This window comes from Diplotaxodon limnothrissa, linkage group LG9, assembly GCF_057381915.1.
Source record: "Diplotaxodon limnothrissa isolate DT_005_m linkage group LG9, D_limnothrissa_male_GT1.1, whole genome shotgun sequence".
Lineage (NCBI taxonomy): Eukaryota > Metazoa > Chordata > Actinopteri > Cichliformes > Cichlidae > Diplotaxodon > Diplotaxodon limnothrissa.
The window spans coordinates 30,603,378-30,747,556 of NC_140604.1; the positions used below are offsets into that span (position 1 = coordinate 30,603,378).

Sequence of the window (144,179 nt, forward strand, 5' to 3'; positions counted from 1 at the left end):
AAAAACAGACTTTTGCAAGTTTTATTATAACCTATAGTTTACAGCAGGACAAAATGCTCAGATGTCAGGTAATCAGGGGTGATTATAAATAATAACACGCTTTTTAAAAAATATGTGTTTTTAGGGATCATAGACGCATGAAAAATATGAACTGACAAAGCAGTATAAGCACCCTGAGATACGTTACCTGCTTTTAAAATGCCTTTTTTCATTGAAGCCCTGAAAAGACAGACAGAAAAGGAATCTGGAGGGTTTACTGTATTTGACAAAAGCTTTGCTGAACACAATCCAGTCAAATAATTTTGTCAGATCTTAACAGAAAAGTGAAGTCTGATTTCTGAAGGACTCCGGGGTGACGTGTTGACTCAAGGATTAACAAACCTGAGTTATAACATGCGTTCACGAAATGAATGTTGACTCCAGCCTTTTATGTACTTTTCATCTATGGTTAAACATCTTCTACACAGTAGCTATTAATGCTGCTCATCTCACAGCAAACAAACAATGGATTAAACAGCTTTAGAGACTGCATTCTTGAGAATCCATCACTTATGACTTTTGGGTGTTAGCCCTGAAAGCGTTCATAAATAAAAATCAAATTATGTGTCTGCGTGAATGCTGTCAAGGCAAATGCCAAAACATATAGCATTAATATCTTGTTGTAGACTTTCACATTCCTATGAGAGCACATAATCCCCATTGAAACCTCTTTTTTTTGTACTGACATGAAGGAGCTGGCTAGCTAGCATATGTGGAAAATTAATTTGGGAAATCAAATTGAAAAGAAACTTGTGGTTTTCTCATAACCACTAAAGGAGCTAGCTTACAATCCTTACAGCTTAAATGTTACCTATATCCCAGTCTTCTTTCTGACTGCCTTTTTATTTGGGCTATTTATATCTGACTGCTCAGTGCTAGAAAGCTGCTAGCTTACTCTGTTACAGCTACTTGTAAAGATATGGTGTCCCTGCAAAATTAAACAATAAAGTAAATAACAAAAACCCACAAGAAGTTGCTGTGTGGGCTACCAAAATTTTCTTTGATATACTGTTTACTCACCTCTGCTATTGCCTTGAGATTAGCTAATGTTAAAGGTTATTTTGTAATATGTTCAAGATGTAAAGACACCGAGGTCATGTAGCCATATTCAAGTCACGTGTTTCTGGGAGGAGTCTTGACAGTGGTGCTCAAGCACCTGTCCTTTTGGCCTCTTCCTTGGTAAGTGCACTTTTTGCAAGACAATTTTTTTTGTGGGTTTTTTTTTTTAATTTCAATTTTAATCTTAAATTTTGCCCACAGCACACAATTCCCAATTCAAGAATGTAATTTCCAGCAACTATATTTTTATAATTTTGCCAGACCACACATGAGCAGCTAAGCCTGCCAATCAACCGCCATTATGTCTCCTAGCTGCTTTTTTCTGGTGAGCCAGGTAATGATGGTGTTTGCCCTAGCCTCATCCATGTGCTATCAATCAATATAATACAGCCAGCCAAACACAAGCAATTAGGTGATCATTTGTCTACACAAATACTTTTTAATAATTATCATTATTATTTTGGATGAAAACAACGTAAACACATCTAGTTAGAGTAGACAAACCAGGTGTCTGGTTCTGTGGGTGCTTCATGAGGTTGGGCTTTTGCTCTGAGTGGACAATGTAGCAGTACAAACAAAATGAAAGAATATATCAAAGTTCTCTGCAAGACATGAGTAGCAGCAAATTGCGTGACATGCTGCAGAGGAAAAAAAACAACAGAGACGACAGAGTTGATGCCCTGAATAGTTTGGATAATTTGCTCATCATCAGACTGAAATATTCCTAGCATTCTCCAGAAAAACATACAATTCAAAAATGCAAGTCACAAACCTAAATCAGTGTCGGTCACTGTTATCGATCAAATGTCTTTAAACCTTAAATGTTGCATATTCATTTAATGCTGATTAACCCTTAATTATCATGTAACACAGCGGTCTCTAACCTTTTTTGCGCCACGGACCGGTTTATGCCCGACAATATTTTCACGGACCGGCCTTTAATGTGTTGCGGATAAATACAACAAAATAAAACTAGTACCGGTACCGAAAAAAAGAAGATTTATTCATAACACATGTGAAAAGACCCAGGAAAACCGAGTTAACGATGAAAACGATAACAAAATAACGCTGAAAACCGATAAAAACCCTGAAAACCATACATTTCCCACCTGAGCCTCAACTCTCGCGGCCCGGTACCAAACGACTCACGGATCAGTGGTCCGAGGCCCGGGGCTTGGGGACCACTGATGTAACATACTGCTTTTGTATTCAGCAGTTGCCACAATCCCAAGAAACAAGAGATTTGGAAAATGAAAGAAAGAGAACTACAGCAGGCAGTCCAGGGTAGCAGCTCACCTCTGTCATGGATCAGGCCAGCTATCAGTAAAGCGGTGGGAGGGAGATATATATTATCACCTATTAAACATCCTAAACAGTGACTGCAAAACACCACGCTCTGTGTGAAATAATATTTTTGTAGAAATCTGTTGATTTTTGATCTGATAGATGTTTACATTATTGTAAATAAATAAATCATTAAGTATGTAAGCCACTAAATGGTGTGATATTTTGTAGAACCTTTAATTATTTATTTTTGATTAATACTCATGTAGCCTTCTGTGGCTTGAGCAGCTTAGTTAGCTGCTGGTCTAAAAATGTGTGACAAATTTCAAGTCTTATTTTGAAAAGAACCTTTATATTACACACACACATACAAATTTCGAAATCTACAACATCTACAACAACATTGAGAGTGACACAAACAGCAAAATGCAATTTTACCCCAGAGAACTCCTAGTTCTCAATGTGTCCTTGCTTCCCTTGTGCGTTAATATGTCAGTGCACACACACAGCAGTAAACCGAGTGTTGAATCATTAACTGTAGGAAATAGATCATTAAAAGTTCAAAAGAGATCTAGGTTAAACTCACAGAGTGAACATTATACCCTTTAAAAAACTTAAAAGGCAAGAGGCAGAGGACACATAGTCTATGAATAGTCCAATGAGCTTGCTACTGCCTTCAGGGTCAGTGTTGCATGTCCACTGAAGACAAGCTAAGAGGAGTTGCTCATTGGACATTAACATTTCAAACGTACTCCTAGAAATTTAGACACACGTGTGGGTTAGCTACCAACCTCAGAGATCATGGTTGAACTCATTTGAGGCAATCAGTTGCTGTTACAGAAAGAGGTTAACCTGGACAGCTCAACTATTTCCTGGTACATTAATTAAAACAGGATATGTCCTTGTGAGCCTTTGATGAACTGATTTAAAGAAACTTCAGAAACCTTGCGTACAGTATTTTCTAGAGTCACTTTTTGAGATTTCAAAAAATTAAGCACACATCCTCTCTGAATATTTAATTAAGTTGTCTTACATGTGTGTGAATGGGTGGATGATTGTGTATAGTGTAAAGCGCTTTGGGGTCCTTAGGACCAAGTAAAGCGCTATACAAATACAGACCATTTACCATTTACCATTTACATACACAGGCATTTCTGTGCTACACAGCAGTTCTTACTGTTCACATTGAATGTGAAAGCATGACTGTCAGGAAATGATGACAGTAATGTATACTATGTATACTATCTGTCTATAATTTAATACAAAGCATCACAACATTAGAAAGTTGTTTGACAGGGTAAACTGTTGAATGTCAAGAAGAATGAACTGAAAATCCTAGAAAACCTGTTTAATAAATGATTAGACAAATTCTTAGATAAATATAAATTACTCTCTGACAGTTAATATGGATTCAGATCAAAAAGATCAACATCTCTGGCATTAATCGAATCAATTGAGGAGATTACAAATGCTATAGATCAGAAACAGTATGCAGCTGGACTATTTCAGGATCTCAAGAAAGCATTCGACACAATCAATCATGACATATTAATTAATAAACTGGAACGGTATGGGATAAAGGGGGTTGTACTGCACTGGGTGAAAAATTATTAAAGTGACAGGAAACAATTTGTGAAGCTGGGTGTCCGTTCCTCATCATGCTTGGACATTGCTTGCGGTGTTCCACAAGGCTCTGTACTGGGTCCAAAATTATTTATTATTTAAATAATTTTGGCATCTGATATATTAAAATTAGTATCATTTGCAGACGACACAAATATTTTTTGTTCTGGAGGGAATATAAAGGAGCTGCTGGATACAATTACTTCAGAAATGTGCAAAATTAAAAAATGGTTTAACAGGGACAAACTATCGCTAAATCTAAGTACAACTAAAATAATCTTATTTGGGAATTCCCTTAGAAATGCACAAGTGCAGATTCATATAGATGGTGTGGAAATTGAAAGAGTTCTTGAACATAAGTTTCTTGGTGTGATTATAGATGATAAATTAAACTGGAAGTCTCATATAAATCATATACATAACAAAATTTCAAGAAGTGTTTCGATCTTGAGTAACGTAAAACACATTCTGGAGCACAGATCCCTCCACATTCTCTATTGTTCCCTGATTGCACCGTATTTGCATTACTGTGCAGAGGTTTGGGGCAATACTTACAAATGTTCGCTATCATCAATCTTTATATTACAAAAAAGGGACATAAGGATAATCCATAAAACTGGTTACAGAGATCATACAAATCCACTATTCTTAAAATCAAAAATTCTAAAATTCACACATGTGGTTCATTTTCTCACTGCACAAATTATATATGAAGCAATAAACAACCTGCTTCCTGACAGTATTCTAAAACTGTTTTCTAAAAGAGAACGGGGATACAATTTGAGGGGGGAATTAAATTTAAAACATCCTTGTATCCGTACAACATTAAAAAGTTTTTGCATCTCTGTGTGTGGAGTGAAGCTGTGGAACAGACTAAGTAAAGACATGAAGTAATGTCCGAGCATGGCTCAATTTAAAAAGCGGTTTAAGGATATGGTTTTTGCAGGGTACAGGGAGGAGGTAGAGATTTGATAGGGTGTCCTTGTCCAATATTTTCATGTGTGTGCGGGTGCACAGGTATGTTGGTATGGGTATATATATCTGTAGGTTGTGTATCCTTTGAGGTGTTACTGGGGTTATTGAAAATGTGTATATGTGTGTATGTGTATATATGTATGTATGGATAGATATATAATAAATAAATAAATAAAAATACATGTGACATATAATGTAATTGCTAGGAGGTATTTCTGTAGTCTGTTGATTACTAGATAGTGGAAAAGGGGTGGGATTAAATAAGCTTATGCTTCTTCCTGCTCCTTTTTGAAAGTTATTTGTAGTTGTGGTTGCTCGTTTTCCTTTTGTTTTGCTTTGTTTGTTTGTCTCTTTTTAATTCTATGTTGTTGTACTTTTTCAACATGTTCAAAATAAAGATTCAATCAAATCAATCTTTCAAACCCAACGAGTTAACAATTTTCTCATACAGTTCTAATGACAGTTAAAGTTTAAGATTGTGTTATTGAGGAAACTTTTTTTTCAGAAATGAAGTTAAACGGGAATACAGAAGGTTTTTCTAAGCAGAAGCTCGTCCAGCTTTGCAACTGTGTGTATATAATAGGAATTAAACTGTACTTAATAGGGAAAAAATGTCTGGATTTACTCTGATCTGCAGTGATCACACCTGATGTCAGGTTTTAAAACACAAGTAACTACTCCCACTATTATATATTATAGGAATAATTTAGTGTCATTACAGTACAGTTAGGATTGTAATTCAATTAGAATTTATTAATGAACATATTAATGTAATTGCACTTTTTATTGCACGCAAAGGGCATTAGATTGGAACATGCCAAAATATACAAGGAAATACAATATACAAGGCAAAACAGAGTTTGTACAATTCCAGCAAACCTTAACATCAATTCTTCTTCAAAACAAACCGAACTTTCTTGAACAAGCTTTCTTGTCATTTCTTTAAGTGGTCTTCAGGAATAGTCCTCCAGGCTTCTTTAATTGGCATTCAGAGCTCTTCTTCTTCTTCATCATCTGTGGATGTTGTCTGCTTATTTGTTCTATTCTCTGTCGAGATGATCCCACACTGCTTAAGTAATGTTGAGGTTTAGGCTCTGGGGAGGCCAATCCATGACAGATAGTCTTTCATTGTGTGTTTTTATATCCAGGTATGATTTTACTGCATTACTGTGTTTGCATTCATTGTCATGCTGAAAAATGAAGCTGTTGCCAATCAGATGCTTTCCAGGTGGTACACACTCATTGTTGTACCTCTCTCCCGGACTTCTCCACATATATTGATGATTTGAACCAAAATTTTAAATTTGGATTTATCACTTTATAATTCTTATAAAGTGATGAATTACAAATTAAAAGAAAGTTTGGCTGCTTAAGACTTTTACACAATGTTGTATGTCATGTTTTTGTTACATTTTTGATGTTTAGTTGTTCAAAAAAGTCAATAAACTTAAGCTACTTTAAGCTAAATATAACCAATCACCAAGCAGCAGTACGGTTTTATATTACATATTTCTTTTGATGTTTGCTGTGAGTCACCAAAGTTAAGTTGAAGCAATCGATAAAGCCAAACTTGTATGTTCACTCTTGTCTCAGACTGTATTTCTTATCGTATCCTATACACGCCAACCCTTTGAGCCACTAACAGAGTGCAGCCTCTGGCTTCCTGATCTTTAAAAAGAGATCATAAGTCCTTCACTCTGACATGTCTTCGCTGTATTTCAGAATAAATGGCAAAGAAAGAAAAACAATGTATTTATAGCACAAAGTTTCCTAACAATTGTCTAATTTCCTCAAGCACTTTGGGTGCTCATCAAAAGGGGCAGACTCACTGCCTGTCAAAAATAATAAATAATAAATTCTTGTCATATGGAGTCATTTGCATGTGAAAAGCCCCTTGTTGGTCACCAAAATGTTTCTCAAACACGTCCCTCTTACTCTCAATTTCTGTGAGATCATGCCCTAATGATGACCCTAGGCACACTTTTAATCACTATTTGCATTGCCCTTTTAAAAATTATTCCACTCCTCTGCACAATTTTAACCATAGAAACAGGAGAAGGATTCTTGTGATTAATTCCCTTATAGACGCAATCTTTTAGGGCCACGTCAGTTTTCTCTTTGACATTTGAGGCATTCAAAATAAGTAATGTGAAATTTTCACATGTGCTTATGGTGCATCATGTAAAGCAAGTTTCCTTTCTACAGCAATTTTTCTCGAGATTGATGAAACCAAAGTTGAGGTTTTACATGCAAGCCACTTTAAAAAAAAAATGTCACTCACTCCCGCTCTTATAGATCTACATGAACTCTATGGTGAAAGAGACAGCAAAGCGAATTCAGAAAAAAATTTTTGACAATAGATACAGAATTTTTTTTCTTTTTTGACAGAATTGCACTAACACTTACTCTTAGCAACACCTTTTCCAGTTTCACTCGCCTATAAAATCCAACAGGTCACCAATGACTCGTCAAGGTTTAGGGTTACAGTTGGGTATTGTTTTAAAAGGCAGGTTTTTCTATATTAGAGGATGTTAAAATAAAAAGATGTCATAGATTTTGCCATTACAGTTTCTCTGTAAAAACGCACACAGACCCCAAACCTTGCCCTTAACACTGAATGGATTCCCAATAACCTGGTGGATGTTAAGGCATTATGTACATGCATAGGAGGCAGTTTCAGATAAACAGTATATAATACAGTTCAGTGTTTCATCCTTTTTAATTTTAACATTTAGCATAAAACAACAGGATAAACTTTTTTTTTTTTACATCAGTTTCCTATACTTGGATCCAAGAAATAGGTTTATGGTGCTGCAGCGCCACATTCATGTTTGAGTAATCTACAGTACATGCGAATAATAATGTAGCCTTCAAGGTTTATATATTTTCCCTTCATGGGCGATGTTATTAATAGCCTCATCTTTCTTGCTGCCTTAAATACAGGGTGAAATATTTTGACAAGTCCATAGCAAAGGGAGAGAGGTCCAGGCCAAAGAAACATTTGTTTGAATTAATCATTCGATTGTGAATTAACGGTAGGTTTACATCTCGCTGGACCTTTCTCTGTAACTCTGACATCACCTTGAGTTAGTATGTGCAAATGCTCCTGTAAGTCACATCTGTGTCTATTTAGGGAAAATCTTTACAGAGATAAATTATTTTTGAGCAATGAAGGATGAATCTCTTGTGTTTTCTTTGACCTTGTGAGCAAAATACAAAAAGTAGAGCAATCGATCTCTACCCTCTGAAGATACCACAATATTGTATTTTGGAATGAACAGCGCGGGGGGGTGGGGTGGGGTGGGGGGGGGGGAATAGAAGTGAAGCCAGATGAACAGCTGTATTGAGATAAACCGTCACCCCATATGCTGAGGGAAAACAATCTCTGCACATTACAGAGAGTGAAGATGAAAAAAATAAGCTTAATCAACTAACATTGATATTACTTCTGGCAATTAGGAGCATGCTGGTAATGATATGAGTTTTCAGCTGTAAATAATTATGCTGCCTGCGGGCCATGCTTTAATTCTCGGCTGTATCTATAAACAATAATCAAACCAACAGCAGCAGGCTAAAAGTTGGAGATTTGTGGTTTGCAGAGCAGCGGTTGAGGAGCAGCTTATTGGAGCCCTGTGGTGATGCCAGTAGTCAGGGTCACCTTCAGGTGCTCTCTCATCTGTACACCAGCGCGCTGTTCTATTGATCAGCCGGGATGTTTCAACACAACAGATATACATATACAGCTGCACACAAAGCACATGCGAACGTATATGAAAGGTTTGTGCAAAGAAGTGCACATGAATGCATGGGTCCTCCTACCTATATAGTGTGTGTATGCATACTTTCTGTGCACACATGCATAAAGCTGGCATGCTTTACTCATTCTTCACATAGGATTTCCGTGGCAATGATTACAATAATACTAGGTTTAGGAAACTGACTCAGAACTAAACGTGCTTAACATGCTTGTTTACTTCAGTGCTCCTAAAATTAATACCAGTTTTAAAAGAGCAACATAGGAAAAAAAACTTTAAATGCTAGAGTGAGACTTGACAGGTAACTTTTACTCACTGTCACACAGGAAGCAGAAATCTGCTGATGTGTTGGGACTAAGATGAAGTGCATAATTAAGGAAACATATGAAAGCCAGCACCAGGCCTGAGATTAATTAGGTGTGTGTCAATACCCTCATCAATATCCGATTAGCTAATGACACATGGCCCAATGAAGGCTATTGATCTTCTTCAAGTATGCGGAGTTAATAGGTTGAAGCCCACACTCAAATGGAAAGCTGACAGAAAGCTGTAGAAACAGTTTCAATGTATTTGGGACACAGGGCCCTAAACACAGCAAAAATCTGAAATGTCCCTTCAGTCATAGACAGTCGGATCACATTCGCGTAATGTGGCCTCGTGGGATTGCAGTGATTGCTGTGACCACAACTGAACTTACTCAGCTTTGCAAGAATTCCCATTCTTTTAGTGATAATTAAAAATGACCCAAAGGATCCCCCTCCCCAAAATGAAAAAAAAAAAAGACTCAATCTAGATTAATAGTGGTGGAATGGCCAACATCATAAGTTGGCCCTTTTATGATAATGATTGTAATGATAATAATGAACACTTGGATGAAGGATGAACAATCCCCTGTCCTGGAGTTGAATCCCTATACAGGTTAATTAGGTAAGATAACATCATTAGCCACTCTCATGCCTGCAAAGAGAATTAATTGGATAAGATGGAGATTTAGGTCTATATTTAATCGCATAAACGATCAATGACAGCTTAGGCAGAAAATGGGAGGTCCAAATCGGTGGGCATCTTATTTAGAATATATTTAACCAGCTTAATAAGCAAAAATAAAATTAAACAAATGTAAGTGTAATATAGATCCTGTAAATACTGCTTTTGATTCAAACATGCATTAATGATGCGTTGTTGTTCGTAGTTAACTTCTGATTGTTTTCGGCTTTGTTCATTAACCAAAGAAAGAGTGTGATACGGGTCCCCTGAATGAACTCAGAGTGTTCACAGCAGCTATCATAAACTTTTGATAAAACAAAACAGTGACTCCGTAGTGGCAAAAAACAAATGAGGGCTATTCATTGCTGATACATATGAGCAATCTCTCTTCCTCAGTTGAAAAGGCCACCAATGGCCTGATGGCTTTGCAGTCATAAATAAAACAGAGGCTGACTGTTTGTTCTAAGGGAAGCATTAGTAGTTCATGATCTGTTTTAAGGAGACATTAGTGTTAATATGCCTTATGCCAAACATGAATGGGCCAATCCGCTGGGCATTTTGTGACTATCCTTCATAGCAGCTGTAAAGCTTGCTTGGTTTTCTTTGGCTGAGAAATACATTTGTCTGCACTTTCCTTTAAATAATGCATGCAACTCGTGTGAATTGTCACATACTACATAATGGATGTTTACACAGCAGCACGAGCACTTTAACGTCAGTTTGGGAGGTTCACTGGAATCGACACTGAGCGATGACAAAAGGGGGAAGTTTCGTACTTTTGTTCAGGTGAAACTATATGTAAACATTTGTTTGAAGAAGCGCCATACCGCACTCCGCATTAATAATTCAGCCTTGTTGAGCAGTGATGCCATCTGTTAGATGAAACTATTACACAGACCAGACTTTATCTTGCCAGCTTAATGGTGTTGGTCATGGGTTGCCACAAACTGTCAGAAATGTCCTTCCCCAAAATGTGAAATTGGATAACTCACAGTTCCTGCTTCTGTCATTCATGTTGTATTCATGACAGTCATCTTGCCGCTCTCGAATAATGAATTGTGTGCTATCTTTCAAATATAAAAAGTTTAAAACCGGACGTGTGTACTTTCACCCAGAGAAAGTGAACATGAGGAGGTCATCTGACACCAAGTGTAAGGGCTTGCTGTTAGGACCTGCGTCACTATCGCCTTGGCGACTGAGGTGTAGCTAACCATAAAGAGGGAGGATTCTGACTTCACAAGGTAACATACCTCTTAATCCTAAGTAATAACAATATCTATGTATTCAGTTACTGTTATGGTGTGCTAGTTATTTGCAAAAGTTTGGCTTAATAATCCATTCAGATCAAATTACATAGTTTAGTGAAAAGCCTTCTTACCTGCTTTTAATTTACCTGAAGAGGAGCAGTTTGACAGAACTCAGAAAAAGGGATTGTTTCTTATGTTACTATAAATTTATAAAGTGCAAAGAGCACATTTAAAGTAAATATGCTGCAAAATGTTAAAAAGCCTGGCCCCTTTTTTGACTCTTATTGTCAGCCGTGTGAACTGTGTGTTTTGGGGGAGACTGACGGCTGTCAAAGAACAAGAAAAGGCTTCTGTCTGCAAGCAAATAAAATATTCTTTGGTGCGCGATGCCCTGTCTCTTTGTGACTATTGAATTACAGCCCCGATCCGTGTTTGTGGAAACGGGAAAAAAAATGTCAGGGAAGATTTCAGGTCACACCATGCCTCAAAAAAAGGGGAAGTGCCTTGTCTACTGCAAACACTGATCCCACTGTCATTCTGGATTAGGGGCTGATTGAGCTTAGCTGACTAGATGACAGAGGAGATGGTCTTTCTCAGGGCGAAAGAAGTAGATGGAAAAAGGTTGCAGGTCAAATATAGTGACATTCCTGAGGAACAATGCACACACTTGCGGTATTTTTAATCAGTAGATCCATTGTTCATATTAGTGCTGTCACTATTTTAGACGTCTAGGGTAAAGCACAAGCTCCTTATTTAATATATTCAGTGTTTGAATTTATGTGAATAAAGTTTAACTCTTAAAAAGTTTTGAGAGAAAACCTTTAAAATGCTGCTTTGTGTGGAAAGGTCCAGAAAAAGTCGTGAAAAAGTTCTTTAAAAGCCGAAATATTTTCAGTTCCAAAATTTAAAACAGCAATCAATCGACGGCAGCGTTGTCTTTTTAAACTCTGAACCGAGCTGCTTGTTCCCACCATTTTGCTGTGATTGAACAGTTTTGTGGTGTGCAGGTCAAAAACAAATGCAATTGCAGGAAATCGTATATAGATCATTTAGCTGCACCCTGGCTCGTGTCGGCAGAGTGTGTTTGCATGGGTGTATTGCTCAGTAAACACATGAGTTAAATTAACACAGCAGAGAAGTCCAAACTTCTTGTCTTTTTTTTTTGGATTGATACTAGCAAAAAAAAAAAAAAAAGTCCAGAAAGTGCATTAAACTTCCTGGACTTTTGGGGTTTGTTGTGCAGTGCTGTAATATATTCACATATGGCTGTTGACGGAAAGCAGAAAAGTGAGCCAGTCCTTTATATGGTTAACAACAGTACTGGCAATCTCAGTATTTGGCAGGGGGTGTTCAGTTTTAACTACTAATGGACTTTTCTCACAGCATCACAATTTTACAGCCTGTGTAAAACGATTGCACACACACACACACATGCAAACACACAATGCCAGAAAAACAGTTCACCAAATTAAAAACAGGAATGTTAGGGTGTCTTTAATTCAATAAAATACACATGTACAGGAAATGCTACAAAGCACCTCTTTATCTAAAAGTATTATCCTTCTTCTGGTGATAAGCGCCATTAGACACAAATAGATGCAGCTAGAAATGTAGCTGAAAAGTTTTACTCTCCACAGTTGTTTACGCGATCGCTTTTTCCTTTTCTTTTTTTGTTCTCTTTTTTTGTGGGCCGTGATAAGGTGCATGGATATCCTGTGGTCTTTGCCTAGTCAATGTGCGCGGACCGCACACTGGCTCCGCTTTCACTGAGTTATTACGTCGAGTGTAATTTGAAACAATTACAAAAACACTGGCCCACTTGTTACAACACTCATTTTCCCTCACATATACAAACCACAGATTCAATAGCTTTACATGTTTTTCAATCACACCCAGTGGAGCAGTGTTCAGTGTGAAAAAGTATAGCATTTCATCCTAGCTCGCATGGTATGGGATAATCTTTCACATTTTGCCTGGGGTTTGTTTTGCTATTTCAGCAGAAACTTGTGCAAGCCATGTGAATTACCATAGGAAAAGACGATAAAAATACCAAATGATATTGTATCAGATGTAAATGAATAAACACTTTGAATAATCAAGGCAAATAATTTGTTATCTGTGATAATAAATGGTGTTTAGTGTCCTACATTCTCTGAGATGCATTGCAGAGATAACGGTTTTAAGCACACAAGCAGGAGGAGAGTGTGTAATGCTGTGTGTGCTGCAGTAAAGGCTTTCGTACACACATTCAAATAAACCTTTTTTTTTTATAGCTCTAATAATATAGGCATGCTTTAAATTAAGAGGCAAATTTAACGTTTGAAATTAAGTCAATAGTAGCATCTCTGTGCTTTTTATTTAGTTTTTAGTTTTTCATGAGCCTCGGTTTAACTTTATGTTTTTTTCCACCATTTTTCACACATTCTGTTTTTTAGGCCTGGTCTAAGTTCAGAAATCAGGGTCAGCCAGTGATGATCTTTTGCAGTTTGTGGAGATGGACACCTTTGGCAGTGTGAGTACAGTTTCACTTCTGGCCCTCATAACAGTGTGACTGAACACAGCGAGGTCAAATCCTTGTACCTCCAGCTCTCCCTCTCTCTCAAGGTGCTGGAGCAGCCTGACCATTGACATTTAGCATTCCTCTGTGCTGCCTCTGGGTTTTCAATGGGGGGGGGACTGAGAGATGCAGAGGCCAGTGCCTGGTTCTCAAGGGTAAAAACAAAAAGGCTCTTGAAAATCCCAAGGAGTTCCCATGATCCTAGGAAAGACCTTGATCCGACCTGTGTTAGATTTCCATTCCATGGATTAGGACAAAAAGAGCATATTTGGCTCATATTTACTGGCATTATTTTGGTATTTGTTTTGTATTTTTCCCTGGATTGTGGAATTGCAGCGTTTAGACGACTTATCTAAAATTTTGGCAACAATAAGAATTTACAGATTCTCTGCAGTTTGTTTTCACATCCATTCAGAATTCATGCCCTTCAATGACATTTCTAAGTCGGTACAAAAGCTTGTAGTGACATTTTATGGTAGAAAGTTTTCAAAGTCATTTTTCAAGGTTTTTTCCAGCAACATACATAATCTGTTAGCATCAAAGGAGCACACATGCATAAATAATTGACTAATTCACTTAAAGGGGGCCAGCGTAGATTAATTAAGCTTGAATACTAATTATGTTTTCTGTCTACACCAACTGACGCGGTTGTTGTTTAGAAGAAACTGTTTGGTGGGTCACAATTACCATGCACATATAAGGCTGCTCTATAAATTGAGACGGTTTCACATTTTAAGGGTAGAATTGGCTTTGTATGCTTTTGAAACAAAATGCTAACCTTATCTATACTCATTTAAATAGAGATGCTTTGTAGATGTTTTAATGATTCTTATGACATTTTATCAATATAACAATTTTTATTATGTGGATAGATAAAAAGAGACTTTGTCAACATGAAAACAAAAGTGGTCATTGATTTAGCAAGGCTCAACTTTTGCGTGTCACATCGTTTTATTGCATGGAGTTATGATGTGTAGTCGCACATATATGTATATTAATGACTTTACTCGCTGTGTGTATCATGCCCTTGGATTCAAACTGTGTTGATCAAGACAAATAAGAAATTATTTTTAGGTACAAGTTGGAGCTCAGTGAAGACACAAAACACATTATGGGATCTCTGTGTAAAGCTCTTAAAACTCTTGTCACTTCCAGAATCACTCTTGTCCCTGAATCCTTTGCCTAGTGCGCAGGGTGCTTGTCTGGAAATGGTAGCTTTAAGTAGCTCAGTGAAGACAAGGTTTTGCTGTCTACTCTCCCCTGGCAAGCAGCGCGCAGGGACAGAGGAAGACAGCTCAAAGCTGGGGCCTTGTTTACAGCTGTATGGGGAAGAAAACAGGCAGACGTAAATGAGGGTTGACGGTTTCATGAAGCACAATTGGTTGATGGCAGATTCAATGTGACTGGGCTGAACTGGGCGATGATCCGTACAGTATGCAAAATTCACTTTCTAGCTGGTCTGTGCCCACCAGCCCCTAGCAGCGAGCGGTCTTCCCCAAGCCCTTCTAGCTATGCCTTTGAATGCAACAAGAACTGAACAAGGCATTGTTGTGCTCAATTCCTTTTGACAACAATCACATTTAAAAAGAAAGAAAGGGAAAAAAGTCACGATTCTCCTTTTTTGTCACCCGTTGTAAATTATTTTTTTCCCATGTTGGCTGCAAAGTAAGCATTTGGTGTGCTTCACAGTGAAATGAGGTGGAGTGGGTGGATTTAAAGGGGCATATGTAGATGCCTTCAGATGGGAAGAGAATGGGCCTTTTGTGCTGTGCTACTATTTACAGTATGGCTGTTGTGAATGGTATAATATATCCAAATTTCTTGGCGTGTAATTTTGGTGCAGCTCCAAAAGTTTAACACATGTTTGTGCAAAGTCACAGAAAACAGCAGAAACTTTGGCTTGGGCTGGTTTTCACATATCTCAGTGTACTGCATAGTAAGTCCTGCACCTGACCAATTAGTTGGCTTTTTTGTTTTTTTTAATGAGTCCTTTCTTAGCTTTCATGACAGAGAGCTTTACATGGCAGGATGTGCACCCAGAGTCTGGGGCTACCATATAGAGTCTAGGCTCTTTACTTGGTTACCTTATATTCAAATTGACACTTTTATTTGCAGGGCATGAAGCTATCGCACTATGCACAGTTAGAAACATGGGAACTTTTATAAATCAGAGTAATACAAAATGTGCTTTGAGGACAACCAGTGTAAAGACAAAGAAAGAAAAAAAGAACAGTGCCAAAAACCCTTCATGTTATGTGCTTAAAATGTAAAGTCTGCTATAAATTATGAAGTAAATGATATTGCAGATATTTCTAATTGGGCTGTTAGCATAAAAGGTGGCTTCTTCTTAAACGTCCACTCTTCAGATGGTTTGTGGTTCAATCCCCAGCCACATGCCACAGTGTCCTTGGGAGAAACATTGAACAATAATAGCAAACATCTGTGTTGAAAGGACTTATATATGCAGACTATTAAAGATTATTTTCCTAGTCTGAAAATCAATTACAGTAGCAAACAAATCTGAAATGTTTCTAATCACAGTATGTGTTGTTAAAAGGCTGAACAACAAGCTTTTAGTGTCAAGGGGGAAAACTGTAGTGTGGATGGACATTATTTTATATTTAGTCATTAAGGATTTCCGAATTGGCTCTGAGGTTCCAATAACAATCAGCATTTTAATACCATATAAAGAATGCAAATACCATTTAGCTTATTCAAATCACTGATTTAGTTTGCAGGATAATATTATTTAAGTTGTCTGGTGTACAAATGAGGAGTGTGTGCATTTTTCATTAGCAAAAAAAGAACTGTTTGATTAATTTTCTTCTAAATGTTGCAGGGAATGTCGATAATTTGAGTATGCACCTGAACATTAGTGCAGAAAGTTCTGTAAATTGTTTACTGAAATGTAAAAAAAAAAATCAGAGAGAGAAGAAGAAGAAGAAGAAAATGAAAGAAACGACATGGAGACATCTTCACCAATGCCAAATTTGTCTCTCATTTTTGTATGTGCAACTCAGAGAAAATGATTGGTACCCAGTCGAAAAGAAAATGGTTTTTAAATAAGTTACAATTAGATAAGCATTAATCTCAGTGGTATAAATGAATGTCTTGCTGTAGGGCTTGTTGAATGTAAAAACAGATTTACAAAAACTCCTCTTACCAGATTGGTCTGGAAGTAGTCCTCTGCTATTTTAATTGCTCTGTCATTTAGAGTTGAAATAAGCCCTCCCCACCCATTCTGCCCCTTGATTTTTCCTTTGAAATTAAATATTGTATACAAATACATGCTGTTCATGGGCATGAGCACAGTTCATCACTGAAATCTGCATAAAATGATGCTTAAAAAGCTCCATACGCTCTGAGCAACAAAGCTCTTTTATATGGCGCATTCTTATGTAAACATATCAATAACAAAAACAACTACTTATGCTTTTTACCTCGGCTTTCTTATTGTTCTGCTTGTCCGCAGAAATGAGAGAAATGTGGGAGTGCGGGGTTTGTTCCACATACTCTTGATTTCAAAGAAACCCATACTTTCTGTCTTATAGCCCTTCTTCTTTTTTCTTTCCACTTCATACCAGTGAAGACCACCTACAACTCCAAGTCGGAATAGTGTTCACTTAGCCTGTCTTTGTATTCCCCCTGCCGCCATTTATATTAAATTTGTGGCATCTTCAAGAATAAGTCCTTCATCAAAAATCTGTCTTTACCAAATGCAGGAGACCTGACATGATGTTATTTAAACACCACTTCTCTCCCTCCTTTGAGGGTTTTTAGGTTGAGTTCATGTGAATGGAAGTAATGAGAAGTGTGCCTGGATTTCCATACTCATTTGCACACCGAGACGGTGTACTCTCATGCAGCTTGTGCAGAAAAAAAGAAAGAAAGAAAGAAAATGCATAATTTTCCAGGCGCGAGTGTTGTTGCCCGTTCTTTTTAGAAACAAGGAGGGAGTATTTTAATGTGACCTTCATTACACATTCGTGTCAACTTTTCTTATCTATTTATGATTAAATTCTTTTCCACTCCTGTTGTTCAATTAGTGCTTGACCCCTTTAGCGGCGATGTAAATTAAATGACATTTCAGTGTCGTCCCATATTTAAAATACTGCGTTAGTTGCGGATCATAAATGATGATCTTCATTCTGCAGCTAATTTATTCATTTAACAATTTCCCTCCAGAAGTTACAGCAGAAGGCTCTGCAGCAACCTAAGCAGAAGAAATCCAAGTCGGCTGAATTTCTGATGGGTGAGTCCTGCTTGATGAGTTATTGCTCATAATTTGTGTAAGGATTAATTAACTAATTACAGACAAATGGCTTTGGGCTAAATTTTGCTCTTGCTTGTCAGGGCGCAATTTGTAATTATTTTAATCATTTCTTCTTCTCCTCTTTTTTTTCTCCTCCTCCTGCAAGATTCTGATTTAATTTTAACCTAATTGTGTTTTAGCATCATTCGAGGAGGATGCGCTTGAACATTTTGGGGCAGTCAAAGCACCAATAGAATTCTGTTGTTTATAAATATGCCTTGTTTTTTTCTTTTTTCTTTTAATGACTCACTTTGATGTAAGTGTTGTCCCGGCCCTGCGTGTCATTGTATTTTCATTTATGTTTCTATTTATTCTGTCAGGGAGAGAAGCGAGAGCTAATGTGGTGGGCATTGAAAACCCAGCCTTTGATGGAGAAAGAAGCACCGAGCATTCCATTCCTCCGGTTTGGCTCGGGAGAGAAATTCGAGGTGACAGGCCAGATAGCACCCTTGCAGCTCACCAAAAAAAAATGGAGCCGCGAGCCCCTGCCAAAGAAAGAGGTGAAGCTTCATTCTTCATTAGCCTCAAATTTGTTGACAGTAGATGTGTTCCTGATCTAACCTTTCTCTCACTGCCTCTTTCCTTCTCTCAGTCTGTAGCTTTCCATTTGGGGGGCCCTTGGTCCCTGCATTCCAAAGCAAGCGTGTCCTAACAAGCAACCCTCGTATAACTTCTTCCTTCGCTGGAGAACGCTACAGTAGTGGGTGTTCTATCTCTATCTAGAAGTACCCTCGACACAATCAGCCTTGACTCCCACTCTCGGCTACATGCCTTGTGGTGGGCTGGAGTCATAGGAGAGTGCATTTACATACGCTACTACGCTATCGAGCCGATCCGCTGTCTGTGTGGTGTACTCACAACGCCCCCAAAACACAGCTTAAGGCCAATCAGGCATACGAATATGCCCCCTTATAATTCAGTATGTCAGAGAGAACTCTTGAGGAATGGGATGGTAAATTAGGATGTGTTCGAGGTTGTGAGTGTGCCAGTTTTCTCGGGGATGAGTCACATGTTAGATTCTTGATTTAATATGGTTTATTTTGCTTTCGCTGTGTATGGCTAGTAATTATTATCTATTTTGTCATTATTTTTTATGCACAAGAGGCAGAGCAAATCCTGGGTGGAAAATAAAGTTCATTCTCAAGTTGCTCTGGAAAAGCAATCATCTTTTTTTTTCTCTCCCACCATCGGCTCGCATTTGGTGTGAATTAAACACTGTCAATATCCATTATAAGGATTTGCAAGGTAGGCGACCAAATCTGGAATCAGAGAGCGAGCCCCATCCGTTCAGAGAGGAGTGTTACATCTGACTGCCAGTAACTCAGAGTAGCGCTGCAATTGGACAAGGGAAGCCTGCTTTGATGGACTGCCTTCATTTTTACATGGACTTGATTAGGAAGGCAATTTATGGTTGCTGAAACACTGCAAATAAATAAAATTGAAAATGCACTGAAGAATTTATAGGTTCTGAATCCACAAACTATGAATCAGTAGCATGCAATAAGCACTTCTGACTTGTGTGCCTTTACTGGAAGATCCAAACAGAAAATGTTCCATGTTTGTGACACTTTGGCCTTTTCCAGACTCTTTCATTATCTCTTGGTCTCTGCTAACAGTATCTCTGGCTGCCAAGAAGTGCTAGTTACAGATATTGTGCATGTAAGAACAGATAATTGAAATTTTCATTAGAGAGATGAATTGGAGGGCAGCCAGACTATTTAGGTAAATCACAGCTATGATTCAAAAGGCGATTCACGAAGCTACTACCATTATGCAAATTTGTATTTGAAAAAAGGGTTTCATAACCTCAGAGCTATTTGCGGAGAAATTGTTCAAACTCTCTGCTAACAATGTACCAGGATTTAACATGTGAATTTCACAGTCAATTTATGACACCATTGAAGAGTCATGTAGCAGCATGACTCTTAATAAGTATTTCAGTCTGAGTGTTTAAGTTGGAGTATGAAAGAGCAGGAAAACCTCATGCAGATATTTTACAAGAACACAAAAGAATTTCTGTGGAGTTTTTTGGGGGGTAGTGGCCGAGTGGCCAGTGGTCCTTTTATGCAAACAAACTCGCATTTTTATGCAACCAATCACTGAAGCCCTCAGACTTCTATAAACGCGCCTTGTGTGGAATATATAACATGACTTAATCCATTTTCCCCTCACAATCTGAGAAATACAAGTCAAGCAATTTAGATTGGAGAAAAATATTCAAGGCTTGCAATGATAATGATTCCAGGGGTTAAAAAAAAGCTGTAGGTGGGGTGTACCTTTAATAGAAAGTGCCCCTGAGCCAACTGATTCCCATAAACTCTGTGGAGCAGACTTGATACCCATAGGTCAGTGATTGCTAATAAGAAGTCAATGAGACATGGGCTCAAGTTATTTTCCTTTGGATCTGCTCCCCCAAACTTGCCTCCTTCTCTAGGCCGCTGACCTCGGAGTATTTAGCTGGTATTGTCTTTGAAATTCCAGGTACTTTTGGGCTTGTAGACTTTCTCATTAGTTCCTTTTGAACATGGAAAACATATGGCAGTCATATTTAAGAGATTGCTTGCCATGACCTTTTGCAGCATGCTAATTAGGCCCCAGAGCACCGCAGGCCGTGGAGAGGTGCACTGAGAAACCCAGGAGTCTTTTTCCCAGTTCTTTCTCTGCGCCTCTGAACTCCTGTCTCATCTTGGCTCTGCCTTATCTAGTAGCAGCCACTACCACTGCCCTTCGACAGTGTGGGTTTCAAAATTAACATTTTGCTTCATGTGCTTCTAATAACCACTAACCTGAACCTGTACAACTCCCTCCTTCCCCTCCCTTACCACCCCGCCAACTCCCAATCCCTCTTTCTCTCATTCGCTTTCCTCGTCGTGCACTTTCCACAGGAAATGAACGTGCGCAAAATTACTTTGACCCGTCATCGACAAGGCAGACGGACTCGGGGCATTGCAGGACGACTGGGGTCAGCGCTGAAGATGAGCTGGAATTAAGTATGCCATTCTCTGTCATAATGGTTCTCCTCGGTTCATTAAAGAGGGGTGAGAGAGATCACTAGTAACAGGCTGCCATTCGTGATGCCACGGCGGTCTATGTAAATACACCAAGTGATGGCATCACTAGATTGGCTACCCAAGTCGTTGTCATTGATGAAGGTCATGTATCATTGGTCAGTTTTCATTTCACAGTGGCATTTTCTCTCTCCCCCCCCCCCCTCAAATGACACGTGCAGAGCCATATCAGGAGTTTGCAGCCCCCTCCTAAAGTAGGCCTATTAAAGGCAAGCTCTTGGGAGCCAAGTAATATGCATGTTATAATGAAACCTGGCTATTAATGGAGAAGGCATTTCACCTGTATCTTTTGGATATCACTGCCGTGTAATATCAAAGGATCCACCAAATCAAATCTCATCACATGATGACAGGCCAGCTAACAGGCATGTTAATGCTCCCATTTCATTACCCCTCTACATACACTTGATTTTCACCCTTCCCCACGACTAATTTGCATGTTAAGATGCAGTTTCGATTGAGTTGGCTGATAAGCAGAAAGTAATTATTAAAGCACACAAAAAGAAATATATTTCTTTTTTTGGCACCATTCAAATATACTTGTTTGGATTTACAGAAACTTTCACTGCTGATGAAAAGAAACTGTATGAAAGAATAACTGCGTTGCTGGATGACGAAGACACCTTCATTGACTTACCTGGTATGTATCCCCTATTAGCTATACTACAGTGCCATAGTGATTTGTGGGTCCTTGATTTATTGTGATATTTAGCCAAATTTCATCCAGTTTTGCACATTTAACCTATGTGTATCACTTAAACTAGTTTGCATGTATTTGCTTGTATTGCTGGTTTAAATCATTGGTATAATTCACAGACATGCTGGTTAGTGTAGATAGTGCAGAAGCACTAAATTTGTTTTCAGACTTTAGAGATACATCTTTCTGTTAACTTCCATCTGTATTAAAATATCATTAAAAACACAATTTTGTGAACAAGAATGTCATATTTTCTTGTGTGTTCTACTTTCTAATGTTAAATGTAAATAACAGAAACCATCCACCCAAAAATATGATGCTGTATTTCCCACTAAAAGCAGCACTACCATAGAACAAAGAGTAAACTAGAAAGGGACGCTCACCAGCAGACGGTGCTTTCCAAGCAACCCTATTGTCTCACAGTAGTCGTGCCTTTTCTCATTAGCTCAGTTTCATTTAAATATGTAGCCATCCAGGCAATACTGAGATGGTTTAAGCTTAGCATTGTTCTGGGTGAAGACAGTCATACCAGATCCTGTTGACATGACGCACATCTCTCTTGTAATTCCAGCGCACAAGTGATGGGTTTAGGCCCGATTCAACACGGTAGAATTTAGCAGGCTTGTATTATTTCCTATTGTTTTGGATTTAGCTGTACCACCGAGATTAGCAACCCCATCCATTGTTTTGGAATGTTCATGAAATCCCACAGAGAAAGTAAAGAGGATCTTGGATTAAGAGTTGCTTCATGCAATAGGCTGAGAGAAAGGGAAGGAAAGAGAGACAGGGAAACAGAGAGAGAGAGAGCTTGTACTTCTGTACTGTCCAACACTACTGCCAGTTAGCACTTTACTGAGCTACAATAGACTTCAAGACAATGACCTTATGCAGTTGTATGGATGCCTCCCACCGGTGTAGGCTTCAAGTGTTCTTTGCAGAGGGCTCAGAGTATGTCAGTCCTGATCCTGACATTTTGTGACTGCTTCTCAGGCTTTTGTTTTGGCTTTTACAGCCTGTCACAAAGCACCATACACATTTCACAAGAAAGAACCTGAATAAAACAAAACATTAATGAAATGGACAGTGGCCAGTGTTGGAGCTTTTTTTCTTTCCTTTTTTAAGAAAAAAAAATCCTGGAGAAGTCTTGTCTGTCTGCCTTGGATCTTCAGCTCTTCTTCTTTTTTATCTTGATGAATTCCTTTGCTTTGGCTTGGAGATGAAAGACCACAAAACTGGTATTCTGGTTTTCTGTAAGGCGTTAGGCGTCGCTATCAGCCTCTATGTGAAAAGCATTAAGCAGTTTTAACAGATTTGGCTCTTGCACACGTTGGACTGCACACGTTGAATATAGAGATTGTTGAAGAATACATCACATTTCTACCAATGAGCCAGCACAGCAAAACTGAAACAGAAACAGCGAGCATGATAAGCTACTGCAAACAATGCCTCTCTCCATTCAGTAATGATTTTTAGGTTACTAACTTAAAACTACTTTGCATATGTTTTTTTCAGTTTAGAGGCTTGGTCCCATTTCAGTCTGGGCATGTTAGATTAGCCTAGCCTGTAGAATGCCTTTTACTGAAATAGAGCAATTTGATGAAATGTGCTATATTCATTGATTCATCCTATTTTTTTTAAACTAACTAAAAATATATATTTTTGTACACCTCTTATAATAAAAAACTAACATTATAGGATTCAGCATTTCTTTTTTGTTCCTTCTCTAAACAAAGTCCTGCCTCAGTATAGTTTTAAGCCAAACATGTGGATGTGTGAATTGAACATGATGCTTTTTGACTGTTCACCATTGTGTTTTTGTACAAACTTCCACTTCAGTACATCATACTGTTTGCAAACATACACATATCTATCAGTTTGTGCCTGTTTCTGGATGTGCTAAATATGCTCATCCATCAGTATGTGAATGCATGTTCCAGTGTTTACGAGTGGAAATCCGTGTGCGTATGTGTGTGTGTTTGTGTATGTCTGGTTGTGCGTGTGTCTGCACATGCCCACTGATGCGAATCTCTCCAGGTACGCTGCTAGCCTCCAGGGATGAGGAGGTGTTGGAGGTGAAGGCGGGTGATCTGGTGCTTCAGCGGCGACTGCTGCTCCACAGTGGTGGTGATGCCTCGGGCTCCAGGCCCTCCCAGGCCCATACCATTGCCAAAACCCAGGCTGAGGGTAGTACTGAGCTGGGAGGAGAGGCTGGACTCGAAGCAGGGAGGATGGTAATGGGCAGAGAGAGCACTGTAAAAAGTAATGCTATCCTTTTATTCGTTTTAATGTTGATTGATCCTATACATATATACATAGTACTATTTTATTGCACTAAATTAAATGGATTATCTGATTAAAACAAATATATATTGGAGAGCAGAAAATGTCTCATAAAATCAAAGTTAAAAGTAACATGATATTATTTCAGCATTGCAAAATTAATTAATTCAATTCAGGGTTGCATGATTGGATCAATGATGCAATGGGAGACTTGACATAATATTCAAAGAATCATGCATGCTTTGGTAATCTTGTAGTTTTGTTAAATATTAGAATGCTTTTGCTGCCTCTGTAATATTTCTTGCAGTGAGGACAGCTGAGGAGGTGATCCCCCACTACACCCAGCAGCTGAAGGAGCGTGCGCGGCCTGACATGATCATGCTTGGCAGCCTTTCACTGCAGCAGGTCAGCGCTACAAAGAGGAATATCTGTGTCATCATCCCATATTCACCAGCACATCAGCCATGTCCATTATAGTGTGTACCAGTGGCTTGGCTAATGGACATAGAGTCTGTGCATGTGTGCATGTACGTCTATCTGTTTTTTGTCTCTTCACATGCCTGTTTGCAAAGTGAGTAACTTCCTTGGCTTAATTTTCTTCTTCTCATTTTCTATTTTTCTTCTTTTCTATGTTGTCCCAAACCTCCCCCCCCCCCCCCCCTCCCTTCTCAATCCATTTCATTTTCTTGGAAGATGGTCTCAGCTGAATGCACTCATGTTTCTTTTGAACAGCGGGCATTCAAGGTACTTCAGAGGTTAGATTACTCATTCATCCTTGACTCAAAATTAGAACATGGATTTTAAATCGATATTCTATTCTACATATGATAAGCTCAAACCATTAATTTATTTGATTTATGTAGACTCTCTTCTTCTCTCTTTCCACTTTGTTGTGCATTATTATGCATATTTGTCTCTAACAGAAGCTGAATTTCCTCGGTGCTTTACAAGTCTCACGGTCTTTTCAGGAAAAAAATAAAAGATCACGACTACTTTTCATTTTCCAACTGAGGATTTTCTGAACTAGCTTTAAGATCTGAAGCTTCTTTCAAAACAAGTGTTTGCATTCGATCAGACAGAAGAGAAATGGGAGTGGATAGAAGAACAGCAGGTTCTCATTGTGTAGGCAAATCTAGGTTCCAAAGAAACACATTAATGCATATGTAAACACAGGAATGCAGGACTTCCATCCACTGTATTTTTAGTTCTAATCCCATTTGAAAAGAGAGGAGAGAGAGTATCAAGTTACATGAATAGAAAGTAAATGTAACCGGGAAACAAAATACCCAACAATGACTTACTGTCACTCCGAAGTCACAGCAACAGTTGACTCATCTTTCCTCACTGGATAATCAGCGGCATCTACTGTGTACTGTATCAGTAGTGGGATCGGTGTTATCTTATTCGACAATAATATGTATGCGCTCTCCTACTGTTTCCACTCCCACCTCCCATTGAAAGCACATTATCCACCAGAGATTTCACATCTATTTTAAAAATAATAGCGTTTTTCTTCTTTCTCTATTCTGCCGCACAAAGCCGCTGCAGTGCGAGACATTGTCACTTAGCAGTGTCAATGTGTCTGAATGGGGAGTGTGAATGTGCTGACTGAATGTAAAACCGGCAGAAATACTCATCAAACGCTACATGTCTTTAGGGTCTGGCTCGGTATCGATTGCCTGCAGATTGCATTACAGTTGCTCCTTGTGCTTAATTCTGCCATTATGGTGCACTGCACTGTTTCACAAAGCTGCACCCAAAAGAACGCGTGCATGTGATTTTGAACATGTTTTCAGCAAGTGGCTCAGAATGGACCCCCGAAGAGAAGCGAGTGGGCAAAGAGAAAGAAAAGACTAATGGCTTTCTTCACTGGTGATTTTAAGGTAAATGATCATGTATTGTATAGTGCAGAGCAGAGATGTTGCTGTTTTGCTACATATGAGAACACAACATATCCACTTTAAATTAAAGGAGCCCGGTTCACAAAGAGACAGCGATGAGGCAGTGAGACCACAACCCATGATGAACACACTGCTTCCGTGGTAAAGTCCAGCCCATTTCATATTTCTTTCCATATGTAAAATTTATGTCACATGACTGTAATCATTAATTGTGTTGAAAGCATTTGTATTCCCACTGACGTTCGGGAAGGAATGTAATTCATGTGTCCCCCGCATGACTTCTCTTGTCGGCAGACATTGCGTTGTGGGTACTATGGCTCCGGGGCACAGAAATCTGTCCATGTCACTGGGCTCGGAGGTGCATCAATTCTTGGTCCATCCGCTTTATTCAGAGATCACACATCACATCTTGAAGCGAGAGCCCCAAAGGCAATCAGCTTAGCATGTTTAAGTTTTAAGTAATTACGGACTACCGCGCCGGCTGACACGATAAAATCAAGACACCACTGTACACATCAGCATCTCGTCTCGCACCGGGTTGTATTATGGGTGGGTGGCAGTCGGACACCAGCCCTGTCAGATGAATGTGGTTTGGAGTTTAGCGAGATGACCTCCTCTCGACAGCCTTGAACCCTGTAAATTCCCTCTGATATCAATGGTGGGTGGCTATTAGACATGGGAGACTTTCTATGCATCACCTAGGGCTACATCTGCCTGAAATTGAATGAGAAATTATTTCACTTTCTCTCTCTCTCTCTCTCTCTCTCTCTCTCTCTATGCCTGTGAAAGAAAAAAATTAAAGAGCAGAGACACAGAGCTGACTTGTGGTTTTTGTAACAAATGTGTAATTCATTTGTTTCCACTGTTTCTAATTTAATGGAGGTTGAGTAATTGCATTAGGAAGCACATTGTGCCTTGTTGTGAACTGATGAAAGCACATGTAATACTTTTGATAGGCAAACAGAGAGGAGGGAGTGAAGGAGAGAAAGAAAAGAAAGAGTGCTCGCCTTTGATGCGCAGCATTTATTTGCTGAATTATCCTCCCTTTTACAAGCATCTTATCCCCAGTCACAGGCAGGCCAGGGCCCTTGTGATATTGCTTTATTTTGAGGAATTAAGAGAGGTGGCGAGGAGACAGAGCGAAGCAACCGCTTATTACATTACCACTGATAAGATTGAAAGGCAGAGAGAAGAAAAAGAGGAGGGGGAGAGAAAGACAGAGAGAGCGAGAGACAGTGGAAAGTGTTTTGTTGTGGTGTTATTAGATTGAGCCGCTGTTGGCTACAGAGTGGAACAACAGAGGGTCCAAAATGCAGGTGGCTGTTAACAGGGTTAGCCTCTTGTGTTTGTGCGCATCGCATACAAGTGTGTGTTTGTGCACGTAGCAGCCGCGACATCGAAAGCCCGTCACTCAGAGCGTTGGGGGAAGGCCAAGAAGAAGCGATGGCCAAATACAGCCAGATGACAGAGCTCCCAGAATCCTCCTCTGCAGCATCACGGCCCCTGTGGCAGGTAAGATCTGTTAGAGCAAGCCACACATTCACCGAGGACAGAAAGCATGTAAACAGGAAGTGACATACCCTTAATCTGTAAAAGGGTGGTCTCGCAGGAGAAGATATTGATCCTGAAGTGTTTACAAATAACCACAAAAAACAAAAGTGAATGATGTAATTTTGTGAAATCCTGTAACCTGTTAGAGTATCCAAAAAAAAATCCTTTATTTTCTAGATTTTCAAATTTTGCTCCTGTATGTGCACACGCCTGCGCAAAGGCGCATATATTTGCAATACAGCGCTGACTAAAACAGTTTTCCTTATACAGCGTGCTAAATACGTAGTCACAATATCACTATATATTGACACAATGTATTTTTACGTAGCATATAAAGAATCTTTTTTCTGTGGGGATGGTGTCTTTGGTTTTTGCAAAATAAGTAGGAGGAAAAGGGAGCCTTTAGAGAAGAAAAAGGGGGGAACAGAGTTAGAGGAGAGAAAAGATAACCGAGTAGGAAAGAGAGAGAAGGGGACTGCAGCTTTAGTGGTAGCATCACCAGCTGTGGGAGGAGTGTGCTGTTGTGTTGCATCTGGGGATGAGGCTGCCATGCCACCGTGCTGGCTTAAAGATGTAATGAATCTTCAGTCGGGGGCTTTCCTTCCAGGGTGACAACTGGCTTTGAGGAAGGTTGTAAATGCAGGGGAGATTGTGGTATAATTCCTCAGACTGGCGTTTGTGCCCCCCAGTCACCATTCGATTATCTCCCAAATTGCTGTGTTTCACTGAGATAAAGATTTTTTATGGCTTGCTGACTTGAAACAACTAGCACAGGCAGAATAGGGGGCAAAAGAGGGAGAGGGAAAGAGAGAAAGAAGAGAAAGCAATGGCCAAACCTGCCACGCATAGTAATTTCCTTTGGTAAATGACAAAATCTTTGTTTATATGACATTTCCCTAAAATCACTGCAGCGAGATGAATCTGAAATATAAAATGTCACATTTGGCATGCAAAACTATGAAAATATATTTCTGTGCAAAATTCATGGAGGCATTTAATTTAGAACGTGTTTAATAACTAAGGCAGCCTGCATCAGTAATCCTGCCCGGAGGTCCCAAAAAGATTGTCATATTTATTCTCTCCTTTCTTCACCCCCCCTCCTTCATTCCAAAGCCAAAAAATGTTAAGGGTAAATGTTCATTGTTAATTAAGATATACTAATTAAAATGAAAATAATTAACGAGAAAGCTTAATCTCTGAATATTAGCCCATACTTAGAAAGAAAGGAAGTTTTTGTATGTGGCATTTCCTGTCTCTATTAAGAGTGCATTTTGTGTGATCAGTCAATGTGTGGAAAGCCCTGAAAAGATATTTCAGTGAAAGGACGGCCGCTTGCCAGCAAAACCACGGAGGATCCCTCGCTGGAGCCTTTGATCTCATCTGTAGGAGTGCTGTAATGTTATGGCACTTTAGGCACAACTCAAGCTTGGGGCAAACAAACCACCTCTGATATGGAAAATTGGCTCACTTCACCTTTTACCTTCACCTTGCTGTCTCGACTGACTCCTGTGATGCCTGTGCAAGCATGTGGGCTTGATAATAACAATGCTTACAAATTGGACACCGGTATGACGTTATTATTTTTTATTCCAGTGCTTCTTTATGCTCCTTTCTCCTCCTCCTCCTCTTCCTTTCTTGTCTGCATGCATACATCTCGTTCCAGTGTGGGGGTTTGGAGGTCTTCATCCCCTCCTCCCAAATGTGAGATGTGTGGGCTAAACGGCTTTGCCACCAATTATACTAATTTCACTTCTGCCTAAATTGTTTTAGTTGTTTTGGTATGCAAAGATGCTCACAGAGGGGAGATTGCGGGGCATTACTGCAGGGCTCAGCACACACACCCCTGCATTGCCTGGCAGAGCAATGGGGATCACCAGCCCTTGCTAGGTGAACGTGTGTGGTGCGTGACTATGAAATAGCAGGGAACAATCTCAGGTACAAACAGCACTGTGTGAAAGTGCGTGCATATGAGTATAGACACTAGCCCCTGAGTGATGCTATATCATTGATTGGAACTGAGGTCTTTAATTGCCAAGCATTCAGAATTTGCCCCTGGCGACTGGTTAACATGGTGTAAATTTGAGCACATAAAATAAATAGGAATTAGAAGTTGGACCTTAGATCATGTCAACACTTATTTAGGATAGGATAGGATGATATGTTGAGTATCACTGTGCGAATTGTATTGTGGATTTATTTACCTTCATCTGGCAGCAGGATTAGGTCAGGAGAGCTGCTTAAAACTTCAGATGGCAGCTTACAGATAGGTTACAAGTAGTTAATATTATAGCAATGTATCAGTAGTCTCATGGTAACATAACTATAAAGTTGTATTACCCGACAACTTAGCAAAGTAAGGACCAAATTTTGTGCCATCCTATGCTATAGGTTGGTAGATAAACAGTAAAATCTTGATGTTAATGCATAATTATTTCAATATCAAAAGACAATTAATCACATAATATTCTGTATTTGCAGCGGTATATTGTTGGCATGGTCACTTTTGACCATTAATACACTAATCAGGGTGAGTATTATTTACATATTAACATTCATCTTGATGCATGCTCAATCATCCAGGTAAGTAAATCTCCAAAAGTTGATTCTGTTCATCTGGATGAACATCAAAAACATTACGTCGAGATGAACAGAATCAACTTTTGGAGATATTAACATTCAGCCATTTTTGCCAACGTCATATAGATTTGGTTGCAATGGCCATGTACTCACAATGCTGTTCTTAATATAACACCCCTGCAATGACACAAAAATACTAGCCAAGAGTAGAGAATATATTAACAGAAACACAGAATATTTTCTTGCAATCCAGCTAGAAGCCTGCAGTAAATGATGTTATGATGTGAATAAGCAGAAGTAGATGGAGTCAAACTATAAGCTCAACTTTTCTTCTAGTTTTTTAAAAGTGGTATATTGGCTGATATATATATCACCAATAAGACAGTTTCTCCTGCTGGTTTTCAAATAATTATAAAATATGCAGTTACTGGTTAAATAAAATAAATATATATTTTTAAAAAATGACATGTGCACATAAGAAAGCTTATATTCCGGCTGGTTGTGGTGATCTGTGATTGCTATCAGGTGGCTGCAGTGCTGCTTCCTGTTTGATGTGTGAAATCAAAATGGCAAATGCTGTAAAGTGGCTTATGGTGCATGATGTCACATCACACACACACCAACATGCACATGCTCCACAGGGTCTCATACTTTCCAGACTCCCTTGCAAGTGCCCCTGATGGAACATGAACTCATGAGTGGAGTTGCTGTAATCTTAACCTACACTTAAACTAAACTCAAATATGAATTGCATTGAAATTTAGAAACAGCACATAATTACATTGTACAGGTTATTACAACGTTGCCATGCAAAGGCAAGCAATGGGCCAAATTTACTGTTTGTGCTAAAAAAGTAAATAAATTGTGACTAAGGGGTTTCTGTTTAAACTAGATTGACTTTTCATCCACTGCTGTTCAACAGATGCCATAGGACACAAAAGGCTAAAAAGTATCTACATTGTCGTCTGATTATGTTTCATTAGAACAAAATAAAAATGACTGTCTAGCCTGCTTAGACTATTACTCATCCTAAGCTCTGAAACAAGGCACATGTCACCAAAGCAAACAAAGGCATTTGCAAGTGGAATGATGTAGCCTGAAGGTTAACGGGATAATCTTAGTAACACAAGGATGGGGTTTTTTTTTAAAACCAGTCGTCTGAATAGGGAATCTAGTTTCGTTATCAAGGAATGCTGGTATTCCCTTGAGCAAGGCCTTGAGCTTTAAACGCTGAGGGATTGAATGGAGATATGTAGATAGGAGATTGTGACTTTACTGAGCTTGTCTTTAGTGGAATCACATTTGAAACACCTGTAATCTGAGTATTTATTTTTTGAGAGATAAAAATGTAATTCTTGTTTGAAAGATATACTCGTATGAAGGTTTTTAGTTTGTTTGTCCATCTGTCTGTTTGTTTGTTCTAATGATGTTGCCACCAGCATTAAAGTAAGGACAATATTTAGCTTACATGATAAATAATACAGACGTTAAGATGCCATTTGGCAAACTCCTCAGGGGGTCTCATATATCCTCAGCAGTCAAAGACACTGTTGACAGGCAAAATCTATTAATATAATTATTAATTGCCCCGTAGTTTCCTTAGCATACAATAATTTATATTTATATTTAAGTATAGAGAAAAGCTGTTCAAATAGAATTTGACAAACTTTATTTACACTCACAGTTATTTACAAAGTTACAGAAGTCTTGGTTCAATAAGGGTGTTGATTAAATAACAGTATTTTCCCTAAGAAAATATTTTTATAATCACAGTTTCCACGAATAAAGAAAGATAATAAAATCAAGCCTGTACTTTTTTGTAGGCGGACCAGAGGACTGCTCCCCAGCCCGTGGAGGTGTGTGTGCGTTGCCTAAGAGCCACGAGGGACAGACTTCCCAGGGGTCTCTATACTGTCAGAGTGGCACTTCACAGCCATCTAGGGGGTCCGGCTCTGGCCTGGTGCAGTAAGAAAGGGCAACATGTTTGGGCAGCGTCTACTGAGCCCACTGAGCATCGGGGACGCTTCTACGACATTGACCTCCACATTAACCAGAGTCTGTTCATGGTAGCCACAATTTCACTTTGTATAAGCTGTGTTTAAGCATCAGGGCAAAGCATGGGGTGTGCTCTAATGGGGTGATATCCACTGAGCTCTGACAACAACAAAAAAGTTTTAATTTTAGTGTCATACGTCTTTTCTCTGTTGACAATAATACAACAACACACATCAGGGAAAATACACACAATCTGTCCCTGGTTGTGACTATTAAGTGTTAAGAAATAGTATAAATATAGTACAATTTTGTTTTGCAGTTGACAATTGGAAAACTTGAATTAAATTTTTATTTTTTCAAAGAAAAATGGAACTAAATATAAAATACATCTTTCACCGGGAAGCAATTTTGACACTGAGGAGGCAAGAAATTATATTTATAAATTGGTCAAACAATAAAGCTGCACGTGCTAAAAATGACAGAAGCTACAACACTGCATTTCTGGTGCTATTTCAGAATTTCTCTTTCTTCTTCTGCCTTTATTTTCATCAGCTGCAGTGAAGATGGAGCAGTTTCTACACTGAAAGGGTTATGAGAAGTTATATTACTGTAAAGGCAGCGTATGAAAATATGTCACACACAGCCTCTAGGTTTTTCTCTAGGGATCCCTATATGAATAAAACAACAACTTCTCAAACATGACATTTAATCCATGCATGTAAATCAAATCCAATATCAATTATTCATTCATATAGAAGAAATAATGTTTTATTGGAATAAAAATGGAGCACAAATGGAATGAAGCATTTCGTTTCTTTCCTGTGTGTCTTTCAGCATCTGCCACATGCTTGAGCCGGATCAAGGCATATAAAAGCAAAAATAGAAAAGTTAGGCAGAACTGACAAAAATATGTATTTGAAACATATTTTTAAAAATGTCAGCCTACATTTCCATTGCATAATAGATGACTAAATATGTTTTCCCGTTTGGTTCTTTTATTGAAACAACACAGCAGATTACATTAGATGAAATTATGCACATTTTACAACCCCTTTCCTAAACCTTTGGATATGAAGGAGCGGATCTTCTATATAAGCTGTGCTAATCTTTAAAAAAACCCACATACTTATTATAGATGGTCGATATTGACCAGTGGATTAGAACTCTTTGGTTTATTCATTCAGTGATGTGTGCACGGTACAAAAGATTCACAAGCAAAACCTTAAAACAGAAACCACTAAATGCAGTGTCCCTCTTGATCCCATAGAGTCTCATACAGGCTGAGAAAGCATTTCTTCACTGTTGTGATGGCAACTCTAAAGGCCTAGCTGGAGCATTTAGCACATGTGGACACTGTCAGCGTGCTGGTGGGTGTATTCACTGAGCTAGAGCATTCTGATAATATTGTCACAAGCTCCCATGAAACATAAAAGATGGGGTAAAATCTGGCACGAACTGAAAGCAAAACCTGGGCTCTGCGTCAGAGGTAAAAAGAAAGAGGAAAAAGAAAAAGGTTTAAGTACAGCATGGTAAATGCCTCGTGTCACTCTGCCTTCCCTCCTCTCCTCCCCAAGCCCTCAGCTGTGCTTTATAGACAAACCAGTTGTTGTTGTCCTCATTGATAGTAGTTGGAACGTTGATCAGATTTGCCTGAGACTACCAGGATTGGCTTAGCTGGTTTTCTCTCCGTCTCTCTCGCCTCTTGCCCACACGATAGCGTGCGATTTCAGTGGAGCTTGCAGTGCCTTCTAAGAGGAAATGAGGAATTAGTGATGGTAGGAGGAAGCCAGGAGCTTATTTTCCTTTCCTCTTTCTCCATATCTCTCTCCCACTTTTTTTCATTCACCCTTTGCTTTGTGTGTCTGGGTTTGGATTTAGACAGAAACAGTGCCGCTTAGTTTTGAAATGTCTTGGATATGCAGAAGAGTGGGAATGCTTGAAAAGAGTTGAGAAGGGCCGAGACTCATTTTAGAGTTTTATACCGAAAAAGAAAAAAAAAAAGATCCACATTCTAATTAAAGAGGGGAGGAGGGGAGTGGACAGGAAGAAAATTAGGAAAGATCCTTGGAGGTATATGAATTTATTCTTGTCTTTTCCACTTTTTAAATCTTTTGTCATGTGTTGTGCTTATTGCTAAAAGATCACTTTTTATCAGTTTACTGTAAACTGCACAACTGTAGCCGTTAATTTCCCCTCAGCACTTTAAAAAAAAAGTCAACCTGGATATTTATAATAGTTTAAGTAGATCCTCCATAAACAGAGGAGCAGAAAAAAACTCTGAAGCATATCAAGTCTCACAAACCTCTCACCACATACGCACATATGCCCACGTGTCTACACAAAGGCACTGCGCGCGCACGTAAATGACTATTTATGCAGGTCACATTTCTTACAGTAAATGAATAATATGAATATCCTCAATATCTATAATCTCTGATATTATTCCATAAATTTATGTCCTGAGTCAGACACTACTACCCATCATTTCACAGGTGCATACCAAAGGCTGATTTACAGGGGGGGCGGGGGGTTGAAGAGAACGGGATACAAATGATTTATGTGTTAAAACAAGTCCTCTGCATTTTCCATTACAACTAATAAAGGGATAAAATATTTCCACCCAGTGATGGATGATGTCGCACGCACCTCACTGTCAGTTCATTTTTTAAGCAAACCCACCGTTCTCTGGGTAAATAAGAATGTATGTGTTTTCCATTGACTGCTAACCACTAACAATTTTTGCTTCGCGCAAGACACCCTTGATATTATCAGTCTGATTGATGATGGCTTCTCTGAATCACAAATTCGGTAACTGTCAGCTCACGCTCTACAACAGCAAACTCGAGTTGCCCTCTTCGCAGTGTTTGATGCCGCAGTCTTTATCACGCCGACATCTCCTTTTAGGCAATTTTCTGAGCTCGATGGGTTAGAGTGGCAGTTTAGAACGATCCTAAAACAGCAGATAAGTTACGGGAGGATTCAAGTGTAGGATGTAGATTAAAAGGCAGTTAGCATGAGATACTCTGCTGTTGATGTGTCTGCATGTGTGCATGCGTTAATGCATGCGCCCTGGAGGCATGTGCGCTCAGCTGACTGAAACTGTGAGCAACTTTCTTCTTTCCTTATATTGCTCTGTATGTTTATCCAGGTCTTACCTTCCACCTGTAATATCATCCCTTCCATGGTGCTGGTTTTCCAGCTGATCACAGCACCGGGAGACAGAAGTCACGTCAGCTCTGCGTTGGCCTGGGCAGCATTTCCTGCTTGTGGGCCAAGTCTCGGTTTGGTCGAGGGCAGGTGAGTCAAAACCACTGTGATGAACAGCAAAATGATCTTCACGTGTTTCCCTCTGTCATTCTGCGAGTTTCCCCCTAACTCAGTCCAAAGACAAGTTCTTTAGCTCAAGCGTGTTAGTTTTTAGCATGTGCACCCTGCCTCTCTGCCCCCCCAGTTACCCCAGATAGGATAACTGGTAATGAAAATGGATGGCTGTAATTCATTTTCAGAGAAAATACCTGCAGTCCAAAAAAATGCAACCTGCAACTTTTATGAGTGTTTCTCATCAACATTTCTTTGTACAGTGACAGGTTTCTGTTATGTGCACAGGTTCAAAACGCCACTGGTCAGGGGCGAGCCCAGCACACAGCTGGACCAGTTTAAAAAGATTGAAGCCCTCATCTCCTCTGATCTCGACCACTGGCTGTGCAACCTGTATTTTCAGGTGTGTGTGCAATTACGAAACCCCTTGTTCACATGTTTGTTTTGATGACGCGAACCTCTCGATTATTCTATTTAAATTCGTAATTGCGTGCAGGTACAGTATGTGCGTGTTTATTTTTTGGTCTCAGTTATAAACCATGTGCTTGTGTGTGCCATTTTTTTGTGTCTTTTTCACTCTGATCCTCTTCTTTTATTTGGAATGTTTAGGGGGCAGAATGGTGGATCTGAAAAGATGGGGGGTGGATTTTTGGATTTTCAACGATAAAAAGCTTTTACAGAGAAATTGAAAATTGGCCCCAGAGAGCAAACAAGAACCACATCTTTACCCAGCAATTCTGAAAGCATTAGAGCTGATGCATTGATTAGATTAGTAAACATCTTAATTGAATTAAAAACCAGAACAAAGCTCTCTGTCTTGGATTTGCTTCTTTATTTGTCCCTTTGACTGTGACATGTTGTTTGTATTACTGCATTATCATTACTGTTGGTACGGTTGCTTTGATTGCTGTGGGATATTTTTTTTGTATCTCTGCATATGCACAGCACAACAACAAGCACAATATTCTTGTCACATTTATAGATTTAATTGAATTGTTTTACTGCACACTTTGACAAATGCTAGTAGTTCTCTGTGCCTGCAGTTTTGAACACCTGTAATGTTATTCATACAGCAAGATGTTCTCCCACAAACAATGATGATGCAATGGAACATTATGCACATAACTACTGATTATTACAAGCTATTAATGTTCACTGAACACATATGCAGACCTCTGACACACGCAAAGCAGGCCTGTTCCTCTTCTGGTTTCTTGTGTTTTAGGTAAAGAGACTCCCACCTGGAGCATCTCGGAGACCAGAGCACTGCATCACTCTATCGATCCCCACTTCTAAACAACCTATCATTCCCCAATCTGAGGTCCACCAGAACCAGCTGCCACTCCAGCCCAAGCCCCCATCGCAGCACCAGCTCTGTCCTCAGCTCGTTCATCCCCAGTCCCAACAGCAGCCCTGTACAGACCCCAGCTGCAGAGCGGGAGATCCCTCTGTGGTACATTCTCACCGGGGGTCCCCTCTCAACCTGTCAGCTGATTCTGCTTGCTCTTCCTCATCTCTGCCAGGTAGGGCTCCGATGTTACAACTCCCAACTATGCCACAGTGTGGAGAAAATGTCACCCTAATGTCACCAACACTGGGAAAAGAAGAATGACAGGCCTCCCTTACAGCAAAGCTCCACTGAGGTGAATGTGCTTGAGGGTAGGGTTTGGTAGGGGAATGCTTGACAGACAGACATTATATTTGTTTTCTCAGTTAGATTATGTGTAAAATATATAGACTCTAATGTTAGTGTTAGCATAGGCAAAGTATCGTGCACAACATTAGCAGAACCTGATAGTTGACAGACATTTAGATAAATAAAACCACCACTTCAGCAAGCAAACAAAAACCTGGCATGTAAAGTGCTGGTTAAATAAGTCCAATCAAGCTAGCTATCGGTGAACAGTGGTTAGCCTAGCTGCCATGATTAGCACAACAAAGGTTTTGGAATTTATAACCACATTTTCTTCTTTATATTCTGTGTCCAGCTGAGCCAAACCAAACATTTTACATGCTTACATGACCTGGAAGACACACATTGCTGTGTTTTGCGGTCTGGCTTTGGTTCACTGTGGATGACTAACTTATAATTACCGAGTTCGAGCTATAAAAAGAGCTATATAGCAATTTTGTGCCAGTTGACTGAAATTCCTTCTTTAAGTTCAATACATAGTAGGTGCTTACATGCTGCAATGCATTTCTGATTACCATCTTAACTTCATCTGCCTTTTTATCCACAACTCACCATTTCAATAACATCCGGTTAGCTTTATTTTATATGATTTCTCCTTAGGAAGATAAGATATAAAACAGATGATGAAATTTTAGATTTAGTTATGAGACTTCATCTTGGTTCAGTCTTTACTGTTGCTTCAAGTCAAGGAGAGGCTTTTAGAGTTCGTGTGTTCCCTTATGTATGTGTGACCTCTTCCTGTGTCCTGTAGTTACTTCTTTAAATCTTAACACAAGCAAATCATGTTTAAGTGAGGGATGGGCGCTCCTTTGCTTCCCTTTTACAGCATGCAGAGATAATATCCTGTGTCATACAACGTAGGTATTAAGGTATCCTTTAGCTACGTAGGAGAAATGTTTTTTTATGGTTTCCTTGCTTATGTGGTGGTCCAACCCAGGTATATTAGTAGAGGGCCCGGGTTAATATAGTTTTTGCTTCATTTCATTACTGAAATGGGGTGAAGTGATATAAGTATGAATCTTACAATGTCCAAAGTTTGAGCTAAGCGATAAAAATGCTGAAATCACATATTTAATCATAACCACATTTAATTGGGGCTAATGATTTTGTTGATAATAATAATGATAATATTAGAGTCCATCTCCTTATTTTAAAAAACATACTAGTTTTAGTCATCTAGCATTCTGGCCATTGCCACAAATCAAGTGCAGACTCATTTGGTATTGATCCTCAACAAAGACGACCGGCTAGCTTCTTTGTTATTAATACACTGGCCTTTTTTTCCTTTTCTCGCTTTCTTTCTTTCTATTTTTTTGCACGCACAGCTCATCTTTATTTAACAGTCCTCAAAAGTTTCTGGGGTGCTCTGCTTTAAACATCACACAGGCTTTTTAATTACAAATGAGTTGTGACAGGTCTGCTGGGTAGCACCCTGGCCCATTTTAAACGTGATGCCGGCTGACAGCTTGGCAGTGTTCTCCCAGCACTGAAACATGTGGAAGAAATTGGTCTTTTACATTTCACAGCTTGTCGCTTCCTCCGCTGGCTGACCTGTGACCCCCCACAGAGATCCTAACGCCCACAAGGGAAGTGTCCCCAACGAACTGACTGCCTTTCCAGAGAGAAAGAAAGAGAGCGAGGGAGGGAGAGGAGCACTCACTATGGGAGATTTATGTTCTGCCACACAAGGCAAAAGGTACCAGGTCTCTTCACCGCACACGGCTTCAAACTCTGGCTTGCACGCAGGCAGAGATGTCAACACACACGCACTCGCGCGCACGCACATTCTCACAGGTGAGGAGGTTGCTTGGGAAGTGAACCCAATCCGCAAGTGAAATAACGGATCAAAAGGTGTCCTGCACAACACCTCATCTGCGCCGTTCCCTAAGCCGACCTGACGTTTGTGCCTCATTTGCATACAGATCCGTTCATGTTGCATTACCTCTGGAGCGAATTATGGTGTTCAGATGGGGTGATACGTCAAGGTTGAATGGAGCGATTGGATGGACAACTTTAACCTAGCCAAAAATGGAAATCCAATTTAGCAAGGAAAAGAGGATCGAATTACCCCCCTACCCCACCTCCTTCTCAGTTTTTAGTCAAGTCTGAGGGTTTTCAGACATTTCTTTCCTATTTCATGCCTCCCTGTTTCTGATGTCTTCTGCGTGGAGCTCACTTTCTCTCTGCATGTAACGCCTAGATTTTCCTCATTACCCATTTGTCTCTGAGTCAGGACAAGTATATGGAGATCTCTTGTCATTGCGATAATCTGCACAGTGCAGAGCTTGACAGTGAGACTTGAAGATTGCATTCCTCGGGCCTTAAGTTAATTAATCCCCACAGAAGAAACACAGCGTTGGTGAGGTGTCTATACGGAACGAAACCTGACATCCCAAACCAAGATTATAACTCTGACGAGTTTCAATCAAAACAATTTTATGTGGGCATTAATGTGTTTCTGTTTCATATTATTATTATTAGCTATCGGATGGTAATAATCTGATTTACGTCAGTTGACTTGTCCAAGCAGAACGGAGTGTATTTGGCTTTTTACCGCAGTGATCGGCTGGAGGCACAATGGGTTAAGTGACCTTTCGCATTAACTGAATGATCCAGTTAGTATGGGTTTACTTGAACCCAAATGACTAATTAGATTAGCATCTTGTTTCATGATAGCCTTTAGTGGATCACTGTGAGCATGCAGATGAGTCTGCTGTAACTATGACACTGCTTCCTTTTTTTTCTCTCGTTTTTTGAACTCATTTATTTATTTTATCCCACAAAGGCATCTTAACATCCATCCCCTTGAGCATAGATGGTGATTTCGAGGATTCCTCATCTCATCTCTCTTTTGGAGCATTGCCCTTTACTTTCAGGATGTTTTTTTCCCCCCTCCAGGCCACTCCCAGTCATCAGCATTTCAAACCGCGATGTTACATCATAAACTCTCAATCAGCCGCATGCCACTTCCTGATGATTAATTCGACAACGTTAATGTCCAACTTCCGAATGTATGCAGAAACACACATTTAAAGCTTTACTTTAGTATAAGCAGACTGCATGGGACAAACACAATGGAAGGTGAATTCCCAGAAAAGTGAAGGCTGTGTTTGATTCAGCAGGTGCGATGTAGACAGATTTAACCTGCATGACCTACAGAATTTACCGGTAACTCCTGATATAATGGCACATAACTATTTAGACATTAGTATGCACTGCAGTGTTTGATAGTCATTAAAATGCAATGGATTACAAGAAAGAAAGAAAAAAAACTTGAGTGAAGCAACAATAAATCTGCACCGTATCATAGCAACCTCAACATGAGAGCCTGACAGACTCAAGGGTAATCCGTGAGTTGCTAACCTTCGATTCCTCTGTAAATTTGGACCAGTCATCAGGCAATTAAGGGCCTAGGTGAACAAGAACTGCCATCTCAGTCTGGTTCCATCTCACCAGTAACACAGTGATGGGGTCTCGACGGTGTTACAGGCCTCGGGCTTTTCTCTTTACTTGGCCTGTTTTTGTGTGTAAGCAAGAAAGAAAAGAGGCGCGTTGAGTTATGCGTTTTGTGAGGTAGACTCTTACATTTCTACCCTGGAAAATGTTTGTCCATATATGCAAGTTTCTACATATTAATATCTTTGCCTTTTTGTGTGTGGGTGCATCAATACAGAGTGTGTGTGCGTGTGTGTGTGTGTGTGTGTGCAGTGGATGAGTATGTGTTCTGGTCTTATAGCTCAGAGCACAGGGGGGAAAACAAGGAGTTTGTTGTTGGCCTTGGGTGCCCAGGGAGGCTGGAGTTGTGGCAGCTCTAGCACTCAGTTCATGGACGTAGCCTTTAGCTGTCAGAGCTGTCGATGCTGCCTCCGCACTGATTCTCGTTCCATAGCGTCTGAGCGTAAGCAAGTGGGGCCTAGTGTAATAAGTTCGTGTTTGTGTGTGTGTGATAGTACAGTCTCTGAAAAGATCCTAATCCACGGTGGTCCAAGTCTGTGAGTTTATGTGGTTGATGCTTCAGCTAATAGAGTATGAGGGGTGTGTGTATTTGTGTGTGAGAGCATTGCATTGTTCTGACTCAGACTGTCTGCACATGAGCACAGACATAGTGCTCATGTGCAACATTAAAAAGACTTCTGTCCAATGTAAACTAAAGTCAGCAGTGTCGCTGTGTGCTATTTAATCCGACTATGCTTTTTAAAACAAGGTAGGGTAACATCCTATAGTTTACAAAAAGATTCTTTGATTTTTTGACACTTGAAGACCTGTACTTTTTTATACTCTTTATACTAAGACACACCAATTTGACACAACTTTAAAATCACTTGTCTAATATTGTGCAAGTTCTTTTCATGCCACCAAACCAGTTCTAACCAGTAAAAACTGGCACAGAGGATGTCTGAAAGTGTCCCATGGTGTTTAGATCCTTTAGTTCCTGTGGTTTGCAGGGGTGGAGTCTCTGTGCATACTGTGAATGCTCGATTGGATTGGTAACAAGGGAGTTTGAAAGACCAGGTATATTTCTCAGGCTCTTATTCTCCTTGTTTGAGTCATTACTGAGCACTTTTTGGCTTAGAGTCTTCTGGAGGGGGTCACTGAAACCAGAAAGGGCCTGGCCTGCAGTGACTAACAAGAAAGAGAGCAAAACATTGCATTTAACAAAGTGGTCAGTTCTAGTCACCTGCTGTTTTAATCTTGTGGCTGGCAAGTGTGTTTATCCCAAGCCCTGATGTGACCACACAACTGAGTACACGGTTATGTAACGTCTTTATAATGTAGAAATAAAAATTTTATCCTGAGAATAGAATAACTATAACACCAGGGCAAATGTTTACCAGCAAAGGGGTGGTAATTAAAAACTACATCAGTGTGAAATCTGATTTCAGACTCTGTGAAAAATAGAGGTGAGCAGAATCTTCCTGCCATTTAAATGCAGTAAAAATTTAGCTGTCAGGAGGATTTCTGATGTGTGGCTAATATTTAAGTTATTATTACTGATATATTTAATCCCACAGCAGGAGAAAAATTATATCATTGCTGAGGCTTCCATATGTAGTATATAGATGTGATTGGTTCCACGGGGGGAAAAAAAAGTTTCACATAGTGAGATTTTTACATGTATCAAGCTAAGGTTTACTTAATTGCAACCTCCAGGCAAAGCAGGAACCCTTTTTTAAATTCTGTGAATGTTAATATGCTAAATAATGCAGATCTTCGACTCTTCAAGCATGAGACACACATCTGGCGGCTTACCATTTAAATTACAGCAAGAAAAAAAATGCGAGACAGAGAAAAGAGAAAAAGAAATGGAGGATGAAAAACACTTCAGAAGAAGGGAAATGATGGGAAAATGTGTGAAAATGTATCATAACCAAAATTTAATTTATTTTTTTGATTTTTCATCATTTGTAATTGCATATATATCCATATCTATATATCTTACTGTATCTCCCTATATATTTTTTCTTCCCCTTTTTTTATTATATGTGTATTAATATTACTCAGGCCTGAAATTATAATGATAAAGTGTGGTATGCAAGAGAAAACAACCTTAAATATTCTTTTCCTCTTTACACTTACTGCACATTATTTCTCTTTTGGGCGTGCAGGCAAGAATTTCTCATCAGGAGCCATTTCTGGAAGCACCGGAGAGAAGAGTGATCCATGCAGGGAGAAAGCAGAGGGTGGGAATCACTACAAGGTAACACTGTGATTTAAGGGGAAGTGTTCCCACCCTTAAAATGAGCACCCTTTCTGCTTTCCCCTTCCATTCCCTCCCTTTCCTTCCCGCCCCTCTCTGCGGCCTTGCGCGCACCTCCCCGGCTTATTATCTGAGATTTGTCAAAATACATTTCACACTAACAGGTATTTTTCAGCCTTCAAAGCCAGTTTTGATCTGCTTGACAAGCCAAAGCAGCTCAAATTGTGTGAAATCAGCAACGCTAGCCAGGCCTCGCCTTTTTTTCTTCTTCTCCAAACCGTTCTAAACACGCCTCTTCCTGGGCTACAGACGACTTAAGCTAAATTAATCAAAGCCTGCGTGTTACCTGCCATACTTTGAAGTGGTAATTGCAAAATTACTCTATGTGCTGATCTGGCATTGCTGCCTCCCGGTCCGCCCCTTCCATTGTGCCTCTGCTGCGGCCTTTTGTTGTTGTGATGTTATTGTTGAGGTAGTTAGACGCCTATGAACAACATCAAGCCTCCTTCTCTCAAACACATATACCCACCACCCTTTCTTGCCCGTCTTTATTCCTACTAACCTCCTCCTGCTGATGTACAAGAGGCTCTTTGGACCACCATTAATCAGGGATGACCTGTTAAATAAATGAGTTTGTTGATATGAGGTTTTATATCTCTGCAGCCTCTGCAGACCATGTTTTTCCTTCCCCTCTTGGCCTATCTTTAAAACCTTGCTAACTCTGTCAAATGTCTTGGTTGGAACCCAGTTGTCTAATGATTAAGTGGAGTGATCTCCAACCTGCCCCAGCCTGGAAGCGCTAGGGATCAGATTTCAGCCCTTCAACCTGCAGTGCAGGCCTAATTAAAATGAATTTTCTCCAGGCGACCACTTTGCCCACAGGGCAGGAATTCAGCTATATACGGAATCCACTCTTAAGGTATTGCATTAAATTTATTGTGTGGAGACACTGGAGAACATTGTGGTATATCTCCTGCATCCCCCCCCCCCCCCCCCCCCCGTCTCTCTGCCTTTTTCTCTCACTCTTTTCCACCTTTTTATTGTGATCATCACTCTGGAATCCAAGCTTGCTTTGGCAAAGATTGCCCTATGAAAACGGATGGAGCTTTTATGGGACTCTGCCCATTTACTACTTCCTGGGCCTAGTTTATCTCAGAGGGAGAGACAGAGAGGGATGGAGGAAAGGGAAGATGAAGAAAAAAATAAAAAATAAAACGGAGAGAGGTAGAGTCAGAAAGGGGTGGAAAAAAGAGGCAGCTTGCTTATTCCAAACTGTGGGTCTCATTAACATACATCAGTGTGTATTTCACAACTTCAAGCAGAAAGGCACTAAGCCCACCCAAGGGCAACACAGGCAGGGCTGACACGGCCAGGGAAAGCAAGCCGTTAACATGTTGGCGGCTTAACAAATAATATCTGCTCCCAAGTACCTTAGTGAAAAATTTAAAACCCCACTTCCTAACTCCATTTGACTGTGTTTATGACGATGACAGTAAACGACTTGTGTGGAAAAAAACAGTGCCAGCTGCTCAAATATCACATATTTAACGCCACCATCACTGTACGCATGTTTCCCAAATGAACTCAAGTTGAAGGATGGCATGCCGTATGCGATTTTGCCGTCATTCTTGTCTCGTGTCAATTGAGGCGCGGGTGAGATATAGGAGAGGCTCCAAAGCGCCACGCACACTGTCACTGTCACCGTGTGCATCCCCCAAGATAAATTCAGAGGCCTGTTTCCTGCTTTGATTACAAATGACATCCGCATGTGTTCTCCCCGATTTCTGCTCCTCACAGAAGAAGCCAATCAAGAAGACAAATAGCTGTGGCCCCAGCATGAGCGGCAGAAGTGCACCGCCTCGGCAGGCAGACAAACAGAAGATGCAGCCTTCAATGGAGAACCTCTCCGCGGAGGAGATGGAGGAGTATACATTCTCCCTACGGTAAGTCTCACCACTCATTATCCCGGCTCAGCCTTGCAAAATTCAAATGTGTGGGGGAAAGAAAAGAAAAAAAAGCAAAAGAAAGAAAAACGTGGGTGACAAGTGGTTTCTGTGCCTCACAGACGCTGAAATGTACAGCATCAACCAGACAGACTCTGACAACAAGACGTGCCTAGAACACCTCCTTAACAGATATAGATAAAGTAGTCGAGTGTCTTTCGAGGGAAATCCAAATGAGTTTGTATGTGGTATAGCTTAAATCGCATATAACTCAATTTTAATTTCCCAACATAAACAAGGCACACTCAAAGCAATTTCCAGAGCCTGGTGGCCTCATCTGTCCCGAAGGAAAGGAAAGCACTCCATAAGAATTTGGTGAGGAATCACAGAAATTCAGCTGCCCACAATACTATCATTTTTATATTTGATACTTTCAGAAGTCACAAGTCCTCTTTTGTCTGTTAATTAAATCTGTACTTGCCTACATTTGACTTAGATCTCAAGACTGCACAATCAACAGTCAGTGTTTCTTTGTGCTTTGCTTTTCAGGACAAAATAATCAGTCGTATTTCAGCTAATTTGCTTTGTGACAGTGTCGCATTTAAAGCCAAACCAAACGCTGCTCAAGCTACAACAATAATGTCCCCGTGAATTTTTGTTGTTGTTGTCTCCCAGTCCTCTGCAAAAATGCGTGGAAATTACGTTTCATCTTTATTGTGGCTCACAGCATTTGATTTTAATGAGAAAACAAGAATGTATGAAATACAAACAGAGCGCCGAATTTCAAACACCTCGGCCAAATTTGCTAAAAGCATCCAGGTAGCACCCGCATGCCCATGGAGCATCAAAACAGACTGAGAGCAAAATTGCTTATTTCAACAAGAAAAGTCTCAGGTATTTGTTTTTATTTGAATGTCAACTAAATTGAGGGGAGGAGATTACCATTACTGCACTGGGGGGGGGGGGGAGAGTAAAGACAGCGAGAGAGTCTACTGTATGTATGTGCAAGAGAGACATAAAGCGAGCGCTCCCTGGAGATTTAAAAGTACCCATGTTTCCTCATTTCTGGGAGTTTGTAATTTATAGCTGCTGGTCACATATTAAACAAGATCAGAGACTACTCCCTGACATCTTCTGAACATACTGAGGGAATTCAAATGATTACCAGCGTATCCTGCCAACAAATGACGACATAGAGACTATCTTGAGGGAAAGTGAATACAAAAAAAAATAAAAAATGAACACAGAGCCCGGGCAGACTGCGCACAAAGGGACACAATTAAATGGTTTTCACGATTATTCATAGTGCCGCTTTTTACCTCTGAGCAGTTGCTGGGTTCGGTGAGATGAGACATTTCTGTCAGTTATAGGTACGGATTGTATTGAGTTGGAGACTTGGCTGTTCCCTGATGCCCTGTGAAGGTGCTGCTGCTATTGATTTCATCTTTACAAGCACACACATTACAGTATCTTTGAGCTAAAGGCTGATAATTTTATTTTATTTTTTTGCCCTCACCTAATCAGACTATTAGAAAGATACAGTGGCAGTGCTGGCTTTCACGTTAAAGACGCAGCAGTCTCTCATCTGTCTCTCCCGCTGTGTTGTTTGACTTATTCTGGGTTTGTCTACATTACCTGAGGACTGACAGAGATGCCGACAAAAGGGATTATTTACAGATATTTTTTTATTTATTTTGCCTTAATGATGTCATCTCGCCCCGCGTCGTCTTTTGGCATTTTGGGAGCTCGGGTTTTTATCTCTGTGTCTGTGTTTATGTGCATCTGTAGACGAATGTGAGAGACAGAGGGTGTGTACAGTATTTTTTGACTATGCAAGCGAGTAGAGTATGCACACACACACACACACTTGCCTGTATATTCTTGTATTTTAACTGAGGAAAGGAATCATACTGAAGTGATTGAGGGATATTACTGCCATCTATTGAGCCACAAGAGACTGAGCTCATTGAGATTTTTATAAGGCATCCTGACACAAACGTGCAAATCAGATGCTCATGCATTATTAAGCAAAGACTTTGAAACAGTAAGATTCAGTTCAGACAGTCGGAGAATCACACGAGCGGTTTAACATAGTGCATTCATTTATGTGTCGCAGTCAGGAGCACTTTATTCATCAAGTAAAATAAATGCAGCGCGATGAATTGGAATGAAGTGGGCTAATGTCTTAAAGAGATCTGCAGTATGTATGGGACCTGTATACAAGTGCTTAGATAACTATCATATCTGATATCATATCTCACAGTACAATAATATTGAATGGGTTGCATTGTTGTATTTTGTCATGTTTCTCAGGTCTTTGTCTGAATTTCTACGAACATTATTGCTAAGGATTGTCTTATTGCATTGGAGTCACACTGGGTTAAATATGTACACTTGGGTTTTAAGGGGTATTTATTATTTTCTTCTTTTTTTTGGGTTGTATGGAAGCCCCAAACGCAATTTCATTGTTCTTGACAATGACAATAAATAAATAAATACTAAATACTAAATACATTAGACTGTGTGTGCGTTACAGGTGGGACTGTAAATTAAATTAAAAAAAATTTTTTTTTAATGTATCAACTACATAAAAACATAATACTGATACAAGTAGAACCAAGTCGACACGAATGAAAACTACTAGAGGTTTTATGTAAAAGTTTTTTTTATTCCAAATGGTGACAACGTCATCTACTTTGACAGAAATACTGCAAAGTACATCTTTTGGGAGGAGATGTTTCCAATGGATATGATTGTTTATATATTATAGTACACACATGTATATTTTTTATTTAAAGTCTTTGTTTCATTGGGTGAGGATCAGGCTTTCTTGTGTAATTGTTTTCACATTTCCACGCTGGTGATCTAAAAAGGCATAGAAAAAAAAAAAAATAATGAAGTCGAAAATCAAAGAAAACACTATGCTATGCACTTTTTTTAAAAAACTGCAGGTATTGACAATTGCAAATTAGTTCTGGGCAAATGAAAAAGTCTGAAAACATGTCAGGAATGATCTTTTTGTCAAGCGTTACTGTGCCGCTGATATCTGTTTGAACACGCTTGAAAGACTCCAGCCGACCCTCCAGTTTATTTGATGTCTACAAGTGTAATTTTCAATACTCCTCTTTTTTTCTCACAGAATAGCACTGAGCAAAATCAAAGAACCTGATTCAATATGGCTGTTGTAATTCGATCGGGCCAATTTAATGCTTTTGGTCGAGGATAAACATGCTGAATTAATTTTACACTTTAAAGACTACTTTACATTTTGTGTACTCAGCACGGTGATGAGATACTAATGGTAGCTCACATTCGACCTGTGCAAACCTCATCATGTGTGATATTGACGAATTATTACTAATAATAATAATTACTATTAGTTGTTATCTGATAATATATACCCTCTTCCTATGTAGTGTACCACATACTTACATGATTATTATCAAATTGCTATAGTGTCGTATTATACCTCATCAATGTCACCCAACTGTTTTTTTTTTCCTACTCTCGTTTTGAGGAGAGAAACCTGTTTTAATCAAAGTCATTCTCATATAGCAATTAGATCTAATTAGTCCAATTATCAAGATTCTAATTACACTGAAATATATCCCCTAAATCTCATATCAATTATAGTATGTGTGACTCGTCCTGATCGGGAAACATGAAGAGCGACAGTGAAGACAAAGCTGTGTTGAAGGTAGCAGAGAGCGTTTTCATTCTCTGGAGGACAACTGGCTGCAGAACTGTCCCCATCTGTCCCCAAAGCTTTTATTACAAAATGCTGTTTGGTCATCTGGGGATAAATGTCGCTTAACCTTTATCTAGTTGTTTCAAAATCTGAACTATTTTGCTGCTAATTATGATGCCATGATTAGTTACATGCTTGTTTGTCGTCTCAGTTAGATAAGTTGAATGAATAATAATAAATACAGTTTCAGCTGTTATTGCTGCAGCTATTAAACACCACCGTTAAGTCTGGACTCAAGGAAGGAAGAAGCCACTGCGGTGACAGTGAACTAGATTAAAGTTAGGTTGAACTTTTGGTAGCACAGTAGCTCATATGCTAATAAGTCTCAAACAGGTACACAAATCCACACACACACACGAAATCAGGAGCAGACCTTGATTGTGTAGCACAGTATGTTGCTATAGTGGTGGAGTGTTATACTGTAGGTGCACTGGAAAACACACACGCACACACACACACACACACACGCACACACACACGCACAGCCTGCTCTTGCTGTGGAGTCAGAGGGAACACACTGACCTAATTTCCCCCAGTTAACTCGCCTCGTTGGGGACCAACGTTCCTCTCCACCCGTTTCCCCCAACCGAGCCTATAGGAGCGTCCCTGATGTGTATCTCTGTGTCTCTATCATTCTGTGCCCTCCATCTGTTTGAGTATGTTTCCTCGCTCAAATATAAGATTCCAAGTTAAGTGTTATTCTATTTTACGTGTTTATAACAAGGGTAACGTGCAACCCCGCAGTGCCGCACGCCTGGGAAAGACCAGCAACTGTCGTGGAGAGAAAGAAAGCCGAGCCTGAAGTTGTGTACAGAAAAAAGGCAGAAAAACACCTGAAATAACACCCAGTTTCAGGCTGTCAATCCTCTGCAAACTGCAGCTACGAATCACAACTCTGTGCAAGGGTCAATAAATTCTGATGTAATACTGGTAGGATAAGTGGGTGGAGACATGGTGGTGCTAGTCACCCCTCTCTAGCGCTTTCCAGGGCTCTTTCCTGTACTGAGAGGGCAGGGAAGTGTCTGCGCTTCTGCATGCCCAAGTACCTGCTTGCATGTGTGAAAGAGTGGCCCCTGGCTACCACGGCCCGAGTGCACATGTTAGGGGTTTTTTTAGTGGCCAGACGTGCCCTGGGTCACTTTCAGATCTCACAGACACATACTCGCAAAATCAACATGCCGCTTCCTTTATGGAAATCAGAGCTGTCACATCCTTGACAGACTAACACTGCAATATGATTGGTTAATTCACACTGATGGTGTGCATCAGTGGGCGCATACTGCGGTCCCATTGGTGGTCTGGGTCAAATGAATGCGCTTCACACTGACACGTGGGAAAGAGGGGAGGTGTCAGATACTGAAAAGTGGCAGGAGCTATATGTAAGAATATATGAGTAATCGCATATGATTTGTGCATGAGGCCTTTGTGTGCACTTGAAAAAATAGAGCTAAGCCAGAGATGGCACTTAACTTACGCTCTTCCTTTTTTCTTTTATATCTGTAATCACTAGTTCCCCAGCGTTATATAAACACATAACTCTTCCAGAAATTACAAGTTTTACATGCAGCTATGTAACAGCCAATGCACTGTAGCACAAACATGCACTAATGGACTGTGTCCTGTGCAAATAAATGTGAACTCTTAGGAAAATATTACTGACAGGCAGCTCTGATACTATAACTGACAAGCTCTCTGGATGCCGATGTAATCAGAAGTTGCAGTTGCCTACTGCAGCATTTGTATATATATATATATGCATGATGTCATCTGCACACGTTTTAGCTATTATTATCAGCAATAAACAAAGGTGGAGCAGGCCTGACAGGCATTTACCTTCTTCTTATATTTGCTTGGAGACAGTTACAGTTATAGTATCTATAAAAAAAACATGATCTTTGTTAATCCATATTTGTGTTGAGGCTGGATTCCTTTGAATGAAGCATTTGAATCAATAACAAAACATTACATCATTGAACATAATTGGCCCCCATTAGTGGTAATGTATTGTAACAAAGCCTGGGATTGGAAAAAAAGTGGTTTGAGAGTTACAGACTCCTACTCCAAAAGGCATTTCAGGCCACGTCTTCAAGTCAAACATCATCTTTGCTTTTTGTCTTTAGCACTCACTTAATTGATCTCTGCGTACCCGCACAGTTAGACTCTATAGCTCTTTATTATTTCCTTTCTTCCTCTCCCTCCCTCCTGTTAATTCCGTCTTTATCTCACTTCTCTGCCTCTCATTTTCTCCATCTTTCCCTCTCCATCCTGTCTCTATCTCTCTGGTGACAATGTCCTGCAGTTATGAAGCAAGGTCAAAAAAGTGAAATCCATTTAAATACTGATGCAACTCTCTGGAGGGCCATACATACATTCTGCAGCACCCGTCCCTGTACACCTCACACAGATTGCTGAATGGATGGATGTGGAACATTTATTTGTTCTGCATTTATCGCTTATTGTGTTGCACATCCACTGGCACCCATATCTGTATTTTCTCAGCGCCCCCCAAAAATCTAGAGAGAGAGCGAGAAAACAACAACCTGTTCTTCATTGTTGAGCACAAGGGTGGTGGTAGTTGCACCATTTGTGTGTGTGTGTGTGTGTGTGTGTGTGTGTGTGTGTGTGTGTGTGTGTGTGTGTGTGTGTAGCACTCGCAAAGTCAGTATGTGTTTGTCCATCCCAGGTGCATCTGCATTTGAAATGTTTCCACCCTACTTTATGGTGCACCAAGGGACCTGCCATTTCCATTTTTAATTCCCTCTCGTGCTAAGTCAGGCACTCCATAAAAACGCCACATGTTGCTCAGCAATGAAACAGCTACCTCATTTATGCATCTAAACTATTCCAATGTGTGCGAGGAGGCCAAAATGTTTTTGCAGGAGGAGTTTAGGCAATGCAAGAGTCAAGTTGCTAAATTATGGCTCATGATCTAAGACTAGTTTATCCACAAATATGAGATATGAGACGGTTACATGGTTTGACTTGTAGAGCTGTTGTTATACCTCTCATCTATGAATGTATCATAGATATTTTTACTTTTTAAAATTCTGTTCTCCATAACTTCTGTTTAATTGCAAGTAATTGGCTTGATTTTTAATTCTGATGTGTACAGGTTTTATTACATGGCAATTGACTCCAAATACCTGCCACTGTGCTCCAGTTTTGTCAATGGAGCTCGTTTAGGGTATGTATATACTCTTTGGCAGATTTGCAAAATAAATAAATAAATAAATGTGCTTATAAAACCTCAACATGTTAAGGTAGTTTCACTTGGAAAAAAATAAAGCAAAGAAAAAAAAACAAATGAGAGGAGGGAGTACGAGAGAAAGAGTGAGCACAAAGTTGTATCCGATGCATTTTTTTTTTCATGCTTTCTGATTCTTTTTTTTCCTTGTATAAATAAAAGTTCTCACAAGATGATATAAAATGACTCAATTATCTAAAAGCCTTACAGGCACAGAGAGATGCTCTGTCCAAGTTGTTATTGTGCACACACACATACACGTTCGAGGTGCTTTGGAAAATGATACCAGCTTAGAAACCAATAATTATCATTTAATACATCTTGTGGGAGCGTGTTTCTTTATGGTTTCCACTTTGTAAGCTTCGTGCATTATATTTGGCCCACCTGTGCAAAGCACTGCTTCAGTGCCAGAACTGCAATAAACATCTGTACTTCTGCATGAATAAAATTTAAAAATAAATACGTTTGTTCACATAATTGAAATGCATACACGTGAATTTTATTTACACAAACTTCTGAAACTTATTTGGCAGTTTTAGTTAATAATTCTTTATTGTGATTTTTTTGCACTCGCATTATAGATCTCCTACAGAACTAAAGAAACCACTTGCATGAAATGCAAAACAGCTTCAAGAACTTTTCAAGCTTTTCAGGATCACTTGCATTAGAGTCAAATGTCAAAATAATTATTAGTATTCAAATATAACTGATAACATCCACTTCTTTGGTTTCCAGGGACAAAAGGCAAAAAAAAAGTGTTAAATGAAAAGCAAGACATAAGAAGCTGGAGCAGTGATGGCTTTGGCAGCGATTCAATTGAAACAAGTAATAATCTGTTGGGGACCCGTTTTTGTGGAGTATCCAGCTGTGGGAGGCCAGGGAGTGCCTTGGTGTGTCTACTTTGTGTGTAACAGTGATTATGCAGGTGGCATGCCAGGCTAAATTAGTTAGTCTAAAGAAGCCAAAGCGCTCCCAACTACTTTTGGGTGCCAACAACTTGTAAAATGTAACAATGTTCTGACAAAATGATAGATATCTCATGCCCGGAGTGAGCAATGGCTGGTTAACATTACACAAGTATGTTTCAAAACATTGAAACAAAAAGGCCATTTAGTTTAACATCTAAAGCAAAAGAGGATTTATTACTTTTATTATTCATTTTGTTTATCATATTGTGTTTGTTTTGTTGTAATTTAAGACAGTGATGCTGAATGCTGTTGCTGGGCTGACTGACTGACTAAAGTGATATAGGTGTTTAGTCTCGCAGCTTTGGGTGTGATGCCTGTGGTATGTTTTGATTCAGCTTTGTGGACTCTAGTAGCTTAGGTCTTCCCCTCTACATGCCCCATCATAACTATCTACACTGACAGCATACTGATGCACATATACAATGCCAATCAAATTTGTGAAAGACCACTTAAAGCACAAGTTTTATTCTGGACGCTCTCACCACTTTTAAATACACAGTTATCCCCTCACTAATTGTTCTCTGAGTTACTTGCTCTCTCTTTTCTTGGCTGATAGACAGCGTTCTTTGTTTTATTCCAGTTAAACGCATTTTGCCACTACCTGTGTCTGCAACCGTCATTAGCCAGCAATGCCTCTAAGCTCTCGATGTATCACATGGGTACTGCAAACACAGGTGACAAGGCTGACATGATGACCTATAAGTTTCTTTCAGATTACCAAAAACCTTTCACCACGTTCCAAGCCCTAGCAACGCCTTAGACCTGATTGTGTAACGCACGTAGGACAGATGACAGATACACTCCTAATTCAAAACAAATGCATTATCAGCGTTCCTCAAAAATGAAATATAAACAAAGATGTGGTATCTTGAGTCCTATCTCTTGACAGAGATAATCACACTTCCATAATCACCACAACACTTATGCATCTGGGCCACTAAGAAAACAATTACATTATCTGTCAATCTCTTAAGTCTATTTTCACAGTGGGTTTTTTTTTTTTTTTTTTGCTTTCTCTGTTTCCCCAACAGCAAACCGTTCATCGACTAGGTGGGAAAAGAAGTGTGGGAATTTAAAAACAATGCCGGTGGCCTAAATAAGAAAGTGACAGAAAATATCTTAATCCTCCGAATAAAGGGATAAGTCCAAGACTTTAAGTGGTCTGACACTGGAGGGTTTAAGCCATCGGGGCTACGCAGAGGGAATCTGCGGGTTACCTTTACTCCCTACAGCCCTGGAGCCTTCACACCATAAGTGTGCTATTTTAAATGGAACACCCCACTGTACTCCCTCCCCCATCCACCCTTCCATCTCGTATTACCCGTGCCGTCTTCAAGGTATAATGCATGTCACTACTTGCTTTTCGCTTTGTGCTATTTTTAAGAGCGTAGCGTCTGTTTGTTGTCATAGCGTACAACATTAAGGGACACCAGCCTGGGAAAACCAGTCCAGGAGATGCTTCTGACAGAAACACGCTAGTTAAATCTGATTTACAGGCCTTGGCACACTCAGGAAAGATTTGGAGTGGATGATGCGTCCTTTTGCAATATGCTTTGATGACACGGGTATGAAGAACAAACATATCAAAACTAAGATAATGAGCAAACAGCTTCTGGCCCAGATTTCACAAAAGCATTAAAACTACAATTAAAATATAGTATTATGTCCCATGCATGCCTGTTGAAATGGTTGGTTTCATCACTTGGCCACTGTGCCACATACTATCAGCCATTCAGAGGACAGGCTGTGATATTGAAATGAAACATCCTTCATCCCTGCGAGATAAAAATCCCACACGTCCGCCCGCTGCCTTCCCCTATTTTTCTGTATTATACTTTTGTAATTGGAGGTGCCATAATGAAATCAATTCAGTCGGGATAACAGATTTCACATCATGTTACCGGTTTCCTTTAGAAGGGGCCGCTTCGTGAAGACGTCTAAAAATATTCCTCTTTCATGCATCATCAATATCTTCATTACATGAAAGATGGACGTCAGATTGTGTTTGCTGTTTCTGCGCGATGCCAGTTGACAGGGTAGCATCTCGCCTGTGTCTGCGACACACTGCGTTTACAGGGATTTGGAGAGCATTTTTTGTACAACACAGTGAAGTTGCGATAAAGCTGGAAGTGCTTTTGTGGAGAAGCATGAGATGCGTTTGCTAAGACATCATCTTTCTATCTGCGTTTTAACTCCAAATCTTGTATAAAAGCACTGAATTGGATCTTTTTCAGTGATAGTAAACAAAGACTTTGGCTGAATAAATATATATATTTACTCTGTGTGCATGAGCAACCAGTGGTTTCACACAGGAAACACGCAGTTTATTCGCAGTGGAGTATACTTTAGTTTAAGATCTCAAACAGAGAGCTGAGTGATAACAGACTTTCATGACACATTTAGCCCAACAGGATAAATGTTATTTCAGCCAAGCTCGAACATTTATCAGCCCAAACTCTTGACTGAGCACCTTTTTTTTTTTTTCAATGAATTCCAACTTTTCCCACATGTACAGCAAAATATACCACTGCTCTAAATAGCATCCACTGAGGAAACTTGATTCAACTTCAGATAATTTCACACTTCACACCTCACAGCGACGGCCAAAATTATCTCTGGGTTCGAACAAAACTATGTGAGGCTCCACATTTTCGTATTAGTAGAAGCAGGGAACACAATGCACTTGTACATTTTGATGCAAGTCTAGCCCACATTTGGTAATGGGGGTGAGAGAGCAATACAATTGATTCGGTTTTTCGTCTTTAGGCAATGTACCATTTTCCCTAGATACACACTACAAAGTGAATTCCAACTGTGCTCTGGGACACAGTGGTGAGACATGGGGATGTCCACAGGCATATGCCTTAAGTCACATTGTGTGATCCTCGCCATAGCTCTACTGTAAACACCTACTTTAAGTCTTGTTCTAATTACTATCAGGCGAATGCTAGGAGTCATCACTATCACTGCTTGTTGACATGTGCAAATTATATTGAACAAAAGTCAACGAATGTTGTAAATGCACACCTATAGGTATACACAAATGTGAAATGTCAGGTTTTTATGTTAGGGTATTTCCTTTCCTTTTCTTTCCTTTCCTTTCCTTTCCTTTGCTCCTGCCTCCACTGCTCCATCTGTGCACTCCTTATGAAAGGGAATAGTTGAGCAGGCCTGACAAAGGGCGGCACATAGGAGGCAGAGGTGCTGAGGGAAGCTGAGCACCGCTGAAAGGGATTCCTATCTGTTTGCGTGTCTTTGGTGTGTTAGTGAGGGGGAAAAAAAGAGAGAGCACTTGTGTATATGTTGGCAATTGTATGCGTGTGTGTGCCAGTTTGAATACTACATTTCCCTACCTTTAATGTTTACTGCATGGCTGTCGTGATGGAAATAAGCTTCTGAATAGTATGCAACAGAAAGAGGAGGAAGGATTTGCATCATTATTCAAAGTGATTGTCATAACCTCCAAATCGACTGAACAAAGTCAACACCTTTGTTCTGTTTCAGTAATCTTGCTTTATGTGGTCACCTGTGCATGAACGTTCTTATCCAGCCTGAAAGTGTGATGTAAAATTAATGAGAAAAAAAGACATTACAATGCTTTCATTGGAGGAAATCTGAGTAATGAACTCACATAATTACATACTTGAGTAATAGTATCAGTGTCTAAAAAAAAAAGAAATGCTGAAGAAAACTTCAGATAGTCATGTACAGTGTGTATGATCCTCCTCTTATGAAAACAGATCACAACTGACTGGACCTGGCTCCTGTCCTCCGTGTCTGTCTGACCGAGCGCGTCTGGCTCTCTCCATGCTGCCATCTGAGCTGGGCCTGCCGTTGCTGCGGCAACAACAACAACTGCATAGTAGCTGGCATGGCTCCGTTCAGCAGCTCGGCCTCATTATACTGCTGCTGGCTTTGATGTGGTTTCTGAGGCTCTACCTGCATTACTGCAGCCAGTGGCTCTACCTCCAGGCCATAGCAGTTCCTGTCAACAAGTGAGTTTGCTTCCTTTGATATTGCCCTGCACACACACACATGCATGGAAGAGGATCGCATGAATACACACACAGACGCGCAAAACTTTTCAAGCGCACACATTGCTGCTGACATAAATCCATCAATAAAAACGGAGGACTGACACATACCAGATAATAGTAGCATATTACCATACTGTAAATTCATTAGCATGGCCACACATAACATGACCTGAATGTAGGCTCACACACATGCGGTGTACAGTTATGGGAAAATACGATGCGGAGAGGACAACAAGCTGAGAGGATGAGGATGTGCTGTGTGCAGGCTTGATACACCCAGATCATCTGTTTGGAATCCCCCCATTAACATTTTAACAAGACTTTCTCAATATTAACAAACCATTGCTGGGGGAGTTTGCTCACCACACAGCTTTAAGTCCCAAAAGGCTACATTATTTGGAAGGAATTTATTGTTATTATTTGGTACGCAGCATTGATAATAAACAGCAATAAGATGCCACAGAACTGTTAAATCACATTGGAATAGCATATGGTGCTGATTTAATTCATCACAATAAAAGGGCTGGCTGCAAACATGCATACAACCAGGTTTTTATTACAATAACTCAGGGGCGCAAACATCATGGAAAGTGATGGAGGAGAGCTCAGGAAGAAAAAAAATGTGGCTGAGTGAAAAAAAAAGGAAAAAAGAATGGACTGAGGGGGCGGATAGAAAACAAAAATGTGAAAACAGAGGGGGTCAACGCTGGATGACAACTTCCACATGTCCAAATCTGCTGCTCTCCCTCCAAGCATTTCTCTCTCCATGCAATGGTCAGAGCTGATGATGCCCATTGAGAGGGAGGGAGAGAGAGACTAAGTGACAGTCAGAGCGGTTGGCATGATGACAGGCATACCTCGCTTCACCCTTATATCTCACACTCGTTCCTTTTTCTTTCTTTCTACGTCTGTGTCTGTTTGTTTTTGCATTCTCCCTTCCCATAATCCATCCCGGGACATCATTGGCCTGCAAAGAGTCCCCAACAGCAAAAGTCCCTGGCCTTCAGTGCTTCTACAGTCATCTATGAGTGCTTCATTTCTTCTCTTCTTTTCTTTTACTCACTCAAGTTACAAAGCAGTAATACACTGGTCTAAGGTACTAAACATCTTGTGTTCAGAATATTCTGAATTATAAGTAAACATATACTGTAGGCATAAGCAGTATAATATTTTTGTGCTTATTAAATATGTTTTTCAATGTAATCTGTTAAGAGAGCGATCAGAAGTAGAGTGTAGCATAAATCACATTCTTCAAGGACAGAAAAAGTATGTCAAAGTTGTACTTAACTAAATGTACTTTAATTATAGCACAAAATGTCTCTTATTTTGTGCCAAAATAATAGGAAGCATTTGAGAGAGATCTTAAGATTTTTACTTATAATTTTGTCTGGAAATATAAAAAATAACACATCAAAGTCTCTTGTCTTTACCGGTCATCCAGAGAGGTAATCTCTGTTCTCTGAAATGACTTTTTGGGGCTTGAATCTCTTGAGAGATTTGCTTCAGATGAAACACCAATGGACCTCTACTGTCAGATTAATGGACAGAATCTGAGAGATGCTTGACTCTTGGAGCAAATCAGATGGAAATTAATGAGAGAAAACTGGACCCCTCCTCTCCCACCACTGGCTCTACCTCCTCCTGACTGATGGGAAGATTAAGGAACTCATGAGGCTTGCTGTAAATGGGGAGTTTAACGTACAACGGGCTTGGATAAGCTCTGCCATGTATCGGCAAAGGTGGTAATACTCTTACTTTCAGTGTCCTTTGCATCTTTAGTGTCTTTTATGATAGTAATAGGTATAAAGGTTTCCTTAACAACAGTCAGTCATAATGCCATCAAAGTCATTTGAGTGAATTAGCCACAAATACTATAACACAGTATATGGAGTTGCTGGAAACAGCTGCCCTTGAGCTGCAAAGCATCACAAGCACAAATATGGTACACATATATTGACACTTTCCTCTCATACCAGATTCCACTTCCACGCACACACGGTGGACCTCGTGTACCAGAGTTCTTTACTCCACACCCGGGAGGAGCTGGCAATGGTGGTGGTGGGTCCCCTGACCTTGAACGCAATAACGTTCCTGCTGGTTCTGATCAGATGGGGCTGTCAACAGATATTTGGCTCACTCCCTTCCTTCACGTCAAAGTTTATCATGGCTCAGGGAGTGTGGACAGTCCTCGACCCCCTGGCAGTCTTTGCAGTGGACGCCATCCTCGGGGTAAGTCACTTAAAAATAACTTGGACACTTGTGCACTTTAAATAGGAGTTCACTTTATCTTGGCAAAGTGACTTTAGATTACAAAAAAAAGAGTGCAGAGAGGGTGAGAAGCAAAATGTGCAAGGTTGGATGGGTGTCTTTTTTGGCAGCGGGTTAGATGTGTAAGGTGACTGAAATGGATTGGACATTTCTTGCTGCAGTTTCATGTAGGCAGCAACTTAAACGTAAAAAGGGAGAGAAAACGTTGTTATATTTTGACTTTTGAAATATGTGAAAGAAAATCCGTGAACTGTCTTGTGATCTTCATTTAGAAAAAGAGATTTTCTGCATCCACAGTTATAGGAAACTACTTATTATTTATTTTTAATCCTTGTCTCCTTAGCGCCTCTCCTACAGTCCTGACACACCAGTGGGGGATGCTGCCAAGCTTTATTGGCACTTCTATCAAGCTGACAAATCAGGTGCAGCGGGGGTGATCATCACTCTCTTCCTCTATGCTGTCGTTTTTCTCCTTTCCATCACCATCCTTTCCATGTACCTGCTCAGGTGAGCTACACAGTTAGAATACCAAATATAGCAAGAAAACAATTACATTATCTTAAACACAAAATGTTTTGAAGCAACTGGCATTAACATTAAAATAAATCTCAAATATTTTCTTGTTATTTTAGAGATAAAATGAATGTATTTTTGAATGTTAATTTGTTTCTGTTTTCGGTATGCTCCTAGTATATAATATGTACAATAAACGTATTTAATACTTGCTGGCTTGGTTTAAGTCAACCATCTACAAGAACTTTGTTTTGAATCTGAAAACAAGTTATATCACTTGTTAATGCCACTTGTATCTGTGGCATTAAATACAAAGTATCTTTATGAGACACCCACAAATAAGTCTGCCTTAAATTCTGTTTCAGGGGCTACATGTAGGTCAATCTGATCTCAAGTGAGCTGGGACAATAAAACCACTGCAGTAAAACCTATAACACCCCCGCAACCCACAGCACACAAATGCACAACCAGCCCTTAATCGTCCAAACCTTACCTCCTCCCCATTTAGTAAATCAGAACGATGACATTTTGAAATTGGTTTCTTTGGGTCTCAGTCACACCGGCCTAGAGACAGGTAAGTGATCTCCTGACAACCTCTATTTTCGAGGGAAACATTGTTAACAAGTGGTTAAGAAGTGGTTGCTAAAGTTTCTGCATTAAAAATCTCTTTATGATTGCTTCGGTTGCTAGTAATCACACGGCTAAAATACAGCTAGCAACTAGCTGTGGCCACCTATAGTTGGAAGTCAGCTACCTGCCTACAAACACTGGCCAACTGCTCCTCGAGGAGTAGTGAAACTTGATTGCAACTTGCAAACTGCAGGTGGAAACAGCAATCTGCTAGCAACAAAACAATCATGAAGATGTTTCTTGTGTAGGACTGTATACCTCTTCTTGAACAGCAACTTCCAGCAACCACTTGCTAACCGGAAATACACATTTGCAACTTGCAAACTGCAGGTGGAAACAGCAATCTGCTAGCAACAAAACAATCATGAAGATGTTTCTTGTGTAGGACTGTATACCTCTTCTTGAACAGCAACTTCCAGCAACCACTTGCTAACCGGAAATACACATTTTTCTTTAAGGACTAGAGGTTGACAGGGGTTGCTGGCTAGTCTCCAGGCCTTATTAAACGCAGACTACTTTAGGCCCGGAAGTAGGATTCGTCACGTCATCACTTAACGACTGGATAGTATAGCACCAGTTAATAATAATACAGTATATCTAAATGTTACTATCCTGCTTGTTCCACCCTTCATCAAGTATTTATTCACCTTTTCTGTCCACAAAAAAACTGTAAACAAAAAAAAATCAAAAATATAAACAGATGTTGATGTAATTTATTTTGAATTTATAGTTGCAGGGAATTGCTGATGGAGTTATGCATCAAAGGCTCACATACACAAGCATACACAAACTTATTAAACACAGAATCAGGAATATACACACGCACCACACAGCTAGATTGCCTGAACATACCATTCGCTGCAATTCACTGGAAAATGGAAATCATTTCTAATTCAAACGTTAGATGTGTTTTGATATAGCGTGAATATGGAACCCCCTTACTTTATCCGATTAGGCTGGGTGTTTTGCATGGTTGGGATCACTGCAGGTTTCATACATATTGAAAAGGACGGCGTGCGGATGGTGATGAACACACATACTCTATCTTAATGCACTGTGTGTTCCACTCATGTCTTGCAGATTGAGGTCAGCCATGTTGAAACATTTGGTTGCTAGCCTGCATTGTGATTTGGCAACTCGGATGGCTTTTTCATGTCATCTATAGACCTTTTGCTGATTAGTTCGAAAGCCCAGGCAAAACAAACACTGCTCTTTCTCAAACATTCAAAGGCATTTGATTTGACAGACTTTTTGCAATATAGGACTCACTTTAAAGGCAGGCAGGTGATAAATTACTGAATAGTGTAACTCAGTTTTCATCCAAGGTGTGTTCTCTCACTCTAACATACGACCAAATTCCATTAATAGCTTAAAATGTAAGAAAGCGCCTATTGAATTAATCAGTTTGAGATTGGCAGCCAAGGAGATGGTGCCATCTAATTTCAGTGAGCGAGACGCTTATCGGGATCAGACTAAATGGACAATATTAAAACAGCAGCCGGGAATAATGACTTCTGCCACTCAGCAGCCACATGGGTTTGTACTGAATGTAGGCCACGAGGCTGAAGCAAGGCTGATAATTTTATGGGTTACAATTTCCTATTGGCTACAAGGAAGGGGCTCTGACACAGACCATGACCTATTTCTAAAAAATATGCTCCAGGCCGTATGTATAGATAGAATGGACTGTTATCCTTTTTTCTTAATTACATTTAGGAAGCTTTTATTCACTGCCTGCAAAAACACACGTAAAATACCTCTGTATTCTTTGACCCTTTATGGAAACCAAAATGAGCAGCTATAAAAGTAGTAGTGTAGTGGTAGTTCCATCAACATTTTTGCAAGACTGTAAAAGAAAAAAAACTTTGTTTGTTTCAGTTACTGCAAGTGTCTACTTCATCAGTGTCTTTATCAGTTTTCCTTCCTCATTAGAAGAGGTTTGCAAGTTTGTTTTTGATGGAACAAGATAAGAAGGTATCTTTGTTTGCACTGAATCCTTCTGTTCCATTAAATTTAGTTTGATAGGATCCTTTAAAATAAATCACACATTCTGTAAATTGAGAAATACAGTTTAAGCTACTTTTGACTGCTCCTTTGTTCACTAAGGGTTTCCACAGTGGGTATCTCTGCATGTTTGATTGAGCAGTTTTCACACTGAATGCCTTTCTTGATGCAACCCCAAAGGGATTTGTGTCACCTCCCATCTTTTGCTTGCTAGGCAAATGTGTAAACCACTACACTACAGAGCAACCAAAGTGAGAAAAACCTTTGGGTGAGATAATACTAACATATACGTTAGAAAGACAAATCATTTGTGTTTTATTCTCTGACCCTTTCATCCACTGACATCAACTCGTGAACCTTGTGCTTAAACAAAGACCTGCCATGAGCCTTGTCATCCAGATCACAACCTACATGGTAAAGAATTACATACTTAAATTCAGGCCTTTTCCACACCAAAGAAATTAGCCCGTTTTGAAGCTCGGAGATGCAAAGATGGTGAATTCCTCCAAGAGAGAAACCGCATAAATGAATGAGAAGCACAATTCAAGTGTAGGATTAAAATGAATGCATGCTATTCCTGTGTCTGAGGTCAAGATTCTACAAACATCCCACTCCCAAGAGCAATGGGGAATGATGCTGAGTTCAAAGCTCCGTACCAGCTTCTTGTATAAATCCTTGCCTCCTTGATGTTGGTTTTATTTGAGAGTTGATTACCCTCTGACAGGCTAGAATCTCTGTGGAAGGGCACAAGGTCTGTTGGTTTTGATGGTCAGCCAAGACATTTGTTTACAGACATGGTGTTTCTTTTTAGGGGTTGGCTGCATGTGGCAAACGAAAAATGGCATTTTGGTGATGCGTACTCATGTGGAGGTATGAATCAATATGCCTTCTGCTGGGCAGAAAATTTTCTTGTGACTCAAGCCGGGCTCTCCAGATGCATCTGCAACCAGCACGTCCACTGTATCTGCCATCTTTGAAGCACAGCATTAACACTGAAGAACATCCCAGGATCCGACTCCCACACATTAATATTTGTGCAACCACGCAGACACCCAGCCAAACTCAGACATTTCTACACTCAGCTTGTGTCCACAAAATACTTCCCACTCACAGGCCAATTTGTTTGATTCCTTTTGCTGTTTCAATTGATGTATTAGACTTTTATAGAGCATCCAACCCAGCTGTCAGAATAAAAAGTTGGCCCTGTGCATTTCTGCAAGCTGCAGATCCACACAACGTCTGTGTTCTGGAACCAAAAATAGGTTTCATATGAACTTTTCTAGGAATGTGTGAATAAAGGTGATGTTTCAAATGCTCTTGGAACTTTTGAGGGCATATACTGCAGTAACCTATGAAATAACAAACGTATATATTTAATTACGCACCGCATTTTACATGTTTCTGCAACAGTGGAAACATTTTTTGGTTCACCATCCTCCAGCCTCCATTTCTCATAGGTGCACTTGTTTACAACCAGCGACCATGATTTAATGAACGCAATTAATATTCTTAATAACAAACTAAGAAAAAAAAAAGATTGGTTCTTGGTGGCAATGAAACAAGCAACATGTTCTCATACGTCAGTGGTAAAGCAGGTTAATTGCCAGTGACTCCTAAACTGATATACATACGTGTTTGTAGAAATAACATAAACGAGTAATTTCACTCATTAGTTGTGTTTGTGTTATAATGCTTCAGTAAAGTCTGATGATTTAAGGCGTAAATCTGAGTAAAAAGTCTTTGTTGCTTTTGCAGCTTTGCCAGTAAAGGTTTCTAGGCTGCATCAGTCAGGTTCTTGTATTTCTCTGTGTGTTTAGTCTCATAATGGCAATTTTAAATGTAATTCTTAAACACAGCAATGTGCTCGACAAAAACTAAGGACATAGCTTTACTGACTTCAGTAAATAAATACTTAGAAGTCCGTGGCCTGTCAAAAACTCCACATTCATTCTGCATCAGTCATTCTTTTTTTTTTTGCCGTGATCTGACATTTCTCATCACTGTCTGCTCCAGTGCATTTACAGTGAAGCTATATCCCCTTGCAGACATGTATGTACAGAGAAATCCTCTTCAAAATATTTCCAATAAAAAAGAGTGTTTAATGGGTGAAATAGGAAAAACAACATGATGCATGTATTTACATTTGAATCCGATTGACCAAACATGGGCTGGTCAGGGACAACCAAAGGGCCAGGTGTGGCTTTACAATGCTAGGTCTGTGGTGGGCAGTACAGTTACCGCTGTATACTTTATTGGCCATCATTCATTCCCTGTCATTGGGAAGTTCCCATTCCCTTCTGTGTTTCTTTAATATCTGCTGTATTTGCAGGCTAAGTACCCTCATATAGCAAGTCGCCATTTTTTAAATCTCGTGCCACTGTCGGGCATATTCTCATGTGCTCAAAGAGCTTCTTATCAGTCTTGAGTTGCCACCAGCAATTAAAAAATTATAACGCTAAAATGTAGATATGAAGCCATATTTTTTGTATCAGGAATGCAGTGCAGTATTTTATTACAAAAGGTTGTGTTTAGTCAAAAACGTTCTCTAAGATCTCCAGTCAGTCTGCTTTTGTTGCGCCGTCTTACATTTCTGAATCTTTTCTTTTTTCTCACCACACACCTTCCAGACTCCACAATGATGGTCGCATGCTGGATGTCTTTCAGCGACTCACCGCCAAGGAGGGGGTATTCTTCCTGCCTCAAGACCTTGAGCTGTCCAATCAGGAACTGAGCTACATTGTCAAGAAAGCAGAGCAGTGGAGAGGGTTCAATGGAGAGAGGCGCAAGGTAGATACATTATTGGTCTCCTTTGCTGTCTCTAAATAAATTGCATTGTAATTAAACCAATAGTGACCTGTTGGGCTAATGATACTAGTCTTTTCAATTAACCTGGTCAAAGGGGAGGAATTAACTGTGGTGTTTGTAACCAATAAGGTCTTCTGCCGTGGTGCAGGTGCTCAATGAAAGTGCTGAGCTGGGTGAGATCAGTGAGGCACTAACAGAAGCATTTAAAGGCAGCCAAGATAACACAGGGTTAGCATTCACTGGTCACTTTAAAGGAGATATTACATCCGAGAGGATGTATAGAATAGGTTCATTTTATATCATTAAATTTTCTTTAGTTACATTTGAGAAAGCTGAGAATTCATCTCAGAGGTCTTTAGCTCCGTTCTAATTAGTACAAGATAATTACCAAAACAGAAACTCAGCTAACAGGCAGCCTGATTAGTCTGTGGAAACCAATTTTCGAAGATATTTCATTAAAGAGAGACTGCTCAATCAACACACACAGTGGAATGCGTGTGTGAGATATAGTGGGCATTCCCTTATTGCGGACATTTCGAAATCATCTAAGGCAGCTGAAATAAATGCTTGTCCCCATGAAATTACTATCACGGGGGAGAGGATGACGCATGTGGCCCAGCCCCGTGTAGGTCGATGATGGTGGCACAGGAGAGGGCAGTGTATTAGCACAAAGCCTACCCCTGATGTAAAATCTTTGCATAGTGATTGAAAATGTGACTTGTTGAGATAAGGGAAATAGAATGCAGCGATCAAACTGCAGCCCCCTTTAATTTATTCTGTAGGGTATTTTAGTAGCACACTGCTCGCTACATGTTCTCCATGTTCATTAACTCCCTTGCTCTTTTCTCAAATAAGTATGTGAGGCAACGGGATGAGAGGCTGCAGTGGACTGTGGTGAAAGATGGTCTGCGCATTAGGAAGTGATGCATTATTTTGTCTAATTGTAGAACTAAAACAGAGTGGGCCAAACCAAAATGTAGTTTTTGAGGGTCGTAGCAGTTAATATCTGAACGACTACACATCAAAGTCGCGTCAAACCGTGTCGTAACAAAGTTTACACTACAAGCAGGACTGCATTCATTATGTTGCGTTCACAGCGCTGTGGAAAAGCGAATTTCGTTTCAATGAAAAAGGCAACATGAAGCTGCTATCTCATACCTGACACTTGTCACCGTGTGACAGGTGTGACATGTGATAAAGCAAAGTTAAACATTCCTGAATTTCTTCAGGGCAGTAATAACAGGGTGAAGCAGCAACCAACAGAGCCCCACAGGCAGAGACGGAACAAAACTTCAGCGGTGAACGATGCAACAAAGTGAGCTTGTTGCCGATTGTGTCAACATGGCATTAGAACTTGTGTCTTCCTCTCAATGATGCAATGCTTTGTTGGGGTTTTTTTAATCTGTAGTTACACTTTATTTTGAAACAAAAGACAGGACGTGCAACAGGAAGCAGGAGACATGAAGACAAAACAGTATGCAAAATCTTGTTTTCCTAAACAAAGTATTTAACTATGTCGATTGTGACGTGCCAGACACAGGGGAATGGATACCTTTGAAAAGCTGGATTCTTCTTGATAGAAAATTGTACAAAAACTCAGCTACAAAAGTGAGAGAAACAGAGGAATACATTTTGCATCAGCAGGACCTAAAAAATACACTTTTTAAATGGTTTTACACTACATTGCTAAACCAGATTGTTCTGGCTCCTTAAGAGTCACCACTCATGTTATGTAGTGTTATACAAGTTCATGCAATCTTTATTCGTTTCTGGCACACTGTTCATTTTATTTTGACATTCTACCGGAAGTGCTACTTCTCATTACTTCCTGTCTAACGGGAGAAGGACAGTTTGCTACTCCTGTGCCTGCCTATGCTACCTCTTAAGCCAGCACAGTCTGTAAGTTGGCAGTATTGTTGTGTTTTATGTTAGCACTAACTGCCGTGTGTTGTTTGTGATATTTTGAGAAAGCAAATTGACTCAATGATGTGCTTTATTAGTCATTAGCCTAAACGCTAATTAGCGCTAGCTAACCGCTAACGTTAGCTTGTTAGCTTGTTTCGTTCTGCTTTGCTTTGCATAGTAACCGGTCATAGCATCTTCTAATTGTAAGAATGTTTGCTTATATTAGCTCACATGGGATATTTTGTGTTTGTTTACAGTTTTACCATTCATCCATTCATGTATTTCGACAAAGCCATGCTATGCATCCAATCAAATAAATCCACCAGAAAGGAACAACGGTGTGGTTTTTCTACATGGGATGATGGTTGTCTGTCTGCCTAGTTAAGTGCGAGGGCAGAATAGTAAAAAGACTGTGCTGGCTTAAGAGGTAGCATAGGCAGGCACAGGAGTAGCAAACTGTCCATCTCAACAATCCAGCAGAGGGCCTACGTCGAGTTTGGACACGGCTACAAGAATGTTATGGCACCCCAGAGGCTATTGAGAAGTCGCTCCTTGACAGACTTGAACGCTTTCCTAGAGTGTCAAACAAAGACCCCCAGAATCTCAGAGAACTTGGCGACCTACTTTCTGAAATTGATGCAGCCAAATCAGACGGCTCTTTACCTGGGCTAGTGTATTTGGACACATCACGTGGCATTGCCCCGATAGTTGATAAGTTGCCAACAAATCTTCAAGACAGGTGGATGTCAGAGGGGACTAAATACAAGCAGAGACATGATGTATATTTCCCTCCATTCTCATTCTTCTGTTGCTTCATACAAGATGAAGCGAAAATGAGAAACGACCCCAGTTTTAAGTCTACTGTATCAGGTCCCACATCCTATCCAACAACTCACGACAACCACTATACAAGATTTGCCAAGTCAAGACCGCCTGTTGCCGTCCACAAAACAGAGGTAAACAAAACTCACAAACCAAACTTAGGCAGCACGAGTGAGTTCACAAACAAACTGTGTCCCATCCACAAGAAACCGCACCCGTTAAAGAAGTGTAGAGGTTTCAGGGAAAAGACACTAGATGAGCGTAAGGCATACCTCAGGGAACACAACATCTGTTTTAGGTGCTGCAATTCCTCAGCTCACCAAGCTAAAGACTGTAAGGAAGAGATTACTTGCCTAGAGTGCAACAGCAACAAACACGTTGCAGCGCTGCATGCAGGTCCAGCTCCATGGACACAAAACACAAAAGCTCAAAACATTGCCCCAGACCAGGACAGGGAGGAGCATGGCGGGGAGAGTAGCCTAGACTTGGAGACTAGCTCAGCATGCACTCAAGTTTGTGGGGACTTAGGTGGGGGGCGTTCCTGCTCCAAAATATGTCAAGCCTACATTTATCCAAAGGGGCATCCAGACAAAAAGGTCAAGGTTTACGCTATCATAGATGACCAGAGCAATAGGTCATTAGCGAAGTCAAATCTTTTCGACACCTTTGGCATCCCAATGAGCAACCTAGTGCCATACACACTTAAGACATGTACAGGGGTTTCCACTACAAATGGCCGCTTAGCTGAGAACCTCTTTATACAGTCTGTTGATGGCCAGTTCAGCTCTCCTCTGCCTTCTTTGCTCGAGTGTGACTCACTCCCAGACAACAAGAATGAAATACCAACGCAAGAGATTGCCCTAGCCCATCAACACCTCAAACACCTAGCAGATCATATGCAGCCCCTAGACCCTGAGGCTGACATTATGTTGCTGTTAGGCCGAGACATAATACAAGTGCACAAAGTGTATGAACGAGTGAATGGACCAGTCAATGCTCCATTTGCCCAGAGACTTGCACTTGGGTGGGTTATTGTAGGTGATGTATGCCTAGGAGGAGCCCATAAGCCAGCCATCATAGGCACATACAGAACGAGTGTTCTAGAGAACGGGCGTCCAAGTCTCCTAACACCCTGTCAAAACAGCTTTCATGTCAAAGAGCAGTCACACAACAAATCCTGGAACACTCACAGTTCATGTCAAATAGGGAAACACATATTCCAGCAAAGTGAAAAGGACGAGGAGCTAGCCCCTTCCTTTGAGGACCAAGCCTTTCTAGAAATTATGGAAAGAGACTTTTACCAAGACGATGCAAATAGCTGGACAGCTCCACTTCCTTTCCGTACACCGAGAACCCACCTCCCAAACAACAGAAACCAAGCACTCAGCCGCTTAGAGTCGTTGCGCCGCACATTAAATAAACGCCCTGAGATGGAGAGACATTTTATGGATTTTATGCAGGGGTTGTTTGACAGGGATCACGCCGAACCAGCACCAGCTCTCGAAGAAGGAGAAGAATGCTGGTATCTGCCCTTCTTTGGCGTTTATCACCCGCAGAAGCCCGGGAACATCAGGGTGGTATTTGACTCAAGTGCTAAGTTTCAGGGAGTGTCCTTAAATGATGTGCTGCTCAAAGGTCCAAATATGAATAACAGTCTGATTGGGGTGCTCATCCGTTTCAGAGAAGAAACGGTGGCTGTCACAGCGGACATACAACAAATGTTCCACTGCTTTCAGGTGCGAGAAGACCACAGGAACTTCCTCCGGTTCCTTTGGTACCGCAACAATGACCCAAGAGAGCCAGTTGTCGAGTACAGAATGAAAGTGCACGTGTTCGGCAACAGCCCCTCTCCAGCGGTGGCAATTTTCGGTCTGAGAAAGGCAGCACACCTGTTCGACACACAGCACTATTCTGAGGCCAAACAGTTTGTTCAAAGACATTTCTATGTCGACGATGGACTCAAATCCCTCCCTACTGAGTCAGAGGCAATTAAGCTCCTCAAAGACACACAGGAGCTGCTCGCTGCGTCCAACCTGAGGCTCCACAAAATAGCTTCAAACAGCCCAAATGTCATGAAAGCATTCTCTACTGTAGACTTGGCAAGCGGGCTCAAGGACATAGATTTCAACACAGAGTTTCCTCCAATGCAGAGAAGCTTAGGAGTATGTTGGGACATTGAAGGCGACACCTTCACATTCAGAGTCTCTCAAGCCGAAAAGCCTTACACGAAAAGAGGTGTTCTGTCCACTATCAACAGCCTTTTTGACCCGCTGGGGTTTGCAGTGCCAGTGAGCATCAAGGGGAGGGCACTGTTGCGGGAGCTGACAAAAGAGACTTGTGGGTGGGATGAGACTCTTCCAGAGGGCATGTTTAAGGAGTGGTCAGAATGGAAGAATGCTCTCAAACAACTCGAGCAAATCCGTATCCCAAGGCCATACTGCTCCTTCTCCTTTCTTGGTGCGAAGCACAGAGAAATCTGTGTCTTCTGTGATGCATCAACCCAGGCTATTGCAGCCGTGGCTTACCTGAAGTTAACGAACAAAAATGGTGAGACAGAGTTTGCGTTCATATTCGGGAAAGCCAAACTTGCCCCCAAGCCCGATCTTACCATTCCCAGGCTCGAGCTGTGTGCATCGGTGTTAGCGGTGGAAGTTGGGGAACTAATCAGAGATGAAATGGACATTCAGATTAGTAACATGCGCTTCTTCTCCGACAGCAAAGTCGTTCTTGGCTATATCTACAATGAGGCAAGAAGATTTCACGTTTTCGTGAACAACCGGGTGCAACGCATCAGACGAGCAACAGTACCAACTCAGTGGGGCTATGTACCCTCGGTGCACAACCCGGCCGATCACGGATCCAGATCTCTACCTGCCGAAAAACTGTTGTCCAGCACATGGTTGAAAGGGCCGGAGTTTCCCTTAAAGCCCTTACAGAGCAACTCATCAGGTACATTCCAACTTCAAAACCCCGACTCAGACATTGAAGTTCGTCCCTTGATCACTGCCACCATTCAAACATCATACCCCTGTTTAAAGACTGCAAACTTAGAATCTTTCTCCAGATGGCAGTCCCTTACCAGGGCAGTTGCACGTTTGGCACACATTGCACGCACCTTTAAGGTAAAGCAATCAGGCGGACAATGTAAGGGATGGCATATATGTCATGAACTCACTACCTCAGATTTTGAGCAAGCAAGAGAGACGGTTATAAAAGCAGTCCAACAAGAAAGCTTCCCAGAGGAGCTCAAACAAATAGAGTCAAGGAAGGACATCCCAAAGAAAAGCCCTCTCTTAAAGCTTTCTCCCTACCTTGACAAATCAGGCCTCCTGAGGCTTGGCGGACGCCTTCTTCATTCTGACCTTGAGTCCGCAGAAAAACACCCCTTGATTATGCCGCACAAACACCATGTAACTAACCTGTTAGTCCGCTATTACCATGAAAGGGTCAGGCACCAGGGGCGTCATCTTACAGAGGGTGTTTTAAGATCCGCAGGTTACTGGGTCTTAGGAGGTAAACGCCAGATCAGCAGCCTCATTTACTCATGCGTAGTTTGTCGCAAGCTAAGGGGAGTAACACAGTTCCAAAAAATGTCAGATCTTCCTGCAGAACGCCTTAGTGCTGAGCCTCCATTCTCTTACGTAGGCATAGATGTGTTCGGGCCATGGTCTGTTGCCTCTCGTCGTACTCGGGGCGGACTTGCCAGCAGCAAACGATGGGCAGTGATGTTCACCTGCATGAGCACAAGGGCAGTTCACCTTGAGATCATAGAGGGGATGGACACGTCTAGCTTCATTAACGCTCTCCGCAGGTTCTTTTCAGTCAGAGGACCTGCAAAGCAATTGAGATTGGATTGTGGAACTAACTTCACAGGAGCCTCCAGGGAGCTAGGGTTTGACAAAAGGATTCCTTGTGACCCACGTGTTAAATCCTTCCTAAATGATCATGGATGTAGTTGGGTCTTCAACCCTCCCTACTCTTCTCACATGGGGGGCAGTTGGGAGCGGATGATAGGAGTGGCACGTAAGATATTAGACTCCCAGCTCGCTCAACTTGGTTCCAGGCCCCTCACGCACGACGTCCTGATCACCTTCATGGCAGAGGTGGCCGCCATCATCAACGCACGGCCGCTGGTTCCAGTGTCAAGTGATCCCGATGTTCCGTGCATCCTTACTCCCGCCACACTCCTCACGCAAAAAGTTGGTGCACCTCCAACACCCTTAGGTGACTTCGGGGAGAAGGACCTCTACAGGCAACAGTGGAAAAGAGTTCAGAGTCTGGCCAACTCTTTCTGGCATCGCTGGCGTAAGGAGTACTTATCAACACTGCAATGCCGCCGCAAGTGGCATTCCACCAGACCAAACCTGCAGCAGGGGGATGTGGTCCTCCTGAAAGATCCTCTCGTGAAGAGAAATCAGTGGCCCATGGGGGTGATTGCAAAGGTTCATCCTAGTAGTGACGGACTTGTCAGGAAGGTAGAAGTCAAGGTGGTGAAAGATGGTAAAGCCAAAGTTTACTTTAGGCCAGTCACAGACGTTGTTCTTCTTGTATCAGCTGCTGTGCAACAAGTTTAGTTTGGGTACAAGTGTGACATCTTACCGATGTCAGGCGGGGAGTGTTCTGGCTCCTTAAGAGTCACCACTCATGTTATGTAGTGTTATACAAGTTCATGCAATCTTTATTCGTTTCTGGCACACTGTTCATTTTATTTTGACATTCTACCGGAAGTGCTACTTCTCATTACTTCCTGTCTAACGGGAGAAGGACAGTTTGCTACTCCTGTGCCTGCCTATGCTACCTCTTAAGCCAGCACAGTCTGTAAGTTGGCAGTATTGTTGTGTTTTATGTTAGCACTAACTGCCGTGTGTTGTTTGTGATATTTTGAGAAAGCAAATTGACTCAATGATGTGCTTTATTAGTCATTAGCCTAAACGCTAATTAGCGCTAGCTAACCGCTAACGTTAGCTTGTTAGCTTGTTTCGTTCTGCTTTGCTTTGCATAGTAACCGGTCATAGCATCTTCTAATTGTAAGAATGTTTGCTTATATTAGCTCACATGGGATATTTTGTGTTTGTTTACAGTTTTACCATTCATCCATTCATGTATTTCGACAAAGCCATGCTATGCATCCAATCAAATAAATCCACCAGAAAGGAACAACGGTGTGGTTTTTCTACATGGGATGATGGTTGTCTGTCTGCCTAGTTAAGTGCGAGGGCAGAATACAGATAGTATAATTGTAATCGTGTAAATGCTATTCTTTTTCTAAAGTCTTTTTTGTTGTTGTTGTTTATTGGTCTTCATGCCTTAATGAAATGCAACCCCTGTTCTGAGAGGTGACTACACCGCCATTAATGGGATGGTGATGGACCTGTTTATTGGAAGAAAATTGAGCCTTCCGTTGTTTGGAGACTTTAAAAGAAATTACATCCCCAAAGTTTGTGATTAAGAAAATGCCTCATTTAGCAGCTGATGGCCTCTTGCTGTGGTGCACTGCTAAATCATCTTTGCATTACTGCATATCCCCCTCCATGGTAACAATTACAGCATACTTCATATTATACCTAATTTGATGTTATTAAACTGATAAAATGCTAACACGTTAACACGTTCTCTGGTCTGATGAAAATTTAGGGTTATTGCATTTTAACATTTTTACATTATTCAAGCAGACCATTTTTCATCAAAATAAGATGGGCCTTACCATTATTTCATAATTATTGTAACAGTTTCTCCTATGAAAAGGGTCACTTTCCTAACTCAGCAAAGACATATCCCTATTAGACTAATTTGACTACATGCAAATTTTTGTCATTTTTCCCTCATTAACTATTTATCATAGACAGGGAAAAAATATATTCATGAAAGCGAGCAAAGGAGCAGCCCAAAAGAGCTGAAACTAATATTTTGCAACTCTAATGATTTTTTGCATCCTTAATTAGATAGAATAAGGTTGATATGATTAGGTCAGGATGTAGTGTTTTTCATTAAAAATACATTTCAGAAACTGTATTCCAAATGTGCCCTTGCAATTAAATAATGAATCTGACGCATTCCTTATTATGGACCCAATTAATATCAGAGGCAAGGGCGTAATTTTAATAACAGTGGGCTACGAGACCTTCATTAGCTGAGCGAGAAAAAGGAGGGATGAGGGGAAGGAAAAACAAGGTACCCATAGGAGCATCAAGAGTTTGTAACCAAATTTAAAACGTTATTGAAAAAGATAGAGTGAGATATTTTGAACAAATCCGATCTCGGGCTATCGGGATCTGCAAATAGCCCATGTTTCTTTTAACTAACTCTGGCACTTTTGAATATTTTTATAGTCTTAGATCCTCTTCTAACCCTGTAGAGGTGTTGAGGCTGGACCAAAGCTGAAAGAAGCTTAGCCTTAAAAGGGAAAAGAACGATTATTGCTTTTTATTTTTAACATCGCACCTCTACTGAAATGTGGTCACCTTTGAAAAGCCACTTCCCCTTTTTCCCTCTCCCCCCCTGGAAAGCAGGCAATGCATTCATCAGACAGTCACCACCACACACTTGACCTTTGTGTGGTCCATGTGCAAAAGGGTGGGTGTTGCTCAGTGCTCACACAGTGTCAGCGTCATCATGGATATACCTCCAGATTCTTCTCAGCCCGGGGAAAACTTCTCATCCCATCCATACTTAAGTAAATACATGAAACAACTCTGCTGATTATGATTCCTCCTAAACAGCTAGCTGGTATCCATCTAGGCTAAAATCATGTTAAACAGTGTGTAAATATGAAAGTTTTGTAACTGCACATATTCTGGCTGCCTAACTGTCATGTAGCACAGAAGCTCACCTGCTAAAAGAAAGCCTCTTTAACCCTCACTGAAATACAAGAGGCTTCATAATAATGGGAAAAAAACAGGGTGCTATATCTAGTCTTTAGCCATGTCATCAAGCATGATGTGTGCACTTTAAATGTGCATGTTACACATAGTGTATCATCACAGAGTTGGTTAGCATGGGTGAACATTGGTGAGCCTTCATTGTGGGCATTAGCAGAGTTTTGAGTTCTCTCTTTTTTGCCATATTTTTCAGGTATATGACAACAGCAAAATAAAATTCGAAATTCTGTTTTTGCTGTGCCAACGCAATACTTTTATTGGCCCTCATATGGCAAGATTAAGTGGCGTCCCTGTTCTTTGCTACCTGTAATGTAGCTGTTTCTGTCCTGGATGCTCTTTTCACTTCACCATTGACCTCTCGTCCTTTTGTGCAAGTAAAAGTAATGTCCGCATCTAGACCGCGCCACCGTTTTCTTCAGCCTTCAAGCTGCAAGTTTTCTTTTTTCTCTCTAACTATTGTTGAAATCACTGAGAACCTTTGTAATTAAATATTTGTAACTGTAATTGGATGAAAGTAACACATTCGTTTGTAGCACGTTACGACATTAGCAGTGAATAGCTGTTTCTGGCCTAGGCATGGGTTCCACTTTACCCCCACTTTCTTTTCCTTTCAAGCAATAAAGGTTAGGCTTATACTTACATCTCCACTCCTTAAAAGTTGTAGAACCACCTATTTTTCTATTTTGGAGATTTCTACAGACAATCATTTAAAAATTTCTGAAACGTATGATTCTATTATATGTCGGCACCTGTTCTAGAAGCTATATTGCTGAGACTTCTCCATTATTTTTAAACACATACAAATCATGAACTGACTTACCATGTAACACCTTGAAGCAAGGACTTTACAGATTGTGCAATGCTAATAATGGAGCCACCGATCAGTGCTCCAAACCCCAAAGTAAAAAACAGTCCAGATAAACTTCAGGGGCATAAAAATTAGCCCTGTAACAGGTGGCAATTTCTCCAAAAATCTCCAAACAACAGACCTGCCAAGTGCAACATGAAGTCATACCATTTTTTTTCCCCCACTGTTTCTTTTTAAAGAATTTTTTTTAAAGGCTAAAATTAAACCAAGTAGAATATGAGAGGCAGGTAATCAGTTAGGCTAAAAGTAGATTCTTGATGGTGTTAGCATGCTCAGCAAAATCTCTGTAATGCTCTATGTCCCCCAAGCAATGAAACAATAAAAAAAGAATCCACATTCAATAACCAACCTGCAAATGGCCTATTATTATCAAACTTGTAATTTTCACAAGGTGGTCATAAAACATAATCTCATTTTTACTTTCTCACCAATTAACTTTATATTATAAGATCCATCCATCGAGTTGTTCCATTGAGTTGCTTGAAGGTTTAAAAATTCCTCAGGTGAAGATGTCAACAGCAGGGTCCACTGACTAAGCAAAGAGGGCGAGTAAAATACTAGTATGTAGCTTTTTAATTTAATCGTGTGATAAATACAATCTTCCTTTTCCTGTGATAACAACAATCATAAAGAAAACATCATATGTTCTTCATTTGTTTATCAGATTTGCCCTGATATACGACTGATTCAGGATGATGTTTTTAAAACCTGTGGAATAAATGAATAAAAACTTCACATATTTTGCTGGTAGACGGCAATCAGTACCACAGGTTAGCCAACTAGAGGCGCATTTCAGTGATTTCAAATAAACAAAAATCTTCACTTTTTCTGTGCCGTCAGTAATGCTCCCAGCTAGTGAGAGGGCTTGCATGCTCCACATCTTACTAGTGGTGCAGTAATGAGCCCCATTAATTATGTAAAGGCAGTGATGCAGATGGACCTAATTAATTGTCTCCCGTCACCCCCTTGATTACTGTACCTGGAAGGGAGGTGTTAATTTCTGTAATACTTAAGCAGGTACGCAAACTGTTTTGTCGGAGCTACCGCTATGACAGTGACAGAGTAGAGCACCAGCTTTCCCGTTGCTGTTAATTCACCGAAAGGAAAGTTTCCCAGTGGTGGTGGTGACATTGTATTAATTGAAGGAGGGAGGGAGAGATTAAAAGAAGTGAGGAAGGAGGGAGAGAGTGGAGAGAGGGGGTTGTATGATGGCCCTGGAGATGTTTTCTCAACCTGATTGCATCAACATTTGCGTACCTTTGTGCCGTTTGTCTCTGTATGTCTAGGTAATGGGTTACCAGCAGGCGAGTTTGGGAACACCCAAGGTGTTTTGCAACAGCAGTGCGCTTGGTGGAGAGTAAACCTGTTGAGAGTCAAATGGCACAGACTGGAGTGGTAATGATAACTTGTGTCTGGGAGGCTGGCTGTTAATCATATGAGGTGTGTTCTCCATTTTAATCCAGAGCCTGTGTGTGTTGTGAGCCCCTGACCATGGAGGACTGTCAGGGTCACACTTTTGGCACCAATTACCAAGTGATAAAAATAGATTTTGAGCTTTAATCTCTTTGCAAAAGTTCATCTGGAGTCAGACAAAATAATATAGGCTACAAATATCATACCTGCCTAATCTATACAATAGCTATGAGGACATGCACGTTCTCTATTTTCAGAGGCATCAAAAAAAATCTTAATCCCATAGTTAAATAAATAAAATTCAGTCCTCAAAACACTACAAGTGTGCATGCCTGCGCACTTGTACTCATCAATCTTGGGCTTGTTCAAATAGTACAGTTAAATGAGTGTGAGCCACTTGAGATGCAAATCTAGACTCATGTAAAGAAAGAAGCTTTGGAGAGGAAGGTAGACAGAGGGAGCAGTAGGCCGTGACAGGATACACAGGAACCGCTGTCACAGAACAATAGAACCTTCAGCTCCTCAAAAGGAACCCATAACAGCAACACAGGAACCCCGGGAGAGGAGAGGAAGAGCTGAGTGGTTCACTGGCACAGGAAGGGTTTTTAGAGTCAGAGGGCAACTACTGGTCTGTAGTGTGTGTGTGTCTGTGTGTGTGCACCTTTGTGCGTGGGATCAAAATAGTCCTCCCAACCCCCAATAAGCTCTACAAAAGAGCAATGTGGTCAGTGTGCGGGCAAGTGTACGTGTGTGTGCACGCGTGCATTTATTTGCTTGGTTGCGTGTGTATGAAGGCAAACCTGTTCATGTAGGCCCAGTATGCCTGCATGTGTGTAAACTGTCATGCACATTTATAAGTGTGACTGTGTTCATGCAAACCTTTCTGCTTGCCTGCGTGTGCATGTCACATTAGAGAGACTTCTTCAATTACAGTGGATTTTTGTTTCTTCTTTTTTTAGTGGACAGTGCTGAGGGCCCCAGTGGCCCGAGGCGATAGCGAGCAGACAGGCAAGGACAGGAGCGACACAGCAGCAAGCACAGCATCCACAGTCGGAGCATTAGGGAGCGCAATATGAGATATGACTGCAAAGGCTACATGCCTGTGTTCCTGAAAAGGTCATGGACTTTGCTGAGCAGTAATGTGTGAAAGTGGTGCACAGTGGTTAAAAAAGAAGAGAGAGGGGGGAAAAAACAGATAAAGATCAAACACATTCACCTCTTTTCCAATTCGCATGCAAGATTTTATGGACACAAATACAGAATATCTTCAGTAAAATGAGCTGACTACTTTTAAATGTAGTGAGATCATTGCAGGCTCATAAAGAGGGTTAAAAAGCACAAACCTTATCTTATTTGGGTTTAAATTTCACCACACACTTCCTTTTCTTATAGTCAACCTGCATTCCTAAACAGGCGCACAGTTCCAACATTAGATAGCAAGAGAAAGGACAAAGTGTTCCAGTATGAACTCGTCGGTGTGAACAGTTTAATTACAGGGAGTGTCAGCTCCATTGCTTAATGTGTCCCTTACAATTAATCCAGGGAGAGGATGTCATTATCTACCAATGCCTGGGCCTGGGCAGGCTTTTCTTTCAAAGAGATGGAATGTGAGAGGGGAAAAAGAGGAGTCTAAACAAGGAAGCGCCTTTGGTTAGCAGCCTATATTATGTTCAACCTCTGTGTCAACCAAAAGGATTTAGGTAATATGCTCGGGTGTTGTTTCGAAACATTGAGTTTGAATATTTTGGATACTTGACTCTCATGAAACCATTAGTGAGGAAAAGCTTTTCCCTATAATTTCTTCATAATATGAAGCTTTGCATGTCAGCTGTCAAAACATGGGCAGCTGGAAGAGGTTAAACTGACAACAGGTTTTCACCACTTTCAAGCCTCGACTTCTTCCTCCTCCAGCGGGCCACGTCCTAAAGAGTCCTTTTTTTCTGCTGCACTGCCATCCCCTAATGTGAAACAGAAGACAACAAATTGGACTCTTGAAAGTGAGAAAAAGACTGTAGCGAGAGCTTTTCAACCATAGAACAAATTTAGGAAGACTCGTTTTACATCGGTTAAAGAGGTTTTCCACCCAGAGCACCTGGCTCGGATCTGTGAAGCTGGTGCAGAATGTGGTTTCACCAAACATTTTAAGTGAATAATGACACAGTGAGATGCCATTATTGGAGGAAAAGATTTGATTATATCAGCTGAGGAAATGTTACAGGGCAAGTACCCTGCAGGCAGATATACTTTGCATACACACTGGGGCAATGTTGTATGTAATGCATACTCAACATACATGCATGCTTAGGTATACAGCTTCTAGCTCCACAGAGGTTTTGTGGCTTGAATTTGACAGATCAGATTTTTTGCGACTGTCTGCCGTTACTTACTTCTCCTCCCTTCACTCCCCCTTTAAAGAGTTTGACCTTGGCCGCTTCCTGTGGCCCTTAGGGGATGAAGAAGTCCTGGTGATTGTGACAGGTGTCGCGTCTTAACAGCCCCACGTGACATCCAGAGGAGAGATAGACATTTGGATTTTTTTTTCACCACATTTGGAGATTTTTTTCCCCCCTCATAAGCTTAAAGAGACAACTTAGGGTGTGTGTGTGTGTGTGTGTGCTCGTGCGTGTGTGTGTGCACATGCAGCTATAGTGTGTCTGAGTGAGAATGTGTGTGAAGTCTTACCACTTATTCCCAGCTCTCATTTTGGTTATTGGCTTGGATACTTATCACCTCCAGCCTTCGAGGCTTTATTAGGTGGAAGCTACTCCAAAGTCAAATTCTGGATATCAAAGGCAATACTCAACTTTGGCATCTGTCTGCAGCATCTTAATACGAAGCCTGGTCTCCTAAAATTTTAAGAACTCAACATGACATTTTGAAATGCGTCCTCGACGGAAATGTGTTTTCCCACCACAAAAGGGCCAGCATGAGGAGTCCATGCGACAAATGCCAAATGAGTAAGTTGGAAAGTATTGGTGACACAATTAGTTTGAACTTGATACACTTAATGTTATAAAGTTATGGTCCTGACCGTAGGGGCTGGCTGGAAAAGTCTAGCAAGACCCATCTACCAATCGGAAGGTCAGTGGTTTGTTCCCCAGATACTACAGTCTGCATGACAAAGTATCTTTGGGCAAGATACTGAACCCCAATCAGTTCATTTCAGTTCAATTGAAGTTATATAGCAACATTGTAAGGTCGAGACCCTACATTAATACAGAGAAAACCCCAAAAATCAAACGACCTCCTTTGAGCACTTGGCGACAGTGGAAAGGAAAAACTCAATTTTAACAGGAAGAAGCTTCCAGCAGAACCAGGCTAATGGAGGAGCAGCCATCTGTAGTGACTGGTTGGGAGCTGTTGAGCTGATTCCACAGAGGAGGGTCCTGAAAGCTGACGACTCTGCCTCCCATTCAGCTTTTAAATACTTTAAGGAAGCCCGTAGTCTGAGAGCCAAGTGCTCTGTTAGTACGGTACTCTACTATGAGATCTTTAAAACAAGATGGGGAATGATAATTCAAGAACTTGCATGTGAGGAGAAAGATTTTAAATTTGATTTTGGATTTAATAAGGAGCCAATAAAGACAGAAGCCAATATGACACACAAACCTTTCTTGGAGGTTGGGGTTGTAGCGTCGCCCCCAATGCATTCATGTGTGTGTGTGTGTGTGTGTGTGTGTGTGTGTGTGTGTGTGTGTGTGTGTGTGTGTGTGTGAGTTCAAATGTTGACAAAACAAAATAATTACTAAACGTTTGACACTTGATTATAGTTTCATTTATCATCAGTTCTGTTAGTGAAAATAAGGATAATAAGAAAACAGTTGAAAACTAGCTGCTGCCTGCTGTGCGTCTTTATGAGAGAGAGGTTTCTTATTCCAGTAATAACAGTAATACAGTTTATTCCTGACAGAGAGAACGAGTGCCTACTTTACTATTTCACCCTGCTTGTCAGTATTCTTAAGTATGATAATGTTCATACATTTAACTAATGGTAACTAATTTATTTTCTGTTTTATGGGAGGTAAGAGTGAAAACTATGCTCCTTGGCAGGAGAGCGTGTATTCTGTTTCTTTATAAAAAAGTGAAGCAGTAATGAATCATGCATGAGAAATACTGTAGTAAAACCCATGATCAATGGAAATTCAAATACAGAAAAAAAGAGTGTGGAAAAAGTAGCATATCATCAATATTTTAGAAACCAGCAACATTTCATAAATCATAATCAGGTGAGCTCATGACTTATCAAGAGCAGTTCAGATCCTGGTCTTAAGAGTCTTAATGCTCGTGGATACTGGTTTACGTGTTCGCCTTTCCCCGGTGGATTCATTATTTCAACACTGATGAAGATTCCGATCAACTTTAATCACCTTTACTTGCAGAAACGTGTGACTGTGAGTCATCTGTAAACATTGAAACATTTAAATGTGGCACAGGCTTATTTATCTTTTGTTAAAGTTTCAAGTAAACTTCAATATTCTCCAGAACAAACCTGGAAAAAGTGATCTCCCTAAGGCCCAGGGTGAGTCAGACATGGTGTGGCAGAAAAAAAGATGGGCTGCTATCTGAGTTGTTTACTGTAGGTTGAGAGTAGGCTTTCTGCAAAGGAGATTAGTAATGGTGAATTATGCATATCTTATTTTCTGGATTATCTCAGGCAGTCAGAGATGCTATCTCATTGTATAATCTCTTTTAAAGTCGTTTGGTTTATTCTGACTGTAAATACAGTCATTTTTGCTTGTTTATCTTTTCTAGAAGTCCAATTTAGCCTGTGCTACTTTTAGATGGAGTGTATTATTGCTTATAATCTATCATTCTTCAAGTTGAAATAAATGCAGACGGTGATCTTTGCTTTACCGGCACAGCCATGTGAGGAGGGTGGGTGGAAGCTACTGTAGCATAACAGTCATTTTGTCACTGTGCGTGTGTGTGTATACGCATGCACGTATGTGTGTCCCTCCATGCAAATATGAATGGGTGGCCTGTCTTGTCCAGTGGTGCGTTTAACCAGACACAGACCTTTGCTTCAGCCAACTCAGGCCCAACGCAGACAGTGTGCATCCATGCCATTTTCAAGCTGCTCCAATTACATCCGCTGAGCATCCACATATTGGCTAAATTTGCAATAATAGCATATCTATTTCCATTCTAATGGCTGACATTGCTTGGCTTATCCATGCATGTATGTCGGTGGTCTTTTATGCTTTATGGTTTGGTCTGTTCCCAGCCATGTGCAATGTGCTGTGGCGTGTCTTGGCTTTGGATGTGTGTGTGCTGGACGAACTTCATGTGCTGCTATGCACTGTGGAGTGCAGCAGTTTGTTACTTAGAAAAATGCTACACTAATGTGGATGCATTTTTTTCTTTCCTTTAACAGGAACTATACATGGTTACAATTTGAAATTCAGTTGTTATATTACATTTGCTAATCTCAGTGCCTCCATAGTTACTTTGACATTTGTGGTTGGCCTATTAGCTCTTTTATTAGCTGTTCCAGGATGGTGGTTCACCTCTACCAAAAGACAAATGCCAATTCTAGTAAATTCAAACAGTTTCATGCTATCGACTGGGAGTCACCTAGTTTTTATTTTTAACAGTTATAGTGTACCTGCTGAGAAATAAGGCTAATGTGACCTTGAAGACAAAATTCCTTAAGATGCAAAAAAAAGTTTTTCTTGTAAACTTTCAGATCAGTGTCGAGTAACAACAGGTTATTCATGACTTTTGTTGCTGGGTAATGAGTAATGCGATTACTTTTTAAATAATGTCATGAGTTAAGTGACTGATTTTCCAGTAACATTTCCAACATTATGTTCATAAATGCATGAAGTGATATCAGAGAATGAGCTTGTGCTTTAGTACAATTTAGCCTCTGACGTACGTGCAATGCATCTGTGCATCTGCACCACAGCATATGCACTTATTAATTCAAATTGTTGTGCTGCATGCAATGTATAATTACATGTTGGTGGTGCATGTGTCCACGAGTCCATGTTGACAGTGTGTTTGTGTTTCTACGTTCTGTCTGTATCTGTTACATGAACCCCGTGTTCAGCAACCAGGCCTTGAACCCAAGCCAGCTCTGACAGAAACGATGGTGGTGTTGGAGAGGAGGGATTGACCCTCTATAGCTTAGAGAGCCTCAATGCACAGTACACACACACACACACACACACCCAACACACACCCTCCTCCCCATCAACCCACAACCCACTACTCCCTGCCTCCCCCCACTCCCTGCTGCATAGCCCTAAGCGCCCGCAGGCATTGGAGATGCACGCATGCGTTGCCTTACTGTGTGGGGCTTTGTCTGTCTGTGAGCATGGTCGTATGTGTGTGTTAGTATTTATATGAGTGTTACTGTTTCTCTCCTCTCTCTCTGTATGTATGTGTGTGTGTGTGTTTGTTTGTGTGTACATGTGGACAAAAGAAGCAACCATGGCTACCTCTTTTCTCACTTGGCAATAATCACTGATGCTTCTTTCAGATCTGTCTGTGCTAACCCACTGCATTAGATGTGATTACCTTTTGTTCTAAAGTATACGGATTAATTTGTATTAAATGGTAATACCAATGAGCACTAATTCAATGTACAGTGAAAATGTGAAAACAAAATATCGCTTTAATGTAAGTACCTATGTTCAATACCACTAAATAATCGATCTATCTATCTATGACACAAAGTCTACTTCGTAAACTTAATGCAATGCAGTGATCCAGATGAAGCTTCACTGGATCTGCTGAAACACTTAAAATGTTTCCTTTTGGATCATGTCACAGTTCAGCATTTCCAGCCAACATGACTCTGATCTGGTTCCCAGCGTAAAATGTATTTACAGAAAGACTGCTAAAAACCAGGTGACTCCATAAAGCTTTCTTTGTGCTCAAAATATTCCTTATGTAAGAATCTCCAAGTAACTTGCTAAGGATACCCCAAAACCAAGTCTGTACACAGACTTCTATTTTTTATTTCTAAACCTCTATAGGGCAAATTAAAGCAGTAATCCATACACACAGTTCCAGACATACATCAGTCTCTTTAATCCAACATAGGTCCTACTACTCTCCCCATTACTGGTTCTCTTACCACTATGGCCTTAAATCTCCTCCATATATCCAGATTCACTCCCATATTTCTCTCCTCTCTTCTACACTTCTTTCCCACTGATTTGGTGCCAGCGCTGTTGCTGCCTTTCTACCTTATAAGAAGCAGCATGGATCGAGCAGGTTTAGAATCAAATATTACAAATATTAGACAGCATATTTTTGAGGTAATTTACATGGTAAAAAAAAATCATGGTGGGTGGAATCTGCAGACTGAATCTGCAACTCTTTGATTAATTTCTTGCAGTAATCCCCAAACCACTGACGACTGTAGATCTGAATTTGGACCAAGCAAACTTGTTGGATGCAAACAGAATTGCTGGGCAGCAGTCTTTTTGTGGTGACAGTTCATGGAAGCGGTGCTAGGTTGGGCACCGGTGCTGTAACTGCTTTGGTTGGCAAGATGTGCAAAAATGCCAGGAGCCACAGCACCGTTCTGAGCACCGGGTCCAGAACCAGCAACATCCTCTGTAGTCTCCCAAAATCCAAACCCCGTATCACCCTCTCCACTGAGTTTCAATCTCGTCCCTAGTCTGAGTCCCAACTGCAGCCGCAGCCGGGGCTTCCATGTGCGACTGACACATAAATAACCAAGCCTGTCCGCCACCCAGGCAAATTCAAATGCACCTGTCAAAGTGATGAAGCACCCACCCGCAGGGAAGCATTGTTTACATTTTCACTCCATTCTTTGCAAAAGTGAGATTCTAATTATTTTCCCACTGTAAATTAAAGCCAAGTGGGACAGAACTACAAACCAAAAGGATCACGGCAGTGGAGAAAACCCCAGCCCTTGCGGAGTAGGCGTGAATTGGTGACGGGCGGGACGGAGGCAAGGTCAGCAGCTTTTAAGAAGGGAAGCAGAAATGGGAGGTATAGCATTCACACTGGCTGTAAAGCAAGGCGATGCAAGCAAGACGAGTCTAAGAGAACTCCAACCGGCTGGAATACATTATGCCCCTCACATTTCATACATAATAACGTGCCAAAAATGTGCTGCATTATTTTTCATACCACTGGACACAGAGTGAGACAGAAAGAGGTAGGGAGACAGAGAGAGCAAGAGAGGAGGGAAATGTTTAATTAGTCCATGGAAACGTGCAAATGGGAGGTAAAATTAGGCGAAGGTAGGAAGGTCTGGAGAAGAGAGAGTGCATGAATGGTAATGATGGCTATCTAGTTTGGATCAATCATTAAGGGATCAGGGGGACTGACAAGCCTGTTTGTGCCCATGCCTTAGGCTCCTGTTCTGGACAGTAGCCAGCCCAGCTCAGCTTGTGTGCTCATTGAAAGTTCTCCTTTCCTCCTCCCTTTAGTTGCAAACGTACACACACACTCTGGCTGCACAAGTACATCATACAGTATAAGTATAAACAAGTTTGTGCAGTTTAGTATAGTAAACCCATCATTTTAAAAATAACATTTTAATATCTAATACATGTAATTAACTCACTTGCAAAATAGTGGATTTCCACATTCGTGGGAGATTTTTAACTTGCTCTTGAGGCCCCGTGATTAGTCCCTGCTCTGACACAGTGTTTTGATCAGTTCATTACAAGGTTACAGGGTTACATTTGGGAACTGTTTTGATTGTCAGGAGCGACATGACAGGTTTTTTTTTTCATAACAATCAAATCTAGACATGGTGTTTACATGTGTCATGCCACAAAATGGAGCAAGATGTCACATGTATATGTGTATGATGGGGAAGGCCATGTAAGACAAACAAATAAAATACACTGTACCTTTCCCAGACACGCATTACCAGAGAAATGTGTCACCCAGTGGAACTGCGTCTCTCCGTCTGCCCTCTTTTTAGCTGTTATTTGCAAGTTCAAGTCCTATTTTAGGTATAAATATGGGTCGCTCTTAAAATATAACACAAAAGAATACCCTTTTAGAATGAAGTGCATTTATACTTTTATCTCTGAGCAATAGATGCCTCCGATCGCAGTTTATTTTTTATTTTGTTTGCCCTCAGACTAAAAAAGCAACAAAGCGTCATGCTGTCGGTGACAGGTAATCCAAATCCATCTGTTGCTAGACTTTATATTTGCACACGCACTTGAATAAAAATGACTGTCAGGTCAGTCAAATTTTATCACAAGTCACACTGGATTTTTTTTTTAAAGAGAACCTTTCCACAGGCGCTTGTATTTAAAGACTGATGGCTTTTCTTCTGCATTCATATGTGGTATGGTATGATTCGCTAGGTGTGAAATCACATCTTCTCCCAGAAAGACAGACAGACTATATTTGCGAACCATGGAGCCACGTCTGCAGCTGTGCCATCCCCACTTCCTGTGCCCCTGCTCCTCCCTCCCATTCCCAATGTGCATTTGCGGTAATGTCTACAAATCCTGAAATTTATGTCCCTGCTGGAAAACATGGTTTGCCGTTTATAGTCCTCCGCTAAAAGAAATAAGGCCCATCTCTCCTGATACAAGTCAAGGGACTGATGCAGACTCTATCAGATTTCTAAATACAGACCCCAACGATAAATCCTGGCTTGATTGGGTTTGAATTGGGTTAGCTCACTTGAATGCTATCTGCTTAACCCACAGCTGGCCTGTCTGCTCCATGCAGGCATTGAACCTAAATCAGTCACTTAGTGCTATCAAATGGAACAATGGTGGAGTGGAGGGAGCACTCAAGCTAGGGCTAGAAGCCAGGCTAGCACCATAACACAACACAACAGACCAGAACAGAGTAGTGTCGAGCAGACAGGCCCTCTAATGCTCTTTCCTTTTTGTGTCTTAGCAATGATGCTTCTTGAGAGCCATGGTGCATTGCATGAAATGGCATCACCCAAACCGAACACACAAACACCTTTTCAAGCTTTTGTCTCGTCTTGTCAACTGGATTTCACGTGCTAATTAGCATAGGATGGTGGCATGGCAAACATTTAAAAAAATAAATAAAAATCCATTTTCATGCAAGCCAAAATACAGACACGCAGCACACCATACCGGGGGAATTCAAGCAGGTGCGTTTAACCAAAGTGACTGAGAGCACAGAGGCAGAATTCATGGTGTTTCTATCGCCACTGTACAGCTTGGATTAAAACATCCTGGAAAGGGGCCATAATTGAGTCATAGGCACACTTCCTGTGGCCAGTAAAGGAGGAAAAGATGCTTTCTTAGCCGTTTTTTAAGACTAATGAATGACCTTAAAAATGCAGCCTGACCTCGCTGAGAACCATGGTATTGGAAGAGATCTACGTAGCTTTTACTCAGAGAGAGATGAAAACAATAAAAATCTGAATATCAACATCGATGTAAACATCTTATCGAAACAGACTGATTGCTGCCTTGCAGGGGCGCTAAACACAAAAGAAATCCAGGTAATCAGTTTCCCTCTCGTGTGGGCCGAGGACAGGCTGGAGGCAAGGCAGCTGAGGGGATTCCACAAATGAGCATCTGAATTAGCATCGAAGAGATCCATCCTAGCATACACACCCAATACACACACACATCTTCTTTGAGTGTTTTTAGCTAGTCTTATTTTCTGCACTCATAACCCGTTGACATTTCGACTCTGAGGTCTTTTTCCACTCTTTGGGTCGTGTGCTTTGCAGTTTATACTAGGCTTCTAATTACAAGAGGGGTAATAGCTCCCACTGTTTTCTCAGTGAAGCGCCTAGAGTTGTGTTTGGCTAACCGTTTCCAAGTCTGAGGTGACATCGATACACCGCCAAATTAAACTTATCCTTCAGCTTGACCCTGCCACTCACGGCCCTCTGAATGAGTTTGCCTTTTTTCCCATATTTTTAGACGAATCATAATTATGCCGCCAATTAGAGGGTCACCTTGAAAAACTTCCTCCTTCTTTTGACTCTCTGTGTGTGGCTCAGTTTACGTGCGTGTAATGTTCACTGTTTTGGGTCGGTAGCTGTGAGCTAGACTTTAAATTATGTCTTTAAGTACAGCCACGTACACACAGGCAGAGAAAGAGTGCGTCACTGATTCAGCAATGTCACAGTCGCAGTTTATGAATATGAAAGAAAAAAGTTGATTTAAAGACTCTCTGTGAGCCAGATTTAGGTGGGCGGTGCTCGTGGCTTTACTACCTGGTCTTTCAGTTGAAGTGACGTATACAATCTGTGACCATTACACGTTCAAGACTTTACCAGCAGACACTCTCGGAGAGGAAGAGAGCTTCCATGATCTTCACACATGGATGACTTCAAGTTACATGACCTACATAACATGTTACACGCGCCGCTTGCTCCCCATGCCTCACCCTAATAGGGAAGGGCAGTACATTACAGGTGTGTAATCCCTAATATGTGCATATGGACACACAGAGAAACAACTGGTCTCTCTACATGCCACGTGGTACTCATGCACTCTGTTAGCTCCTGTTTAACACAACGGCGTTCATATTTGTTTTGTGTTTTTATATCTTCTCATGTGTTCCTGCTGTTAGCTGGCCTTTATGTTCTTATCTCCCTCTCAAAGGTGGCCGTGTATGACTATATCTTAACAACGGAGGACCCCGTGTCAGACTCTGCAGCGCCCAGCGATGAGTCCCATAGGGATGGTGCGCACATGCCAGAGGGTGAGACCAGCACCCACGTGGCAGTCTACACACTGCACCTCAGCGGGCTTAAACAAATATACAGGCACTTTCTTCGACAGTCAGATGGAGCCATCATAGAGGTGAGATATCAATGGAGATGACACTGAAGTCTTAATTTATTTGCATGTCTCCAACTTATGCAAATGTGAAACAAGAAGGAAAAAAGAGTCTGTTGTTGGAAGACGTTGCTTCCTGCTTTGCTCCAAAATGAAACTGTATAGTGATCTATACTGGATCTGAATTTATATGCCTTTAAAACCTGAAACAGGGCTCCCTCTTCTGTTGCTCTGTCCTGTTTGTTCAAAGATTTACTTCAATTCAAATTAAAGGTCTAATGCGATAGAATTTCAGATGGTGTACAAATGACAAAACATGAGACAATTGTATCATTTAAAAAAAACAGAGTTGTGTATTCCCTGAAAATTGAAGCTTTTTGCTTCATCTACATTCAGATCAGCAGTAAATAAACAAAAAGCTACCTTTGGCTGCTCCCCTATTCACAAGGCGTCATGACAACGGGTGTTTGATTTGATGTGGAGTTGCTGGGATTTACGTCATACTAAAAGAGAAATCTGTTAATGTAGATCATATTAATAAAGCTTATCTGTATATTTATTCAGTTTGAGACCATTTTAGTTTGTTTTATCTTATTCCCTCACTCTTTCTTTTAATACTTACTGACGTTGAAATTAAAGGAAGAGGGCAAGAGAGAGCAAGAAGAAGACAGAGGGTGTGATTGTTTCACTGGCCCTTGCATCACTTGGTTTATTCCCTCTGAATAGAGTAAGAATGGGAAAGGACAGAAGTGGATGCAGCAACTATTTCTTTATTCTACTTTCAGCACAATGAGAGGCAACAGTACAGCTCTGTGGCCTGAAAGGGTGAATAACTATGATTCTTTTCTTTTTGTTGTTATCCTTGGGCTAAAGCAGATTTGAAATTCTTTCTTCTTTTCAAACAGAAAATGACAGGATTTGCTTCGAGAAACAAATCATGACTGAGTTCAACATGTGAGCGTAACTACAAGCCGAAATTTAGCCGACAAAACAATTTCCTCTGTCTCCGTGTGTGTGGGTAACAATCATTTAGAATTTTTGGGGTGCAAAGATCTGCTCTGTATAAAGTCCCGGACATCGGTTTAAGTCACGACTCACGGTGACATTGGAAAATATTGATTGCTGTCCTCTAAGCACTTGTAAGAGAGACAGGCCAGAGTAACCGGCTGATTCATAGCTTGTTGCCTAATTAAAAGTAGGACTTCCTAACGACTGCTGCTGTGGCAAGAATGTTTTCCTTTCCTCAATCATTCTGTCACTCCCCTCACAACCTGGATCGTCCCAACAAAATTAATATTTTGAATGTCAACAGAGTGAGGATAGAGGGTGTCATACGCACTAACAATTAGCTCTGAGGCTCTGTTGTGCGCTAATAGCTCTCAATCATAATTTGAATGATGGAGCGCTTATGTGAATAAACACATGGCATGGTATATCTATTACTGGTGTCACACTGTCTGTCTGTTTGTGTGTGCGTAGCCTCTAGACCTGTGCATAGCAGATGAGACATCTGGGAGGATTTTTCAAACAACAAAACCGCGCACACACCGACTCACATATCCTTTCTGTCTGTGAAAAAAATAAGTTATAGTGTTCACACAAAACCTTCAGCGCTCTCCCTTCGCATAAACACACAAATTTACTACACCAATAACCTTGGCAGACACAGCCTTAGCTCACTCAGAGAAACAGAATTCATTCCCAACCTGGCAACATGCTATTCTTTAAACAGTGCAGGAAGTGTCAGAGAAGCCACCGTAAGTGAAAGATAGGTGTCACAGAAAAACAGGAAAACAGGCTCGCACTCATGCACAGACACACACACATGCACACACAGACACATGCTGTTCATAATCTTTCTGTTGATCCCTTTTCTCTCTCTCTTACACACACACACACATACACACACACACACACACACACACACACACACACACAATGTCCCGTGGGTATTGCTGTCTGTTCCTTGCAACTTCACAGGCAAAGGACCCCCAGCAGCAAGACATGCTGATGGCATCCTCTTTCACCCGCCAGTGGTGGGTATGATAGTGCCGATGTGCGGAGTTGCCAATAGAGTACTTTGTCGCTTCCTTTTGCTTTTCAGAACAGATCCCCTCTTTACATATGCAAAACTAATCCCCTGGATATATAGACTGGTTTTATGTATAGGGCAAGATCTAAGAATCTCCAAAGGGCATCCCCAGCACTTGGAAGAACACTTGAGCTGATTTTATTAGTGCTTTATGTAATTCTGGCAGTGATATACACACTGCAGCCGGGTCCTATATACAAAATGGCTTTAAAATGTAAGGTGACTGCTGCTGAGAGATGAGAACAGCACAAATTATATATATATATATATATATATATATATATATATATATATATATATATAAAACATCTCAAAACATGTTTTTTTATGTAAAAAACATGTTTTGAGATGTGATGATGTGGTTACACTACAGTTGCATGGATTCTTTATTTGTGAAATTTTCACAACCAGTGACAAAAGCATTTATCTTAATTAAACTGTGTACTGACAGTACTCGATTCTCCGCCTCAGTTAGCTTAAAAGCTAATCTTACTACTTAAGGAGTCTGTTTCCATTTATTGTGGAAATATTGACTGATGCCTCATTTCCTTTAAAAACCTTTGTTTTTTCAGGCAGCGTCCTGGACATCGGTGCCCTGGAGGACTTGTTCCGCCCTTAGCCTAACATGACCACAGCTCGAGGGGCCTGTAGCTTTGCATAACGCAACACATATACACTCAAGATTTGCCTAAATGCACATTTTAAAAAGCAAGTCCCAGAAGAAGTGCCCTGAGCTATAGACACTGTAAGACACCGTTTGGAAGGAGCAAAACAGTTAGGTGTGTACTGTTTGATTTGCTGTAAAATGAACTTCTGAGCGAGAGTCACGAGAAACTAACCTATTTCTGTTGTTTATTCAGCTACTGTTGAAACAGCTCCGTTCTTTTCTTTCCTCTGTTTCCGTCCTCGGTGACACGTAGGACCAAACGGAGGAAAGCTGAAATCGTGGGTGCGTCGTAAAAATTAACTGATGCTCAAGTCTTTATTGACTTGCATATTGAATTCTGTTTAAAGAAAGTTAATATTAATGATCCATCATATGCTCTCGTTCAGTTTGTTGCCCAAGGCAGGTGTCTGTAATATGGACCATGTTGAAGGAATCTTCTCGCTGAATCACAACAATAGAAAAAGTTAAAGCTACGTTCCCATCAGTGTGCTCCAATAAAAGACATTAAAGGTAAAGTGAGGTGTAGCTTTTCAAACACTCATTACCTATAAACAGATGTTCCACAGCTGCCGACTCACAAAACGCACTGCTGACAACAACTGTTAGGGCCAAAATTATGCAGGGAAATGCATCTATATAACCTAGGACCTTCAGAGAAGGACTCATAACCACTCTGTCTGGAGAAACAAGATGGCTGATGAAGAAATTAATGCAGGCAAAGTCATTATCTTCCCTCCTAAAACCACAGTGGGTTTATGTCCCCCTGTGTCGTTTTTTCTCCGGGGCTAACATTTAAGTGTCGATGGACTTATAAAGATAGGACAAGCCAACTGTGCTCCTTTTGTCTCCTTTCCTCCATATGGGAGGCAGCAGCATATGCAAGAACTGGCTCAGCTTCTGTAAAACTTCCATTAAAGATGCACAACTAAGGCTCTGCCAGCTTGAATATTACCTCTCTCTGCAAATTATTTATGGCTCGGAAAAAACGCTGATGATGAGCATCTCCAGCGACTTGTATAAATAAAAACACTTTTTTTTCTGCAATTTCAGCTGTGCTTTTTTTTCCCTCCCCTCTCTCTCTCTCCCTGTTCTGGGAATGCACTTAACTGTTTGTAGAAACCAAAGCTATGCAGTTTAGACACATACGGTTTCAACTCCGTAACATTTATTAGTTTACCTTCCCAGCTGGACTTATGGAGTTTTACAAGTACAGTGTGTGTGTGTGTGCATGTGTGTGTGTGTGTGTTTTCCTTCCCACAGCTCAGTCCACTGTCCTTCTGCACACGACGACTCTTCACCGGACCAATATTGACCTAATTTAACATGCAGACAATATGAAGAAGTTAACCTTTTGAAAAAACACCTTGCAGCAACATTAATTGACAAACCACATCAATTCTCCCTCCTACCCCTCTTTTGTAATTACTCTGCTGCATGTTTGATTGCCGCTGTGGAGCTGAAGACCTGCGCTTCATTTGCCGTGAGGTCATCGGCAGCCCTCAGAAATATGAATTTGATTTTTACAGGAAGTGAGCGCGCTCTCTGTGTGCGTGCGTGTGTGTGATGTCGTTTCATGTGCCGCGTGTGTCTACGAGAGGCAGAGGAAAAGAATTAGGGAGGGGAATGTCCTTGGCTATGTACTATATGTTGCATGAGGAGATTAATGCCTCCCTGGCAGTCATATCTGTTTAATAGGAGGACTTCCCTGAAGTACACCACAGGCAATTGTCAAGCAAGTTTATACTAATTTTAGAAAAAAAAAAAAAAAAAAAAAGAGCTAAAATGAAATAAATAATAGAAAAGAAAACATTTTTTTGTCAACACTTGCAAAACTAAACTTTGAATATATAGACTGGTTTCATGTATAGGGTGCTTTTGTGCCAGCCTGCATTTTCAGCCTGACCACTTGATGTATAGCACAACCTGATAAACATTATTCTCTTCTTTTATATGCCTTTTTTTTTGACAAATGTGTGGTTCATCATTCTGTAATTGCTTATACCAGTGAGATTTAAGTTATATTTCCTATCACTGTATATAAGTAGGCCAACCCAGAGTTGTGAGAGCCGTTTCCCCTCTGGGACGAGAGGTAGTGTGTCATATAAAGTCTCCATTTCTGCTTCTCCTCCAACTTCACTCTAAGCACGGGGACAGAGGAAGAGACTGTGCATGACAACACTATTCGCAGGCCTCGAGGAAAATCGCAGTTCTTCTGCCAATCTCAGTCACTGTCATCCAAGTTCAACCTGCACTTTGTGACGCTTGATACGTTTACAGGCCGCGGGGGCTCCTGAAACAGTCGGGTTTATCATTGTTGTGCTGTTCATTTCTTTTTTGTCACCTTTTCTCGTTTATGCTACCTGGCTGATTTAAGCATGCTTTGGGTGAGTTTTTTTTTCTTTTTCTGAAGGTGATGGGTGACATAGAAGGCCTCGACAACGCATCCAGCACGGTGCCCTGCCCGGCTCAGAGCTCTGACAAACAGAGGGAGGACAAAGGAGGCGACGCTCTCCAGCTACGGAAACGAAAGAAACGATTCTGGCGTGAGTGTCTCTCTCTGTTATTTCTATCACTGTAACAAAAATATGTTTTTCACAGTTAGCTCGTCACACTCAGAGCACACAACTACAGCACATTCAGTCATCCCAGTCACCTCACCTCACACACGTTTGACTCTCTTGCTTGTGCAAACCTGCCTGTTATTGACACAGTTTTATCAGTCGTTTCATTGCCCTTAGGGTCCCACCGTGTTGAGCCAATAGGAGGAAACAGGTGTGACTCCAGTTTTGCACTACAAGACCTCAATCAATGACACCAGATGGAAGAGAGAATAAACACTGAGTCCTCTTATTGATCATTTAGCAATGCACTGCAGAAGTTATGCATTCTGAATGTTACTTTTCCTGCTCTTTGTGTTAAAATCAGCGTTTATTAATCTGACAACAGCTCTCATCACCTGTTTGTTTTTTAGTAGTTACAAAAAACATCCCCCTGTTCTGTGTATTGTGTAGTACTTCAAAGAATCACAGTGAGAAATGCACTGTACTTTTCACTCTTGAGACCCTGTGCAAGTAAACATAAATGGTGTATGTGAACTGATAAGCCATCTGTGACCTAATAAAGCAAATAAATACTTCACCACCACTTCTAATGGATACAGGTTGTTAAGTGCTGGGGACTGCCTCAACACAATGAAATATGAAGATTCTTAAAGTCACTAATCAGAACACGAGTGATAAAATATCAATATTGGCCCCACATTAAGCAGGATAATATTCAGGCCAGCTTGATTTGTATTGAATATGTGTCTGCTAGCCGGTGCTTAGTGTAATGAAGTGGCTCACAAATCAGACTGTAATGGCCGCCTACTTACACATATTGCTTAATTAAAGGTTGTGAGCTTATTAGCATGTGTCTCTGCACAGGGTGGAGGGAGATGAGGATCGGGACTGCTGTCATTGAGGGCCAGGCTTTAAAGGTTTTATAGATAGCTAACCTATCATACTAAAGCCATAGCACCCCCTGCCACCCCCCTAAAATCGGATCTTAATAACCTGTCATTTTCATTGATGATGATTCTCCTTTATGGGCAGCCATTATAGATCAACTTCTGGGTCTTGCTGAATGGCGATAGCGCCCGTTTGCGGCCCATCATTATCGCGAACACACCTTACTTTTGCCTTGAAGTTGCTCCTCACCTCCATGTTTAAACCATCACAGCCCTGCCCCTATGGCCCGGTGCACAGTGCGTATGGACACACACACACATACAAGAGGCCTCTCCATCCCTATAAAAGAGGGAGAATAATGAAAGCACTTTAAGGCTCATAAGTCCATTTTTAATACAGAAAATGAAGTTAGAAGACATCGGCATACTTGTTGATAGGTTATCTGTAATTTATGCAAATGTCAGCTATTTGTTTATCACAGTGTACCTCCAGCATTCGCAGGATGTGTCAGAGTAGTGTTGCACCTTGCCCTTCTGTCTGCCTTTGACACTAGCCAGAACCTACAGAGCTAATTAGAGATCGCTCCATTAACGGTGACAGTGCTACACCCACCAATTCAATCAGCCCTGAAATGAACATTAAACAGAGACGCTGTTTTTCAGAGATGACAGGAAGCTCTTTCTCTAATTTTCTTACCTTGCTGCCTGCGTCATTTCACGGACCTACTCAGTGTCCTCTGTCTTACTTTGTTCTATAGTATATATGTGACATGACCTTGGTCTGAGGTCATCGCAGCTAAATGATGGACATATTTCACCTGTTTTCTCGTTTGCTTCGGCACGTTATTCTCTTTTTTCATATATAAATAGAGAAAATTTGATGAATGGCTCTTCTTTGTCCTCCTTTCTCTTTCGTGTGATGTTCTCTGGGAGCTCCATCACCTTTTTCTGTTCGCAATCATCAAAACAAAGCCCCGTGCAGTATTTTCTTTTCCCAACTAGGGGCAGAGGGTGCAGAAACGGAGGGGGCAAAGGTATTTCAGCGGTTCAAATATTTGATTGCTAATGACAAACACCGTTTCACAGCGATTTAAATTTCAAATTGATCCCTGGGAGCAATTATTTCTGAGGGGAGAGAAACACGCCGCTAGGTCTCTGCTACACACATTTGCTGATTTAAGTTAAAAGAAAACCTTTTTGCAGTGCTATCATAAGGGAGCAGCAACTTTTTGAAGTAAGTGCCTGCATCTGCTTGCAGCCAACCCAACCTGGGGATGTTGCTGGAGAGTGAGAACAGAGGGGGGAAAATAAAACATAAAAAGAAAAAATAACACTTTGTCTAATTCTATATTTATGTAGCCCTCAGCTTGAGGTATTCACATAAAACAGTTTTATTCAGAAGTGCTGCCGTGATCGTTATGCTGCACGTTGAGATCGGCAACTCTTCGGGCAGGGTTGGCGGGTGCAGCTCAGCCTGATTCATTTGAATTAAAGTTGCTCAACTAAATAAAAGGGATTCAAATTCCTACTTTTTTTTCTTCTTTTCAAACCTGTTTTTAAGGCAACCGAGCATTTCTTTTGATGAGGAATTTTCTACCTTTAGTCTTTGGCATACACGCCTGGATTCTCTATTTGCACAACCCCATTTATGGCATCGCTTTGTTTGATATTGAAATTGTATTATGTCTTGTAAAGAGTGGAAGAGCTTGTTGCTTTGGGACCTTAAGAAGGTCTGAGACCATAGAGAGTGATCGAGTGTTAATCCAAATCTTGTATTTCTCTGCACTGCTTGGCACACACTTCTTAAAATCCAAAACTTTTTTATAGAGTGTGCACCATTAGAGTCAGAAGGGTGTGCTACGTTATTTTATCTATTATTTCATGTGTTATTTTTAAAGAAAGCATCCCTCTGCTTTAGATTGTGCCAAATCAGATACAAGGCATAGCGATCTAGCTTTAGCAGCAAGTCCGCTGATCCTCTTGTCAAATGAATTTAGTAGGGTCTCCGTAAAACCTCAACACCAGTGCGATGGCAGCATTCGTGCCACTGTGGAAGAACAATATTATGCAAAACAGATATACACTCCAGACCTCTGTCAGGTTTTTATGCTCAGGCTGTATTCTTCTCCGCTGACCCCGAAAAGGATTCCCTGGTGCTTAAGCTGTGGAAAATCCACACGGTTGGGGTATGTGACGATGTCAACATCGTGCCATATTTCTGTGGCATCTGGATAGATCATGTGCCTCTCTACACACACATATTTATTTATTTTTCCTCTTCCAGAGCAGTGTCGGGGAGGCAGATGTCCTGCTCACAGGAAAAATAATTTGCAGTGGGGGGGAAAGAAAAAAAAAAAGAAAGGGGGGGGGGGGGGGAGGTGGGGTGGTGAAGGGAAAAATATATGAATATGCAAATCTTGTCACAGTGTGGAACCTTGTAATGAGTGGGAAATGTTGTTGCCATCTTTCATTATGCAGAGGTCATTGCTTAATGCCAGGCAGCTGGGCCCAGATTCTTCTCTATGAGCTCCCCCCCCACCCTCACCACCACCACCACCACTACCACCATTTCTGCTGTCATCTCATAGCAACTTGAACCAAACTACAGCCTGGTAACACAGTTCACAAAAAACACACAAATGCACGCAAGGCACTCACAAACGCTACAGGTACACGACACCTGGATGTCTCCATAGCTATAAGGAAACCTAAAAGGAAACCTTGTGTTGTTCAATTTCCCGATTAAGACAACTCTGCTGCTTCTATGAAGTACTTCAGTTTAACACAATTGCATGATTTACTGTGTGTGTATAAATTATCTTGATATGTCTGCATGTAGTTTGCCAAACCACATGTGAATAAACCTGACAGCATATTTGATCAGTCAGAAATTTTGGTCAGAACTCCCGAGACCAGATCTGGTGATTATCATCTGGCTCATACGTTACACTATCACCTCAGCAGGACTGTGTTTGTTACCAAATGGGCTTCTAAGTGTGGAAACTAAGAGATTTTGAATCATTTTTAGCATCATTATAGTTTCTTGGGTGCACCGTAAGTAAAAATATCAGTTTTACTCTTTAAAAACAAAAGTTAAGGTATATGAATACTTTCTAAAGTGACTGCTGCTGTATGTCTTGTGTTTCATTTGTGCAGAGCGATGCTTGCACAGCTTCAGAAAATGGAAAAGAGGCTGTAAAGTATGTCTCTTTCCAATCCAGCTTTCCAATCCAGCAGCTTGACCGTCTACTGGATGATCTATTGTTGTTTAAGCGGTTGCATCAAGCTCTTTGGAGCTGAAAGTTTAAAAAGTGGGCACAGCTCATAGTTGTTGTTGTTGTTGTTCCTGGCTTCCTTTTGATCAACCCTTTCATGTTTTGTAGATTGCTGAGACAGCTCACTGCTGTTCTGTCTCCTCTTGCAACAGCTTTCCTGAAATTTCCGCTGGCGTCTGCCCGACATTGAGCTATGGGGCTAATCATTAGGTAAACCCGTCTCCCTCTCTCTCATGCACTCTTCAAATAATCCTGGGTTTGAATGCTAAAAATGTAATGAACTTCACGGTTCATTGTGTCTGACATTGCTTAATTAATGGGTGCATTTAAAGTACATAGGGCCCCGGTAATTGATTTATATGCATGATTTGCACATACAGCTGTTGGTTCCTGTAGGAGACTCATCACTCAAAAAGTGGCTGTGCTGATGTTAGGCTTGGTAGGTAATATTAAGATTTTTCTGTTGGCAGATCCAGCCTTGAGAGAAAAAGACCAGGTCACATGTTAGCATATTTTTTCATTTGCAATTATGAACAGCTACTTAAAAAATTAGACTTGGGCAATTTAATATCATATTCTCCACCAAAACACTTAAAGGACTCAGTCTGAGCCTGGAAATGTTTTTCATATGGAAAACCTTTGGCTCCTGTAACATAATTGGAAAAAAAAATGGCAGAATATATTTGAGAAACTTTATTTTCATTAGGCTGTTCCTGACAATAGGGCTGGACCAGTTAATTCTGTGCTACCCACAGGACCTCCAGCATGCTTTGGCTTCACACCATCAGTCTGTCTTACTCGCCTCAGTTAATGCATTTGCCAAGAAGAAGTTGGACACAGGCATTACCATAAATGTCTGCATGCTGAACATGATGCATTTGAATCTGGGTTTTGTGACATTTATTTTTTCAGTTTAGTTTAATCTATAAAATAATATTTGTCTTTTATTTTGTTTTGTTTCTTAATTCTTTTTATATCTTTATTTATGCTCAGAGCCATTCTTGTGATTGCACTTACCCGTCTAAAAACTGAGGATACTGTACAGTCCAAACCGGCTTACCATCCATTCTTCTCACCCCTGACTCTATAGGAGCTTAAAACTCATCTGTTCAGGCTTTTGTGTGGTTTTTGTGTTTTATTTGTTTCATGTGTGTTCATTATTGATACCTCTGTAAAACATTTTACTTTAGGCAATATTTGTATAATCTATTGACGTCCGCCTACGAATTTATGCATTCGAAAAGTACTCACAGCACTCTAAGTTTACTACAGTAACCAGGGTTTGTTGTCTTTAAGTGACCAAGTTTAGTGAGAATCATTAGGTGGCCAGGAAATAGTTAACTAGGGTAAATGATGCGTACCAGAAGACACATATTTGAGAAGAAAACAGAAGTGTTGACAGTGTGAATGCAATTATTGTTGAAAGTTCCAGGTTTTTGTTTTATGCTGAAACACAATATTTGTAACATTAGTGTTCATCTTTCACGCCTTTATGCTTATTCCAGGCATATACAGTGTGGTCATAATTATTGTTTTCTGCAGAGATCTCGAGGTCACTGGCTCCTAACCATTATTTGGCTTCGGACAGATTCTCTGTGGAGCTCAGATCAATCTATCAAATTCAAGCATATTTCTATCACCATCAAATTGATTTTTCCATGAGCAGGCCCTTGTTGTATGCGTGTGTGCATGTGTGTGAAGTGTTTTCATGCACAACGCATAGGGAATGCAGCCTGCAGCATGCACGAACACACACACGCACACAGCTAAATGCGCCACACAAAAAGACGCATGCCCAGGTGCACACGCACAGATACTGTACTTGTTCATTTATTCATTTCTGTAGACACCCTTTGGCATTTCTGGGAGTAAAATGCAGGCATCGGCATATTTAGCGGTCTCAGATCTTAAACGCGCGCTCGCACACGCATACAGTACACTTCTTGTTAAAGCAGACACCGAGTGAACCGTGGCCTCACCCAGGTGTCTCACTTTCTTTATTATGTACACATTAATCAATACAGACTGACCTGGCGTTGAGGCTTGCCATCTTTTCATCTTTCCCCAACACACACACCCTCTTCAACCCTCCACCCCAGCACCCATCGCTCATCTATCATTTTCCTTCCCTCCTTCACCTCTCCGCACCTGAATGCCATCAATCCCCTTCCTCGTCCATCTATCAGCTCTTATCCGCTCATTTCACTGCCCAGCCATCACTCCTTCTATATGACTGTCTCGGTCCTTGGCATCCCTTTGATTCAGGAAGGGGGGGGGGGGGGGGGGGGCATCACAAGAAGTTGTGAAGAGTAAAAGAAAGAGTGCGCAAAGAGAGGTGGGGGTGTGGCGGCAGTGAATTGTGGGCTGGCAGCATTATTGTCATCCATAACGTAGCTGGACAGGGGAGGGTGATTTGGATTTAAATAATGTATTAGTTTTTCAGAGCTACCATCCACAATACCTCACAACACTGTGAAACATAATAACTTAAAGGTGCACGTGTGTGCGTGCAGGCTTGTGTGCGAAGGTGAAGGAAAGCAAAGGAGATGAAATTGGATGTCTTTTAGATGCAAATTGAGCTGCGTGTAAAATGGTTTGATGCAGACTGATTGGGTCAAATTGTATTCCCACTGTTGTTTAGCAATAAAGGATAGAAGAAATAAAGGAAGTCGTCTTTTATTGTCCGAGTGTGCTACAAACACACGGAAAGACAGGCTGCCGTGTAGCACTGGTGCCGAGGACTTTGAGACAAAGGAGGTGGCTGGGCAGAGCGAGGAGGGCGGGAATAAAAGATTGTGCTGGAATTTGTCAAAAGCCAATAATCATTCTGGTGCAGGAGAGGAGTACTACATCAGAGTGGCAAATCAATATCGCATTACTTAGTATGGGAGTATATACAAGACTCATCAAATTGATTATTTTTGATGCTACAATGGCAGTTTCATTTGCTGGGGCCTCTCGACAACAACTACTGTTCAATTACCGGGGACGTCTGTGAATTGGGGAGAAGGAAAAAAAGAAATACAGCAAGACAAATGGATATTTATTTGACTAAAATAAAGCCTTGCCTGGTAAAGAAATGAGGAATGGAATGTCACAGTCAAGCTCTGGTTAAAAGATGACTTGTCTCATCGGACATTGAAATTTCATGAATATATTTTCCAAGGGCCAGGAAAAACAGAATTCATCATGAAGTTTGTATACAGGCCATAATGTCACAGCAAAGATTAGTCAATCTCCTAATGCACAGTGGCACTGTTAAGCATACGCCTCTCCTGACTCGCAGAGTTACAGAGTGGGATGGTTGTAGGCAGGGTGCAAAACTTTGTGCTGTTTTAGTAAAACTGTGTTTTGGGTTTCTCCTAAAAGCCTTAGAGCCCAATTAAATCTATACTCCATAAATTATAATTTAATGGGAGTAGATTTGCAGCTGTGTCGAATCTTATAAAACATATATTATCGACGCGTATGTACGCAGCAAGCGGCCTGAACAAAGAACAGAATTTTTAAAACCATTATTTATAAAGAAAAAAAGAAATGCACATCAGATGTTTCCAGTGTTTCATCCCAGGCGCTCTTCAGTTTGGACTAGTTCATCCCTAAAAAGCCCAACTGTTGCTAACAACAGCTTCTACCAATGAAGTCCTTCTCCTAATGGCTTCAAGTCTTCAATATGGGGCCATCAGGAGATACAAGGCGCAGCGGCTCCTTGGATGATTAAAAAGTCATTTCCTTAACTGTCCTCCCAGGATTTGTGGGCTTTTTTTTGTAAGAAAACATTAAATTGCTCCAATCAAGCATAAACGTCTCCTGCTTGTGGTGTAATTTGTACTGCTGTTCGCGTGGTGGGCGCTTATTTGTCATCCTTTTCCTTTGGCGCTTTTCCCAACCGCCTTGATCAACAATTAATGGTTGAAATTGCTTCCCTGTTACTTATGGCTGTGGAGACAGATGCAGCAATGCAAAAAAAAAGTAAAAAATAGTGGAAAAAGAAGTTTAATTGAACAACAGAAATGAAGTTCAGATTTATTTAACTTTATTCATACATGCTTGGGAACAATATATATATATATATTTGCCGTTACACTTTTTTCGAACAGTTATAGCTCGGAGCCTCCAGCATTATAAGTTCTGTTATTGGACAAATGCAGCATCGCATCAGCAGCAGTCCACTCGTTCTTTCCTGTCCACTCTGCCTCTCTGCTCTTCTGTCTCTCTTCCCCCACACTGTTCTTTTGCACAGTGACCTTTAGTGCTCTTTTCTTCATTGCGGGGACAGGCTGGGGCCTGGCATCTGATAGAATCAATATTCTATTATGATAGTGCGTGGAGCGTGTGGGGCTTTACAACTCTGCTGTAATAGTCTCTCTATTTCATCCCGTGGCAGCCATGGCCTGAGGGATCATCCAGGCTTCTCCAGGCTCTATGCTCCCAGCATCGCCCCATTTCCATTAACGTCGCAGGCCTCTGCCTACCAGGGGACATTCTGTGTGACCGATGGATGGGGTTGAGAATGAGTCCAGCCCGGGTGCAATGTGTGTCAATAGACTGTGTAATAGCCAGGCCTGGGTGAAATGTTAGTTAAATGGCTTTCCAGTTTTAAAAGAAACAGGAGGGATATTTGTGCTATTTCTCTTATTTTATCTTGGCGTTTTTCTTTTTTTTTTACCCTATTGTCTCTCCCTAGAGGTGATCTCAAACTAAATCAGTATATTTGAAAATACGACTGAAACCACCAAAGCAAAATGATCTTTTTCTTGATTTTCATGGCGATCAGTTATCCTCCACAGTGATTAAAGCAGTGGCAGACAGACAGTAATTCAGGATTTATTAAAAAAAACAACAACAACAAAAATAGCACCCATGATTTGGACTCAAGTTAGCATCACACTCTAGCATGTAAAGCATTTTTTTGATTAGGGCAGACCTGGGTTATACTGCCCTAGCGAGGGAGTGCTAAAGTGAAATGTTAAGCTATTAGAGATCGTGACACCAGGCAGACCCCCCCACCCTCCCACCCGCACACACCATAAAAGATTCATGCCATTCACAGGTGCCTTCTCGAATAATTAACTAATGTGAGTATTTTTGCTCAGCCAAATGCAGTTATCGTTCAAAAACCTGTGCATTTAAATGTCATTTGTGAGCGGACTTTTGATGTGACTTTTTAATCTGGGACAATAAACGTTATGAGGTTAACAGGACATTCGCTGTCATCTGAGATGCTTCCATCAAAGCCTGGTCTAAAATGTCAAGATTGGTTGTAAAGTGCATTACTGTTTCTCTTGGTGGGAAGTTGCTGGAATGCATAATATTTGTAAAGTCACGGAAGTCAAGAGCAGACACTTTAAAACCTATGGTCAGTGCGTAGTGCCCTTTTAAATGCCACAGACACACACACAGACATAAAAAAAAATCTTTGAGAAATACCTGTAGAATAACCTCCTTCAGTCCCATTTACTCCTGATGTATGTCTTTCTTTCTTGGGGGAGAGCTGTCCCTAACAGCATACGTACGCCTCATCCCCTAGAACTCCCCCACCCGCCGCCTCTTCGTTTGATTGAGAGTTGGGTGACTGGAGGTACGCGATGAGGCCCCATTCGCCTCATATTCATCATGATGTAACCGTGAGCAACCCGGATCTAAATTACCTTCGTCTGGCATCATTCCAGCACATGCTATAAATGAGGTAATCGTCCTTGACTATAAAATTTGCATTTTCAAGACTTAATTGCTATCATTACATTTTTTGCGTAATTCTATTAATTTAACAGAATGGGGGATCAGAGGCTTTTTTATGGTTATAATTTGCAGTAAAACAATGCATTCCCAAAGTAAAAAAAAGAAAAGAAAGAAAGTCTCTAGTAGAAAAAGGATGAGCGGAGAATCAGGACAACTCTGGCCCTCGCATCACCAGCTTCCATTATCCCTTTGCATTTGAAAGGGGAGATTTGAAAAACTTGCACTCGCACGGCGTAAGGCTCAAGGATGTGTGTTTGTGAAGGCTAGCGTGAAAAGCTGTCTCAGGTTTAAAATGGGAGATGCCTCAATTATTTCCCATCGTCACATTGTGTGGGCTAACTGAAGCTTGTGTCTTAATAACATCAACCTCGGCTCTATTTTTTGCCCCCCCCTACACACACACGCACACGTTTTCAACATCGCCTTCCTCCTTTCTTCACATACGACGTCAGCTGCGCTCAGTAGTGCCGTCCCTGAAAAAAAAATATGGTGGCGAGCACGTCGGATGACACGGAACAACGGAGCCATCAACTCCCATTTATGCTTCCTGCGGTGACCTTGCCACAGACGTCTACGAGGTTCAGAAGTGCGCCAAGCTAAGTGCCAGCAACATTCTGCAACCCGCTGCACTTCCTCGCACTCTGCTGACCTTAAAAGTGTGGCCTCAATTTGGGGGAAGGCTGAAAAAAAAACATGCGCGCGTTCTGCTTCTCCTTCTGCGTTGCACTTGTGCTGCACTGCCCTACTTTTATCACCGTGATTGTTTACAGTTTTTCACAAAAATGGAAGTAAATTAATTGCAGATACTGCAAATCAGCTAGCAGCTTTTTAGACTTGATCATTGGGATTTCCCCAGTTGTTGGATTCAGCCAAAGAACAGCACCACTGGAGTCACTCTGGGAGAACTTGTGTATCTATTGTACAATATTTCACTTTCTTCAAAAGCACAGAGTGACACGTTACATAATCAACTGTCATTTAAATCAGCCACAATTTCTAGATTATGTTCCCGAATCTATTATTATCATTGTTATTATTATTATTATCAAGCTTACAAAATACAAAATATGAATACATGGGACAGCTTTAGTTATCAATAAATAATAGGCTGACACTAGGAATACATTTTATGTATGTAACTTCTTAAAATGCACAAGCAGCTTAAAGAAAATCCCCCGGAGGCATCTTGTGTTTCTCTAGCCTCAATGTGCTACATCTGACAACACTAGAGCTCAAAAAATAAAATAAAAAATAAGAAACAGGTTCATTATCAGAGAAATATTTCTGAGAATTACCTCTCACATGTGTCCCAGAAGCACTTTAATCCAGGGTGATTAACACTCCATGTGAGGGTTTAGTACAATGCCATATTGTCTAAATTAAGTCCAAAGAGCAGCATTGTGGAAAAATCTAGCAGGGACCGACAACATACAGCATGGTGCTGCTTTAGATCAAAGTAATGCTGGTAAATACAGACAGCGGTTCACTAAAGGGAAACGGTATGAGGATCTGGTGTTCCTTTATTCCCCATTTCCCCTTCCCCTGTTATCTGTCTCATACTGACTTCTGCTGACACTGACCAGGTGGCTTCGTCACTACGTGTTTCCATGGAGCCTTTAAACAGGAAGCAGGTAAGGTCTGACACACCATCCTCGATGCTTAACGTAGCGGTGAAGGAACACCGAGCTTTGTTTTGACTGTGTCAAGCAACATCAGCTCAAGCTTTGGGTGTGAGGCACAGAAGGCTGTTTCCTTTCTTTGTGTCTCCGCATCAGCATCTGGATGTGTGTCTTCATCGCGGCTGGGAGAAGGTGTCAGGTGTGTATGCACTGAGAGCACTTCTGACAGGGGCGCTTTAGTGCATGTGTAGATGAAAGAGAGCGGGGCTGACTCACCTCTGGACATTGCTTTGTGGTTTAGCTACAGTACAGACAGGGAACAAAAGCTCAAGCTCTGGTCGAGACCGTTTTTTAATAATTTTAAGAATGACGTATGAATAAAACAGCCCACATAGCCTAATATGACACACCAACATCATTTCTAGGGATTCATGAACAAAACTGTAGAGTAATATAAAAAGGATGAAGGCGCGGGCGTAGTAGCCAAACCTTTCTCTCAAAAAAGCAACAGTAAGAGTATTGTTTAACCTACTCTTTAGCTGAAGATACATGAGGCATTAAGGAATCAAACGCTGTTTGAGTTTGGATTTAAAATTCTCACTCAAGTGTTGAGAGGCACAACTCTCCGTTGCCACTGATAATCTCCATCTATCAACACACTAAGCTAGCTGCGATAAAAAGTGTTATCTTTAGTGCTTAAAGACATTTTTCCAATAAAGGCTCTCATCAAGACACCTCACTCCGCACAGAGCGAGCATATTAGCCACTTTGTGTCTGCGGACAGCTCAAGCTGTTCGCTCAGATTCATTTCTCATCGCGGTACAGTGTCGCAGAAGTAGAGAAATGAGTGTTTTGATCACCGCTGAAAGAAAAAGAGCTTTTATTTAAATAAGTTGCATTAAAAGCTTTCTGCTGTCAAGCTGAACAAAACATCAACCGCTTCCAAATGTGAAGCTAGGTGGAAAAACAAGAACAAACTTTTCAAAGCTCGGAAAGAAATATGATAAGTTTTTCTTTAATGCCAAAATCAAGAGCTCATTCGACTTGGTGGAAGCCCGGCTCTTTGCATGCTGAAACAAAGGGGCATTTTCTTGATAAAGTGCTGTACTTGACATTCATCTGTTGTGCAAATTAACATTTAATAGCAATACACATTTGAATATGTTCTATCTTGACACAGTGAGAAACCCACAACGTCAACTACATACACAAGCTGAGGAGAACGAGAGATGGGTTTTGGCCCCGAGCGCTTTTGCCCACCACAAGCAACATTAATTGTTTCGCAAAAGCTAACTGCGGAGCCCATTTTTCAACATTGTTTCTTGTTTTTTTGTTTCTCCTGTAAACAACTCTTGCCTTACGATTTGTTCATCATAACTCGACAGTGGATGGCAGAAAGAAGCTTTTTTTTTTTTCGTGCCCCGGAGTAACGACCTTGGAAAAAAAAGCCCAAATAAAAGGACCAGTGGGAGGATGATGAAGGCAGACGATGGTTGTGCATTTGTCAGATTTCTGAATTAAAGAGATGTTTGTGGAGTTATTGCTGCACAGATGACCAGCAGAGACTGCCATCATGCATCTGTGTTATATGCGAGAGTTCTCCAGCCAAGTTACTGACACCGTCTGAATGCTGAAGTAAGCATGCACATATCAGACTTTGAGCTAATAAAAGAAATAAATTAACATATAACATGGATTCATACACTCTTTTTATAGGAAATCCTGGTTATTTGGAAGTGCTTCCAAAGTGCTCAAGCTCAAAAGCGTGACACGATCTGTGTCTGCTGGGTGCTGTTTGTTTGGTGCTGCTTGACTTCAGCTCAAGAGGAATCTAGTCTGCCGCTCGTCAGGTGGTGCAAACCGCGTCTTAGAACACTTTTCATTGAGCGTGCAAAGATGGCAATAAGCCAAGTGTTTCGTCAAGGGTTTTTACTAAGAGAAGAGAAGAGGCCCTGAGTGTTGTATTAGTGTGTTTCTCCAGAGCGGCTAGCCCTCTTCCTCAGGTGTGACAGATGTGACAACAAAGTCAGAACAGTCTTTAGCACCTAGAGGTCAGGTGGAGGTAGACTCAGTGAAAACCTTCCTCCTGGTCAGGATCAGGTGCTCTCCTTGGGGACGGGCGATGTGGGAACCCTGATAGCAGCCCTGACCCGGTATAAAGTGTTCATGTCTGTGCGTGAGCGTGCACGTGACCACCAGAAAGGGGGCATCTCCTTTCTGATTGAGACTGATGCATGCCGATTGGTTGCGAGGCCGTGCTCAGCAGCGGCTCAGCAGTGTCAGGTGAAATTAGCAGCCGTCAATAAAAGGACCCTCAGACCTGGGGGATTCATTAGGGACAACCGCCCCCATCTCAGCAAGCTGACAGCCCTTCACACTTCCACCCTTGACTTCCAAACACACACGTGCATGGTAGACACACTCCATTCCCCTCTGTTCCAAATAATGACTCCCAGCGAAAAGTCTCACCAAGTTCAAGGAGGAGCGTGTATCCGTGTGTGTGTGTGAGTGAGTGTTTGTCAGTGCATGTGTGTCCTGGCCCTCTCTGTTTTGCCTGTGAGGACGTGTGTGATGCTACAGGGCCACTTCAGCAAACACCACACCAACTACAAAACATCATTCACAAGTATCTTCTTCTACACTTCAACAAGCTTGCTGTCTCTTTCAATAAGATAACATCAGAGCAGAATCACTAAAGAAGTTATCGCTCAGTTTTTCATCCTTGTACTGCTTCTTCCTAGTTTTACATTTTGATTGACAGGAAACCCAAATTAGAAAAAAAAATGTTTTGTTATGGTGTCTAGGCATTGATTTTATGATTTATACGGCACCAGGGAAAGTATCATAATACAAACTGTAGTTTGAAGTGTTGTATAGTATAGTGATAGTATTGTCCTTAGCTAACCCTTTAAACATGTGGTTAGATTAGCTAAACAGCTCACCGGATAACAAACATCCACCCAGAACCACCTCTAAATCTCACTAGTGTGCCTTTTTTCAAAAACTCCATTGCTTTTGGACAAGTGCTAAGCAAGTCAAACTGCAGCTTCATACATAAGAAACAGATGAGAGTAAAATTGATAGTCTCATCAACGTCTGGCAAGGAAAATAATAAATGTATCTCCTGAACGTTGTACTGTTTTTTTCTCAAGTTTTGAAAAGACGAAAGGTCATGAAAGAGCTTCTGTGAGACAGACTTACCTGTGATAAATTGATTATGTACATTGCTTGGCAACATGTTTTTTTTTTGGCATTACTGAACCAAATAAAAATCCATAACAACCTTTCATCACATGCAAGTGCAGGGGACTAGACTCCTGCAGCTCTTCTTTGCTCTGTTTACAGGGTTTAGAAGACCTGGGCTATGGGAGACTTTGGCTAATCACACTTCTTTGCAGACCGTAGCAGGAACAAGAAGACTTTCACCTGTTTTTTTGGTGTGTAGGAAGCACAATATGCCCCCTGACACCTGGGCTTACAACAGGGAGGGGAGAGCTGCAGAAGGTGGAATATCTATTTAAAATTTTTCTCCTTCTTTTTTGAATTTTTAAGATTTCTATCAACAGAAGTTGAAGCTGAAGTCACATATGTATAAAGGAGCAAGGAGCTGTTTCCACTGTGTGCTCTGTTCTACCGCATACATCTAATCAGTGGTGGTATGTCTGCTCACACAGCCAAGCCCAACCTGGAAATGTGCTAATGTAGCCAGAGATTGTATATTAAGTCATTATTGGTACTACAGGGGAACCTGCCATCTCCAGCTGGACACAGCACTCATGCTACCTGTGAGTTTTGGCGTTATCCCAGATTTGCTCTGCCGAATGAGAAACTGTTTCCAGCCGGCCAGCCTGGCCCAGTCACCCCCACCCTCCTCCTCCTCCTTTTTTTCCTTCTTCTTCTGTTTACGTGTGTCACTAATTTTTATTCCGATCCACTCTCCGAAGTTGCGTCAGCCCCTCCTTCCTTCCTGACTTTTTCTTTTCAGTCCTCAATTCCCAGTATAGATGTCTGTTTACTCTCTTCTCTGCTCTTTTTCTATTTTTTCTCTTTGAAATCGTTTATTTATTAAAGCCTCTAAAACAACTGTAATTTAATACAGGATAAAGGGTGGTACTAAGTAGGTTTTGGTAGGGTTGCATCCAAACCTTTTATGGGGGAACACTGACAAATTATCAAATGTTGGAAAAAAGTCAGGGTCATACATTCAAATGTGTCTCAAATCTGTAGGATGAAAGGGAGTATGCGTGGTTTAAGCATGCATAGTACATCAGCAGAGGGATTTGAAACAGGCTTTTATGCCAGTTTGTACATCTGCACGCATGATCAAAGCTGATGACTTTGAACTAGGGTCCATTTGCCCTCATGAGAACTCTCTTAATCCAGTGCTTCCCAGTTTAGGAGCATGTAGCTGCAACACAGAAGCTCTGCTCATTAGAATTAGAGACATTAGTTACGACCAAAGGAACTCTATTTCACGCACATCTCCCCGACTGACTAAATGAAGCTTTGCAAATCCTCTACAGCTTTTAATAGCTGCCGCTAATATTACAGGTCACAAATGATTGCACCCTGAGACTCAGATTTGGCTGATCAAACACAGACTGAGATTATCAGTGTTATTTACGCTTGTATTTCTCTGGCATAAACACGCATTTATGGAAATGCAATCCTTCTGTGGTAAGACACAGCAATGATTTATGCCGAAATGATTCATGGAAAATGGGGCGGCATATAGGCAGATTCAACCCACAAAAAAGTTGATTTTTTAACTAGCATTTCTTCCCATCCTGTTTCCCAACATAGACGTGGTTCCTGCTAATGCTTACATGTGCATGTATCACAAAGGCTCAGGCTGTGTTTCGGAAACACGAGTGGTCTGTGTACAGAGTACAATGGTTACACCTTTACAAATCAATTATTAAGTCCGGACTAAATAATATGATGCGTGTCTTATTACCCAACAATTCAAAAGCTTTTAGGGGCCTTGCCAAGGAGTAATGGAGCAAACACACGTAATACCATGCAAACACACACACACACACACACATATTTAAAAATCCCAAATGCACATAATTGGTTTCACACTAGCTCACACGAGTAGAAAACGCACAACTCAAATAAACACAAAGTCACAGGTACTCAATATATCGACTAATTAAAATAGAGGATTACTATGTTGAATGTGTGTGTGGGGGGGAGGAGGAGGGGGGCACCGCTGCCATGCACACAGGCAGGCAAGCAGGCAGGCAGGCCTCACATTGCCCACAGCTACTCGGTAAGGATTCCCGATAAGGAGAATTAGTCAAAACTTGGGAGCTGCCAGTCAGCGCCAATTAAACTTTAATCTTGGGCTGAAACAGGCACAAATAAATTAAACCCTTGTGAGCGGCAATGTGCGCTCTCCTGATAATAGGGGATTGAAGTCGTCTCGAAGCGAGGCTGCATGTTCCCCAGCTCAGCCATGGCAAGCAGTGGTGCAGAGGGAACGGGGGTAAGGCTGGTGACAGAGTGAACTGAAAGGAACTCTCAAAGTTGACAGAAGCATACACACTGATATGCACACAAGGACAGGAACGCACAAATGACAAGAATCCTCGATGCTGGCCAACAGAAAAAAAAAAGAAGAAATTATAGGACTAGCATAATTCGTCTAACATCCCTGATCATTTAAAATGAAGGGAATTTCCTCTTGTGCTACAAGATCCTTTGTCTTCTTTATGACCTTCTAATGCTCTCACATTGTGGATGAATCTATGCAAATATCAATAAAGTTCCTTGCACCTTTTTTTTTCATGGTCCAGGCCTAAATATGGTTATTAGAAATGCTACCCAGGCATGCAATTGACCTTTTTTTTCATATCTGCATAAAGCCGATGTATTTATTGTAAATGTCTTTGGACAATCTTGGGCTGGGATCACCTCACAGTGTGTGTTGGAATTTGATAACAAAACCATGCATGATGCTCCCAGTACCAAATGGAAATGATATTTTCAATCACGTTCAGGCGTGGAAAACAGGCTAAAAGTATCAACTTATTAATAATAAAGATAGATCTACTGTTCATATCAGCCAGAGGAAATGCTTTTAATGTTGCAATATTCAAAAGTATGGTTGTCTCCATGCATGCTGTGTAGAGGGGGATATTTCATTAATATTTTTTAATGAATTAGCACCCTTATCTCTATTTCCTGTGCCCGACCTGTGCTAGCCTGGTGTTTAATTTCAAAGTCATTTTCTTGCTATATGAGCATGCAGTTTATGTATTAATGTCATGGGCCTCGTCAGCCAATGCCATGATTTATTCCAGAGTAGCGGTCACATACATTCTAATAACTTAAAAATAAGCCCCAGAGAAATGCTGTAATGAGAAAACAATAACATTAACAATTTTAGCAACAATAATGAAAATAATTGCCGGTGAAGCAACAATGGTAATCACACATAGAGAAATACCTCTGTGTTTGACCGAATCGTACACAATTATCATGCATGTGTATATAATATAATTAATTCTATGTCTGAGCCTCTTAGCCTGGGGCGATCAGCATAGAATCAGTTTTGTATGTATAATAGATCAGAGCGCAGTTCATGAATAAAACAAACGTAGGGACTATGCAGCAGTGACTGTGAATGTTTGTCTTTGGACAGCAGAATCAAAGTGAACATGTAATATTGTGATAATCCATACTTGATGAATTCAAGGGGCTGACTTGCCTTAGCTAAGTTCAGCTAATTTCCAGACATGGCTTGCCTCCATAATTGAGTTTCCAATAACATTATGATTATTCCAGCCCACATGATAATTGAATCCAAGGTATTTTTTTTCTTAACACTGCAATATTGTAGATGTGTGATTATTATGCATTTGCATGTAGATTTCAGTGCCTTCCTGAAACTCATCACTTTTCTTCTAACTGGATTTCCTATATTGTAGCATACATTTGGCTCATAACAAATGACGGGATCCCCTCTCCTTATGAGCACAGAGTCAATTATTCCAAAAAGTTCATTTTTATATCAATTTTACCCCACATAATGATATTGCAAAGAAGATTCACCCCCTGAAAAGTCTACTCGAAAAGTCTACCCAGCGCCGACCTGTTTGTCATACTCATTATACGTGAAAAGTGAATATTTTTACTGTTGAACTCATCAAATTCACATCACTGCCAACACTCCTCCCGCGCTTCCAGTCTGATCCTGCTTAAGAAATGCTATCAAACTTAGACACCATGGCCCCAATGCTCATCTGTTGCATAATGTAGACTGTATAGGCAGGAATGGCGCGGGTGTGAATGTAATTTTCATCAGGCTGCTGATAGAGCCCCCACAGATCCAGCCTGTGCATACGGGTAAAGTAGGGGCACAGAACAGAGCAGGGAGCTGGCTGTTGAATATGGGAGTACTGCAGTTTTCTTTTCAGCGGCGCAATGCACTAAATCCCCTTTTCTTACAGCTCTAGGTGAATTAGTTGGCAACTTCAAACTGTACCCTTGCATAAAATGAATTTTTAACAGTGCAACGCTGAGAAGTCAATGCATTCATGCATGCATAGTAGCATAAATTGAGCACCCCCCCTACAAGACGCCAAAAAAGTGGGAAATTATTTACCATATTGCCCTCCATCTAAGCCAGCGTCACGCGCAGATTTGTAAGAAAAAGAGTTTTTATTCTGGTGCTGATCAGCACTGATATCGCGCAAGTTCACAGCAAAGAAGTGGGTGGTGTTTCAGCATTAGCGTAGCGTTAGACGCTTGCTCTGACTGCAGCTAGCTGTCACATTGGGGAATGACTGGGCAACTAGTTGATGCTTTAAGCTACTGGGCGCACATGGATGGTTGTGAATGGAAGCTCTATCCATTCTCATCATTTGGAGTAGCCACAGGGCCTGTACAGTGAGGATGGCACCAGCCAAGACATTATGCCAGAGTTTAGCTGTTGTTTTGCATAAATGTTGAATCATGCCAGCGTCCTTTTAGTGTGTAACAACAGCCTGCATTGATATTGATTTAATGCTCACTAATATTTAAACTGCCCTGAGGGATCAATACTGTTGAACATGATTTAATATGGCCTACTAGTACAGATATAAATACAGCCACATAACACAGAAAATCGATTATTTGGTCTCAGATTTAACTTTTTTTTTTTTTTTAAAGAGACAACAACTCTTTCATGTCTTATTTTAAACTGAAAATATTTAATACTTTATTAAATCAAAAATGGCCGCCAGGGATCATCAGTACTGTACAAATACACCAGTAGACATTTTCCTTTCCGTCCTTTTTTAGCGGACATCTATCGTTTCGGAAGTAGACGGAATTCTTGTTGATGAGGAAGAATGGGGAAAGGAAAGGCAGAAATAACGAGCAAAGAGAGGTTGCAACAACTTTTAACAAAACATGACATGCGAATGAGTGCTGAGTCCTCATTTACATATGCTGACATTTTGCGGAGAATATTTCAACGTTGGGCTGAGCTGTAATGAACTCCTGCCAGGGAGCAGTCAAGGAATAATGTTTCCATAAAGGTAACCTGTCCACATCTCCTGCAGGAGAAAGATGTGGAGGAGGAAAAGAGACATTTTTCTCGCTCCCCCTCTCTTCTTCAATGCTGGGTTTTTGGCAACAAAGGGGTATTTTTCTTTCAGCACACTTCATCCATCTTGGCCGATACTGATTTAGTGTATTTTTCCACCCTTTTTACAGGCTAATTGCGCACAGCAATGGTGAATTTGTTAGTGGTGACACCTTGCCTACCCATTGGGAATGCATCTCATTACCGGACGCAATGTCCAGGAACATCAGATATTATTAGCTGTCATTAATCTGCCATATATAGTGAAGGGGGAGAATGGGGAGGAGAGAAGGGCAACAAAGGACACAAAGAGACAAATATGATGGCTGGCAAAGGGTTGTGTGGTAAGGTCAAAGTTCGCAAAGGTTAGCAAGAACCCAGGTGGGCTAGAGGAGGTGGTGGAGATTATGAATGATAGCGTTTGGAGTCTTAACTGAAAATAAACCTAATGATTGTTGCAGCACACAAATGCAATGCAACTTTATTTTCTCCACCTGCACACACGGCTTTAGATTTGACTTGCTCACTTAGCAAACGAGTAAAAAAAAGTAAACACTGGAATGACAGGATTTTGTTTACCACAGCAATTCCAAAAAGACAGGAACAAAGTCTCATGCTTGCTACTTCAATGCAAAGAAGAAGAAAATGACACACATATAAATGCATTCCTAGCTCATAATTTCAATAAGTAAATGTCTCGTTGCCAATGCACTTCTTTTATTTATGACTTCCAACTCCATTGTACTAAAATATTTACATCAATAATATTCAGATGATTGTATTTAATAACTTTTAGTATTAAATGTGTGTCATAATATCCCCCAATTTCATTTAAGGTGCTGTGGACTTGCTTTAAGTCCTACAGTGACTGAACAGAGAATGCAGATGTGTTTTTCTCCTTTTTTCTCTTTATAAACAGATCAACTATTGGGTCTGCTTTTGTCATGTTTCAAACTGCGTTTTGTTCTCAAATCCCATTTGACTAAAATGAATATGACAACCCTAAACTAGATTTTCAGAACAAATTCAGTCTCTTTCAATGCGGCCTGATTGTTGCCCAAAAGAGTGTGCTTCTTTCACACATATGTTTGATTTGATACAGCATCTTTGGCTGTTTTTCCCGCACAGCCCCGCCTGAAGACTGCTACATGCATACTAGATAGGATTACACCATCTAAGCAGATTTCGTTGTGGAAGGGTTAACACAGATCCCCCTGCTTTGCCGAACAAACAGGACACCATCTGAAGACACAGGAACTAACTAGGCTCTCATTAAGACCATTTTCTTTTCTTTTTTCTCTCTCCTCTAGAGTTGACGGGGGGGGGGGGGGGGGGGGGGGGGGTGGTTCTGTCCTGCTTTTTTGTGTAGAAGTAGCACGTTGCAGCCTCCAGCCGCGTCGCCTGGCTCTTTGAGTGAGATGGAGTATATGGCCTAATGACTAAAAGTTCCTCTATAAAAAGTATACAGCACAGCTCCCTGCAAATTGAGTTTCCTCTTTGTGCCAATTGAGGGTGGTTTATGTAGGCTGCGGGGAGTTCCTTTGAACTCTCATTCCAAAAAAACCTCCAGATTCCTGGGTAACCCCCCCACGCCTTTCCTATTTCTCTCCCACCAGTAGTTCAAATAGAGGAAGAGGTGGCTGCTGTCTCAGACACCCAAATTTACGCCACATTTATGCAAAGAGCAACAATCGAGACATAATGTGAGTGAGAAAAAGAAAACATGTCAAAATGAGGTTAGGATTCTTCTTTATTGGTAATAAATGAGTTTATAAATTGAACTTTATTGGTGTTTACATAAGAGCATGTCTGGAAAAAAAAGTCATTACACACAATAATGGTGTCTGTATTTAAAGTCATATCTTCACAGAAGACAAACGTCCTTTAGTTTCTTGACGGGAGAAGAAAACAAAAAACGTGGCGAAATGTGGCGAGGAATGCAACCATGACATCAGTCAGAAAATGATCTTTAATGTCTGAAAAAATAAAGAAAAATGTAATGTTAACATAATAAAGTCAATCCCTGTTTAATTAATGAATTTCTTCAAAACTAAAGCAGCAGAATAATTCTCCAGTCTCCAAATTCCTCTCCTGTTTAACTTTTTCCTCATAACGGGTTTTATAAAAAAATAAAACATATATAAATTAAGAAGCCCTGCTTGCAATAAGAACTTGCCAAGAGGTACTTGCTGCCTGTTTTTTTGTCCTCAGCTATCTTTATTGCCAAAAGCGAATGTTGGCGGCATCCCATGTGGAAGCAATGGGGGCCCTGATGCCCAGGACTCAGCCAAGTGGCAGCGTTTGTTTTCCATGTTGGGGGCATGAAAGCTGGGCTCGTTCTACACTAATCAAAACCCCCCAAAAAAGGTCTCAGTATAAATCCTGAGACCTCTTCTTCTTCTCCTTCTTTTCCCCCACCCCACCATTTTCACAATTATGCACATGCATTGCCATAAATCTAATGCGCTTTCATGATCTGTGGGTGCGGAGTACATAAAACGTGTTTGCCGGATTTGCATACAAACATACTTATTCTAAATCCCCCTCAGAAGTTGTAAATGATTGTCTTTTCCTGAAATACATCTCAGCAAATTGTATTTGGGCATGTTTATGAATCCTATTATGGCATGGGTTTTATCATATTTTGTGGACAGTGATGGCTTCTCAGCATAGCTGTTAAGAAGAGGGAGAGTTGGGCCTTGGGCGATAGACTTTGTCATTTGTTTCAGATGGGCGCTGGATTCCCCTTCATTGCTCTATGACAGGTTCACGGTACCAAGATGGATCTCTGCTAAGTCTCTGCAAGAAGAGTAATTCAGTAACTACTGTCTACTGGATGAAAGAGGCTTCACTTACTGTTCATTTGGTCTTTGGTGCAGCACTTTTGAATGCATTATTTGCAAACCTTTGATTGTGGCCTTTTCAATTCCCCCTTCTTTTTTTATACCCTGTAAACATCGTGACATAATCGAGTGAACGGTTGCATAATAAGGCCTCTATAAAGCAGCATTTATCAAGCGCTGGAGAGCTTCTGGGCAGGGAAGAGTAGGAAGACTTTGTTAGCTGTGCCTGAGAGGCCTGGCCTGCCAGAGAGATTGTAATATCTCCTTGCTGTGCTTCCCTGAAGCATCTGAACAGCCAGCGTAAAGTACTGATGGCATATACTATCAGGAAGTAAATAACAACCCAGGTTGGATTAGTCTTGCTTAATAAAAAAATAGGAGTACCACATCTTGTTTCAGGTAGTAGTTTTAGCTTTGAATGTTAATCACATTACTTAGTAAATCATGAACATGTCAGCAGTGTCAGGCGTTTGAAATATTTTTCTCACTGCCTTTTTTCCTTGTTTTATCTGGTTGGGCCAGCTGAGCTCATCGAGTCTGTCAGAATCAGCCATTAATTGGTGGGACAAGCTGTTGAGTGGGAAGGTCATAAACATTTCAAGTGTTATAAAACTTTCATTAAGTTCTCACGATATCGCGCCAGTGAATGACCCACTTGCTCTCTCGCTCTCTTTTTTTTTTTTTTTGTCTGGGCGGCGTTGAAGAGGGGAATGATTGCGAACAAGCGGCCTCTTTGTGGCGGAGGGAGCCTTTTTCAAACTGTCTCGGCCTCTTGACTCGTCCTAAGCCAGAGATCAGAGCTTGGAAAGTGGCAAAACAAAGGGCTGATTTAATGAGATTGTAAAACAGGCCGAGGAGAAGGAGGGGGTTACCAAATAGCCAGACTGCCAGCTCTGGTCCATTTCAAAAGGTCTTTTCAGGATCTCTTCTAAGCCGTCTCAATATGAGCAAGAGGGAAAAAAAAAATCAAAGGACTCCGAATGCTTCGACAGATTTTGACATGAAGAAGATGTGGATATTTGCCTGCTGTTTTCCACACAAAGTGGTCGCATTCCTGAAAAAAAAAAATAGCACCGCATTTCTTTTTTTTTTTGCACTTGTGAATAAATTCCTGCAGTCAAATTAATATTACAGCAATTTGTCTCCTAGTTACAATTAGATTATTTTTTAAATGAGGGTGACTGAAAATATAAATCAATTAAGAAAAATCAATTACACTTGGAACAAGTCCTTACAACCGCTTTCAGCTTCAGATCAGTTCGCTTCTCAAAGAGTGCAAAAAAAACGCCGGGCCTTGTTTGATCTGAAAAAAATAAATAAATAAACGAACCTACCATAAGGCGGGACTTCTTGTTGTTTACACACACCCTATAAATAGTCACCGGCATACGTCACAAAGGAAACAACATTCTCATTCATGTCTCTGGCTTCTTACTTGCTTTTTCTCATGTTTATCGCTATAAATCTGTCACGTATCTTCTCCCTCCAAAAATCTCTGTGGAATTAGACCATTTAACCCCTCCTCAGTTGTCAGTAGAGGAGGGGGGTGAGCAGAGCAATGGTAGGAGGGGCAGGGGAGGAGAGGAATGAAAACAAGCCAGAGTTGAAGCGATAACCATCAGGGTCCTAAACCCATTATCTGGCCCCTGTCCACTGTTGAGTGTCAGGAGTCACACCCAGGTCCAAGTTAGCCTGGAGCTGTTGACCTGATGGTCTCCGCTGACATTTCCATTCAGATGAATGGCTCTTCGCTGCATGCTAGGAAGTGTCCAGTTTGACCCCTACCTGCCCCAAGATTCCCTCTCTTATTAACTGGGCTGTGGCCCTCTGTCTAACCTGTATTCTACTGCCTATCACCCCCTCCCCAGCTGTGAGGCTCTGAAGGCTGAGCCGTCTTCAGTAATAATGGAGGACAAATGAAGCCAGGCGGCCCTAATGGTGGTGGTTTTTAATGACACTGAGCTTTTGTGCTCCTTTCATTTAGACAAGAAGCGAGAGATGAGGAGGCAAACTGCCGCAGCACTGCGACAGTAAAACTGTGGTGAGTGGCGCACCCTCATTTTAAGGTTATAGGACACAGTTAAGTTCCTGGCACAGGCAGACGTGCAAGTAATGGGCTCGTTGGGGGAACTGTGCCTTGTACAGCTGTTTCTTTTATGCTCCTTAATTTGCTCGGAGGAGAAAATAAAGCATGTGATTGTGTCTTTAAGGAGGCCCATGGACTTGAGAGACCAAATACCAAAAGGACCATCATAGGTGCACTGTAGTTAACCAATGTAATTAGCAAGAACACAAGTAATCAGTCCGGGGAAGTGTGTCATTAAACGGCATCCCTCCATGATTAATTTGCCGCTCATAATGACGAAATGAACCTTCTCTGTGTCCTTAATGACCCTGGTTAATCTTTTAAAGAAACGGAGAGGAGAGCAGACAACGAGAGGGAGCAGAGGGAAGCTTGACAGCGAGAGAGGAACCAGATATTGATTGCTTCCATCAATTGTTTGCGGCGTTATATAATTTCTGCCAAACCCAAACTGGACCACTGAAATGCTATTTCAAGTGGTTTTGGAGAGTGGTTAAGCAGCAACAGACACTTAAACAGATCCAGCTCCCAGTGATCTGTTTTGTCGGATAAATCCCTCTTACAAAGAGAACAGAGGCAGCACATGGTGCCCAGCATCTCGCATCGTGCTCTCTAAAGTGGAGGTGGCAAAAAAAAGATTAGTGCGGGGAAAAAGAACCCCTATTACACGCCCCGTTGCATAATTAAACACACCTCTATGTAATTCATTCTGCAGCGGAGTACATATTTGTCTTAGTTATTTTTTCGTACGCTATGATAAAGCAGAATTAACCATTTGAATTAATCATAGGAATTAAAGCTTTTATAGGTCCTTGCGTCCAGCCAGCTGCACTGGCCATGGCCTGCCTGCTTAACACCAGAAGTGCCAAGCATATGCTCGTTGGAAGGAGGAGGGCTGATAGGAAGGCCTGGGTGGGCAGGGAGGAGGTCCCTGTGGAGCCCTTCACAATGAAACACAATATCCTCCTCCTCAGACGCGTGCAATGACTTAAACACTCCATTGTATTAAATATGAATGAGGTTCCCTATTGTCCTGGTGCGGGCGAGCGGGGAGACAGTGTTGTCGATTAGCCACATGATTAAGCAGATGACACGGTAGGGGCCACAGAGGTAAATAAAGGCCGCCTTCTGTCATTTCCTCATCCCCAAGGGGGCCCCCCTGACGCCTCTTCACAAAACTTAGCACTGTTAAAGCCAATTGACAGAAAAAGTGATAATGTATGACTGTGAAAACAGCTGAGTGACAGAAAGGAGGGAGGGGACGGACAGAGAGGGAGATTAACTGGATTGGAAGTGGATTTGAGGGAAGGGGAGAAAGTGAGGTGAGAGGAAAGAAGGAAGAGAATTTAGAGAGGGACAAGAGAAATCCGAGTGATGAACAAATAAAACAAACAAACAAAAAAAAACACAGAGAAGGTGATGATGTTACTGAGGAAGAGGAATGTGAGAAAAAGAGAAGGGCAACATGAGGTTGGGGAGTTACAATAAGAAGTGCCTTTGATTAAACAGGCAGGATAATTCAGTCATGCTCCATGTCAGGTGTTTATTATCACATTGTAGCATTTGCATGTGAAAAAGACGCTAGCGCTTGCTTCGCCCCGGCCCTTTTTCCTGCCTTTTGATTGGCTGACAGCGCATCTGCGCTACACTGTTGCAAAGCCCCCCTGTTAGGAGTGCATGAACCCATTCAAGGCTATTCACAGAGGGCCCAATATGTCAAACGGTTATTATTGGCAGCGTTAGCCAGGGAAACAAATAGAGGCGGAGAGCCTCATAATGAAAGGGAATAAATTGTTTTAATCAATTCTCCTCATTAATCAATTTGGAGCAATATGTCAAAGGCACAGCCCCAGATGATACTGCTGACAAGTCACATAAAGCATTATTTTGTAAATTCTTCAAATTTCAAGTAATATTAAATTAAGGGATATCTCTTTGTTTTTCCTATTATTACTAATGTTTTTATTATTGGTAATATGGATGCAGTATAAATTAAAATGTCAAAGGTAATCTCACCACAAAGAAAACCGCCAAAAGCCATAACTTAGACGATCTTCTTGTCATTTCTTCTGTAGCTATTAACCTCTCTTTACTCGCCCTTCCTTGAATCCCCATGTTGGTGAAAAGTTTGCCACTTGCATAGTTTTACCTACAATGTGTCACTTTTGAAAGATTTAACCGACTCCCCCGTCTAAGCCTCCCCCTCCCTCTACCCACAACGCCCACTAGCCCCCACCTATCCCGTCGCGGGACATTCAGGTAACTAATCTGCCTTTAAATATGTCTCGAAGGAAGCTCGGCTAATTAGTATCGGAATTTACTGCCTTCACTTTTATTGACTTGTCCTACTTCTCCGATAATTAACTAATGAGTAAAGTAATGAGCTATGTCGTTCAGTCTTGCTGTTCAATTAGGGTGCAGAATCAATTATTGAAAATAGTTTCTGATGCCAACACCGCCTGGTATGGCGATTGCATGCAGAGAGGGGACAATGCTGATATGACCAAAGGGAAGGAACGTTGTAATGTTATTAACTGCTTTGAGTGAATATCGCACCTGAAATAAAGGCTTCACCTTCCATCATGTTGAAGTGAAAGCAAGAAGTGAACCTTGTCTTGTCACGTTTTCTAACTCTTATTAATTTGTATGTTCAGAGTTGCTGACAAAACATGAGCATGCACCAGGCCTCTGCAGTATGTAACCCAACACGAGCCTCCACTCCAAAAACCCAGTGGAGCTGGAGCTGTATGAGGTCTCTCAGTAAACAAAGTGTCATTGAGGTATTTCCGAGCTTAACAAAAACATTGGGTTCATTATAGAAAATTAATTAGAGTAACACGCAACCAAGTGTTTTGGCTGATAATGAACTCTCTATCTTGTCAGGCCAATTTAGTCTGATGCTCTTTGATAATTATGTTTACATCAAAATCAATGCCCCTTGTGATGAAATGGAGCCTATTACAATTCATCATGTGATTCAATATTATACGAAGGCAATACAATAAAGTTATGTTCTTTGTGACAGCAATGTTTTCAAAGTTGCGATGTGTATGTGTGCGTGGTTGTGGGGTTTTTGCAATCCATGTAATTGGTTATTAAGTTACTTATTCAAATGAGCAGTACTGTTAAAATTGTACCTTTTTTAGGACAAGCTTTAACGAGGCACCGGTATTATGACTGGCTTTAACTTAATGTTAAGGTTCTTGTGTAAGCTTTTATCTAAATTCCTCATTGTGCTGGTTATGTGGTCTATTAGCTAATATTACCTTGTTGTGCAGTAAGGTACAGTAAGGTGGGCCGTACATCCTCTGGACAATACAACCAGCAAGAGTTTTCAATGTTACTGCAAAAGTAGGTAGAAGAGAGGAAATTCATGAACTCATTTCCTCAATCCTGAAACAATCTAGAGTGATTACACTGACTCTGCACACGCTCATTAGGATTCTGTCTGTGCCAGTGGAGGAAATGGAGGGTTAGTTAACTTCTGCAGAATTTCTCAAGGACAAAACTGATTTTATGATAAGGAAGTTACTTTTTGGATGTGTAGTAATTTTCTTCTGCTACCCAAAGTTAGTTTCTGTGAATTTAAACTCACGTCACTTTTAGCTTCAAGTGCACTGATAAAAAAATGAAAAAAAAATTCATGCTATCTAGAATACAAGATTGTAACATGGATGTCATAGTGAGGGTAATAGTAACAGACATGCAATTATCCTGTTTGTATTGATGTCATACTTTATTATATTACATTAGAACATACAGATATAAATGTCATGCTTTTTGCTATGTTGCTTTTAAATAATTCTCCACATGATCTTATTATTTTATTTGAGTAAGCTCTATCATTTAGTCTGGTAATATCCTAACATCTATAAATATCTTTTGTGTTTGTAAAAGTAAGTTAGGTAAGAAACACTTTTTTAAATCATTAAAGCTCATTTGTTAAGTTAGTTATTAAATAGTTAAAATTCTTCTGCAAAAATTGAAATGTTTCTCCTTGAATGCAAAACCAACAATACCCATCAAATTTAAAAGAACATACTAAACACTTTTAAAGTGACATTGTTAGATACTACTATAGTAATGTTATTAATTTAAAGACTGCTCTTGTTTGATATGTTTTCAGACAGGCTCCTGCAGCATTAACTTTACTTGAGAAATTCTAAAGAAGCTACTTTTTGGATGTACAGTAATTTTTATCTGCTAACAAAAGTTAAAGCTAAAAGTTAAAACACCGATTTTATCCGTCTGATGAAACATGAACACTTTGTGCTAATATAGGTAGAACATTTACATGGTTTACTAAACATTTAATTCAATTTTATGTAATAATATCACTTAAAAGTACAAAAATTAGACAACAGTACTAACTACTAGACCACTATAGCACTTGACTGCTTGCATTAAAATGAATACTGCCTTGTTCATATTAGTGAAAGTACACCGACTGTACTGTTAGTTAGTGTATATGTTCTCCTTTTAGCAAAAGATGACTAAGTGTATTTCAAGCAGTCTGTAAGATGTGAAAGAAAATGTATAACAGATGTTATAATAGCCCGAGGCCTCCCACAAGTTATTTTTCTTACAAAACAGCACTGTTATAAAAAGGTAGCAACCCTTTTAATGGCGAAAATCTTGCAATGTGAAGTTGTAATTTTTAAAAGTAATGTTACTGAATTGTTTGTTACATCAAGCTCTAAATTCAATATGACTTTGCCATCACAGTGTAAGGCGTATAGGTGACAGAACAGGAAAATTCTACCACTTTACGACATTCGAAAAGAAGCCTGGGAAAGGATACCGGCGTGATTTAAGTAACAGTGTTGGAAAATTTAAAGGACTTGTGGATTCATGCCAGTACTGGTTGGTGTAACCGTGGTGGAAACATGAATAAAGATAGTTGGATGAACTCCCAGTTTTTCATGGCTGAGTCATTGTTTTTAAAAATGTCCACATGAAGGCACATGTATAGTGTGTCTTATGCAACAGCAGTGACAGGAACTGTAGTGTGCATGTACTATAAGTATACCTGTGTGTGTGTGCAGTTTGATTCCACTGCTTAGCTTTTCTGCTAGTAAGCCCACAGATCATAAAAAAAACGGTTCTACTGATAATTAAAGCAATGAAGTTGATGTTTGATGTTGATGAATGATTAAACAAAGACAGGAGGTATAAACACTAATTAAGTGGGTTTTGCATAACATCAGAATTATGAAAAAAAACAGGAAAAAAGCTGAAGCACGAGCATTCGGAGAGGGGAATGGGACGAAAGAGGTGGATTAAGGTCCTGCAGAAGGAGAGAAGAGGGGAAGACACAGAAACATCCCACCACAGTGTTTTGGAGGTATCAATATTCTATTAATATTCACAATGCCAGAGGTCTGGTATGGTCTGGTATGCCAGTCAGTGCTGAGCCGATGTGACAGGCTCCCGGAAAGACGCTAAAGCCAAGGACATTAAATTCCCCCTGACAGCAACCTTGGAGACCGTCCCAGGCACGCGTCGCTTCGACTGCGGTAAATCAGAGAAATAAACTCAAAAGAACATAATGGAGTCGGCTCTCATCATTATTATGACAAGCAGGTTTATTTAGTGTACAGTTGGCTCTCCTTCAGTGTCTATGCGTGTTTGTGTGTGTTTGTGCTTGCCTTGCTAAGCTTTAATGAGCCAACCAAGAGTGACTGTCAACTGTCATAAATTCCTGTGCTAAAGCCGCCGTTGGACTTTCCACGTGGTAATGCCAAAAGATTATGAAGAAAGCAATCAAAAAGCCACACTCATAAACAAAAATTAATAAATGAACACCTAGTGCTTACTTGCAGATGAAGGAAATGTGTCATTCAGTAAATGACACACATTCACCCGGGAGGGTCATACTGATTAGATTCCCAAACCAAAATATTAGCGCATAACGTTTTTGTGATTTTATGATTTTCCGTTATTGCGTCAAATATATACATCTTCACGTCGCATTACTGCATTCTGAATTCCAGTATATGAAGAATTTATTGCAACAGAGACATCACAGCTAGCACACTTGGAACAATACAGATTTAACCTTTGGCCATTTTCTTATGTAGGGATCCAAGATGACACATTTCTCGGTAATTCATTTTGTGGCATACAGTATGTAGATCATGGGCTTTATGATTCCAGAGATGGGGAGAACCCTTATACCTCCCTGCCAACTACATACTGTATTTGTTTTTCTGATTATATCCACAAAATGAGAAATAAAACAACAGCTTATGGCACTGCAGACAGCCTCAAGCGAGCTATCTGGGGGTCCTCTATCATCCGTGCCTTCCACCCCCCACCCCACCCCTCCTTATAATAGAAGCCTTGGCCAAACCTTATCATCACTCCTTCTATTTGAATAGTATCACATGCTGGCCAGAGGAAATGGAGATGTCATAAAAAATTGTATTGATTTTTTTTGTACTTGTTGTCGCCATACATTAATTTCACCAAATAACTATAGCGCTCCTGTTTTAAGCCTGGCTTTTGTGGAATGTGTCATTAATTTTTTTTCTCTCCCCTCAATATGTCGTAACAGATTCTGGTGACGTTATCTTTCAAGTACAGCGTGACTGATCCTTCTGCATCTTGTCAGTCTCCTGAAAGAAAGGCCTTTTTGACATGCACAACCACACTGCAGCAGGATTAAATGTGGCATGCTGAACAGTAGACTGTAGATGACCTCCTAGTCCCATCCAAGGACTGTGGCTCTTTTAGTTTGCGTGCGTGTACGTCTGTGTAAATGAAGATGGGCACTTCTATAGGACATATCTGTATTTATTACCTGTTTTTCCTTGTAAGAAACCTGCCTGCTTGTACTCACTGTGCGAGTGTTGTTCCTGTGTGTGTGTGATGTTCCACAATGACAAATTCACACCTTCTAAAGACAGAACCAATGTCCACACACTTAGGCTGTTGTCCTTATACCCCCTTCACCAACGCCAGTTTCTCCTCTCCGGGTCACCTGGTGTAAGCAGGTGAGAAGCTCTGTGGAGGTGTGAGTGTGTGTATGTGTTTACCTTTAACTCTAGCCAGACACATCTGTCAGGTGTCAGTCAGAGGGATTTAGCAGGGCACAAGCACTGCTGTGAGCTTTGTTGTGCCAGAAACAGTTTATTCATTAAATAGGGGAGTTGTATATACATGTTTTTGTTCTTAACAAATGTGTGTATATCTCTGTATGTATACAAGAGTTTGCGTAAGGTCAGTTTATGTTTGTCACCTCTGTCACACACATATTAAACACACAAGCACAGCAAAGATTATTCCATACACAGTATAAGCAACCCCCACCGCCCCTCTAACAACACTCAGCACAAACTAGTGACACAAAGAGGCACCAATGAGGAGGTCAGCACAAAAGAAAAAAAATCAGAAGGGGTCAGCATATGTCCAGTCGGCGTACAACACCTCGCAAGACAACTGTCCCAACCAAGCAGATTGGGTCTCTCCTACAGCTTCAGTGTGGTGTGGTGCACGGCTGTGTGTGTGTGTGCACGCGTGGGTATGCATGCGATGCTTTTCATTGTACAGTGCGTGCATGTACTGACCCATGTCACGTACAATACTGCACAAGTGAAGATGGGGCAGAATAGCAGGAGAGCTGCATGGGCAGATTTGGGTGTTGCCCCCAGGGTGTGTGCTGTGGTCTCCATAAGCACTGACGTGACAGGCCTTAGACCCATATTTTTGTGCCTTGATTATACTGCAGGTCCAGGTAATGAGGTTGGAGGGATAGTCCTGAATTTTATCTCCAGTACGGAGCATGTTTAATTCAGACAAGAACCTCTCGACTCATTAAGGCTATGAGAGAGAGAAGGAGAGAAGACAGTAGCTGCGGTGCTCGCAACTAATTCAGGCACAATGGACAAGACAGTCTTTAACAGATATATTGAGACATCGTTCTATACCGATATGTTTTAAAACATGGCTTTAAAATAGAGACGATTTATAATGACAATTTTTAACATTCTTTATATGAAATATAGAAATTGAAGTTAGGAAATAGAAACAGAGAAGTGTTTAAAGTCTTTTGTACACCCTCTGAAACAAGTAACACTTTACTGGAAAAGTGAAAAATGGATTAAAGAAAAATAATCTGGAGAATCTGTTGGAAATCTTCTCGGTGAATGCCGACTTTTACAAAGCATAGGGTTTGTCTTTATAATAAAACCTCAGTCGTTAGGTCAGTCAGTGGCACAGCAAAGACGTAACATCAATGGCTACAGCACACTACAGTCATGGATGTGGGTCCCTATTTGTTGTTTATGTTCTGCCTTCCGCCACAGCCACTGATCCATCCAAAGTTAATCACTCCAAACAGCATTGCAATTAGTGCAGTTTGGAGTCAAACATCCATCTCCTAGTCTATCTATCACCATTTTTTTTCTCTATGTGGTAATATTCCCCAATTAAAGGATTATTGTAGCCTACTTCATCAAGGGCTAAAGTAATCAAGATTAATCTCAGTGAGCTGACACGCGCTGTTTGCTAAGGAACACACAGAACAATTGCTCTGGGCGAGCATCATTAGGAAATGCAATAAAATTAGGCAAACTGATTATATTTCAGAACTGGGGAGCAAAATAAAAACACAATTTGGGGAGGGCTTCAATTATGGTGGCAGCGCTTGCTTGTTTGAACATCAGCTATTAAACCACTTTACAGTTGTTGCAAGTTTTCATCCACACAGGACACATGTGCACTCGTATACAGGTGTTTGTCTTCTTTTTTCTTAGGTTGCATATATCTGTCCTCCTCTAGAAGGCACATTCTTGTATATATTTTATTCATGCAGGAAGGCTAACTGCAAACTACTTTCAGCCAGTTATTGACACTGATTTGGTCTTAGCCAACGGCTGCAGCTATCATTTAAGGCTTCTTTGTCAATTGGTATCTAATAGGGGTTAAGTGTTTCGAAATCTGTCTTTTGAGGAAAACACCACCAGAAGGGAAGATTTAATTTAACTACAGCTCAGATGGAAAAAGGAGTGCAATATGAGCACTGCTGGATTTTTTTTTAACTTATGTGCACGTAAGTTTTAAATTGCATTTGCATTTAGGTTTGTGTGAGAATTCACTGGGTGCTGTCCTTGTGTTTGGTTTATTTTTCTGTGTTTCCCAGTAGCTTGGTGGGGTATACCAGGACAATCTATTTATGTCATTCATGGCCACTCAGTAGTGAACAATACTCTGAAACACACACTGTGATTTGCCGGTTAGCAGTGAAACCGTTTTAAATGCTTATTAATCTTGCCTAAGGCAAAACTCTTCCTCCTCCTCTTTCCCCAAAATGGGAAAATGAATGAAAATACATGGAAATATGAAAAATACCTTATCTTATCACTGGATGGAGGTAATATTGTGTGATCCCTTGCTGAAATAGCTCTGAACATTCCATGAATATATTTTGAATATTCCCATCGCCTATGTTTGAATTGATGTACAGCAGTGTGTACAGGGATTTGTGTTGTGTGTCACCCTTATCACAACATTTTCCCAATCAACGCTGACAAGAAGGACCACTTTCCAGTCATTTAGACTGGCTGAGGGAATGAAACGGAACGCCCTTATTGTTTTTCCTCAGCAGACATATCCTCGACTCTCTTCCTTACCTTGGATTATTGCATGTGGCAACAGACAAAAGCTTAGCTTAGCTGACTGACATAAGTGTTGATGTGCAAAATAGAGATACGTTATGTCTGCATCCGACACCTCCGCTTTTCATAAGATGCGGCAAAGCAATAGATGAAGGTGTATATCCAAAAAAAAAAGCTTTTTGTTTTGCTTGAAATACGGGCTAAGGAGAGAAATTTATATTTAATGTATTCTCTATTGTAGGCATCACATTTTAAGGTATTCCGTTCAACAGGTCCTTTGCTGTCACTGGATGCAGTTAGAAGATCCTGTGTTTTCCTCATTTGTGGCTAAAGCTTTTAAAATGTGTCTTTTAACTTATTGTATAAACCAGGCCATACATTTTATGCCTAAATTTAACCAAACAGAGACAGAAAAAAAGTCACAAAGAAAAATCTCTTAAGTACAGTAGAGTAATTATGAACACTGACTACACCTTCTTCTTCTTCTAGAAAAAGCTTTTTTTGGAGCATGTTGGAAAAAGATACTAAAACAACTACAACTTGCATTAAAATGTGATTGCTTTGACTAAATATCACATTACAACTACTGTAGTTTGGAATGAAGAGACCCCTTTGTGGATGTAACCACAAGTCTACCTCAAGTTGTAATCCAGTAGTAAAACCCGAGACTGCATTATATTACATTAGAAAACATGTAAAACCGTTCTGTGGCTGTCAGTTGTTAAATTAGTAGCTTGCTCGTTACATTATTTCTAAATAACAAACATGCAGAATACTAAATGTTGCAGCTTGTATGAAATGTGGCTCACCATATTAGCTCTACGTTGAATATTTTGGAAGATTTTTACACCAGATGCCCTTTATGAAAAAAAAAACATCCTAGAGCCCCGTGTCTCCTCCTGGTGTCAAACTGGGATCTTTTGTTTGCTAGGTGATGTGTAAAGCACTCCACTAACCACGATTATGGAAAGAAGAAACACAGCTTGACTTGGTAAAAATTCATATACACCACAAAAACATAGATGAAATCAGTTTTTGCGTGTTTATTTAAGTTTTTCAATTTTAGGAAATGTTCTTTAAGAAAAAGAAAATTTTGTTTTTTAGCCTGGTTTTGCATTCTGCATCTGATATGAAGGACAAAAGGCAAAAACAGCAGTGAATGGTGGGGAAAAGCAGAAAATTCAATTGTCTTGCAAGTGAAAAGTTTGGCAATTCAAGTGGCGGGAGAGTTATAGTATCTAATGAGCAGATAAACTGTGTCATAATGCATCTCATCAACCAAACATTATGTTTAACACTACTATGAAGAAAGGAATATGTTATGACTGCACTGAATAGATGATAATCCTGGGTCAAGCTAGAGGGCTGCATTATGCAGCTTTCCCAATGTTCATATTATTTATATTATATTTTACACTGGCCCTCTGCCACTGATGAGTTCTGACCCAGTGAATGACTTTCTTGAATAGCATAATAGTTCATTTATTTGGGGTCAATTTTATATTTGCAGCCCACATATGGATGAGAACACATGAAATCAATACAATAACACACACATATGCCACTATGTGATATTCATTGTTCTGAGAACATAATCAATACGCTCATAAAAAAAAATCAGGATGACCTTATGGCACCGCATAACCCACTTGCTTATGATTAACCTTGTTCACACTGCGCCACTGACCTGTGCCTATAGACCTTATAAATTATAAATACAGTTCATTATCATAGTCCAGTCATTAAGGGATATCATACCCTACACATAAGTGTTTCGTTTTTGTCCCAACTGAGATAACTCTCTCACTGTTTTGTTTTGTTTTTAGTTTCGTTGAGTTTATTCTCATGCTTCTTCATGCTTTCCTCTCTCTCCCTGTCTCCTTTCTCTTCTTCTGTTTTGCATATTGTCAGACCTCTGAGGATGGGGCAAGAAAAAGGGGAGAAGAAAAAGAAGCGAGACGGATAGAAATAGTTAACAAACTCTGCAAATGATTGATGGGCTAATTTCAAGCCCTGAATAAAGCAGTTTCCTAAGTCTGTTGATTCTCCATTTATTAGGGAATAGAAGCATTTATCAAAAAAGTCACATTTTTTGCTTAAGCAATAATTGCATTTTTAAGCCCTCATTAGGTCTTCCATGCATACATAATCCAATTGAATAAATACAGGGTTGGAGTGAAGAATTAATACCCCTCCTATGGTAAACTGAAAGTTGGAGATTCTGCAGCTTGACTCCTGTTCATATAGAATAATATACTGAAACTACTGCGAGGTGAATTTACTATTAAAATTTTATACTTACTAGTACTATAAAGACAGTTTTTGGTGGTCAGAGCACAGGCGTATTTTTGGGGTTTAGCAGTCTGTTGGTTGATCGTTGCAAAATGGCACAGGTTTATTTCATCCAAATTAATATTATCAACCCCATCTATTACTAAAATGGTAAATAACAAATAAATATTGTCATGTTAATGCTAAAAAGTGGAGTCTGTTATTTGTGAAATACAGTCAAGGAGCCCAAAAGTGTTACCATCCATCAATGATCATTTATAAGAAGGAAAATGCTAATGAGTAAAATCATTTTTGGTTTTTATTGGTGGTTTTATGAGTGTCGTGATGATCGCAGGGCAGAGCCTCACTGTGGAACATTTCAGTGCTTTATCTCTGGATTAGCGGCGATGCACATTAGGTGAGTGTTGCTCTCTGCTTCCTGTATCGCCTGGCCAAAGACGTGTTTTTCCACTTTATCTCCTACCAGCCCACTGTAGCTTTAGCCTTTTGCGTGTGTAGTAACATCAAAACAGCAGTCATGTCTTGTTACCTGGCAACGGTCCCACTAGCCAGCTAAGGCTCTTGTTCCAGTAGAGAGAGCCAGTTTTAATCACCTAGCAAATTTCCAGCACTGAAAACAGACAGGGCCTCAGCTTAATCTTGTTAGCACGATGAGGCCGTTTTCAGATATCATTGCTAATCAAATCATCCCAAAGGCTTTGAGCCTGGGGTTTGGTTTTTTTTGGTTTTTTTTTTGGTTAGAGATGTAGTAGTAGTGGTGGATGGAGCAGATGTGTGTGTGGACATGGTGGGGGGGAGGTGATGAAGCTGGTGTCTGTGTATTTTTGTGTGAATTCATCTATGTGAGCATTCACAGAGCGGGGAGGTGGCTTGTGGTTTGAAAAACATGCCAAGGTGCAGAAACGGTAAAAAGACAGTAAAGACACAGCGGTATTCCACTGCATTACACGCACTCTTAGAAACGTCAGTGTACAGCTGTACACAGCTGTACACAGCACATGCATACTCATCATTGTAACCAATACCTCCCTCTCTGCCTTCCCCTCAAAACTCTGCTTGTGAGTGTTCACTCCAATTTGAAAGGCTCCTCCACTTTTCCCTGTAGATAACCTGCATTTTTTTAATAGCCCAAAGCCACTCACCAGCACCCAGAGAGACTTCCCAACCCAGGGCCCAGGAGAGCCCACACAACAGAGAGAAAAGGAGAACAAAGCCAACCTGCAAAGTCTTAAAAAGTTAAAACATGTACTTTGATAGCCTCGGCCTACCTATCGCAGCAGCACTGATCCGACCCCAGGGAGACTGACAGCACTGCAGAGAAAGCGGGGATACAGAGGAGAAGAAGAAGAAGTGGGCCACAGCAACCCCAAAGTCTTCACTTCTTCTATTTTCCATATCTACATGCACACAGGAGTTTGATATATGCCGAGCTGATGGTTTCATCAATTGCACTGCAATAACACCGCTTTAGTCCAACTACTTTCTGCATTAGCATACGTGTCTTTGAACAGTACAGTATGTGAGAGACGAGAGCTGTGAAATACTGTACACTGAGAAGAGCACAACATTTGAATGCAGTGGGAGCACCCTGGGATTTCCACTTGCTGGTACAACTTGAATTTCCTTTTGCAAATCTCCCAGAGCACATTGATATTGTTTAGTGACGTTAGCGCATGGATTGTGCTTTGAAACCTTCGCACTGCATTGAAAAATGCATCTAAGCTTTGAAGGAATAGCTCTACAAGCACTTTGAGAATGATGCATTTTCATAGCAATAGCGATACAAAAGTAGTATTTTATTTATAAAAGTGCTATAAATTTAGTTTCATGCTGGCTGTTTTTTTAGAAATCATAGAATTTTCAAACCTGATTGTCGAGTAGTTATTTAGATTTTTAAACCTGAAATTTCTCCAGCAAGAGACAATAAAGGATATTTCAATTCTATTCTAAAGGCACATTGCTGAGTCTGTGAAAATGCCTAAAAGCTACCTGAAATTCCAAAATATTACTGTTTAGAATTTCATCTTACAGCACTTTAGACTACAATCCACATTTTAATTTATTCTCTATACTTTATCTTCCTCAAATCCATGGCCAATTTATAATCATCAATTAACCAAACATGCAAGTCACAGGCCTGTGGAGGGAACCCGGAGTACCCAGAGGAAACCCACACAGGCACAGGGAGAACATCCAAACGTCACTCAGAGAAGCTGCAGCCAGGGTTCAAACCAGGAATCTTCTTGCTGCGAGGTCCAAACTGCTAACCACTGTGCCACAGCAAATGAGTGTCAGCTGCATTATTATTTGTTTGTACTGTCATATCTTTGAGGATATCTTTGGAAATAAAATCATTTTAATAAGAGCAGTGACCAGTTGGGCATCTATTTGTTTGCTATATACAAGTGTGATACAAGTGTCACGGCAATATAGCACGAGGGGAAGAAACACGGCTGAAAAATGTAATAATTCTCTCTTTTGTAATTAGCTGACTCATGCTAATGATGTATGGAATGAAAATTAAGCCTTGACTTGAGTAGCTGTTTTCAATATAATAATAATAATAATAACAATAATAATAATAATTTTAAAATTATTTTAATAATAATTTTAGACTTATTTTAGACTTAGACATCATCATAGATATATGTAATTGGAGGAAAGGAATGACTTAGGATGAAATGTGGCAATTCATTGCCTACAGTGTTGGAATTTATTGCTCACACTAAACTGGTTGTTGGGCCCTAAATCACTGACCTTACGTGTCAAAAAGCCTTTTGATGAGTGTCAGTAGTGACAATAAGCTTGGAGCATTCCTCCCTCACAGTAGCAGGGGGTGAATAACACTACTGTGTATGGATACCATCCCTGACTCACACATACACCCCACACACACAAACCTCCTCCTCGCTGTTATTAAATTTGCCTGTTAATTTTCTCTAAGGGTTTGGTGTAATTAATGGACCGGTTTAGAACGGCCGGCGAGACCCGCGCCACCATCACTACCCTTGTCCCTGCGGTCACTCGTGAAGGGCCACTCCAGAGGCCCACTGGGGTCCCACCAGCACAAGCACCAGGCCCTGTCAGTCACATGCCCTCCCTGGGACTGGGGCTTGTCCGTCAGGAATGGAGTGATGGAAAGATGGGACAGCGTGCTTGGTTATGGCAGTTTTCCCCTCAAGTGGCTATGATTGTGCTCATTACTGCCCATTTACATTTCATCAGCAGGCTAGGTACCCCTGCACTGTTAGTGCCACCGACTCATTAGCACAAGGGAGGGGTGAGGTGGAGGTGGAGGGACTGAGGTGCGTTAAGGCCCGGGGCACCCGAGATCTAAAATGCACCGAAAGGAGGATTCAGAAAAAGAGCAGGGAGCCAGACAGATAGAAATTCACGTAGGCAACAGAGTGAGAGAGAGAGAGAGAGAGAGAGAGAGACAATCACTGTGCCTGTGTCTGATCAGATAATACAGAGAGGAAAAGAGAAAGGATTTAAATCGATATGTAATAATACCCAGTGCTGTCTCCAGCCCTGCTCTTTCCTGGATGAGTAAGCAAACAAGTCTCTCTTAAGCACTGCTGTGCTACATTTACACATAAACAAATGATCTGTTCACTCTTTGTGGTGCAAATCTCCACATGCAGTAGAAACAGCATCCAAATTTGGAATTTATTTATAGCAAAGTAACGATACATAGAAAGCAAATGCTTGTGCATCCAGACATCAGTGATGACATATACAATAAACTGCAACTTAGGCCTCAGAGGGTTAGTGTAAGACAGTACTTGACACTTTGTGTCTCTGTCGTTTTTCACCACTAATTCTATACAAGCATATTAATTAATTAATGCAAATGAAATTACGATGCAAATTAACTGAACAGAAATATATGCGAGATATCTAGTAAAGCCACAAGGTATAAATAAATAAATATATATATATATATATATATATATATATATATACAAAGAAAAAAACCCATCTAATTCATATTTATAACTACAAAATATCAATAAACAATGAGCACACAAAATGTATACGGCTGATTTTTCTTAACTTTTAGTGCCCAGTCTGATCTCTCACCCTGCAGACACCAAAGAGTTGGCTGCGGGTGGGTGGGTATCAGAAAATCCCCTTGTTGATCAAAGTTCAGAGAAGGACAGAAATGAAGACAGGGGTAAGGCCCAGGGAGGGAGAGAGAAAGAAAGAAAGATGTATTATGGGATATGAGATTAAATACAGTATGTCTGCCCTCTTCTGGTCACCATCACCATCATCCACTCCAAGAGTGTCCTCACTGGAGGGAGGAGGAGAGGGGGGGTAGCTAAGAGAGGAGAAGGAGGAGATGCAGAAGACAGGAGAGACAGATGTGTGAATGAGGAGGAGACTGAAGGCACGGCACAAACGAGGGGCAGTACTGTACTTACAGACGTCTCCTGTAATATGTGGCGGCGGACTATTACAGCTTAGGCGCTTGTTTGTAAATAACACTCGTTCATACCGCGTGCCTTTCTCATCATCGCAAGTAAACCTGCTTTGTTTGTGCAGTTGCTACTATCCTATTCCCCTGTCATATCCACAGGAAAATTATAATTTCATATTGTGTGTCTCATTTGCTGTTAATATTAATCCAATATCATGTGAAATGACATTTCCGAGTGACTGAAAAACTCCATGATATTCAAAATGTAATTAAACAGTGCTGCCATATCCCGCTATTTTTGTGACTATTAAAGCATTGGCTTGATTATGGTGGGGGGAAAAAAGTATAACGAAATGGAAATGGTTTCCACTGTCTCTTGACTGACAGCATTGTTTTTAATCTCATTAGCGACAGGAAATTGACTGCAAATGACGAGTGCACGTTCCTAATATTACTAATTTACTTTAGCGCGTTGGGTGTTTCTTTAGCACCTGGCATTTATTTGTTAGCAATAATTGCCACGGCTTTGACAAACAACATTGGGTGAATGACACACAGGCTTAGCGTTCACTGCGTGTGTGCGTGTATTCATGCGTGGGGAGGTTTACCTGCCGTGTATGTGTATGCAGGGGCAACTTGTGAGTCGGTGTTTATGGGATGCGAATACACACGCTCGCCCGCATGCGTGTGTGTGTGTGCGTTTGTGTGTTCTTGCGAGCGAACGCTCTCTTGAGGCCCACCTCTGCCTCTAGGTGCTGCTGGGGCAGGTGTGTAGCCAACAGGCAGAAGTGATGGCTAGTTAGCCAACTCAGAGGTGAGAGGTTTAGTCTTAGAAGAGCTAGTTAGTGGTAGGCAGGATTAAGCTCTTCGTGTCAATAGCAGATGACTCTTTATTCTGTGCTCTATCATGTTTTGTTTGGAAAAATTCAAAAATTGGTCCCACTGAGGTATTCACATTTTGTGGTTATATCTAGGCCCGGGGCTACAATTCAAGGCAATGTAGCAAAGACGGGAAAATTTGTCAACAATTATAATAATGCTTCTTTTGGCTCAGATTATTCACACATCCACAATAGCGCCACATTATTCACAATAAACACATCTGATTCTCCATCCGTGTGAGGCTTTAAATAGGCTATCTCAGCGTTATCGGAACATACAAGCAAAATCTCTTTTTTGACAGATCAACTCATTCTGCTTACAGTGCAAATACACTACAGAGCTACGTTTTGTCTCAGCATAATGAGAAAGTGTTGGCGAGGTGCAAAAATACTGATAGTCAAAGTATCAGTAACACGCTCACTGATATGAATCATGGTTAAGTCACAATATCAGCCACTTCTGATTTTGTTTCCTTTGCATGTAACCCAGCAATTACACTGCACCTGAATGCTATTGAGAAAATAATGTAATTGCACAGGAACAGGAGATAAGGTTTAGCTGGACTGACTAACTGAAAAAACCAAAACACTCCTATATTGTTTTCATTCATGCCAGTTTCATAGTAATGCTGTTTGGCCTGTGTAAAAGAGATGTCAATCCCATTGTGACATATGGGTAAATAAAGATTAAATACAAACGGAAAAGTGAAAATATTGATTTGGTACTGGGTTTATTTCTGACAGTACAGTTAAATGTTTGATGTGATAGCGAGTTGCTGTGCCAGGGAGTACCAGCGGGTCTGTGTTTGTGTTAGTCCACGGTTTGCTGTGTTTTTGATACTTTGCCAGTGTCTGTGTGTGTTTAAGTGTGCCAGTGAATAAGTGCATCCACCTGCTTTTGTGTTTATCTGTCTGTTTGTGTGTTCATATGTGTACTGTACATGTCTGGTCGGCTTACATGTGTCTGCTCGCCTTTTTGCATGCATTTGTGCTCGCCTGCTTTGCTCTTTGTATGTGTGTGTGCGTCGGCTGTGTGTGTGTGTGTTCCCCTGGGGTTTCAGGGTAAGCCTTCGTGGCCTTGTGTTCCTCATCAGACTCAGTGTCTGGAGGCATGACTATAGGGTAGGCCTTCACCACGGGGACCCTGGGACCAACTGGGGACAATCACTGCTGTCTCATAGCTGTGAGGAAGGAGGAAAGGAAAATGGGGGGCGGCGATGACTGTGTTTTGTTTGCTCCCCAATTTTTAGCCTTCGTTTCTTCCTTTCCATCCCTTTATCCTAATCCTGCTTTACTTTCCATAAGGATCACCAAGTACTTTCACAAGGTATCCCCTTTCACGGGGCTGACTCTTGTGTGTGTCTGTGTGTCTTATATGTGTATTTTAAGGGAATCTTCTGTCAGCACTTCCTCATCAACCTGGTCACATGATCTGGGTCTGTCACACGGGGAGACAGTCTTCTTTCCGGTGAAAGAGCCCCCGGAAGAATAAACCTAGTCACTGAACAATTTCAGCATGTAATCCATCACAATTGCTGCTAACTGCTTTTAGAAAACTGCAATTAGAGTTGGGTTAGCAAGATATTGCCAGCGACAGAGGTCTGCTATTATGTGGATGGTCAGCGCAATGTTGGGACCGTAAATCGCTCGATACACAATAATCTAAGTAGATTCTTTATGATTGTGGGATTGTTTAAAAGAATATTGTGAACAACAAATTCTTCCATGTCCAAATATAAGCGTCAATATTCACTCATTGGTGATTTCATTCATTATCTGATGTTTTAACATATACAAAGTGATCATACTAAACTGACTAACAGTGAACTAAAAGCCATATTACTAGAAACTATTTGTCACATTCTCCATTTGACCTCCAGTTCACTAATAGTTTCTTTGTTATTGTTTATTAGCAAATAATCTACAGGGAGTAGTTCTTATTCTCTGCCATGAGAAATGACTGCAGTTGCTAATGATGTTCTATTCAAACAACATAATAAGGCAGGCTAATCAAGCCGGCATTATTTTCTATTAGCTTTGTTTACTCGGTTTGCAGAGACTTCAGGGGTTACTTTCATCGTAATAACAAAGTATCAGAGTCAGTGCGCCACTTTTCTGTTGCTTAAATCCTCAGCGGGAGCCAGCAACTACGATAATCTGCAGGGTACGTTCTTGTTCTACTGAGAGCTGTCATACCAGCAGCTGAGACGTTGGTTTTAGCTTGAATTCAATCTTAATAACTTGCCAAAACAAGTGTTTTGTAATATGATAGGTAACTTTGCGAACGGGTGAAGCAGAGCGCTTAAACAACTGGCATGAAACCAAATATCTACAACGCTCGCACGCATTATACAAGCTGTCAGAATCTAAACGATGACTTCAGTCTACAATTTCACCGTCGAGGGTTTTAATATTGAAGCACTTGACACGACCTCATATAATTGCCTGTATTCTCAGAGTCTGCACAGCCTTTTGGTTTGCATTGGACCTGGGATTGTTGTTGAGTGTGTTTTAAAAGTAGCACAGTTACAAAGCATAGCTGTGTGACAGATTCACACACACTCAACAGTTCTTCTTTATGCCACGCCCTGCCACCTTCACAATGGATTCTCAATGAACTCTCAAACATTGACTTTATCTAAATCTGTTCCCCATTTCAAGTAGATTTCACCTTTGACCTCTGTTTTTCTTTCATGAAAGGTGCAACACACCTTTATGCCTAAGCTGTGAAAATAAGATCTTGCACATTTGGGGAAAATCAATGATATAAAGAGAGCTTTTAAGATGAAATATTTGAAAACATATGCTATTATTGGACTGGTATTATAATGGGATAAAATAATTAGTTTCAACATTTGTCGATTTATTTCTTCTGTACTCAAGTTAATCTGTTGTGTGCAGGATGTTTGCATATTGAAAGTAAGTGAGAATCACAGCCCTTTTGATCCTTTTATTCCTTTAAGTCTTGGTAAGAAATGACTTCAGAAAGAAAGAGAACCACAGCCTTCCCACAGATGACACAGAGGTATCATCAAGTAAATCAGCTTTAAAAACTGCTGGTCTTCTCTCTAAGCTAACTTCAATAAAAACCTCATCCAAACCATCAACATGTCATCAACATGTAATCACTTGCAGAGGAATGGTTTATGTGAAGAGCTTCCATCAGGATTTAGACTACATCATTCAGTTCAATTCAATTTCATTTATATAGTGCTAAATCAAAAAAACAGTTCCCTCATGGCGCTTCCATAACACAAAAACAGCGCAATTGAAAATTACTAATAATCTTTTCAGAGATTATGCTCTAGCATTTACTTTTCTGATAGATTCCAGTGAGTCAAAGAGTCTTTCTCACACTAATGTTAGTCATGGAGGTACTGTTCACGTTCTTCTTTAGGCAACATTATTGGAAACACTACATATTTATGCAGATGATAACCAAATATATTTATGTATGAAGCCGGAAAAAGCAAATCAATTAGATAAACTAAAAGCATATGTTAAAGACCTCATGGTTCCACATTATACAAAAAGAGCACTTTTCTTTACGGTTTACATCATTTGCAGTATCTGGAGTTTCCAAAAACACAATAGGAGGCAGAGCCTTGAGCTATCAGATCCCACTCCTGTGGAACAAGCTCCCAATTTGAGTTTGGGACACAGACATCCTCTTTACTGACAATATTAGGCTTAAAACAGTTACAGTTAGCGTTAGATAAGGTGACGCCAAACTGCACCTTAGTTATCCCATCGTATAATTGCCTAGGGGGCCTTCCCAGTGATGCACTGATAACTCATCCCCTATTTTCACTGATCATCAAAAGCTAATGACTCGCCATTGTATCGTGTCATTAATTGTCCTCTCTCTCTCTCTTTTATACTCTGTGTTTGACTCTGTTTGTTGTTCACGGTTTCTCTATGCTCATTTTTCTCTTTTCTTTCCCCCCACCCCTACCAGTATCAGTAGATCGCTGCCCCTTGCTGAGCCTGGTTTGACTATAGGTCTCTTCCTGTTACACAGGAAAACAGATGGTTAAAGGCACAATTCTGCATTTTATTTAATAATACTGCTTATCTGCATTGCTGCCACTAGTTAAAATATATAAAAAAAAACATAACGAGACTCAGAGGCGTCTAGCAACCAAACACTGAAGACAATATCTTTTGTCCTTTGTTTTTTGTACACCTGACAAAACATCTGAGCTTGGAAGCTGCTGGTGGCCATTAAAAAAAACCCCTAAAAACAAAGAAAACTACCTTTTAACACAAACAGGGTAGTTTGCTTCCCAGGGTTTTGGCTGAAAGAGTGCATGCCGATATAAGTGTGGTCTTTTCTAGTTCTCAATAAGAAAAAAACAATGTGTGTTTTATGAAAAGTCAAACTATCGCTTTTAAGCCTGGTTCAAATAAACCATCACCTTGATATCATTACCTTTGCAGATTTCCACTGTGTCACACAATAGGATCTGGTATGCCCTGCGAGTGAAGCCGAGATGAGGCAGGAAGTGTGTGAGTGTGAGCACGCATGCATGCAAGTGGGTAGGTAGGGGTGTGCGTTGATGTGTCAGAGGGGGTCAGTGAGATGGAAAAACTCAAAAGACAAAAAGGGTGCGTGGCGTGCCATCATGGCGACCACTCATCTCCTTTAGGATAGTAGAAGAGAGACAGCAGAGACAGAGGCAGGCAAACTGACAGAAGAGAAGAGAGGGAGAGAAGGAGGGATGATCAAAAGGATTGCAGCCATACTGATGAGGCCTCTGACTGGGTGGACGCTGTCTCCATCCAGTTTGCTCTCATCACTCCTCCTCCTCTGATAGACATGACACGGCTTCTGTCTGCCTGACATTACAGCAATGCCCGGGTAAACGTTAAGGTAACACAATTCTAATAATGTGAGCTATTTTCTGTCCTGTGCTCAGATTTATGTCATAGATGGTCAGCTGGTCTATACTAACCCATCAATTAAAGTCTTGCATTGTTTTCAACTTGTTTTGAACTTGCAGTACCAAATGTACCTGTTTACCTGCTTCCCGTATCTCTGAACTCTGAGGTATCCACATTCAATATTAGACTGATGGGGTGTAAGTATGCTAGACAGTGGAGGAAGTGGAAAGCATTTTTAAGTGACACCAAAAACACGACATAAAAAGAGATTGTCATGGTCCTGGGTCTTTTGACCCAGCGTTTTAAGTTTGAGTTTATTTTGTACATTAGGTTATCTAAGTTCATTTGGTTATTAGACTCCTTGTGTTTTCTTCCCCTGTATTTAAGCTTCCCCTCACCCTTCGTGTTTCATGCTGCGTGTCTTATGTTATCAAGTTTGTATTATTATGCCTAAGTGTTTCTAGTTATTATTTTCCCCTCGTGTTTCCAACCATGTTAAATCTCCCCTGCTCTTCATGCGTTTCATGTCTGTGTCTTACGTTGTCAAGTTCGGGTTGTCATGTCTATGTCTCATTATGTTTCCTGTTTTATTGTGAAGAGGTCTGGTGTTCTGTGTTCATCATGTTCAGTTTTACTCTCCCACTGTGACGCCATTATGTTCATGTGTGCCAGCTGTTTCCTCATGTGTCTCCACTTCCCCTAATCACCTCCTGTGTATTTAAGTCCTCTGTTTTCAGTGTGTGATTGTCAGGTCGTCTGTTGTCCACGCCATGTTTCCTATGCCATGCTTCCAAGTTTCTTGTCTAGGTTTTTCTTATTGTTTGTTTAGATTCCCCAGTTTAGGTTTGTGTTAATTTTGCTTCAGTTTGCCTTGCCCTTTGTTTGTACCTTTTTACCAGCCATATTAAACGGCTCGCTTTTTGTTAACATTCAAGTTTTGTTCCCTGTTCCTTGGAGTCTGCATTTTGGGTCCTTTTTCAATTCATACAGTCTGCCCTCGCCAGACTGTGACAGAGATTTGCATGTGATAGAAGGTGGAAACAGAAATGTAAACTCCAGACTGTTTGTTTGTTTGTAATTTTCTTTACTGTATCGTTTTCAATGCTAACGAAAACTAGTAAAAATTAAAGTTGAAAAAAAAAAGAACTCTGAGGTATCCATGAGAATAACAACAATTTCTTTTCAGACAGGATGGCCGTAACCAAATCCGCTCCTGTTGGGATGACACAAGATAGTACCATGCTTCTCTCTTTCACCTGATTCTCCATGTCAATATGCATGGATTCTGGAAATCCCCGTCAAGAATCCTTTACACTGTTATGGACACCTGTAGTCATGTTCTTAGGGAGAGACACTGTCAAAATCCTATAGTCACACATGCTTTCACAAACTAAAGACATTTTTTTCTCATCACAAAAGGGTCCAATAGAATACTTTAAAGAATAATTTGGTATTGGCGGTGTTGTATTTGGGCGGTGTTTTATGAAATGAGGAAACTGTACCTTGGATCTTGTGCATGAGTCAGATGTTACTCACAAGCACATGATGAGCAACCAGTTCTGATAACCAGGCATATTTATACAAAAATAACGTTCATGCATTCTGCACAATCCAGTTTATATGTAACTTCCTGATTAAAAGCCATTACATTTGTAGCAGTGAGGGAAAGCGTGTTAAGGATTTAAGGTTTTTCTCCTGAACTTAGAAAAGCTCTGTAGATCCTTGGTGTATCCAGACAGACACTGAGTCATTACATACTTAAATGTGTGCTCATTTAGTGGTACATCAGCACCGGTAAATGACCTGTCTAGGAACCTCTCCTCAGAGAGGACCCATTTAACATTGCACGAGGAAAAAACTATCCAGCAATAGCTGATGGCATCATGAAACAAACAATATAATTTTTATTTTTTTTAAATGTGCTTCAAGCAAGAGCTTAAACGATCGATTCTATCTTGAGATTTTACATGATAACATATAAAGAGAGTGCAACAATATAAATTTCAGATTAAAAAAACCACCTATTTTATCATTCATATGGATATGTTGTCTCTGAAGCTGGAACTGAAAATGAGATTTTAGTTTTTTAATGAATCCAAACTACAGTTTTTTTCTGAACTTTCCATTTGATAACAAACTTGTGAATTACTCAAAGTTTAACCTCCAGATCTTTAAAAGAGGACCAATCTCTATGCAGTCCACTACTGTCTCAACAATCTTTGCATTATAGGCAGTGATGTCACTCTCTGCACATATGCATCAGGCAACTGACAGAACAGTAGTTTTCGCACTCTGGGATTTGCCCAGAATGCATTGCTCAGCCATAGTTTCTAGGAATGCTAGTAGCCACTGTACCTCCCCAATGGCGAAATCTTGCCTTCCAAGTCCAAACAAAACACCAATCAAAGTTAGGATCATCTACTACTGTGCCCACCTTTACTTGGATGCACTTTAACAAAAATTGAAGGTGATTTGATTGAATTGATGCCATTAAGACAATTTCAAGTTTTCTTCCTATCGATTACATTTGATTTTAAATTGAATGTAGCTTCTTCAATTAGGCCCTGCGACAGACTGGCGACCTGTCCTGTACCCCGCCTCTCGCCCTATGACAGCTGGGATAGGCTCCAGCGCCCCCCGCGACCCTGAAAAGGATAAGCGGAAGCGAATGGATGATAGCTTCTTTTATAGCTATTGAACTTTAATTTTGTCTGCATTTGTTTGTACTTTGGCACTGAAAACAAATAAACTCCTTCAATGTGTTTTCTGAGGTTTGAAATAAACAAAATGGAAATTTGTGGAATAACTGTATCCCAGCAGATTTAACATTATGTGCGTGCACATGTGGTTGTGGTAGGGCAATGTATTATTTGTAAGTAAGACTGACTGGGTGAGTGGCAGTATTATTAAAAAGAAAAAAAAATCCCCAAACTAAAACTCACAAAAATGCAGAAATACTTGCCCGATACTTTAGCGAGCATCCAGAGAAAAACCAAAACAACACAATAGGACTTCTTTGGATTTCTTTGGTGTGGGGTTTGCTGACTTGCAATATGCACAAAAAAGATCAACCAGACATAAAATCTTTTCAGAAATACTGAATCACTACTGTGCTTTATTACCCATGTGGTACACTCCTCACAGTATCAAACCAGCCTGCTTGGATTTCAGCTGTTTAACTTTAGCAGCTTCCAAAGCTTTTTAAAAAATCTCCAGTTCTGATAGACAAGATCAATGAAGAGCGGTGCCATAATAAAGTGCTGTTTAGCATTAGCCATTCACAGTTTCAAGTGGGAAGCATAATATCCCAAGGGTTGCTTTCACTCTTAAACCACAAT

The 144,179-nt window shown here is 40.6% G+C and overlaps 1 protein-coding gene across 1 annotated transcript; it reads left to right on the forward strand.

Moving 5' to 3' along the window:
- Window positions 1–13,463: 13,463 nt before the first annotated feature.
- On the forward strand, window positions 13,464–93,968 carry ofcc1 (orofacial cleft 1 candidate 1). The gene is made up of 23 exons (XM_085362500.1): window positions 13,464–13,481; window positions 17,712–17,782; window positions 18,163–18,338; window positions 20,724–20,828; window positions 21,463–21,546; window positions 23,638–23,862; window positions 24,191–24,288; window positions 25,680–25,766; window positions 25,855–25,925; window positions 27,173–27,296; window positions 31,736–31,981; window positions 35,056–35,204; window positions 35,514–35,628; window positions 36,451–36,748; window positions 42,525–42,616; window positions 44,414–44,559; window positions 56,260–56,514; window positions 58,533–58,785; window positions 59,168–59,331; window positions 64,599–64,758; window positions 88,221–88,421; window positions 93,567–93,699; window positions 93,895–93,968. The coding sequence occupies exons 1-23, from the start codon at window positions 13,464–13,466 to the stop codon at window positions 93,966–93,968; spliced, it is 3,345 nt and encodes a 1,114-aa protein (XP_085218626.1).
- The last annotated feature ends 50,211 nt before the right edge of the window (window positions 93,969–144,179 follow it).

Bases quoted from the DNA above. Each gene is read 5' to 3' on its own strand.
- ofcc1 (XM_085362500.1), top strand. The intron at 25,926-27,172 runs GTAAAGTCCAGC...TGCACGTAGCAG, and splicing joins ATGAACACACTGCTTCCGTG to CCGCGACATCGAAAGCCCGT. The intron at 35,629-36,450 runs GTGTGTGTGCAA...CTTGTGTTTTAG, and splicing joins TGTGCAACCTGTATTTTCAG to GTAAAGAGACTCCCACCTGG.